This window comes from Eulemur rufifrons, chromosome 1 (assembly GCF_041146395.1).
Source record: "Eulemur rufifrons isolate Redbay chromosome 1, OSU_ERuf_1, whole genome shotgun sequence".
NCBI lineage: Eukaryota > Metazoa > Chordata > Mammalia > Primates > Lemuridae > Eulemur > Eulemur rufifrons.
The window spans coordinates 14,153,421-14,286,258 of NC_090983.1; the positions used below are offsets into that span (position 1 = coordinate 14,153,421).

Genomic DNA, 132,838 nt, shown 5'->3' on the forward strand with positions numbered 1-132,838 from the left:
GGAACTCTCCAACCTCCTCATGGAGGGATGTAAAACTGGCTGTCCAGAATCACAAGGAACCTAGTGTGAGACTATGGGATTTACCATCCAATAGGAAGATTTCCACTAAATCTTTTCTTTCTTTCTTTCTTTCTTTCTTTTTTTTTTTTTTTTTTTGTTTGAGGCCGAATCTTGCTCTGGTGCCTGGGCTAGAGTGCCATGGCATCAACCTAGCTCACAGCAACCTCAAACTTCCAGGCTCAAGTGATCCTCCTGCCTCAGCCTCCCGAGTAGCTGGAACTACAGGTGCTCACCACCATGCTCAGCTAATTTTTTCTATTTTTAGTAGAGATGGGGTCTCACTTTTGCTCAGGCTGGTCCACTAAATCTTTAAGGCACCTCTTCAACCCCATCCCTTTTAGTTGAGCCTTATGTCCTAGAGCTCAGAGGTTCTCTAGAATTTCCAAGAACAAAGCTCTTATATCTATTCGGGTAGGGGATGGACATGCTGGAGGAGCTGGAGCAGGAAATCTGAGTCCAACTGCTACTTCAAGAGACTTCCCACTCCTCCCTCCAGCCTTTAGAGATAGGTGGTGTCTCCCACGGCTCAGCCTTTCTGAGATTCTGCAGTGGGAATCGGCTTACTTCTTACTGACCTCTCCTTTCAATTCCCTCTGGCATTAAGTTTCTGCTTTTTCTGCTCTGCCAAGTCAGTTTCCATTTGTCCATCTGTTTTTCATTTTGCAAGATAGTGTTGACTTCACTTTCTCCTCCTACTCCTCTCCTGTTCTCTTTGGGACTTTTTGATTTTTTCCATTTTTATTCCTTTATTCTCATCCAGTGGATTTTCATGAAGAAATAAATATTAATGCAAGCATTCAGTTTGTGAGTTTAACTGACAGTAATGAATGCTTCATTTTTAGGTGTCCGATTTTAGCTGGGCATGTGCCCACCTATTTGTGTGTATATATGTATTTAGAGAGACAAAACAAAAAATATATCGATGTCTTAGGTGAGAGAAAGACTATACTTTCCAGCTTCTCTTGCAGCGTGCTGCACCTCCTGACTAAGTTCAGGCCAATATGGTGAAGATGGAAGTGATGTGTGCCACTTCTGAGCCTTGGCCTCAACATACAGCTCTGTGCTTCTCTGGTCATCTCCTATTTTCCCCATGGCCTGGAATGTGCATGTGGCAGCAGACAGCGTCAACTATGCATGCAAACAACACCCTAGGCATGGTGGAACAAGATACAAGGAACTTGGGTCTTTGAATGCACATGTGGAGCAGAACCACCTGCTATCCTGGACCATTCACCTCTATATATTTTTTCTTTTTTTTTTAATTTTTAATGTATTTTTCCCCCTTATAATAACAGCATTGTCTGCCATTCACCTCTGGACAATCATGTGAGAAAGAAATCAACTTCTTGGTCAGGGCTCTATATTTTGAGGTCTCTCCGCCACTTAGCCTGTACTTCAATGCAACCCTGTTCGATGGTTCCCAAAGTGAGTCCTTGGATAAGCTGCATTTCTATTGCCTGGAGGGATTTTAAAAATATACAGAATCCCAGACCTCACTCTGAGATCCCAATTCAGTCAATCTGGGAGAAATCTTTTTCTTTATCTACCTATATTTTTCTGATAGTTGCCAAGATTATGAACCACTGATTTCATCCAACTTAGTATAAAATATTTTCTTTACATTCCTACGATTTTCTCTTTTCTCAGTCATTTTCTTTGAGTGTTCATATTATCTTCCTGACTCCTTGCTTAAAAATCAAACGTAAATGTTATGGTAAGCAGATAATTGTTTGTCTTTCCAGAATTTATTTACCCTGATTTTCCTTTGGGGAACCACGTATCCTCTATTCTCCGTCCATGTGGTTCAGACGAAGCAGCCAGCCCCAGCTTTTGGGTGCACAATCAACCACACAGCCCAGGCCAGGCAGCGTATTCCAACCTCTTGACTATACCGATGGGCTCAGGGAGGGACACACGATCCAAGACAGTTCAACAGGACCCAGTCATCGGGAAAAGAAGCCATTCTTCCTCTGGGAGTGCTGACCTGCTGGATTGTGTGCTTGCAGCCGCTGATGGCCACTTTACCACCCTGAAGAAAGGAGTCTAAGAGTGAAGTCCACACAGTGGAGAGAAGAGAGGACAGATGGGACAAGACTGCATTCTGATGATTTCATTTGAGCATCTGGATCCATGCCTGAATCTCTAGACTTTTCAGCTATGCAACTCAATAAATTTCTTTTTTCAAGAAGGAGAGTGCCCTATTATGTGTATATATATATGTATATATATTCCATATGCATATATGTATATATACATATTTATAATGTTATATTATATTATAATTTTTTTTTGAGACAGAGTCTTGCTCTGTTGCCTGGGCTACAGTGCCATGGCATCAGCCCAGCTCACAGCAACCTCGAACTCCTGGGGTCAAGTGATCCTCCTGCCTCGACCTCCTGAGTAGCTGGGACTACAGGCCTGCGGCACCATACTCAGCTATTTTTTTCTATGTTAAGTTGTCTGGCTAATTTCTTTCTATTTTTAGTAGAGATGCGGTCTTGCTCTTGCTGAAGTTGGTCTCTAATTCCTGACCTCAAGCGATCTTCCCACCTTGGCCTCCCAGATGTTATAATTATGTATACATATATAAACCAAAAATAATATAAAATATATATTTATATACAAATACATATACATACATATAAAATTGTCAAATTCAAAAATAAATGAAAAGTTTCTAAGGAAATGAACAGGTAACATTTTAGAGATATTTTCAAAAAGAATAATCCCTAGATCAACATGTTTAATACATCACTCTCCTGTTTTAAATAATATCTAGGGCAGTTTTATCTCTGAACTGTCATGAAACTTATGCAAACAGATCTTTGAACAATTACACACATGTCTATGTTACAGTGTCAATTAATTTTCTGGCAACAGTTCTAAACTCTATTCTTGAGTTTTCTCAGGCAGGGTCTGATCCCGTTTTGCAAGCACTGTAGGTCATCTTAAAACAAAATATGTAAATTATGTAAGGTCTCCTGGCCCAGAAGATCGGCAATACAGATTTTCTATGTTAAAGGTATTTGGTAAAGTTTAATTTGTTCATGACAAAGAACATGATTTGGAAGCAGGGTTTTCTTTTTGCTCTCAGGAAAATTAAAATGGGTCTGATAGACTTAACTTGTCATCACTTCACAATATTCTATATTCAAGGCACAGAGCCTACATGTGGCTGGGTCTCCCAAAGCCATTCCAACCCTCCTCTTACACGTGGGGCTGGAGGTGGCAAACTTCAGCCCAAATCCAGCAGACTGCTTGTTTTTGTCCAGCCTGTGAACTAAGAGTGGTTTTCATATTTTTAAATGATTGAAGAAAGATCAAATGAAGAATAATATTTCATGAAAATTATATGAAATCCAAAATTATGTCCATAAATAAAGCTTTATTGGAATATAGCATTCATTTACATATTATCTATGGCTGCGTTTGCACTATGATGGCAGAGTTGAATCACTGTAACAGAGACCAAATGGCCTGCAAAGCCTAAGATATTTACTACCTTAGTCATTACAGAAAAAGTTTGCTGACTCCTACAATGGAGAATGGAAAGTCAAATACTTCCCCAGCCATATTTGTAGATGGGAGTCACCCACATGACCCACTTCTGACCAATGAGATATCAAGGAAAGTCTGCAAGAGGGATTCTGGAAAGAGAAGTGATTCCTAATAAAACAGGAGCATGGTCTCCTTTCCCCTCCTTCCCACCAGATGTGATATCTGGAGCTGTGGTGATGTTGTTTGCCACCACAGTGAAACAAGCATGGGGGTGACAGCATTCCTGTTCAATATGTTACCAGGTATGTTGGTCAAAGATCCAGTGCTTTCTTGTCTCTGAAGTTGGAATCGATTTGAAGCAATCTATAGTTTTTCTAAACTTAGTCTCAACAATGGTCACTGGGAGAGAATAATTTAGACAGATGCTTCTCATGGAAAACTTTCCATTTCTTTAGGAATTTGATTGTGGTCGCATAACCCCAGATTTCAGTTGAGAGGAGTTCAAACTCAGCCCCGAGTAAATCTGCTAAAGTAGTTGGAGTGGGAGGAATATAAAAACAAGCTGAAGAAACTGAGTTCCAAGATTAAATTGTGCTCATTAACTGGGGCAAAGATGTCAACGTATCAATGATTGCCAATTCACTACTCAGTGGATTTCCTGTATGGGAGAGAGAATTTTATTATTGTGAGTGAATACTAAATTGGAATTTGATATTCTTATATTTCAATTCTTGTTTTTATTAAGTTTCATAAGTGGTAACTTAGATCATGAAATCTCTAACAGAGCTATTCCATCTGTGGTCCTTTTGGGAACAAGATGGAAATAAGTAAGACCTACACACACACATATATTTTTTTAACAAGTAAAAAGTAGAACAAAACAAAATAAAAACTTACAGTAAATGCTATATAAAGATTAGGGCATTTCCTAACATTTCAGACCACAAAGTACACCTTGAGTTTCAAAACTCACGAGGTCTAGGCACTATTTCATTAAAAACGTGTTAGAAGTCCATTATAGGAAAAATTTTCTCTTTGTAAAAAGAGAAACTGAAGCCCAGAAAAGATCGTCACAATCACAGGGAAGCCCTCTCCACAGGACTCGGGCTCTTAGGGAACAGTCACTGTAGTTAGTTTTGACGTCACTCAGGCAAGACAGTTCAACAAGGGAAACAACAAAATCTTACCCAAATGTATGGAGACCTTCTAGATTCTTAAATCCATCATTCCCACCTAATTTCCAGTAACTGGGAAATTTCAGGGTATCATAGGATATACAGCTAAGTTGGAATTATTCATTTTCCAAAAATTCATTTAAAAGCTGTTCTCAGGAAACATTAAAAAAAAAAAATGCCTCCCTACCACCCCTTCCAAAGGTGGAGAGAGCTGCTAGCTGGGCACTGGCTGACTACCAGGGGCATGTGGTATTCTTCGTGTAGGTGACAAACCATCCCACTTTGCCTGGGACCGAGGAGGTTCCTAGGACAGGAGCTTTCACTGCTAAAACCAGGAAAGCAAACTACAACAAGTCGGTCACCCTACCGGACCCCTTTCTCTTAGCTTCCCCTTAGTGCTCGCCTAAGTCTTCTCAGCTTTGCATGCCCAAGTCGATTCCATTCCCTCCACGACTCTCTCCCAGATCCCCCAGCCAGAATGAATCTCTCTGCATGCCCAAAGCACTGGGCTGGGACTGCTCTCATGACACGTGCTTCACTCTCTCTCCTATGAGATACTTCTCTAAGTATGAGTCCCAAGAGGCGAGCACACGTGCCCCATTCCTTCGTTCTTTTCACTGAGTCAGTGCTCGATCACAACTGTCCAACCGCAAAGCCACCGGGAGGATGTTCAGAAGAACTGGGCCCTGAGCATCTTCCTGTATCCTGCATCCGACTTCTTACGTTTAGTGGCAGAAACACACCTTGCAGCTGGGGCCTCAGCCCCTCGGAGAGAATCTTTGAATTGCCGGGAGATGCAGGAAATTCCAATTGAATCCAGTAACCACAAAGCTGAAAGTCATTCTTCAGTGGATTCTTGCCAAGGAGTTCTGGCAGAGAAATATCCCTGATGGAACTGAGGGAATTAGCAGAAAACGCATTACATACCCCAGATAGGGGATCAGGCTGAAGTCACTGCATCCCGTGTTTCCCAAACACTAGAGCCTGGAGCAAAGAGAAACCACAGGCAGGATGGAAGAGAAATTTCTCCTTTGAAATAATGGCCCTGGGGCAATTCCTAAGCCCATCAAGATGTGGAAAGGGAAATAACCTCTGCAATACAGACAGGCCGAAAGGATGTGGTAAGAGCTTCAGAGAGATTCATAAGTTCAATCTCAATAGCTCCTTATGAAAAGTGCTTTCTCTGGCCACCAATGACCATTTAGGCACACTGCTTTGCATAACCTCTGTCATCTAAACACCTGACCTCAGCGACTGTAGTCAAATCGTCCTGATGATTTGTTTCATAGAACTCTCCATGATAACAGCAGAAATACATAGTTCTAAATGTCACCTTGTCTGTGGAGACCAGAACGAAAACAATTCTGCTATTCTGTTTTCATTTGACTATTTGATCTTTGGACTACTTGCTATATAATATCGCCTGTCAATCTGGCACAGCACTGGGGATGGAGGGGTGGGGAGAGGATGGGCTTTAACAGTCTCGCATAATTTCCAGCTAAGATTTTCAGCTGTCCAGGTAAGAGAGAGTGGATTCATGAAGGTAATTAGGTAAATATCAAAGATCCTTAGCATAGCGGCCTGATAGGGCTAAGATATAAATTTCAACTTTTAAAGCAGAAATTCCTCCCTCCGACTGCCAGGAAAGGGCCTAGAAGAGGCCACCCATTCCTTCCGTGGGGGACCATTTCCGAGATCACATTTCACTGAGGCAGCACCAAATGCATTCCTGTCATCTGTGACTGAAATGAAGGTTCTCAGGGACATCACGGAATGGGACACGAAAGGTCCTGCAATAGAAAACGTATAATGTTTACTGTAAAATGTATACCGGTTATACTGGTAAGACACCTTCCTCTCCTCGTCGTCTGTCCTCTCTCCTCAATGCAGTTTCATTTCTTCCTTTTCAACTCTTTCCACCCTCACCATCCTGCACCTTCCCTCTGGCAGAAAATAGGGGGTTCTAGGCAATTCAACTTTCTCCCTTCTTGTCCCTTTATTTTTCTTTACCCTGGATTACGGACAAAGTAGAAACCGATGTGAAGAGAAAAAAACAAAACAAAACAAAAAACAGAAAAAGGCAGAAAAGGGGAGAGGCGCAGGTGGACATCTCATCAAAGTCCTCCCTGGCTGGGAGGTTTACCCACTGCCTCGTGCGAAGTGCTTTTAAGGCACAGGTGTGCATGTGTCTTTTGAAACAGCAAAATGTGTTGCTTCCTACAGAAACACTGTAGACCATCATTAGGTCACCTCCTCTGTGCCTACTTGTAATAATGACAGTGCAACCAACCATATCTATTCAAAATATAAATCAAATTCATATTTTAAAATACAGTCCCTAAATGAATCACATTTTCTTTTATTTTCACTGATGCTAGCATACAGTTAGAGCCATATAGATTTGTGAAATAATTTTTTAAAGTATGCTTTGAGGCTCGGTGTGATGGCCTACGCTGGTAATCCCAGCACTTTGGGAGGCTGAGGTGGGAAGATCACCTGAGCCCAGGGGGTCCAGTGAGTTTACAGTGAGCTCTGATCATGCCACTGCACTCCAGCCTGGGTGAGAGTTAGATCTCATCTCTAATAAAAATAAATAAAATAAAATTTCCTTTGTTTGGGTATTATTTCAATAAGTTTATATATATAAATATAAAATCTTCAAATGTATCTCTACCTATACCTATTAAAACTTATAATACATATAAATATATATAATGTATAAACCCTTCTGCAAATCCTGCTACAATTCTTTGACATGACAGGAAATTCTATATTCATGGGTTCAGTGTTATTTTGTTATTTTATTTTATTTATTTATTTTTATTTTTTTTTTTTTTGAGACAGAGTCTCACTCTGTTGCCCAGGCTAGAGTGAGTGCCGTGGCGTCAGCCTAGCTCACAGCAACCTCAAACTCCTGAGCTCAAGGGATCCTCCTGTCTCAGCCTCCCGAGTAGCTGGGACTACAGGCATGCGCCACCATGCCCGGCTAATTTTTTCTATATATATTTTTAGCTGTCCATATAATTTCTTTCTATTTTTAGTAGAGATGGGGTCTCGCTTTTGCTCAGGCTGGTCTCGAACTCCTAAGCTCAAACGATCCGCCCACCTCGGCCTCCCAGAGTGCTAGGATTACAGGCGTGAGCCACCGCGCCCGGCCCAGTGTTATTTTAAAGTTAAGTCAATTTGAACTTGCAACCTGTATGATCCTGCTCTTATATCATCAACCAATCTCAGATAAATTACAGCATTCCTTTATTTCAGCATCAGATAAAATGTCAATGCCCGGTCAGACTAAAGATCAAATTTCCTTCCTATCTAGCATTTTTAAATATGTTCTTGGAGAACTAGAGAAGGTAGGGAAGATGTCACACAGGAGAAGTTTCTTCTTAAATTTGAAACATGTGGCAATTAACTTATGGAGAAAAATGTTTAGAGGTCTTAGAAACAGACACACATATATACAAATATGAGAAATAAAATGAATGTAAAGATACAGTTTTGAAGAACAATCTTTCCCCAACTAATGCTCTATGTACTATAGTAACAGCTGCAAAAAATCAAGACTTTTAATCAAATGGTATTCTTTTAAAATGTTTAACTCTGACAACAAATATTAGTCCATTTATGAAACTTTTTTGCTTTGTCCTTTTAATGATGGTCATAACATTGTGCCATTGCATAGAGTCTCCAGGTGTTGTCCTCAGTGCTGAGGATGGCTGCTGTGCCCACTGGGTTTGGGGGGAGAGGGTTGCTCAGAAAAGGCTTTAAAATAAAGACAGATGAATAAAGAATCTTAGCATTCCTGTTCCACCCTCTCTTAATAGGCGGTGGGTATGTGGTTACTTACCCAGGATCACACAGCAAGTTAGTGTGTGATCACTCAGGACCCTTGCGGCCCCTGAGTCCTACACCCAGAGCATGGGCCCTGGCAAGAGGACCTGGCGTTGTCGTGTCTCAGCTCCACCACCCACCATCAGGGTTGCCTCAAAGTTCTTGACCCTCTGAGCCCCAGTCTACAGGATAAAAATAGCACCAACCTCATAGGGTTATTTTAAGAGCTAGACATCATAACATACGTGAGGTATTTAGTCCTGTATCTGGCACACTGTAGATGGTCGACAAATACTGACTATTGTTTTTATATGATACTACTTACTTAGTGTTATGCTACAGTATTAATAAAATACTGGGAAAAAATTAAAGTTTAAGCAGTATTTTACACAGTACAATAGCATGCTCTTTATCCAATAAAATACTTTAAAAAAGAGTATTGAAGCCAGGTACAGTGGCTCATGTCTGTAATCCCAGAACTTTGAGAGGCTGAGGTGGGAGGGTTCGAGACCAGCCTGGGCAACATAGCAAGATCCCGTCTCCAAAAAAAAAAAAAATTAAAATTAAAAAGAGGCTGGGCGCGGTGGCTCACGCCTGTAATCCTAGCACTCTGGGAGGCCGAGGCAGGTGGATCGCTTGAGGTCAGGAGTTCGAGACCAGCCTGAGCAAGAGTGAGACCCCCGTCTCTACTAAAAATAGAAAGAAATTATATGGACAACTAAAATATATATATATACAAAAAATTAGCCGGGCATGGTGGCACATGTCTGTAGTCCCAGCCACTCGGGAGGCTGAGGCAGTAGGATTGCTTAAGCCCAGTAGTTTGAGGTTGCTGTGAGCTAGGCTGATGCCACGGCACTCACTCTAGCCCGGGCAACAGAGTGAGACTCTGTCTCAAAAAAAAAAAAAAAAAAAAAATTAAAAAGAGTATTGAAATCACGTATTTGATAATGAACACTAGAAAGCACTAAAAGCTCTCAAAAAACAAGGCATAAGCTTTGTTGTAGCAATTTCATTCTTGACACACAAAGAAAAGGAACTTAATTTTAGTTTCTTCCATTATTTTGGCAAGTGTATGACAGACCCGATTTGATACAACAGCTTCATTGAGATATAATTCACTTACCATAACATTCAACCATTAGAAAGGTAGTTAGTGTTCAGGGGCTTTTAGTATATTCACAGCATTGTACAACCATCACCACGATTAATATTAGAACATTTTTCATCATCCAAAAAGAAACCCCCTACCGTTAGCAGTGATTGACTTGATTTGTAATTTATAAATTTTACCACCAGTTTTTGAGCATATCTCAATGAGAGAAGCCTCACTGTTGTTACACCCATGTGAGATCACAGCATTTTGCTGGCATCTGTTTCCTCTTGCTGTCCCCTGTTCTTTCATTCCTGTCCACCTGCAGTTCAGTTAGCCCGCCCCTGCTTTCTGTTTTGTCTTTTATCCCATCAAGAGAATTGAAAGTACTGACTCTTCAGTATGGCAATTTGCAATGCTCATAATTTCACTACAATTCCCTGGCCGATATTCATCCTGGCCAAGGTATGGGAAATGAAAAACATTCTATCCAGGTTAAAAACCACACTCACATGTTATTATTCAGGCATAAAAACACATTTATTCATCAAAACTTTTACAAACTGAGAGCTCTTAAGAAACACGCAGCCACAAATACTATATGGAAAATATAAAAATTCACCATCTCCTGTAAAGATTTTAATAAGTAATAAACTGTGTTATTCCATAGTCTTGAATGATATAAAGGAGGAAGTTTCTTAGATAAATTTCTGTTATGTTTATTTAGAAAATTAGGCTGGGCACAGTGGCTCACGCCTGTAATCCTAGCTTTCTGGGAGGCCGAGGCAGGAGGATCGCTGCCGCTCGGGGATTCACCACCAGCCTGAGCACAGTGAGACCCATCTCTATCTTTTAAAATAAATACATAAATAAAAATAGAGAATTAAATTATTTCTTAGAAACACATGACTAAAGGTCATTGTGATCCTACAGAAATTCCAGTAGAAATTTGTGTTTTATATATACCAAGAAAATGAGACAACCATTTCAGCTCACTGCCTTTCTGGATGGACAGAAACAAGTGAGGATAGTAGAGGAATAGGCAGTTATCAGATAAACGTACACTTCCAATCAGATGCTATTGCCACGACAGATAAAAGGCCAAGCAGAGACCATGGGACAGAGGCAGAAGGGACCCTGGAGATCATTCACTTCTAACTCTATTTACATAGGAAAAAACTAAGCCCAGGTCACCTAGCCAGTTAGTAGACCAGAGGCTAAAGGACTACCTAAAATAGAAGCCTGGGCCAGGCGCAGTGGCTCACACCTATAACCCCAGCACTTTAGGAGGCTAAGCAGGAAGATGGCTTGAGGCTAGGAGTTTGAGACCAGCCTGAGCAACATATCGAGACCCCCATATCTAAAAAAAATTTTTAAAAAGTTAGCCAGGCATCATGGTGAATGCCTATACTCCCAGCTACTCAGGAGGCTGAGGCAGGAGCATCGCTTGAGCCCAGGAGTTCAAGGCTGCAGGAAGCTATGATTGTGCCACTGCATGACAGAGTGAGGTCCCATCTCAAAAAAAAAAAAAAAAGCCTGGAGAATAGAAAAGAGTGGCACAGCTAATGTTCTCTGCTTGTCCCAACATCACTGCAGATCCATACTGCAGAGTCCAGAATCTAACCAGAAAGATCCACTAAGGTTGCAAGCTGGTCTGGAAATGGAGTCAGAGAGAAGTATGCGGTCCTTGGGAATACAAGCAATATCAGGTTTATCTTTGTTCTCAGGAGAGCCTCAGATAATTCTTAACCAAAATCTAAGAGCTAAAAAAAAAAGGCATCTGTGACAACCCAGCTGGATGAGGCTGGAGCCAGAGTGGTCTTTCTGGGCTTGGGGGTATCAAAAGGTAATAGAAGCTCTAGTCCACCACTGTGTGAGTAACGGGGTTGCTCTCGCCTGCGCTCATGATCACACGACTGATAGGGAAGATCCTTTTCCAGGTGTGTCCGTCACCTTGGGCATAAGGCACCTGCCTCACCTACCACTGCAATACATAATAAGGCTCTAGTGGCTAACCTTGTTAAAAACTTGGACTTTGCCCAGGACATATCACCAAAATAACTCTGGCACAAGGGAAAAATCAACAACGCGGTATCCCAGCCTCAAAAAACAAACACGTTCTCAATGCTGATAAGACAGAGCATGCTTCAGAGTTGTTTAATCCCTCGTTTCAAGCACATTTTTAATCATACTCTACTTTTTTGATAATTCTCTTTCATAGGAGGATTGTCAGGTTGATTAATCAACGATCACGGACTAGCGGTACCTCCTGCTTAATCTAGGGCAGAGGAATACAAACATGGAGTCGCTTTTAATCTACATCAAACCTTAGTGGGGTCCATTGCTTCATCTGCAGAAGGAATAATTAAACAGACGATGAAGTCTTCTTCTAGCTGTAAGCCGTGGTTTCTTTGACACAATCCACCAAATGTCCGGGTTAGTGCCATAAACATTCACTGAGAGGCTGCTGAAGGCCTGCTGTTGGGGTCAGGATCCAAATGCAAGCAAGACACAGACTCTGCTGCTGAGGAACTCACCATCCTATGGGTTAACTGTGGATTGAGATAAACTTTCTTCTTTTCATATAGGATATTAAGGCAATAAGTTGGCAGTGTTTGCGAAGGATTAACTACAGTAATCAAAATAAAAGGTACAGAAATCCCTTTGTTTTAAATATAAAGAACTATTTTTGTGTGTGCTGTCCTAGAGAAACTAGAGCAAACTGGGTGGTTATTTTAGAAGTTGCCCTGTTTTTCTCCCTTGGAAAGATTTATAAATTCTACTTGAAGGAACTCCTCCAGCCCCACAAATAGACATTTTGCCACTTAGGTTAAAAAACACAAATATGAGAACTAGCCATCTGGGGCTATTGGGAAAAAACAACCAATCAACAAATCCTATCAACAATGTCTCTCGTCAGAGTAAAAGAATATAGAGTTCATGCACCCTAAAACCGTTTTCATGTTTACCACAAACTTTGGTAGTCTGCAGCAGTGAGGTAGTTTGAAAGAGATGTAAGGTTACAGAATTGTGGACAGATTCCACCTCTGTGTTTCCTGTGACGGAAATGTATCACCTATGTGAACGCAGGGATTTCACTTTTAATCCTATACATACAATAAAGGCTCACCCATCATCCCTAAAGTATACAGACTTTGACTGTTTTCACAGTAGTGGCAAAGGATTTGCATTAAAACATCTAGCATTCTTCACTGTGGTTTCCCTTTGTAAAGAGCAAAACTGGCTGCCCTTCATAAATAAGCATCGAAGCTATAACTTTCAACTTGAGCATAACAGACTTAGCTGGTCACCAACAATTGCATACACTTCTAGCTGCAAGACAAAGGAAATGACTCAGCTTGCACCCGGTGTGCAATGGAAACAGAGGGGGAAAACTGTCCAAATCAAATAGCATACATGCACATTTTCCCAAGGCAATAGGCCTAGTTTCTCTTACAGCGTTCTAGGGTTATTTCTGTTGTTATTGTTTTGCTTTGCTGTTTAAAATTTATGTGCAATTACATAGTAGATGGGAACCCTTACCATAGAAGAGATCTCCATCAAACCATACTAGTAAATATAACATATGGTCCATGTTTGTGTGATAGCAAAAATTCATAACAAAAAATTCATTTGCAATCTATGGACCTACAGGGGACTTACAGCTATGCTCTGAGTATATGAAAAGACTTCTGGCATGGCTGGATTAAACCTCTAGAGATCATAAAATGTGAAGAGAGAGCCCCTACTCTCCTCACCCTCTGCCATATGTATTGAAGAATAACATTTTATGTATGCCAAAATTAATGCTGCTTATGTATAGATATTTTAATAGCAAAACGTAAGTCCATGAGAGGAAATTTTCTAATTTTTTAATGGCTCTGCTTTAGTAAGCATGGGCTTTAACTGCCTAGTAGGTAATCCAGCTGATGTTGGGTAGTCACACCTCCTTATGTGGCATGGGCTTTTAATAAACTTCTCTAAAGGATAAAATTCACAGGTTTTATAATGACTTAAAGACATTGCTCTGACAAAAAATTGAACTAATTTCAAGCCCCCAGGTTAATGGTCTCCTGGATCACTCAACTAGTGTGAATGTAAAGGAATTTAGGCCAAAGAAACTCCACGTAGAACAATTACTTTTTTTGTTTTTTTGTTTTGCTGTGACTGAACCCAATCCAGGGTCTAGTCCAGAGTTTAATGTTTAAAAATTAGAAGCCTGAAGACATACTATCAATAAATTAGAAGGCAACTTAGTGAAGGGGCCCATAAACACCTCGAGTGGAGAAGGCACAAAGCAAACATCTAGCAGTGGAGATCGTTTAGAAAGTAGACATTCTCCTTAGGGACTAGTTATTTAACACTTGGTGACTCATAATCAGAAACCTCCTTCTGACTTGCTCCCTAAGAACCAGGCTAAAGTATTGTTAATTACTGGTGTAGGATAGTCAGATATAGCAAATTATCTCCTCCTAAAAATGGGGCTTGTCTTATAACAGGTTTCATCCTATGGCACAACTTGAAACATTCTTCGCTCTATGGCAAAGTTTGTCTGCATATTCAACCATACATGCATTTATTAAGCAAGTACTTATTTTGTGCCTACAAAGTGCCATGAGCTGACCCAGGCAGTGGGGAGGTATCAGTAAGCAGGAAGGACGAGATCTGCTCATTCTGGCTCAGAGAAGACTCATAACCCCAGCCAGATGTGAAGTGGACACATCTTACCAGAGAGTTCTTTCCTTCAGAGCCTGTTTTATAACAAAAAAGACATTTGGAAAGAAAATTAAAACTATTTCTATTACCATGAAAACCTTTTGGAATTTCCAACATCCTAAAACATGTGCAAAAGTATGTCTTCCAAATAAACTTCCTTGTCTATAGCATATGAGCGTGTTTCTAATCATAAACAGAAATGAGGAGACATGCTCTTGTCCCCATGGGTTTCCACGTGGCAGGTTCACCCTATTTTGAAAATGTCATAAAAATTCGGCACTATTGTAAAAAAAATATGTTGGTAGAAACGATCAAAAGGATCAAATCATGTAAATATTAAAAGTAACATTATTCACTAACAAATGGCCTGTTCAAGCAGAAAAAAAGATCATCTTCTCTAGCTTTCTATGGCAAATTATTTTACACTGTCTCCTAAATGTTCCAGCTGTGCTGAACGACAGCTGTAATACTTAGTGAAAATATCACCTTCAGTTATTGTGATGTTTAATAAAAGTGTCTAATTATTTTTTGAAGCTGTCATTTTTTCAGAGCACACGAATAATTCTCTATTCATAAACTGTGAAATGCTTTAGCCTTCCCAAGTGAGGAAAAATTAAAAGTCTCATAGTCATTTCCAACCTTATCCTATAGTCATCTACTGTATTTTTACTTACCACAAATAACACATCAGCATCTATCACCATAAATAATACTTTTCAGTTACAAATTTGATTCCCTAGTCAAAAGAAAAACAACAAATTTATTTTATTTGAAATATTTATTCTCTTATAGGATGTTCTCTTGTCTTCCTTTATGAGTTATAAGAGTAAAGTCATTTAAACAGGAGAGTTTCGTGCTCTGGAATACCATACTTCCCTTTGTGCTCCTCAAATAATTTCCTTAGCTCCTCCATATAGGTCTGATGCAGCTCATCAATCTGCTCCAAGGTCGGGTGCTGAGTCTGATGAACAGGGATCGGGCGGCCAACTGCAAAAATAGACAATGCATCATCCAGGCGGAACCGAAACCACTCCACCACAGCCTGCTGCCTCGAAAGCACAGCTCTGGACAGATCTGCCAATCAGAATCCCGCACGCCTGCTCGCTCCAATCCCTTTTTCATTTTACTGGCTGCCTACAGAGGTCACGCCATTCCATTTGATAACAAATACAGAACTCTCCTTCTCGGCAGACACTGGATTGTCAGTACCCTGGAGGTTCTGATTTTGAGTCAAATGAGCTACTGTACTGAATGCAGCTGTGAGGTAAGTAGACATAGCTGTGTGTCCACGTCACCAGCATCCTCCTGCTAGTGCAGCCAGGCCACAGTACTCTTATTATTACTGACCGTGAATCCTTGCATCATAGGACATCCTTCTAGTCTGACTCTTTTTAATGTCTTTCTAAATATTAATAATTAAAAAATATATATCTTCCCAGCTAAGTATCTATACTAGAGAAACACACATAATCACAAGGATTCGACTGTAATAGTGGATAACTGAAAAACAACTAAAAGTCTCCATAGGAAAATTATTAAATAAACCATAGAATATCCATTCAATAGCATCCAAATGATATAATATAAATATGTGTAAACACACATAAATACACAGACATGTCTAAACATATTAAGTGGAAAAAATAAGTTGTAAAATAATACTGTATGATGCCATTTATGCAAAAATATTTCTATTTCTAGGAGTACCATAAGTTTTTAGTGCACAGAGAAAAGCCTGGAAAAAGAGACAAACTGAAAACAGTTACCTCCAGGGAGGGAGACAGGGAAGAGGGAACATTCACTTTGTATTATACCGTAGGGATTTTCTACAAATGAGAACGCATTGGTGTTTTGCCTGTATAATTACAAATATGCTAATTAATTAAAAACAAATCTGGCAACTTCTATATATATTTTCAAAGGTGTTTATGTAATAAAAAATATCTCACTTGTCTCGGATTTTGAGAGAACACAAAAATACACTGGCTTTGGTGCTTGCACTCACTGCGCCCCCTGCTGGTCTAACGCTGCTAGTGAAACCAAGGGTTGAAAACGTAGGGGATGTTGGAGCAGGCAGCAAACTGCTGCTCTGACCTTTGATGAGTGCAGGCATGAGGTCACGTGGGCTCTAGGCAGTAGATGGGACTCACAGGAGAGGGGGTTTCCTTTGTCCTACCCTGAGTCACCCTGTGATACATACAAGGCTCGGATCCATGTCAGTAATAGAAGGTGGTTAGTTAAGACAAAAACGAGCACATGTTAAGTGACAGAGAAGGAAGAAAGTGACAAACGATATCAGTATAGGACTTACAATGGCACAAAGAAGGGAGTGATACACACACACACACACACACACACGTCCTTACTGTAACACTAATATTCTGAAATCGCTGAGTATTGAACCAGATACAGACTCAAGAAGCTCATGTGCAGTTTTCTTTGATAGCATGAATGTCAAATTTATACATGGTACACACCAGTCCTGTTTAACTCAACATGAAGAACTGGAGACATAACCATCTCACTGCCGGCTGTGGCTGGAAATACAGACTAGAGGCTAAAGTATGATGGGGTGGGACTGGGAGCTGGTGTTGCACAGATAGCACCAGGCTGGCTGCGTTCTAGTTCCAGCTCACCAGCAAGTGCACTGAGCAAGTAACTTTCTCTCTGGCCTTAATATTCACAGGCATAGGATAAAAGAGTAGAACTCTGTGATCTTGAAGCTTTCTCCCACCTCTGAGCTTTGTTGTTTGAAGAAAAAATTGAGAAATCTACTAGCAAACTTGTAGTTTAATAGAAATAGCTTCTGTTTTCTTAATGAAATTATCCCAATGACAGAAGTCAATGTAACTATTTGGGACAAGGGTAGGGGACTCACAAAGAGACCAGTGGTCTAAGAAGATGAAGTGTGTTGTTCCCAGCTGACTTTAACTAGGACTTGTGCATTCTGAATAGTGAGTCTTCTTTCCTGTGAGCTATCCTGCAGTTCATTTCAGTCCTGTTCTTTTCTCATTAATAGTTTTATTATATTTCAAATGGTTCTTCCAGAGAGCTCAAACATGCCCATATATAGTGAATTTGTCATCGTAAGATTTTTCCCTTTAAACTGTGAGATGAATATAGTCTACTTGCCTTTTCCTTAATCGCTTATAGAGAAACCTAGGTGCTGAAAGTTCCTAAACTACACATACAAACGAAAACCCAAGAAATTAAGATTTGAACCCAGCACTCCTGCCCTTGACTACTAAACTAACCCAGAACTGGATTAGGGAGTAAGAAATCTTTCTCAATTGCTTTTTAGGGCTAAAGCCTGAAGTGACAAAATAAAACATGCTAATCATGATCATGCTTTTACTAAAGCACTCAAGGAAGCCCTTCTCGGTAAACGAGGTTGAAAGCTACTAAACAACCTCCTATTGTGAGTTCAGTTCCAACATAGCTACTCTGAAGCTAAACTGCATCTGTACTGAAAATAAAGCTATTATTTATCAAAGGTCTACTAGATGGCATTCAATCAAACTCTTGGAACAACCTAGCGAGGCAGCCATTCCTGTCTCGGTCTTACGAATGAGAACAACGGGCGTGGGAAGGTTACTGAGCTATCCAAGGGAAAACACCATGAACTTAAATGGCAATGTCAGAAATGTGAGACTCTGCAGGGAATGGGCGACAGCCAGATGAGGACACTGATGTATCCACACTCCCTTGTGCCTGCCACATGACCAGAGGATGGTCCCTTTGCCTTCTGCATAAGGGAGGGCAGATGGAGAGTACAGCCGACCCGGGCATTGGCTCTGAAGCCCTCTATCCTGCTTCATATCCCAGTCATATTGCAAACCAGCCCTAAGCCCTCTGGTCCAGCACTTAATTTTGGGGGGGCCTCAGCTCATATCAAGGACCTTGTTATAAGCTTTCATCACCTTTCACTCTTACTATCATTAGAGCTCAAGGTCTTCATCTGCAAAACCAGGATAAAACACATCCCTGCCATAACCCACTCCAGTGTTGTCTGAGTCAAATAAAAAGATACACCTGGAATTATTCTGTACTGAGGTATTGCATACTGGGATATTCTGAAAAGGGTACCTGGAGCCCTAGAAGACCAGAATTCGTGCTCTCCACAAAAAGGAGATATTTTTAGTACTAAGGAGAAGGAAAAAAATGTTTTAAACATAAGACTAAGATAGCTGCAAATGGCTACAAAACTCTCTTTTTAAAAACACAAAGGAAAAAAAACCCAACAGAAAACAGCTGCATCAGGCAACAGGCTGCTCTTGGAAATAGAACTCCTTGCCCTGGAAAAAAATCTGCCAACGCCTACTTGTGGCAGAGTCAAGAATCATAGCTTTTGTTTATGTTTCACTGCTTTTTATAGCTGGTATGCTCAACTGTTCCATTTTCCAATTCCATCTAACAATTTGAGATTCGTTCTACACTATCGTCTTACACAAAAATCTTGCTCCGATTTCTACGGTGCTGTGCTGTGTTTACCTAAGACAAAGCAGCTTCGTGGGCCATGGTATACCCAGCGGGAGAAGAGTTTGGAAATGGGCATTATGTTCTTCCCATGGAGGTAAAGAGTAGATCTTTCACAATAGGAAAACATCTTTGCTCTATTTTTCTTTAATTATAAAGAGTCCATGGAGTTTATCACTCTAATACTCTCATGCAGAAAGTGCTCTTCCGCTAGATGCTACGGAGCTGCACCCTAGAGAAAGAACAGGCAGGGGCTGTGTGGCCAAGGGGGTTGAGTGGAGCAGGAACCTGGGAGTGGGATGAAACCTGAGCTCAAAATCAGGGTTCAAGTCTGGCTTACAATGGAGGCTCAAAAGATGCCCAATCTGTGTGTGTGTGTCTGTGTGTGTGTGTGTCTATGTCCACACAGATACACATACTCATGAACATTCATTGAGTACTGAACATGTTGTCCTGAGCACTGAAGGGTGGCAGGACATGCCACTCCAAAATATACCACTTTAGCACAGGGATTACTTTGAGGTAAAGGCACTTTAAAAAAAAAAAAAAAACAAAAAACCTACAGGTACAAAAAAGGCTCTCTAACCTCCCCTTTTCCTCCAGAAAGCAGGAGATAAAACTCCTATGTAAAAGATGCCCTCCCTCTACCAGGAGGGAACATTCTTATCCCCAGAGACAGGGATTCAGGCCAAGAGAAATCTGTTCAGACCTTGTTAAAGTAACTCTTAACTTCTTTTGATCTCCCCATATATTTTTGCTGCTTTTCCAAAATCGCCTTTCTTTGTTTGACCTAGTATATAAAAACCCCCAGCCACTTCTCTGGGTCATCATTTTCTTCTGGGGGCTCCCATGTACATGTAGAAACCTGTCTGCTTTTCTCCTGTTCCTTCATGTCAATTTAATTCTCAGCCAGTGACCCTAAGAGGCCAGAGGTCAAGTTCTGCCTCCCCTGAAGCACCATGCTAGTGCCCTTAACATTATCTCCTTCAATCTCTTTAATTTTACAGGTAAAACTTACATTAAGTTCCCCTTCCTTTTTTTCTATTTTAGAAAATCTCTTGGCCTGCTCTTTTCCCATCGGAATATAATAATGACTTGAATCATAACAGACTACTTTTGTCCTCCTGTGGTTTCAAACCAGTATTTAAATAAAGTGCATTCCTTTCTCTTTTGTATCTAAAAAAATCAAATCTACAGAAAGAATACAATAAGCACTTGCATACCCCTCATCTAGAACCAGTTTCTAACATTTTGTGCACACACACATATACATACATACCTATGCATTATTTCTATTTTTTTTAGAATCATTTGAAAGTAAGTTGTGGACAGTGATTCAATCATGTGAATCATCCCTAAATACTTCTGCATGGATTACCTAAGAACAAGAACACTGTCCAATATAATGACACCATTGTTATACCCAAGAAATTTGACCTCTTCACATTATTTTGTACTTAATCTACATTCAAACTTTATCAATGATCTCACTAATAGTTGTTTTTCCCCCAATCCACAACAGCTGTTGTGTGTCTATGTGGGCCCCTCCTTTTTGTCTCTCACCCCGTTGATATTTGTAAAGAGCCCAGGCCAGTTGTTCTGTACAATGTCCCACAATCTGGATTTGTCTGATTATTTCCTCATGATTTGATTCAGATTAACATTTTGGCGAGTATACTCACACAGGGAAATTGAAACACATTTGAAAGCTCTGGACAAGCTGGTCAGCAAGCCTCCTGCTCTGTATCCCAACCTGCATTTGCCTGGCCCTTCAGTTTACGGAGTGCTTTCGCACGTAGCATGGCATTTAATCTCCAGAATAACCCTTATATTATAATTGTCTCTTCTTTTATAGTTGTAAAATCTGAGACTCAGAGAAGATAAATGAAACATTCAAAGTCACTCAGAGTCACACCTTAAACGCACACCACTTCCTTCTGTATATCCAGCTGGTGTGCAATAAATGTCTTCTTAATGCCAGTATCAATCTGTGTGTGGCTGGTGCCTAGGCGTTAGCCACAAACCCTCATGGCAGGCCTACCAATGGAAAGAACCAATTTCTTAATAATACTATCTGTATTTTTTCAATATTGCCATAAGAATAAAAATGAGATAGATACTTGTACCATATCCATAATCAGAAGACAGGCTCAGGAGTTAACAGAAACTCTGTGAGAGCCTTGAGGCTGGAAGCTATGGGCTGAGAGCCGTTTCCATGCAAACATAGCTGGTAAGTCTGGGCGTCTGTAATTTGAACAATCTAACATGGGGAAGAGGGAAACCTCTTCTTTCTGCTAAAATGTCAACTAATAAATATAGAAGGAATGCTAGAGTTAGAAATTCACCAGTTTGCAACCATGACTGACTGTAATCATTCATTCAAGTGAGAATGACCAATGGATATTAAAACTGTCAAGTAAAACTTTGAGTGACGGGATAATTTTACACGTCTTTAAGTAACACTACCTCTGGGTTATTTGTTGATAATAGAGAGAAAAAAAATGTTTTCCTTCTAGTAGAGAAACCTGGCAAACACCTTGCCCAAATGATCAAAGTTAATATTGCTAGCAATGAGACAAACTGAGGTCTCATGCCTCCTGATATAATCCACTGAGAAGGACACAACGCCATTTCTGTGCAATTGCTGCCAAATATGCATAATATACATAATATAATCATGACGACATATACCAATCTGAGCTGAGGAGCATTCTACAAAACAATTGACCTATACTCTTCAAAACTGCTCATGCCATAATGATAAAGAAAGGTCGAAAAACAATTCCAGCTTCAAGGAGGCTTAAGAGATATGAAAATGAAATGTAATACATAATCCAGCTCAGGGTGAAAAATATCTGTCCCCTCAAATAAATAAATAAATAAATAAAATAACACTGCTAGCAAGGAAATTATTGAGACAATTAACAAAATTTGCATATACACTGTATACTATTTAATACTTTATCAATGTTAATTTTCTTGAATTGCACTGATGTTATGGAAAAAAATGATCTTGTTCTTTTTTTTTTTTTTGAGACAGAGTCTCACTCTGTTGCCCAGGCTAGAGTGAGTGCCGTGGCGTTAGCCTAGCTAACAGCAACCTCAAACTCCTGAGCTCAAGCGATCCTCCTGTCTCAGCCTCCCGAGTAGCTGGGACTACAGGCATGCACCACCATGCCCGGCTAATTTTTTTTCTATATATATTTTTAGCTGTCCATATAATTTCTTTCTATTTTTAGTAGAGATGGGGTATCGCTCTTGCTCAGGCTGGTCTCGAACTCCTGAGCTCAAACGATCCGCCCACCTCGGCCTCCCAGAGTGCTAGGATTACAGGCGTGAGCCACCGCGCCCGGCCGATCTTGTTCTTAAATGACATACATAAGAGCAATTAAGAGTAAATAGTCATACCCCTGTACTGGCTCTAATACTTGAATTTATTAATTTACCTTAAAATTTCTAATGTGTACTTGTTAGATTTCTAAAAACTTAAGAATTACAATCAGACAGGCATAACAAAACACTAATTTGTTTATTCACAAATGTCTCTTAAACTCCTACTCTGTGGGAACTGGGAACAGACAGAATAAACAAGATGAAATCCCTGCCCTCAGGGGCTCTGTAACACAGAAACAAAAAAAACAAGTTCCCTGAAGCAAATGTGAGTCTTTAAGCAGTTTCTGAAAGTCTAAACTTATTTCAGTCCTCTCTCCTGGTTGTCATGATGAATGTGACATTTAAACCAGTTTCTCTCCATAATTATGTAATGAAATACAGTGTATATGAACATTTTATTGTATGATGATAAAGCGATAACAGCATTCATAAAATATGTACATACTACTTGTGAAGTAGTATTTGTGAAGAAAATATATACAGTAGCAGCTTCTTTACAAATTATGCTCATTGAGACTACCCCTCAGCAAAGAGAAAAGAAAATTTTGATGGAGGATGCACAAAACCCTGATGCCTTAACAAGATATGGTGTAAGAAATATGCAGAGGGTACCTGTGACCTGAATCTGGCACTTTGCATTTAGTGAGCTCATATATTTAAGGCGATGTAATCAACAAGACACAAACACACAAAACCATTCTAGATTCTAGTGTTGGTAAGAATCACTAACACTGAAATGGACTCTGGGTGAGGTCCCTGATGGAAGAGTGGTCTGAGAATCTGGGCTTCTCTGGACACCAGTGAGTGAGAGGATTATAGCTACAATGATGATTTAGGATGAGTCCAACTAACAGTTATTGAGTTCCTACAATGTAAGGTAGAGCTTATTTAAGTTACTAAGGTCATTAAACTAGAAGAGGGAACAGAGGGGCCACAAAAGAACTTGCCGCTCTGAGACGCCGCCTGAATCCTACCTGGGGGTAGAACAAGGAGAGCTCATGTCAGGGAGTGAGCAAGGAAGCAACTCTGGGTCTCCAGTGCATTGATTCAAAATAGACATGAACACAGTCATTTACATCACTATTCCGGTATCCTTTTGTGTTTTATTCTCGGTGGCATTTGATTGACACATGGCTTTACTTTTGTGTACGGAATTGTAAATATTCTATCCTCCACTTACGTTATTTCAAGTAAATAAGTTTTTAAATACACACAGTCTTGAGGGTCTGGTTCTCACAAATCTGGGTGCACTAAATCATCTGACTTCACTCTATACCCCCAAATCACGACAACTGAGTCTTTATAAAACGTACATATTCTTAGCTTGATTTTTTTAATGTTTCAAATAATAATGGGATATTGAGAATGCTACAGACTAGAAATCATTGTAATTGTTTGGGGTTAGGTAAGTAGAGGGAAAGACCGAAGCCATTTCCCTTATTCTGAATTTAAGAGAAGCATATTAGACAAGTCTGAGTGAAAATAAGAGCTGTCATTTTCCAGTCTTTAAAACTAACTCACTGACCCTTGGCCCATTAAGTGTTTGTCAGTAGAGGCGTAAAAAGGCTACACTCAAAGGGCAAACCACTTTATTTTTTTAAAAAAGCTTAACCTAACCATGTGATAACTATAATCATCTAAGTCAACAGAATATACTTGCTTTCAATATTTACAACCTATTTCATGTGAGCATATGAGCTATATTTAATTAAACTTTTAGTTCCTAAAATCATGCCTTACAATTTACTTTATATCACCCCGAAACCCAACAATAGTACTTTGCATATAAGATCAGAAATGATTAATTAATATCATGCCAAAGAAGTGTAACCAGCTTATGTTAAAAAATACAATTGCAAACTTAAACTTATCTCAATATTCCTATTGCACTAACTGATCGGCAGTCTGTTAACATTCCATTTGCGTTAAACATACCATTTAAAGATACCATCATGTGACCACCGGTGAATGCAAAACTCTTATAAACTGGTAGTAGTAAAATCCTAGTCTAGGGAAACAGACCTAAAAAAAAAATTTGAGTATATTTGAATTTCATTTAATGGACTATTCATGGTGAAAATACTACTTCCAGTTTCATATAAAGTTTATAGTTTTGTTCATTCTACTATTAGCATGATGCTCAGCACTTTCTCATTTTCATTCTCAAGTTCCCTTCCATGTCCTTTTAGCAACACGAGCTTCACCCTACACCCCCTCCCAATTCCCCTAACATGCAATTTTTTGAAATAAAATTAGTCTACATTAGAATGCATATAAATACAGCTAATAGCAAAAAAAAAAAAAAAATGCTCTTGTGATAGAAACCGATACCAATGTGAAGAACATAAGGAAGACAACTACACAGAAATTTTCATCTATTGATAGACTCTGATTAACCTGTCATCAAAAAATTGCTATGGGCTGGGCACGGTGGCTCATGCCTAGAATCCTAGCACTCTGGGAGGCTGAGGCAGGAGGATGGCTTGCTGTCAGGAGTTCAAGGCCAGCCTGAGCAAGAGCGAGACCCCCGTCTCTACCAAAAACAGAAAAATTTCCCCAGTGTGGTGGTGAGTACCTGTAGTCCCAGCTATTCAGGAGGCTGAGGCAGGAGGATCACTTGAGCCCAAGAGTTTGAGGTTGCAGTGAGCTATGAAGACGCCACTGCATTCTACCCAGGATGACAGAGCGAGACTCTGTCTCAAAAAGAAAAAATTGGTATGTTATAATCTGCTATCACAGAGAAATGGATCCATTATAGAGTATTAGAAACTATTTCTAAAATTGGATTCTACCTGTAGTCAATAGCACTATTCTTGAAAGTAATCAATTCCCATTCCAGCGGAAAATGTAGTCATTTCATAAATAAAAGGCACACTGTAAATGAAACTCAAATAACATCTACAGGATTATTATTTCAGGAAATTCTTCCTCAAAGCCACTTCTCTTGCATTAGTACCTCAATCAGTAACAGTAAACACTGCTTAAAGTAAGATAGTAATTTTACTCATTTTATGTACATACCAACAGTGTGGATAGGTATCCTATAAGGCATTAGGCCAAAACTGTACTGAAAAACTCCTCTGGCATGAAACAGGGGCAGAGCAAACCCCATGATCTTCTGTAGTTTCTCCTGAACAGTTCTAAGCCATGAGCCTTCAGGATTGTTAACTTGTTTAAACAGTTCATTTTCACCAAAAGAAAACACTGGGACCAAATATGCGCTGTAAATAACAGAGGGGAAGAATAAGAATTTTAAATGAAAAGGATTTAAATGATTTATACCATCTAGCTGACTTTTACAACAAACTCCTAAAAATTTTTAAATCTGCCCAAGCCTCCCTATATTGCTAATTTCATGTATAATACATTGAAACTGCCTTAAGCCTGAAATCCTTTAGGGAGGTACTTTCATAGGCTAGCCATTGATGAAGTTTTATTTTATACAAAATCAGGGCTCCAGGAAGCTTCTGTTTCATCTACAGCTTTGGCTGGTTTTTGTTCATTTGGCAGGAAATTTACACTGTGTATAAAATTTTGACTTTTCTTTTGTTATTCCTCTTGTTTTGCTTTTTTTTTTATTTTTTTTTTTTTTGAGACAGAGTCTCACTCTGTTGCCCGGGCTAGAGTGAGTGCTGTGGCGTCAGCCTAGCTCACAGCAACCTCAAACTCCTGGGCTTAAGCGATCCTACTGCCTCAGCCTCCCGAGTAGCTGGGACTACAGGCATGCGCCACCATGCCCGGCTAATTTTTTCTATATATATATTTTAGTTGTCCATATAATTTCTTTCTATTTTTAGTAGAGACGGGGTCTCACTCTTGCTCAGGCTGGTCTCGAACTCCTGACCTCGAGCGATCCACCCGCCTCGGCCTCCCAGAGTGCTAGGATTACAGGCGTGAGCCACCGCGCCCGGCCTTGTTTTGCTTTTAAAGTTCAGTTTAATTGCAGAATCCCATGGTGTTGAGCTACCTTAGCAAAAAGGACATATTCTATTCCCCAAGAATATCCATACCTGCTTTTATTATAAGATTGATTTAGAGGAGGTCTTTAAGGACTAGAGAATCACTTTACTTCTTTGTGTTCATTTAATAATGTCTTAATTTTCCTGGCCCAGCTATGTTATACAAAAAGCCACTTACCCATGGGTCAAAGCAATTTTAATAAATCCTTTCCGCTGGCGGATGAACATAGTGAATTTTCCAGGATGGGCATACAGTGATTCTTCTGCACCCCCAAGGACAATGACTGAAATGTTTCCACCTCCCTCCTTGCTCAGTACATAGGACACGCTTTTCTTGGAAACTGAAACTGGTCCTTAAGGAATAAAACAAAAGTGTAATGAATAATGAATTATCCGTTTTTAAAAAAATTTTATTATAATATTCCATGGCAACAATAAACATTTTAAAAAATTTCCTGCATTGCTTATACCTTTGGAGCACTTTGCAATTTTTTCATAGCCAAATCTTTGGTAATGTATTCCATTAGGAGGATCTAACATTTTGGCAGATTAAGTCTTTAAAATGTCACCTGATCATTACTAGGTCTACTGCTTGTTTGGGCAGGTTGTGCACTGCTTGCTCAACTCTACAGGACTCCATTCATATTGCTAAGTAAAAGGTATCCCCCGCAGAGCTGTTCAGTGTACAACCTGCACAGCTGTATGTGATGGCCTAGATCACTGCCCTGACGAATCCTTGCTCAGAACCAAAAAGTATATCCTCCAAGAGTTTGCAGTAACACATAATGGGCTGTTTTCAGATATTCTATATGGATCATTATTTGACAAATGATTTACATTTATGATGTAAATGGTTTAAAAAATTGAGACATTTGACAAAAAACTAGATCACTTGCCAGATCTCTACATGGTTCCAAAATGTGTAGTCTGTCTTTTTAAAACTTTTACATAAGGTTTGGTCTGCATATCGGGCTTTTCCATGTAAAAATAAAGATTTCTTTTCAGATCTTACATGTACTAGGGACTCTTGGAGGAAAATACAGAATAGAATAAAGATAAAAATACAGACCATTCATAACCCACATTTCAGAGATAATTGCTTTTTAATGTTTTATGTTTCCTTCCAGTCTGGGTTTTATCCATTTTTTTCAGTCATAACAGAACATGTTAGACAGGCTTTTTAAAGACAAAGTATGCTTCATCTCCTGAAGGAACTTATATGCTAATTTTGCTGTAGGTTTTTTATTACTGAGGGAATGTAAAATTATAACAGGATTCTGAATGACCAAGCACTTTCTTAAGAGAAGAGGCAGAGAGGGTGGTGGATTAGTAGGTAGAGAACCTGGGCCTGCCTAGATGGGTTTGAATTTTCACTGAGTTTGAGGTGTGCCATTCTGCTCTGCATGCACCTGAGTGAGAGCTGAATGCGTCTCTTCCACTGGAGCGAGGGCCTCTTGGACTTCTAGACACCTGGCTCCCCTAGCTTGCCTCTGGCCATGTCTAAGTTCCTCCTCAGGTTCCCTGTCTTCAGGCCATCCTGAAATGCTACTATTTCTTAGGGCTCCTTCAATATCCTCTTGCCTTCCAATCTCATCTATACCCATAGATTCAACTACCAATTATGTGTGTTGAGTTCTCCCAAATCCATATCCTGGGAGATCTTCCTCCTGAGGTTCAAGGCTCACATCTCCAATGGCCAATAGCCATCTCTCCCTCAAAGATACCTCAAACTCCCTGTCTCCAAATCCAAAGCATTAAGTTCTATCCCAAAGTGGTTCCTCTTCCAACATTACATATCAAGGTGAATGGGTCCACCATCTATCCAGTCACTCAAGCTCTCTCTTAGCCACCACGTTGACTGGTCACTCATTCATTTATTCAAAAGTATTCACTGAGTACCTGCTACAGGTCAGGTACTGTGCTAGATGCTGGTAATAATGACAAAATACAGTTGCTGTCTTCATGAGGACAAATCAATCACTAAGTCTTGTTGACTCTATCAAATATGTTTCATTTTGATCTCCTCTTCTATATGTCCACCATCGCAGCCACTGGGCTAGTTTAGCCCTTGTCACCTCTCCCTTGATCACTCAACAGGCCCCTTCCATCATCACTGTGTCCAGGCTCACCTCCCCACTACCTCTCTCTAAGTTGCTGCCTGAAATCTTTCTAACATGAAAAACCCAAGCAGGTCCTTCCTTTGTTCAAAATCCCTCACAAGTTTCCCGTGGTTTATCTACCAGATAAAATCTAAAGTCCCCTGCATGGTATGTAAGACTGTTGTGATGTGATCCCTGATACCTGCCCAACCTTAATGGGTAGACAGAAAGGAACATGAGCCCTGAAACACTGCCTGCTCCAGCTGACATCTGGTGAGTTCAGATACACCAAAATGCATCAAGAGGGATGGGGTGCAGGTGGGATTTTTAAAAACTTACAGCCACAGAGACCTCAGGAGTAAGAGCAAAACAGACAGCTGTCAAAAAGGACTCTGAAGACTTACTGGTTCCTTATGATGTGAGGTCTGGGGCATACGTCTGTCTGTATTTTACACCCAGAGAGACAGCCACTAAGGCAGATGCAGATTACAGGGGCAGGCTTGGACCAAGGGCTATCCTAGGAAGCTGGTTCTGGGAGGCATTGAGAACCCTCTAGACTTAGAGACAACGACAGGCTAAACCTCCACTCGCTACAAGTTTGAGTATTCTTATTTCACTTTCAGGTTGTAGTAAAGGAAAAGAATTCATGACGTCATAAACCAGTGGTGGCAGATAGTTTTCATCTCAAATGCCTACTCTAGAAAATAGAAGTGACTCTGGGGCACTATATGGAGAAACAATCTAAGATGGAGTATTTGTGTCTGATGTGGCACAGAGAGGCCAGTAGCCACAGCTCTTGTGCCATGAATTTGCCACACCCGCCAACTCCACTATTTAAACTCACCTGTGGCTATACCACGAATCAGCAAACAATATATTGCAAGTAGATTTCTGTGCTTTTTTGAAATTTTTAAAATTTCCCCTTAATTTTCTTCCTTTTATAAAATTCTAACCTAATATATGCAAAACAAGGAAGAGAAGGGATTATTTTCCCCCTCTTTGGTAGTTAAGTTGGGGAGCTAGTGCACCTCTAGAGGGCAGAGGCCAGATCTTTTGGTAGTTTGGAGGGTTTAGTGCGCCCTCTAGTGTGTCCTCGAGCCCAGGCTGGACTGAGTTCCGTTTATGGGTCCAGAAACAGACACAGGACTGGAAAACTCAGCCATGGATCCTGGTCTTTTAGTGCTGAGTGACTTCCTACCAGGTATATAATGATGATAGTGACTTGAGAAATTAATAGGAAGTTATAAAAATCTGGGAAAATGCCAGAATGGAAAATTCCATGACCATGCCACTTATTGATCCTGAAATTAAAATTCTTCAAAGAGTCTATCTACTTTTCTTTATATCTAAGAAGCAAAAAAATAATAATTAATATATACAATGCTCATAAATATGAAGCACTTTTTAAGTTACTGTATGTAGTTCACAGTTCATCGATAAGTTGGTCAAGTTGGAAAACCAAACAAATTGGGCCTCCTAAGTTGAAGTGAGAACTATCAACAAAAGCTTAGCCTCTGTGCCTAATCTTTATAGCATTTCACATTAATTTTATTCCCAGAATTTGCAGAATTATGGTTTCACTAATCAAAGGGTCTTCCATTGGTTTAGAGTAGCAGAGTAGAATGGCCTCTTATTTCCAAACCAAGTTATATTTAACCAGGGAAGAAAAAGACAGCAAGTTGAATATGTTTCGTTTATGTCACTGCCGTTACTTCAAGACACATGGAGGATAGTTTCCATTTCTAATATTCATCACAGCATGCAAAGTGCCTCCAAGGGTGTGATTTTTCACGTATTTGATCCATGATGGTTTTCTTCCATATCTGGATATACAAAATGCAATCATTAATGTATTCTTTCATTGAGTTAGTATTTATTAATATTATACACATCTGTGTTCCAGGAACCATGCTAGATACTTGGGATGGAACAGAGAAAAAGATACAGTCTATGTCATCCTGGCACTCACATATGAAGTGCCAGATAGGGACGAGGACACGGGGTTTTACTCTAAGAGACTATAAACCCAGGCAGGTCTGGGAGGGAATGTTTTATGTGTTCCTGCCACCCTAAAGCACTGTGGAAACAGTGACCTGCCATCACTTACCAGTACTCATCAGATATTCTCGGAAGAGAGGACACCGGAACCAAAACGGGAGCACATGAAGATACTCGGTAAAGCCGGGAAACAGCTTCTTGAAGTCTGAATAATTTGTACAAAAATTTCCAAAGGCTCCAACCACAAGTACTCCGTGAGGGTGAAACCCAAATATATAGTTGCGAGTCGGATCCAAATCCTGAGTTTTGATGAGCTACAGCACATTCATATTGTGATTTAAAAAAAAAAAACAGTTCTCTTATTAGTTTCAAATGAAAAACAAAAGAATTAGTTTTGATGTCAAGAGGAAAAGGAGAATGTGACTCGTTTTAGTGTCCTGGGTTGGAGCTGTTTGCAAATTTCTAAACTGTCTTGTGAGCCTAGATCCTTTCAAACATACAGCCTTCTACATTTTGGAAATTCAGCTTAGAATTCATTTGGTAACTTGAACCAAATTGCAGGCTTTATCCCTGCTATGGCTGAATGTGTCCCCCAGAAAGTATGTGTAAAATGCAACAGTGTTGGGAGGCAGGGCCTAATGAGAGGTGGTTAGGCCATGAAGGCCGACTGAACGCATTAATGCCATCATCACAGGAGTGGGCCTGTCATCTCAGGACTGGGATCCTTATTGAAAGATGAGTTCCCCTCTCTCTCCCTCCTTTACCCTCCCACCTTCTGCCACTGACGATGCAGCAAGAAGACTCTTGCCAGATGCCAGCAACTTAATATTGGCCTTTCCAGCCTCCAGAACTGGGAAAAATAAATTTCTTTTCTATAGAAATTACTCAGTCTCTGGTATTCTGTTAAAGCAGCACAAAACAGACCAAAGACTTCCTTCTGAAAAGGAAAAAGCTTGAGATACATGTGATGAAAACAAATTTCCACTCTTCTACCAACTCAAAATAATAACAACAACTTTATAAAACAATTCTACTCACATGAATTGGAAAATAGTCCATAAAGTACCTCCAAACAGTCCAATTTCTGACCCACTTGGATCTCCTGCCTCCTTGCTCTGGAGTATGCCAGTCAAAGTAAAGCCATGTCAAATAAGGGACGTAAAGGAACCACCAGTTGTATATGATCAATACCACAATGACTCCAATGAACACCTCCGCTGTAAGAAAGGGGAAAGCCTCATGGAATCAGGGTCAGTGAGTATCTGCACACTGCATGTACAATCATCGGCTCTTGGCTGGGGGATTTGGTACATACAAAGTACATTAAACAAGCCTCAGTTCAAGTGAGGTCACAGAACAAGACAGTAATAATATGGTATTATTTAACATTTATTGGATGTTTACTATATGCCAAGCATTGTACTGTGTACTCTCCCCAGGTATTTTCATTTAATCCTCATATAGCCACAGTACCGATAAAGTAGCCATTGTACTCCTAAAGTTCTTTTCATAGAAGAGAAAATGGAGGCTTAAAGAGAGGTTAAGTGAGTTGCCCAAGTCACACAGCATGTAAGTGTTGATCTGTCTGAATTCAAAGTCCACCCACTTAGACATGGTCCTACATCGCCTCCCTGACGTGATATATGGAGGGATCACTGCAGACGGAAGGGATGTAGAGAATCTCCTACTACAGCAAATCCTATCTTCCTACCTTGACTGAGCAGCCATTATTCACGTGCCCATGAAGAGGGCACATTCTAGCAACAAACTTCATTTTCAGGAATTCTGTCGTCAAAGACAAAAATAGCAAAGGAAGGATTCTTTAGATCTTAGCATAGATCATTTCTTGCAACATTTTATAATGAGAGAGCAATCCTAATTATTTTTGTACCTAATAACATAGCTTCAAAATACATAGGGCAAAAACTGACAAAACTTGACTTGGGTGGTTGTGACAAGAATGTTCACTTTCGGCAGGGTGCAGTGGCTCAGGCCTGTAATTCTAACACTCTGACAGCCCGAGGCAGGAGAAGCACTTGAGCTCAGGAGTTTGAGACCAGCCTGAGCAAAAGTGAGACCCTGCCTCTACTAAAAATACAAAAATTAGCTGGGCATTGTGGTGTGCAACTATAGTCCCAGCTACTTGGGAGGCTAAGGCAGGAGGATCCCTTGAGCCCAGGAGTTTGAAGTTGCAGTGAGCTACGATGACACCATTGCACTCTACCAGGGCGAGAGAGTGAGACTCTGTCTCAAAAAAAAAAAAGAATGTCACTTTCAAGCAACACATTAAGCTAAGGTATACATTTTTCAGATGTCTATGTTATGTATTACAATAAAAACATTTATAAAAAGAGAAGTATATCAGCAAGAAAAACAGAATGTACATAAAGACATAAAGCCTGGCACACAGTAAATGTTCACTGAATGCCAGTTATTAGCATTGCTTTAAGCAGTGCCACTGCCACCTTTTCTTCCGTGATGCACTGCAGTCTCCAATCTAGGGCTCACATAAGTCCCTAAACTCTTACTTACTGCGGATCAACTTTGTTAAAAAGAACTCTGCCCCCAAATGATCCATCAGGGTACCTAGGAAATAGCATCTTGATCTATTATTGAGATATATGCATATGTACAGAGATACATATGCTTGGCCAAAAAGAGAGCATTTACTTATATTTCTTGATACATATAAATCAATAATTTCCCAGTATGGATTTAACCCAATTATAAAATTGAACCTAGTCAGGGGACTGACTTGCTGCTCTCTCCAAGGGTGGTTAAAGATCAAGAGTGGATGAAATGTTATGAAAGTATGTGTCCTCTGGTGGGTGTTCTGTTGCATCCTGGAACTGCCAAGTGAGTTCCAGGAATCCAGAGCAAGGCCAGGAGTATGCCTTCTGCCCTCATTCCTAAAAGGAACATTCTGTTTTGCTTTATCTGTTTCCATCTATCCAGGTCTGAGTGCTGATAATTTGCCACCATTGGTTAGTTTGCTGGTTTAGTAAGATGTGCAAAAAACTTTTGAGAAACATACATAGGCTTCATTCTTCTATACTCAAAGCTAGATCAGGTGAGCTGAGGTGAAGCAGGGTAGGGAAAGAACAGTTGAGTATTGATCACCCTCCTTTGCTTTACATAGGGAATCTCATTTACTCCTCCTTGTAATCCGCAAGGTACACATCACTGGACCCATTTTACAGTTGTGGAAACTGAGGCTCAGGGAACTTGAGCCTGGATTTGAACATGGATCTGCCTAATCCCTAGGCACTTTTTTCACCAAACCACACTATCCTCCAACTAATGGTAATACTACTGTAGACTCATACATATTTATTACACATGCATAAGCGGATTCATAAGCATAAAGAATCAGGTAAATGGGAGGTTTTCTTTTCCTTACCACAAAGACGAAAAACTGAGACCAAAAGTAAACTGACTTACTTTCAATCACAGAATGGGCCAAGAACAGATCCAGAAATAAAGTCCCCAAGCTACTAATTCAATGTACACATACTTAGTGAATAAACATTGTATATCCCTTTAATGCTCATTATGTTTTGCATGTACGATGATTAAGACATGGGTCTGGAATTGGACTGCTATGTTGGAATCTGCCTGACCTGGGGCAAGTTTTTTTTACCTCTTGAGCCCCCATTTCCCTACTTGTGAAATGGGCTAATGACAGCTCCTGTTTCCAAAGGCTGCTGAGGGGATGAATAAGGATGCACAGAGCTAGTGTCTGACAAATGCGAGCCATTGTTATACTAATTTTGTTTACCATTATACATTTGGAGAATGCCAAAAGTAGAAGCAGACAGAATATCAGCAATATTCCTGTCACTCAACAAAAACTGTTAAAATTTTCCTTTTAGTCTTTTGACAGGGTCTTGCTATGCTGCCCAGGCTGGCCTTGAACTTCTGGGCTCAAGTCATTCTCCCACCTCAGCCTCCTTAGTAGCTGGGACTGTAGGTGTGAGCCACTGCTCCAAGCTAATCATACTTTTTAAAAATTTTATTTTTCATCACTACGGATTATCTCACATCAGCTGTTTCATATTATAACCTCTTCGTAAATGTCATTTTTAATGACTGATCAACATTCCATTGATGGCCAGTGCGAATTCAACCATTCTCTTAGTTTTGAACATTTGTGCTTCTAACAAATTTTTATAAATGTGCTCTATAAATGTAGTCGTGCATAAAATTTTCCACATTTTGATTTACTTCCACAGGACAATAGGTAAAATACTAGATCACTAAGCAGAAACGCCTTTGTCATTTGACGCACTTTAATAACTTGCTATCCACGGGAGTTGCTCTAATTTAAATTCCTACTCTGCACATTGCACACATTTTGTTTCATATCATAAGCAGTACCAAAATAGTTTTTTTAAATCTCTTGATTCTAATTTGGATTGAAAGAAGAAAACATTATAAAAACTAGGTGACTAGATAACCTCTATTTTCTATTTTTATCTCATTAAGCAATCCAAGGTAACTTGGTTCCTCTAAATCGGAGTTCAAAGAGAAGAGGAAGATATGAAAGTCTACACCAATATACCGTGTAGCTCTCAAAACTGATATTGATACCTACTGATGAAGATTTGGGTTCTTTTGGCCACTGCGAACAGCACTGCAGTGCCTCAATCACTGTGATAGTACTACAAGTCCGTAATGAATAAGGCGAGGTCAAAGTGTGCACATCATCATTAAATTTAGCATCACCAATAATGGGACAAAATGACATGATGCCTCCTGATAGGATCTGATGGGAAATACCTTAGCCAAGTCCAGATTGCGGGGCATTCTACGAGATAATTGGCTGGGGCTGTTAAAAACAAAACAAGTTTTTTGGCCGGGCGCGGTGGCTCACGCCTGTAATCCTAGCACTCTGGGAGGCCGAGGTGGGCGGATCCTTTGAGCTCAGGAGTTCGAGACCAGCCTGAGCAAGAGCGAGACCCCATCTCTACTAAAAATAGAAAGAAATTATATGGACAGCTAAAAATATATATAGAAAAAATTAGCCGGGCATGGTGGTGCATGCCTGTAGTCCCAACTACTCGGGAGGCTGAGACAGGAGGATCCCTTGAGCCCAGGAGCTTGAGGTTGCTGTGAGCTAGGCTGACGCCACGGCACTCACTCTAGCCTGGGCAACAAAGTGAGACTCTGTCTCAAAAAAAAAAAAAAAAAAAAAAAAAAAACAAAACAAGTTTTTAAAACTTTAAAAAATAAGTAAAAGGTATAGGAACCAGTCTAGCTATAAAGGAAAAGCTGAAGACAATTAAAGAAATTCGAAAATGAACCATAGATTAAATAAGATTACTATATCCCTGATAAATTTCTTGGGTATGATAATAGGATTTTGATTATGTAGAAAATCCTCGTTTTTCAGGAGATACACACTATAGTATTTAGGGATGAAGTGCCACGATATTTACAACTAAATTTCTTACTATCGAATGGCTTAACAGCAACAACAGTGTGTGCTTATGGGGATGAGTAGGGAGAGGGAGAGAGGAAGGGAGAGAAAGAGGGAGGAGAGAGGGAGGGAGAGAGAGCGTGCAAGTGCACAAATGTGGCAAAATACTAAAACGTTTGTGAATATAGATTTAAAAATGTGTTTTTAAACTTTTATTTTATTGTGATAAGAGTACTTAACATGAGATCTACCCTCTTAACAAATTTTTAAGTGTATAATACAGTATTGTTAATTATAGGTACCACGTTTGCAACATAATAAAAAATATATATTTGGTGTCTGCCCCCCTAGTTCCTGGCACAGAGCTCCTAAAATCATTTTAATTTCCTGATCAATAGTGATGTTAGGTGCATCTTTTGTTCTAATATTTGGTCTTTGACCCTGCTTTCTGACACTGAGCTCCTAATCCCTTGGAATTTCCTGGGTGACAGGAGCATCTTTTGTTCTAATGAGGCAACTCTTGGTGGGCTCCTGGAGGGGGCTGGTCACCAGAAAGACCAAGCCATGATGGGAAGCTGGGGACTTCCAGACCCACCCCCATCCTCCAGGGAGGGGAGAAGGGCTGGAAATGTTCTTTAATAACGGTTCATGCCTAAATAATGAAGCTTCCATAAAAATCCAAAAAGCACAGGTCTAAGAACTGGCCTATCCATAAAGGAAAAGCTGAAGAAGCGTTTGGAGAACTTGTGGGTGGTGGACACATCCACGTGCTGAGAGTGGCGCAACCCAACTCCACGGGGACAGAAGCTCCCATGCTTGGGAACCTTTAGGACCTCAACCTATGTACCTCTTCATCAGGCTGTTTGCACCCTTTATCATATCCATTATAATAAATCAGCAGACATAACTATTTCCTTGAGTTCTGTGAGCCATAATAGCAAAGGAGCCCAAGGAGGAGGTTCTGGGAACCCCCGATTTGCAGCCAACCAGTCAGAAGCGCAAGTAGGACCTGTGATTGGCATCTGAGGTGGAGGCAATCTTGTGGCTGAGCTCTTAACTTGTGAGATCTAATATTAGCTCCAGGTAGAGGGTGTCAGAATTGAATTGTAGGATACCCAGCTGGTATCTGGAGAATTGGAGAAGGGTTGCTGTTCCAGTAAAATCAAAGGAAGTAAATTTTCATTTTTCTGTGAACTAAAGACTTTTAGCAAGGAGTGGTGGCCAGGTCTGTGGCTTTTGGAGGACCCTTTAGGGCTTACAGGGACACTTCCATCTCTGCAGCTCTTTAATGACTCCCCCCCTGCTGTCTCCACCTTTCCTAACACAAATGCACTCACCTGTATATTTACAATAAGGGAAATTGTTCTATTAAATTTCCATGAGTAACCTGCATCAGAAAATCATTGTGAAAGCCACTGAAAGTTTATCTACTTGACCGTAATTGAGAAATAATTTGGCCGGATGATGTGGCTTGTGCCTGTAATCCTAGCACTCTGGGAGGCTGAGCCAGGAGGATTGCTTGAGCTCAGCACTTCAAGACCAGCCTGAGAAGAATGAGACCCCACCTCTACTAAAAACAGAAAAATTAGCCAGGCAAGGTGGAACATGCCTGTAGTCCCAGCTACTCAGGAGGCTGAGGTAAGAGGATCACTTGAGCCCAGGAGTTTGAGGTTGTAGTAAGCTATGATGATGCCACCGTACTCTACCCGGGGTGACAGAGCCATACTCTGTTTCAAAAAAAGAAAAGAAAAGAAAAAAGAAATAATTTAAAATATTTAACTTTTGTATGTATACTTCCCATTCTCATCCAAGAAGCTTTCTTTTTTTTCTGTATGAAACTGTTTCTATACTTATTTTAACCATTTAACATAGTATGGAGAAAGTAAATGGAATTCAGAGGCAAGCAAAACATATTAACATTTCTTTTCCTTCTTATTCCTGGAGGAATTGTATTTCAAAACGCCAGTCAGTGTCATCTGCAGAATATAAGAATGTAAGTGTGTAGCATTCTTTTGATTTTGGGGATTTCTGGGTTTTTTTGGGGGGGGGGCGGAGACAGAGTCTCGCTCTGTTGCCTGGGCTAGAGTGCTGTGGCATCAGCCAGCTCACAGCAACCTCAAACTCCTGGGCTTAGGCAATCCTTCTGCCTCAGCCTCCCGAGTAGCTGGGACTACAGGCATGTGCCACCATGCCTGGCTAATTTTTTCTATATATAGTTTTAGGTGTCCAGCTAATTTCTTTCTATTTTTAGTAGAGACAGGGTCTCGCTTTTGCTCAGGCTGGTCTAGAATTCCTGACCTTGAGTGATCCTCCTGCCTCGGCCTCCCAGAGTGCTAGGATTACAGGCATGAGCCACCTCACTCAGCCAATACTTAACTTCTTGAGCCTCGATTTTCTCCTCTAAAAAAATAAATATAATAATCCCTGCCACGGAATAGTAGGTAGAAGACAGTCAATAAATATCGGCTCACTCTTTTTCAGTTTTCTGCTTTTCAGTTAGCAACTTAGTGGCATGCCAACTACTAAGTAATGTTTCAGTTTCTTGAATATTAAGATTGGATGACAGGTACTTAACATTTATCTGAAGGAAACAGTGTTTGATTTCATGACTAAATGAAACGTTTTGCTATTTAAAAATATACCCCAAGTACTAGCAGCTTAAATTCACTTTCCTGGTGGTGGGAAGAAAATTGCCTTCCAGGATTTTGATTTACAGATCTTAAAATACATCATTAATAAAACTTCTCATCACCACCAGAAGTAACCATGACATTGACTCTTTACTTGAAAATTGATAATTCAGTGGAAAGAAGTTAACATTTATCCTTCTTTTCCTGTAAGAATTAAATAATAAACATGCTTCTATTTCATATGTCAAATGTGTGAAACAAAAACATTAAAATGAATTGTCAGGCCGGGCGTGGTGGCTCACGCCTGTAATCCTAGCACTCTGAGAGGCCGAGGTGGGCGGATCACTGGAGCTCAGGAGTTCGAGACCAGCCTGAGCAAGAGCGAGACCTCGTCTCTACCAAAAATAGAATGAAATTATCTGGTCAACTAAAAATATATATAGAAAAAAATTAGCCGGGCATGGTGGCGCACGCCTGTAGTCCCAGCTACTTGGGAGACTGAGGCAGTAGGATTGCTTAAGCCCAGGAGTTTGAGGTTGCTGTGAGCTAGGCTGACGCCACGGCACTCACTCTAGCCCGGGCAACAGAGTGAGACTCTGTCTCAAAAAAATAAAAATAATTAAATAAATAAATAAAATAAAATGAATTGTCCACAGAGCCACAGTAGTTTGATTCAAATTTGGCATGGTCTGTTGCGCACCTGCCAGGTCCTAGTCGCTCATTCACTGGCATGTGGACACATGTGGCTCAACTTGCCACTACTGAGCCATGTGACCTTCAGCAATTTACCTCACCTCCTAGTTTCCTCATTTGTAAAATGAGGATGGGGTAGTCTCTCCCTCACAGGGTGGCTGTGAGGGTTACATGAATTAATACTCATAGGGATCTGTGGGGTGGATAACTTCTCTTCTGGGTGAAAGAGTGGGAACAGTCATTCAACAGGTACTCCTGATGTATCTTCTATGGACCAGGCACTGGCCGGGTGTTCCCTCACCAAGCTTGCAGGCTAGGATGGCAATACAGATCTTTCTCAAATAACCACAGCCGTGCACAAATGCAAGCAATGGTAAGTGCCATGAATGAAAAGGACAGTGGCTATCAGATGTGCTGAATGATCAGCTACGAAGGCTGCAAACCATTAAAAGAGGGTAGATTAGTGGTTAAAGCCAAGACTTTGGGTGGAATACTTGGCTTCACATCCAGGTCTTCCAACTACTACTTCACCTCTTAGTTCCCTCATCGGTACAGTGAGTGCAGAAATAGTCCTTACCATATAGTGTTGCTGCGAAGACTGCATAGTTAACAGCGGATGCTGCTTAGAACAACACATGGCACATAAGTGCTGGAGAAGGTTTTCTGTTTTTATCTCCACTGTCCTTAGGTCCACAGCAAAATGGAGTATAATGTCATCAACCCTGCCTTGCCGTTTGGCCTGTAAGGACTTGATGAGTTAACGTTTGGAATTACTTTTTTCAGTGAACACTAGCAGCACACTAGAGTCACCTGGAGAGTTCTTTAAAATAAAAAAAAAATAGCCGTATGCACAGGCTCCATTCTGGAGCAAATGAATTAGGAATTCTAGGCGTGGAGCCTGGGCATCCACATATTTTAGAAGCTCCTCCAGTGATTCGCATTTGCAGCCAGGGTTGAGAAACACCGATCCAGGCATTCAAAATGTAAAAACAGCTTTAAAAGTGTAAAACTCCACGATGCAATGAGCTTAATATTATTGCCGCCCCAGCAGTGTACAATCCAAGATCTTTCAGCATACAAATGATTTTAGACTTCAGAAGAGTTTGAGTTCCCACAGAAGGGGTTCCCCAAAATTCTTCTCTCCTCCAACACCACCCCTATTTACGCCAAGAGCAGAACAAACACGAGGGAGAAAAGCGCTCATGTAAACTCCTTTGCACCGTTCAATGACTCCGCTCACGTACGTTTCACGGGCTTAACTTGGGAACCAGCTGTAACACACTCCTGGTGCCGGAAAGAAGCCACTCAATCCAGCGCCTTCCCGGATGGGTACCTTTCAGCATCCGGGAGATATTAAACACGGAAAAGTCAACTATGCTATTTGTCATGAGGGTGGAGAGACGAAGGAATTGGATTTTTAATCCTTAGGCATTACTTTTCCATTTATGAATCAACAGTTCGAGAAGCGAATTTACCAACTTTTTTTTTTTTTTTTTTTTTTTGAGGGGCTAACGTGCTCAAGTGCTCTATTGGGTCGTGGTTACATTTGGGTGTATATAGCTGCCAAAACTCATCGAGCTATTTATCATCTATACCTCTGAGTATAGGCAAGCTTCACTTCAATTTTAAAAAACAGCACAGGGGGACATAAATTGGCAAACAGCCGCTTGCTATGAGTTTCTACATAGTTTCTTGCTATGGTTTCTTGCTATGGTTTCGTGGAGGAAGAAACCAAAGAGGAAAGTCTACGTTGGCCACAAACGCCCTCTTTGACCCGCCTGCTCTGGCTGACAGGGAGCGAAGGTTGCAAGGTTCTTTGCACGTCTTGGGCAGGGAACGTCCCGCAGGGAGGAGATAGAGCCCAGGCACCGCGGCCCGAGGCGCGGGGTTCTTACCCAGCAGCAGGAAGGACAGGAGCCACTGCAGCACCGCCGCCGTCTGCAGCCGCCGCGCCAGCGGGATGTTGAGCGGCGCAAACTCGATCTTCATGGCTCGGCCCCGGCTAGGACGGCGCCCACCGCAGCCGCCTGCACCCTCGCTGCTCTGTAGCGCCTGCGGGAAGCGCGCGGCCGGATCTGAGCTCCGCGCCGGCACTGGCCAGTCGGAGACGAGGAGGCGGAGGCTGGAGAGCGGGCGGGGACTGGACTTTGCCTCGGGTGAGAGGGCGTGCCATGGCAGTGGCCAGGGCTGGGGGCTGCCAATCACGCGCGTCTGGCGCAAGCGAGGCTCCCCGGTCGCTGGGGAGATCACGCCGCGTAGGGCACGAAGGACTGCAAGCGGGGTCTGCTGGCGGCCGGCCCGAGCCTGGCAGCGCGGAATCCTGGCGCCTGATCGATCACCAGGCTCTGACCGATCATTCATTGTTCAGCTGATCCATCATCGTGCGCTTGCCTTCAGCATCTGCCCTTAAACCCAACCCTTCCTCCAGAATCCTCTACCACCAGGGAAGGGTTGTCAGCAATCACGCGCCAGCTGGAGAAAGGAGCGAGGCTTAGTTTCTTAGCTTATTGGTCTATGTCCCATACCACCCCAACCTCTAGGATCTGGGGGGCCAGGGACCTGGCTTCCTCACTCCTGTGTCTACAGATTCGTGGACGAGTCCTGGAAACCGTTCATTTATTCAAATCACATTTATTGAGCACCTACTACCTGGCGAGCACCATCCTAGGCGCTGGGGAGACAAGGGATAACCAAGTCATCCATCGTCTTGTTCAGAGAGTACAGTATGAGAAGAAACAGACATAAGCAAAATAACTACACAACTGGGTGTGTAATTACAAGTTAGACCCTACTGTGAGTTACTGGAAAAAGATTCTATAACCAAGACTACAAGGTCAAGGAGGTGTCTGAAGAAGTGCCCTGGACTTGAGCTTTAATGATTAATCTAGTGAACTGAGAGGGTCGTCCAGGCAAAGGGAAGCACAGGTGCAAAGGTCCTGTGGCTGAAACTCAAACACCAGTATAGTGGGAGCTCAAGGAACAAGGGTGAGATTGGGGTGAGATGAGGCAAAAATGGTGGGCAAGGGCCAGACCCTTGCAGGCTCTGTTTAGGGTTCAAGTATGTACCCTAAGAGCAATACAAGACTTTGAAGGGTTTCAATTATGTGTTAAATGGATAGATAGATTCTAAATAGTGCCTAATTCTTGTGGGCACCCACTACATTTTCTTTATAAATGTTAATTACCGTAGAGTTGGAAAATTCCAAGTGGCAAGTGGCTGTCAAGTCTTTGCTGGAGAGGATTTGGAACAAGGCAAGAGGACAGCCTTAACTTCCCCTCCCCTGCCATGCCCCTTTCTCCTCTGATATTCTTTTTTTTCCCAAGACAGAGTCTCACTCCATTGCTCGGGCTAGGGTGCAGTGGCATCAGCGTAACTCACAGCAACCTCAAACTCCTGGGCTCAAGCAATCCTCCTGCCTCAGCCTCCCAAGTAGCTGGGACTACAGGCGCTTATCACACCTGGCTAATTTGTTGTTTCTATTTTTAGTTGCCTGGCTAATTTTTTCTATTTTTAGCAGAGATGGGGTCTCACTCTACTGGTGTGAGCCACCGGGCCTGGCCTCCTTTGACATTCTAATATAAAGTTGGATAAAAACAAATACCAGGATGACTTGGGGGATTGTTTATGGCTTTTTGTATGCAAAACTTGTTTATTTGGGGGTTTTTCCCTAGTTGAGAAGTCACTTTCTTATTCCCTTTCGAATTTTTTTCCTTGAGCCTTTTCCCAGTGCTAAATGGGGATACTACGAATACACACTCTGTCAGACACCGTGCAGAGCACTTCATAAATCTATCTCGTTCTACAGCAACCCTACAAAATAAGCATTAGCTCCAGTTCTGGAGCTAATGGGTGGGTAATTGGATTCTTCATCTGTAGGTAAATACAAAGAACGAAACACCTGGAATTCCTGGTCCTACTCACTTGAAGTTTATCGTATGATACTTAATAATGCTTTTGTTACTTTCCCAGAAGCACTCAGCTGATAGAAAAGAGCCAACATATCCCATCACAGCCCATTGAGGCAAAGCATGGACCCACCAGGACAGTCCATCACCACTTTAACAATTTAATTATTTGCTCATTCTGTTGACATTCAACGTGTATTTATTTGTATACATATTGTGTGCCAGGTTGCTGGAGTTAAGTGATCATTGGATTGACATGGAGAGAAAGTCTTAATTCATTGAGCTATTCAAAAGAGTTCCTCTGTATGAGCCGATGGTTTCCAGAGCCTAAGCAAGTAACTACCACACTAAACTGTTTCTCAAACAATGTAATTATAAGAAGGAAGGGAGTGTTGTCGAAACAAAGGAACAAATCACTGAAGGGTGTGTAGAAGAGTGCTGAAGACCAAACTTGTCAGTTTGGGTTGGGGTTAGTCATCCAATCAATCCACAAATATTTTAGCAAATGATCAAAGAAAATTACATTTGGCAGAAAGATCAGCTTTGTTCCTATGTGCTTGGCGTTGGGTATACATGAGTAAATAATACATACATACATTTACAATAATTGGACAAAATGTATTAAAGCACCACTGCTGTGGCAAGTGCTGGGAAGGGCATGGTGACAGGAAACCAACAAAGTCCTGTTGAAGATCTGAGATTCCACCGACTTAGTATGGCTCTTCTTTCTATTTCTCAACTCTAATGAAGAAATAAGAAGGTCACAGTTTAGATTGCCTCAGAGATTATGAAAACCTACTCTTGGAAATGAATAATGAAAAATCACTTCCTTGTTTTTTTTCTTTGCATTTTACTATATCTAACTCTGCTAGCAAGAAGGTGACAATGTTGTCCCATAACATTACATTTTACTGTAACTTACGTTAAATGTTCCCATTGCTAAGTTAAAAAGGAAATAGTATTCTTTCTAGATTGAGAGTTCTTAGAAGGGACAGTTTAGGCCAAAGGTCACAGTTCTGATTTTCATATGATACATTAATCATAAAAGAAAATATTCTTGGCTGGATGTGGTGGCTCACGCCTGTAATCCCAGCACTCTGGGAAGCCGAGACAGGAGGATAGCTTGAGCACAGGAGTTTGAGACCAGCCTGAGCAAGAGCGAGATCCTGTGTGTACTAAAAATAGAAAAATTAATTGGGCATCATGGCCCACGCCTGTAGGCCCAGCTACTAGGGAAGCTGAGGCAGGAGGATCACTTGAGCCCAGGAGTTTGAGGTTGCTGTGAGCTAGGCTGACACCATGGCACTCTAGCCCGGGCAACAGAGTGAGACTCTCTCAAAAAAAAAAAAAAAAAAAAAAGAAGAAAAAATATTCTCTCTCTTTCTCTCTCTCTCTCTCTCTCTCACACACACACACACACACACACACACACACAAAACCCACTGAGAATAACCAGCTCTGGTTAAAGTCAAGTAGAAGGCCGTCATTACGGTAGTTTCAACAAATGTCCTTGAAGAAGTTCTATTTTCAAGACCCTCTTGAACAAAGTTTAAGAAATTTGCTCTGGCCCCTCTGTTTTCATATTGTCTTCTCAGTTAACTATTTTATCAATCTGACAGGACTCGGGTATATTTGTTCTGAGCAGAGTTGCAGAGTCTTGCCTGAGATAGTGAAGCTTTGCAGCCACCATGATTATGGTCCAAGATTTCTTTTCCTACACATTTTCTTGTTGCTATAGATGTACACAAAGTCTCAGACCTTATGCACCATTCCTGCCTTCCTTCCTTTTACGTTCTCCTTTGAAAGCTCCATTAATATAAGTTCAGTTTTTTTTTTTTTTTGAGACACAGTCTCACTCTGGGCTAGAGTGCCACGGCGTCAGCCTAGCTCAGCAACCTCAAACTCCTGGGGACAAACAATCCTCCTGCCTCAGCCTCCTGAGTAGTTGGGGCTACAGGCGCGAGCCACCATGCCTGGCTAATTTTTTCTATTTTTAGTAGAGACGGGGTCTCACTCTTGCTCAGGTTAGTTTCAACTCCTGAGCTCAAGCAATCCTCCTGCCTCAGCTTCCCAGAGTGCTAGGATTACAGGCATGAGCCACCGCACCTGGCCATAAATTCAATAATTATCTTTCTATTAGTTAATTAATGTTAACATGTGATGCTTGCATTACAAAATATGTGCTTTCCTGACTGCTCCTTTAAATTATTACAACACTGTGAGTAGTTACTCTTAGAACCTATGATGGTAATCACTCATATTTATTAAGTATCCTTTCTCTTCCCATGACCCTTTCCCACACCTTCATTTGCAGCAAGGTAGGAAACAAGAAGAAAGAGCCTGGGAACCTACTGCAACTGACCTGGGTCCAAGGCAGCCTCTGGAAAGACGCTGTCAGCAACTCCAACAGCAGTGTCCTTGGGGGCATGGCAAAGCAAACTCCATCACTCAGTTCCAGTTTCCAAGAAGATTCATGCTACAGTCTGAATGTTTGTGTCCCCCCCAAATTCACGTGTTGAAGTCCTAACCCCCAAGGCAATGGCATTGAGAGGTGGCAACTTTGGAAGGTGATTAAATTATGAGGGCTTCTCCCTCCTGAATGAAGTTAGTGCCCTTATGAAAGAGGCCCAAGGGAGCGAATTCGCCCCTTCTGCCATGTGAGGACCCAGTGAGAAGTCAGCTGTCTGCAGCCCACAAGAGGGCTCTCACCAGAACCCAACGATGCTGGTACCCTGATCTTTGGTTTCCCACCCTCCCAAACAATGAGAAATAAATTTCTGTCATTTATGAGCCACCCAGTCTATGCTATCTCATTGTAGCAGCCAGAATACACTAAAACAGTCCAATGTAGTAGATGGGCTTGAACTCATGTTTGTATCTTTCTGGTTGTTTATGACTTACTTGGTGTATAACCTGTTAATTCCCCTGGTCTATAATAATAATTTATTATGTTTTGTTTTTGACACATGTCATTTCCCTAGTCCTGACTGCTATCATTTCTCCCCTGGATCATTGTAAGCTCCTAACTGATCTCCTTGACATGTGTTTCTCCCTCCAAACGACGACTCCCAATCCCTTTTCTGCAACATACCCAAAATGATTTTTCCAAAATACCAAATTATTCATATCATTTCTCTCCTTAACATCCTTGAATTTCTTCCCATTGCTCTCAAGATGAAGCCCAAACTCTTTAATATGGTTTTGGACCCTGGATTAGAGGTCATCTACATCTCACCTTTTGAGTCTCTATAACCTTCCAACCCTCAGTCACTAAGTTTTAATCATTTTGAGCTGTTTTCTGTTGGACAACCAAGTTTCAGGAATGGAAGAAGATACCTTGGTCTCAAGAACAACCAGGGATTTAAATGCATCTAGGTTGTTCATCTATTATGATACATGCGTTGATAGCCCTGCCTCACCCTCTGGGAGATAGCAGCTCAAGTTTTACTAAGCCTAATACCATAGAGAATTTATAGTCTCATATCACTTGGGCTTATTGCCTTGAATACAAATATCTAATATTTGACTGGCACTTTGAAGACTTCAAATTGTTTCCACATACTTTATCTTCACAACCATCTGAGGACATAGTACCTCATTTTATGGATGAGGAAACTGAAGTTGGAAGTGGCCAATGTTGGTTTTTTGGAGAGAAAAGCATAGTGTACCACTTTAAACTATCTGCTACTCTAGTATAAAATGTCATCAGACCCTGTAATGCAATTTAGGACCTATGTAGAAAGAATTTCAGACATGACAGCATCTCTTTTCCAACTATTGCCCAACTCACAAGCATTACAGGAAAGTGACACGATCATTTCAGAAGACTTCTCTGTGAATATTACATGTTTAACAGGCAAAAACAGTCAGCCTGTGCAGGCTCTGATCCCATGTAGTGATGAGAGAGCTGGATTGTCTACCGATGTCCAATTAGGCAGGAAAAGGAAGTGTACATGATTGTATTTTATAATAATCTCATTTTTTGTTTTTGTTTTGTTTTGAGACAGGGTCTCTCTCTGTCATTTGGGCTAGAGTGCAGTGGCATCATCATAGCTCACTGGAACCTCAAACTCCTGGGCTCAAGGGATTCTTCTGCCTCAACCTCCTGTGTAGCTGGAACTATAGGTGTGTGCCACTTTACCTGGCTAAGTTTTTCTATGTTTAGTACAGATGGAGTTTCACTCTTGCTCAGGCTAGTCTTAAACTCCTGGCCTCAAGCAATCCTCTTGTTTTGGCCTCTCAAAGTGCTAGGATGACAAGCATGAGTCACTGTGCTGGGTCTCTTGTTTTTTTTTTCCTCATGATAAAATGTGGCTGGGTGTGGTGCCTCATGGCTGTAATCCTAGCACTCTGGGAGGCCGAGGCAGGAGGATCGCTCAAGGTAGGAGTTCGAGACCAGTTTGAGCAAGAGTGAGACCCTGTCTCTACTAAAAAATAGAAAGAAATTAATCTGGATAACTAAAAATATATAGAAAAAATTAGCCAGGCATGGTGGCGCATGCCTGTAGTTCCAGCTACTCAGGAGGCTGAGGCAGTAGGATCGCTTGAGCCCAGGAATTTGAGGTTGCTGTGAGCTAGGTTGATGCCACAGCACTCTAGCCTGGGCAACAGAGCGAGACTCTGTCTCCAAAAAAAAAATAAATAAATAAAATAAAAATAAAAGTAATACTTGAGCCAGGCATGGTGGCTCACACCTGTACTCTCACCTACAAGCCTGAGCAACACTGTGAGATTCTGTCTCTAAGTTAAAAAAAAAATTAGCCAGGCTAATGTGCAGCAGTCCCAGCTACTCGAGAGGCTGAGGTGGGAGACTTAAGCCCAGGTGTTTGAGACTGCAATGAGCTATGATGGTGCCACTGCACCACAGCCGGGGTGACAGAGGTAGACTTAGTATCTTAGAAAAAAAAATTAATTCTATAAAATATAAAAGATATAATAAAAAAACTCACCACCCAAAGATAGCCACTGCTAACACTTTGTTGTATATCATGATAGCTGTTTTATTTTTGTTCACACTCATATACTTAACATACATTTTTTTAAAATAAAAATTGATCATTTTAAGCATACTGTTTAGTAACAGTATTTTCATATCATTTACTGTGGACTTATTGCCATGTTAAAAAATGTAGCTAGTCAATATCATTTTTAATGTTTACATAGTATTCTATTTCATGGAGGTATCATACTTTAATCAAGCTTATATTGTTGGATATTTAGGTTGTTTCAAAATTTTCTATATTACAAAGAGAGAAACACTTGTTTGATTATTTCCTTAGAATAATTCCAATAGTGGCTGGGCGAGGTAGCTCACGCCTGTAATCCTAGCACTCTGGGAGGCCGAGGCGGGTAGATTGTTTGAGCTCAGGAGTTCGAGACCAGCGTGAGCAAGAGCAAGACCCTGTCTCCACAAAAAAAAAAAAAAAGAAAGAAAGAAATTATCTGGACATCTAAAAATATATATAGAAAAAATTAGGCAGGCATGGTGGCTCGCACCTGTAGTCCCAGCTACTCGAGAGGCTGAGGCAGGAAGATTGTTTGAGCCCAGGAGTTTGAGGTTGCTGTGAGCTAGGCTGACGCCACAGCACTCTAGCCCGGGCAACAGAGTAAGACTCTGTCTCAAAAAAAAAAAAAAAAAAAAGAAGAAGAAGAAGACTTATTCCAATAGTGTCATTACAGGATCAAAGAGAAAACATAAAACATGTTTAAAATGTTGATTCATATTGTCAAACAAACTGCTATCTATGTTTCCAGTAGGAGTGTCTGACACTTTCATTTCTAGAAAATGCTCACACTTCATTCCTGCTCTTGGGCTGGCCCTAAAATTAGATGAAAGAAGTACCTACCTACATTTCATGATATACTATCTCAACATTTTCCAAGTATCTTTCCTATCCATCAGCTAATGCCATTGTGGCCTAGTTTTCTCTTTTTCATTATAATTTTCTAACAGTTTAGGTAGTCACAGAGAAGGTACAGAGTACTTATAATGTGTGCAATGATAAAATGCAGGAAGGATGACTTGGAAAATGTGAGAGATGGGAACAGAATATCCCTTCGTGGTCTAAGACGAGCAGGACACTGACTAGGAATATAGATAACAATAATGACAGTTGCTCTATTTCCAGGACCTATGACATGATAAGAACTATACTAGTTATTTATGACTATTATTTCTAATCCTTACAATAATTCTCTAAGGTGTATATTATTATCCATATTTTACAGATGAGGATCCTGAGGTTCAGAAGCCACACAACACTTTGTGTGCTCAGAGCAGAGCAGGTCAGCATACAATAATTCAAGAAGTCCTTTATTCATTAATCAAACACTAAGCACCAATTTTGAGAGGAAAATTGTATTTGGCATTTGGGGATGTTTGCCATTCATGGGGTGTTCCCAGTCTGTTATGTTAGTCACTGGGAAGGGACTGCCTGCAGCTATGGAGGGAAGCAAATACTGCATAGTGAAAAATTGCCTGATTAACAGGGTGGCCTAAATCTGGCCCTGCTTTGGCTTCCTCATATGAAGGGCCTTGGAACAAGCCCTCACTCACTATATAGTGGAGAGTAAAGGGCAAGGCTGCCTACTGGAACTGCCAGTTTGTGACTTAGCTTCATCATCTGTAAAACTAGGGTAATAGTACTACCTACCTTGGCGTTTTAGTTGACCTTGGATGCTAAAACCAATTACCACAAACTTGTTCACTTAAACCAAAAATTTATTCTCTTATAGTTGTGGAGGCCAGAAACCCAAAATCAGTTTCTCTGGACCAAATTCAAAATGTATATAGGGCTGCTCCAAAGGGTAGGGGAGAATTTATCCTTGTCTCTTCTAGGTTCCGGTGGCTGCCACACTCCGATCTTTGCCTCCATAGTTATATTGTATCCCTCTGCCTGCCACTTCTAAGGATACGTGTGATTGCATTTAGATTCCATCTTTGTAATCCCAGGATAATATCTCCATCTCAAATTCCTTAACTTGATCTGCAAAGACCCTTTTTCCGTATAAAGTAACATTTATAGATTGCAGAGATTAGGGCCTGATATTTTTGGGGGGAGCATTATTTAGCCTATTACATTCAGGGTTGTTTTACGGAGGAAATCTAATGTTGGTAGAGGACTGAGCACAGTATCTGACTGTAGAGAGCACTGAATAGACAGCCTATCTCCTTGTCACGTTCAAAGCAAGCACAGGCATGTCACTTATAAGAGCACAAGAGAGAATAAAGAATGAAGCAAAAACTGAGGTCAGTAAATAGTTTCCTCTTCCTCTTGGATTTGCACACCCTTCACCGCGGGAAGCCTTAGACCCCGCCCACTCGGGTTCTCACCACCTCCAGGCAAAGTGTTCCACCTGGAGAAGCCCCCCCCTTTGACCCGCCCCTCTCGCCCCACTCACCTAATTTGGCGTCCTTTTCCTTTCCTGCGTTAGAGGCATCTGGGACTTCAGGATCAGTCTGTTTTACTGCCTGTCAGGTCGTAGCCAATTCTATACAATTCTATCTCTTCTACAAGCTTCTCAGTTATTAGTACAACATATCTATATTTAATGAGCTGGATGGTGGCAATATACTTGTTTTCAGATGAAAACCTAGAGCAGAACTATTGGAAGCAGACTGGCAATATTCAAGACAGACCGCAGAAGAGCGTCCGGGTCCTACGCACTGCGGTCGCTGAGCCCAGGCCGCCTCGCCGCGCAGGCGTAGTGGGTCCGATTCGCCATGCCGACTGTCAGCGTGAAGCGCGATCTGCTTTTCCAAGCCCTGGGCCGGACCTACAGTGAGTGCCTGCCACATAATATGCGGCCTACGCCTCTTGTCGGAGGCTAGGACTCTCTCCCATAGGGCATCGTGGCAACTTTCTTGCTGCCCTGCAGGTTTTGGCCTCTGGCGGTGGGAATTTACACGAGGAGGGCTGACGAACGAGAAGGTCCGACCTGGCTGTGGTAGCCTCTCGGAACGGGCATCGCATCGCCTGGCATTGCACCACCCGCACGTGCCCGGGTCCAGTGTCATTCATTCAGCGAACTGGCATCGAGCGCCTGTTGCGTTCCTGCCCTGACAGCCATGCCAGGCGATAGACTAGAGAGGAAGCCCCGGGTTGCATTCCGCGTGTAGCCTGTTCAATACGATAAGAAAAGCACTGTGGGAACTCAGTTTGTTATGCGGTGGGAGCAGGAGTTTGGAAGAGGTGTGTGTGTTGCGGGCGGGCGGGGGGCAGCATTCTATCTGTCTTTGTTTTCTTTTAGTAGTGTTTACTGAGCGCCTGTTTCTATCAGGCATTGTTCTAATAGCTTGGGACTACACCTGTGCACATTACACGTAAGGTCCACGTTCTCATTCTAATGAAAGAGGCCGACAGTAACTAACCAGCACATTAATAAAATGGTTTCGGATAATACTAAATGCTATCAAGGAAAGAAAAGGTTTTATACTAAGAACAACATTAGATGGGGTGGTAACATTTTAGCTGAGACCTAAATGACGGGGAGTTTTTATTCTGTGGGCCTAGTCTTCATGCTTCACTTCATCTCTTAGAGGTTGTAAAAACAACCACTGAAAAACAAGGGGTGGGGGGCGCTATTAAGTGTAGTTATCAGTTACCACACAGCTGTAGCACCCTATGATTTTCAGCTGGTTTGTGAGAGCTATTTTTTGGTTTTAGGGCTCAATGTGATAGCAATGCCTTAATTGGTTTAATAATGACACTGCTTCACAGAATAAGATATTACTGTTACTGTGAAAATAAAGTTAGCCTTTAAAAAACTTTTCTAAAGGTACATTTTTAGGCCGGGCGCGGTGGCTCACGCCTGTAATCCTAGGACTTGGGAGGACGAGGCGGGCGGATCGTTTGAGCTCAGGAGTTCGAGACCAGCCCGAGCAAGAGCGAGACCCCCGTCTCTACTAAAAAAAAAAAAAAAAGAAAGAAATTACCCAGACAACTAAAAATATATAGAAAAAATTAGCCGAGCATGGTGGCGCATGCCTGTAGTCCCAGCTACTAGGGAGGCTGAGGCAGTGGGATTGCTTGAGCCCAGAAGTTTGAGGTTGCTATGAGCTAGGCTGATGCCACGGCACTCTAGCTGGGGCAACAGAGTGAGACTCTGTCTCAATTAAAAAAAAAAAAAAAGGTGCATTTTTACATACTATCTATTCTTGAAAGGTTCTGCCATAAGTTCCTGAAAGTAGTGATAATGCCCTTACCTTTGCATTCAGCTCTAATTCCTTAATCACTTTTTATTTTATAATATGCTTACTTAAATTTCTTACATATTTTTATAAGCCATATCCTAATGGTATTTATACAGGTTGATTATCCCTTATCCAAAATGCTTGGGCCCAGAAGTGTATCCAATTTTTTTCAGATTTTGGAATATTTGTATACATGTGATGAGATACCTTGGGGATAGGACCCCAGTCTAAACCTAAAATTTATTTGTTTCATATAGACCTTATACACATAACCTGAATTTGATTTTGTGCAATATTTTTAATTTGTGCATGAAACAAAGTTTGTCTTTTGACTGACCAGTCACATGAGTTCAGGTGTGGAATTTTCCACTTGTGGCATCATGTGCATGCTCAAAAAGTTTCAGATTTTGGAGCATTTTGGATTTTAGATTTTTGGATTAGGGTTGCTTAATCTGTGTGCTTGAATTGCACAGGATGGTATGTGGCACATATTTGTTCAAAATATCTATAATCAGTTCCCATCCAGGTCTCCATTTCTAGGAAAGTAAAAAATAACTCACATTTTTAGAAAGTGGTGAGATTTATAAGGTATTTACTATCATCTGATGTTTTAACATATTCTCTAGCTGTCCCTTCCTTTTTTTTTTTAATTGTGAGTTATTATGGAAACTTTATTTTTTTTCCCACAAGTATCTGTTTGTTAGCTACTGGATCTTTTAAAAATTTTAGTCAAAAACATTGATGTTGTTGAGATGCACTTCAGATGGGTCAGAAATATTCATCATTAGTTTATTGTATTTCCTGAAACCCCTAAAGTATAAATTGACTTGAGATCAGAGTTGGGAAAGTGTATTTAGCAAAGCATCTGGTTTCCAAATAGTACAGATACATCTTGTTTCTTACCTTTTTTTATCTTCCTCTTTTTTCTTGTTTTCAGATAATGTCTCATTCGTGCTTTTTTTCATCCACATTTTCTTTCTTTCTTTTTTTTTTTAAGACCCTCTAAGCGGGCTGGGCGCGGTGGCTCACGCCTGTAATCCTAGCACTCTGGGAGGCCGAGATGGGCGGATCGTTTGAGCTCAGGAGTTCGAGACCAGCCTGAGCAAAAGCGAGACCCCATCTCTACTAAAAATAGAAAGAAATTATATGGACAGCTAAAAATATATATAGAAAAAATTAGCCGGGCATGGTGGCGCATGCCTGTAGTCCCAGCTACTCGGGAGGCTGAGACAGGAGGATCGCTTGAGCTCAGGAGTTTGAGGTTGCTGTGAGCTAGGCTGACGCCACGGCACTCACTCTAGCCTGAGCAACAGAGTGAGACTCTGTCTCAAAAAAAAAAAAAAAAAAAAAAAAAAGACCCTCTAAGGGTTGCTTTTTGTCAATCTGAAATTCTGTTGTTTCCACTAGTCACTACCTTCCCCTTCACCATTGCTTATCAAGGATATTTCTCTCTCAGGCTGTTTCTTATTCTGGTTATTTTGTTCCTCTGACTCCTTTGAAGCAGGTTTATACCCCTAGTCTACCTTTTAACTGTCTTTGCTCAGATGGTTTCCATTGTGTTAACTGATTTAGCATCACTGCTCTTCAGTTCTGGTCATGTTCTTGCTTGGTATAATGGCTGGCAATACTGCCATAGCCATCTGTGTATATCATACAAACCCCTTAGATATAGTTACGTAGGTGTGTCATTTTGTTAGAGGAAATTACTAATCACATTTTATTGTTCTTCCTTGCATCTAAACCCGTGAGATATAGCTGAAAGCAATAAAACATGTGATAGTTAGGATTCAATACATTTTAATAGGTCTATATAGTTTGATTATGTCTGTGTATTAATATGTAAATATTTATAACCATTTAGTTATCTATTTTAAAATTTTTTAAATTTATCTATCTATTTTTGAGAGAGGGTCTTGCTTTTTTAACTCAGGCTAGCGTGCAGTGGCATCATCATAGTTCACTGCAACCTTCAACTCCTGGCCTGAAGCAGTCCTCCTGCCTCAGCCTCCTGAGTAGCCAAGACTATATTTGTGTGCTACCACACCCAGCTAATTTTTCTATTTTTTATAGAGAAAGGGTCTTGATCTTGCTAAGGCTGGTCTTGATCTCCTGGCCTCAATCGGTCCTGCATTGGCCTCCCAGAGTGCTAGCATTACAGGTGTGGGCTACCGTGCTCTGCCTATCTATCACTACATGCTAAATTATCCCAGAACTTAGCATCTTAAAACAACAATCATTTGCTATACAGTTTCTGAGGGTCAAGAATTGCGGAGTGGCTTAGCTAAGTGGTTTTGGCTCTGGATCTCTCACCAGGTTGCAATCAAGGTGTCAGACAAATCTGTAGTTAACTCAAGGTCTAACTGGGGCAGGAGAAGCTGCTGCCAATAGAAGTAATTGTTGGCAGGCCTCAGTTCCTTGCTGATTTTTGGCCAGAGGCATCAGTTCCTCCCACGTTGGCCTCTTCATAGGACTATTACAGCATGTGCCACTATGCCCGGCTAATTTTTTTTCTATATATATTTTTTAGGTGTCCAGATCATTTCTTTCTATTTGTAGTAGAGATGGGGTCTCACTCTTGCTCAGGCTGGTCTCGAACTCCTGACCTCGAGCGATCCTCTGGCCTCGGGCCTCCCAGAGTGCTAGGATTATAGGCGTGAGCCACCACGCCCAGCCTAGGTTTTCATTTATACTCCTCAAAGCCTGCTTGGTTGCAAAGCCACTGCCATGTTTTTGGTTTTTGTTATGGTAGCACTCTAGGGACTAAAGTCTGTATTAGTAATCTAGTGCTGCATGACAAATTACCCCAATATTTAGACCACAGATCTGGGAGTCATCCTAGACTCCTGCTAACTCACTATTCCTACGTCCTATCAATCAGCTATTGAGCCTTATAGATTCTGTGTCCTTAACATTTCTCATATCAGATCCTTCTTCTTCATACTCACTCCTGCTGCTTTAAATGAAGCCCTCACTATATCGCATCTGTGCTATCCGGTAGACTCCTTGCTGGAGTCTCTTCCACCCTACCACCAGTCTTTGAAATGTAGATCTAATCATGCTTTTGCCCAGCAGAGAAATCCTTCAGTGGAACTCCCCGTTGCCTGCTGGTAGGACAGAGGGCAAATCCCTTGGCATGTTATGAGTTGGCGTCTTTCTACTTGTTCCATCACTTCTCTTCCTGATAAGAACCTTATGCTTCATCCATATGGAACTACTTAAGAGTTTCCAAACTTGCCATGCTGTTTCACTCCCCACAATCTCTGCCTAATGAACTCATCCTTTCTGTGAAGCTTTAGCAGACCCTAAGTGGAGCTGTTACTTCCTTTGTGCTACCCCTGTACTTTGTACTTAACATCATTATATATTTATTACACATCTGGTTTCTTTACTAGAGGAGGAAGTACTTAAGATAAGAATTGTGTTTTATTTACCTTTGTATCCCTGGTACTTACTATAGTGCCTGGCATAAAATGGGTGCCTACTAAGTATTTGTTAAATTGAATAGAAGTTCACTGTCTGGATAGGGAATCTTAAGACCAGCTTTTCGCTAGACTATACTGGGAAGGACAGTTTGTGCTCAATTTTTGATAATGTAAAAACCCTGAAAATGCCCTATCACATAGCAAAGCTAAGCAGAATGTAATTTTAAAATAAGGAAGAGAAGTATTTATTATTGCAGACCCTCTGTTTCAGGGTACTATGCCAGGTCCATTTTCTGCATGATCTCATGTAAATCTTTCCAACAGTTCCATGCTAGAAATGGCTGTAAAATACCACTTTACAGGTGAGGCATCCATAAAGTTTACATAAGGTGCCAAGAAAGTTTACATAAGTTGCCAAGCTCTCAGAACCAATAAGTGGGAAAGAATTCAAACTCTGATTGGCTTGACTCCAAAGCTAATGTCAGGCCATTCAGAGAATTTTAGATGATAGAATTTATATGACTTCCCATTGTGTTGGATTTGTGATTTGGAGCCTAGTTTATATTTGATCCCTACTTAACAGGTTGGGGTTTTTCTTCCCCCCATGTACATGCAGACTTCCCAGTGTGGGTGACCTAATCCTATAGTTGATATTTCTGTAGATTAATCAGGACTTTAATAGTTTTGTTTTTCTTTTTTTGATCTTTTGAAAATTTTTTGACTAAGCTTTTTTGTTTGTTTGTTTTTTTTTTTTTTTTTTGAGACAGGGTCTCACTCTGTTGCCCAGGCTAGAGTGAGTGCCGTGGCGTCAGCCTACCTCACAGCAACCTCAAACTCCTGAGCTCAAGCAATCCTCCTGTCTCAGCCTCCCGAGTAGCTGGGACTACAGGCATGCACCACCATGCCCGGCTAATTTTTTCTATATATATTTTTAGCTGTCCATATAATTTCTTTCTATTTTTAGTAGAGATGGGGTCTCGCTCTTGCTCAGGCTGGTCTCGAACTCCTGAGCTCAAACAATCCGCCCACCTCGGCCTCCCAGAGTGCTAGGATTACAGGCGTGAGCCACCGCGCCCGGCCTTGTTTGTTTTTAAATGGTGATATCTGGTGTCTGATATTTAGTATACATGGTGTAAGGCAATGAATAATAAGAAAATGAAGTTTATATACAAATTTCATTGATGCTGAACAGGTTAAAATTAACAATCTCCTTTTTTTTCCCCTAGCCGACGAAGAATTTGATGAGCTATGTTTTGAATTTGGTCTGGAACTTGATGAAATTGTATGTATTTGAATATTTGTTTGTTTCTCAAATATTTTATGTATAAGCTCATTTTTCAGGGGTTTATACTATTTTATCTTAGTTACTTTATAGTTAGACTAAGATGATATGTTTGTGGGCCATGGTGGTTTCTGTGTTCAGGGGGCTGAGCACCAGTTCTAAAAGTGTTTGCTGCTTTGATTAAAATCTCAAAAAGGAGTTTATGCTTCAGTCACCTCAAGTTATCAGGCTAATGCTGTGGAGATGTATAGAATGTGTTAAATAACCCCAGAGTGAGAGTGAGCTCCCCCTTTTTGCAGGTTAACCACGGAAACGGGCCTGGGAAGCAGTGGAAATGTTGCTTTGCCCACAGTTGTGCTGTCTCCATTACCTCCAGCTCCTCCTCCTCTGCCTGTCTTTGCCCCCTCCACCTTCCTTCATGCCTGTTTAACTAGTGTGAACTTATCACTATATACAGTGATCTTGTAAAATGATCTCAGGTTTTCTGAGGAATTGCTTATAAAAGTGACTATGAAGCAATTTCCTTGGCTTTTGATTATATAATGATTAAATTATTTAAAAAATAGTAAGTCTGGGCTATATATTTTCTTTATAAAATATATTATTGATAATTATATATCAAAGACATTGTACTTATGATTAAAAAGATAATTTTCTGGTAGTTAGTGTTAGGTTTTTTCCTAAGTTTTCTTTTTAATCTATTCAGCGTTTTATAACACTGCCTTAGGTATCAGTTTAAAAAATCTTCAGGCTAACAAAATGTACATTGTGTTGCCTTGTTTTCCTGCTGCCTCACTAATGTTACAGGAAGATAATCTTTATATTCATGAGTATTTATATACTTGAGAAATTGGCTGAGATTTGTATAGTTTGTAAGTTGCTGTTAGTATAACCACATCTCAAAATTATGTTTGAGGTTATGTGATATTGAAGAGCGTTGATTGGATATCAGAAAATTTGAGTTCTAGTTCTAACATTTACTAGCTGTGTAGCTATGGACAATTACTTTGTCTGTTTGGGCCTCATATTTTAGTCTCTCTGGGCCTCCTTTTCATTTGTGAAATAGGGGGTTTGGATTATGTGATCTTTATAGATCCCTCTGGCCCTGAAATTTATGTAGTTTTTGATTTTGTAAGATCTTTGTCAGGTAGCACTGACAAGCCCAATCTTCACATAGGGCCTTTGCATGAATTGAGAAACTGAAATTGAAAGAAGATTTAAGCTGCTGTGTTTTCTTGTTTTTTACAGAAGAATTAGGTCATTTTTTACAATAGTCCCCCTTTATCTGCAGATTTGTTTCCACAGTTTCAATTATCCACTGGAAACTGTAGTCAGAAAATAGATGAGTATGGTATGATAAGCTTTTTTGAAAGAGACACACACACAACATTCACATAACTTTTATTACAGTATATTGTTATAATTATATTTTATTATTAGTTATTGTTAATCTCTTACTGTGCCTAATTTATAAATTAGACTTTATCATAGGAATGTGTGTATAGGAAAAAACATAGTATATAAAGGATTTGGTACTATGTGAGGTTTCCAGCATCCACTGGGGGTCTTGGAACATAACTCCTGCAGATAAAGGAGGACTGTGTTCAGATGCTTTCATTTCTATGGTTACCATATTATCGCCCACTCTTTATATAGGTCCTTCCTGAAATCTGCCATCCCCTGTGAGGTGACTCTGCTTTCCTCACTATAAAGCAGTAATTTTATTGACGCCTTTGATTGAACGTTATTTAAATTCTAATTCATCCTCTGCTACTTCTTTCTGTTTCTCCCCATACCCTCCTCTTTTTCCCCCTCCTGCTCCTTCCTTGTCCTCTTCCTCTTCTTTCTCATTTTTTTATTTTCCCTAATTCCAAAAATTTGTCTCCTAAGTTTCAAATACCCAGGGTAGATGTTCTTTGGGACCCAGCACCACCTTGCAGGGTCCCCGCATTGTGTGGACCTCTGTGGTTCCTCAAGTGTGACTTGGGCACATAATGCTTAGTGCCCAAAAGCGAATCCCTCTGCATACCATGTAAGTGTACATGTAACTCTTAACTTGGGCAATAATTTGAACTCATATCATGGCAGTGGGAGAGCATCATATGAAATAAAAATCATTACATATTTTGACAGAAATCAATACAAATTTTGACAGAAATCCAGTCTTTTTACCAAGTGGTTATTGGTAGAAATAGTGAAATTCTGGTTAAGTGGGATTTCCAATTAATTAAAAGGTAACATTAGAATACAACTTTTAATCATTTTGATTGAAAATTTCTTAAATATATTTACAGTTCCCTGTTTTAGTAAACTTAGGGAATAAAACTTAACTTCTTGGCAATGGTTGTCTTAAGACAATCTGTTATTCTCTGCCATAATGTGGTGATTGAGGTATTCTAAGCTCTTTGCCACTGCATTAAAAATTACTATTCTAGAGGTGTTTCTTTTCTCCCTCTTGGTTGTTTTCATTCTGCTGCACTATCATACCTTTACTGTCACTAGATTACTTCCCATTGTACCTATTATCCCTTCTAATATGTAATGACAGTTTCTGATTGTGTCTGTTATTTATTTATTTATTTTTTTTTTTTGAGGCAGAGTCTCACACTGTTGCCCTGGGTAAAGTGCAGTGGCATCATCATAGCTCACTGGAACCTCAAACTCCGGGGCTCAAGCGATCCTCCTGCCTCAGCCTCCCGAGTAGCTGGGACTACAGGCATGCGCCACCATGCCCGGCTAATTTTTTTCTATATATATTTTTAGTTGTCCATATAATTTCTTTCTATTTTTAGTAGAGATGGGGTCTCGCTCTCGCTCTCGCTCTCGCTCTCGCTCAGGCTGGTCTCGAACTCCAGAGCTCAAACGATCCACCCACCTCGGCCTCCCAGAGTACTGGGATTACAGGCATGAGCCACCGGACCCGGCCTCTGAATGTTATTTATTTGTTTTTATAACATAACTCTCATTCTCATATGGGCTTGCTTGGGTGCCCACAGGATTTAGCTTTTGAGTCATTATCCTATAAGAAATTGTATTTCTTTTATTTGGTGAATCATTTTTATTTTACTTTGTTGACACTTTTGTTGTTTCTTTATGTTCTTGGTGGTGTTTTCATTTTCTTTGAGATGGGAAAACTTTTTCTGTAAAGGACAGGATAGTAAATAATTTAAGCTTTGTAGGCTCTATAGTCTCTGTTACAAATCAGCTGTTGCAATGTGTAAATAACAATAGATAATATGTAAATGATAGGTCTGTCTGTGTTCCAGTAAAATTTTATTTACAAAAACAGATATCAGGCATGATTTGGCCAGTGGGCCATTGTTTGCTGACTCTTGTTTTAAATGGATTTCTGCTCTTCTGGAATAAGTGAGAATGCCAGATGTCTGAACTCAGGGAAAGTTGGAGTATTTTTATGTCTGCTGTGATTATATAATAACATTTAATATTTTTATATTTTTGTTGTGGATATAATAAACCCATGTTTTTGTTGCAGAAAAGAATATGTATAATGTAGTTGCTACCTTATATGGCTGACAACTTCTACTTCTTAAAAAGAGTTTAAATTTATTTAGCTAATTTTTTTTCACTTGTTTTAGACTTCTGAGAAGGAAATAATAAGTAAGGAACAAGGTAATGTAAAAGCACAGGGGGCCTCGGATGTTGTTCTTTACAAAATTGACGTCCCTGCCAATAGATATGATCTCTTGTGTCTGGAAGGATTGGTTCGAGGACTTCAGGTCTTCAAAGAAAGGTAAAGAAATATGTTCATTAAATACTTTGCTAAGCTGGATTTTTTTTCTTTTCTTGTCATTATCAGCAACCATGTTTAAGTTTCTAGAAAAAAACTTGTACAGGAGTACAGCTTTAGGTCTGCATAGAGTGATGATTTGAGGATAAGATTCATGTAGATTGTACCCATTTGGAAATTTACGTGAATATTGAGTCATAACCTTTCATTCTGGGAGCATTTGAAACTGGTGGTTAATAATTTTAAAAAATTCTTTGTGTGATTTCCCTCAGTAATCTAATTGGAATGGGCAATTAATTCAATGGATTTGTTAAAGATTGAGAGGAAAAGTAGAGATAGCAATACTTTATGTGCTTTTACCTTAAGAATTCTAAAGAAGCTCAAGAGTGGAGCTTCCTAACTGGAAAACTGAAGATCTTATAATGGCTATATGATCTTGAACAAGTTAATTGGCCTCTCCTGTGTCAATCTCCTAATCTATAAAGGTTTTTAAGTCCCCTTCCAACTCTTCATGTAATAAATACGAAGATAATGAATATATAAAGTGGGAAAGAGGTGAAAAAAATAACAGCTATCAAAAATAATTATTTTTGTTTTTGATTATTATACATTATCTGGTCAATTGCAAAACAATAAGGGCCTCTGGCTGATGGGCTACATTCTGAAATTATGAGGCTTAAGATGAGTGATGGGTGTTGGTGAAATGATGACCATTAGACATTTGGTTAAGGATGGTTAAAATTTTGGAGTTGAACCAGTTGGTTTCCTGCATGACAATCAGATGTTTATATTTGAGGATCAAGCATAACTCCTTAGAGTGTGTTTCCTAAAACTGTCTTATTGGAATCTGTATTTTTAACAGGCACCTCATTGTGAATTTTATGATCATATAGAAATAGGAATGCCACTTAAAATCTTTGGAACTTAAAGTGGACCAGCAACATCTGGATCACCTGAGATCTTATTAGAAATGCAGAATCTTAGCCTCCACCCAACACCTATTGAGTCAGAATCCATGGTTTAACAAACACTCCAGTTGACTGAAGTTTGAGAACCACTGCCTTAAAACAGTAATCCCCAGTTTCTCTTGATGATAAGAATTTGCTGGAGATGCCTTAAAATACACCATTTGCCAAGCCTTTGTCTAGACTTTTTTGATTCAGTAGGTCCAGATGGGACCAGGGAATCTGTATTTTTTTTTTTTTTTTTTTTTTTGAGACAGAGTCTCACTCTGTTGCCCAGGCTGGAGTGAGTGCCGTGGCATCAGCCTAGCTCACAGCAACCTCAAACTCCTGAGCTCAAGCGATCCTCCTGTCTCAGCCTCCCGAGTAGCTGGGACTACAGGCATGCACCACCATGCCCGGCTAATTTTTTCTATATATATTTTTAGCTGTCCATATAATTTCTTTCTATTTTTAGTAGAGATGGGGTCCCGCTCTTGCTCAGGGTGGTCTCGAACTCCTGAGCTCAAAGGATCCGCCCACCTCGGCCTCCCAGAGTGCTAGGATTACAGGCGTGAGCCACCGCGTCCGGCCGGGAATCTGTATTTTTAATAAACCCTATTTTTTCTTAGAAGCTCAGAATCTTATGGTTGAAACAAAACTTAAAGGTTATCTAATACAGACCCTCAGCTGATGTTTAATGCCTCTTAAACAATTGCTTAATTAACGGCTTTGTAGCCTCTGCTGAGACTCCACTGATAGGAAACACATTATGATGAGATATCCTATATCATTTTTGGACAAATTTAAATGTTAGAAAGTTTGTTAGTTTTTGTTTTTTTAAAAATATTCACCCCAAATTTGACTTGTTGTAACTCAACCCATTGTTCTAATTCTGTTCATTTTATATATTTCCTATATACATCATAAAGTGTAATTTATTTATCAAATGTTTTGATTAATTATGAGTAAGTTATTTTAATATTATTTTAGGATAAAGGCTCCAGTGTATAAACGCCTAATGCCTAATGGAAAAATCCAGAAATTGATTATCACAGAGGAGGTAATAAGGATAAATTCTTATTTTCCTTTTGAAAAAAATCTCGTGTGTGTGTGTGTGTGTGTGTGTGTGTGTATTAGTGGGGAGGAAAAAGAAACAAAGCAGACCCTACTGCCAGGTGTGATTTTCTTTGATCATCTGCTAACATGGGTATATATTTAACCTCTAGCTTTTAAAAATTGTCAATTTTTTTTTTTTACCAAGAAATGAAAGGGGACAAAACATCTGTTTTTCATAAATCATTTTGGAAAATAATATCCAAATACTTATTTACTATAAAGCACATTTGAGATATAATTGTTTAAACTGTAGTATATTAATAAAATTTCCAAAGATAAACTTTTTTGAGGATTATTTGAGTAAAAATATGAACTATGACAAACTAAAGATTGTTTTTTCTCAACTATTTAGTACATTTTCAGAAATCTTACTAAAAGGTAAACTCCATGAAGATAGTGACTTTGTCTGTTATTCATCACTCAATTTTATTACTTGTTACTGAATAAATGAATATATACTTGTTTGAATGAAAATTTATGACAGTGTCAAGAGTGCTGCCTTTCTATAACAGGATGTTATTACAAAGAAAAGCGTGTTTCGTATCTCTAATGATAATTGTGAATTTCAGACAGCTAAAGTACGCCCTTTTGCTGTAGCAGCAGTTCTCCGAAATATAAAGTTTACTAAAGATCGATATGACAGCTTCATTGAACTTCAAGAGAAATTACATCAGAATATTTGTAGGTTCGTAATTGCAGCTTCTCATCTTCTTTTCTCCTTGCCTTCTCTTCCCTCTCCTTCCTTCTCCTTTCCATCCATTTCTCTCTTCTTACTCCTTCTACCTTCCCTCCCCCATCCATCTCTCCTTCCTTTCTTCATCTGCAGACTTTTTTCAAAGCATTTCTAAATTAATAGATTGTGACAGTAATAAGAGTTTAACTTTGCTTTATCAGGCAGATATATGTTACTGCTTATAAATGATATATGCATGGAGAAACAGGAGATCTATTTTGAATACTATATTGAGAAGAATTATCTAGAGACTTTTCTCTTTTTTTTTTTGTGGTTCAAATCAATAGTGGATTATACTAAGTAATTTGGTAATTTGAAGTATGTATCATTTAAAAAATGAATATAAAATTTTGGCTTGATCCTACTTTTTGAATGAATATAATTATAAACTGACAAATAAAATTGAAATTAATTAAATTTTACTTATTCTGTCTTTACATTACTATGCATCATTTCCTGCATAGCCCTCTTTAGTGCAGTGGTCTTCAAACCTATATATTAATAATCCGTGAACACCTAAAGGTCAAGGAAGTTCTAATAGGAGTCCTTGAACTAATGGTAGTATTTCAAAAATCCTAAAGGAAACTACATATTTACTGATGATCAGAAACCTCAGGCTTTAGCTAATGTAAAATTTCTTTGTGTTGGTCCTGAAATATATCAACATAAGTTATCTCATGTTGATCCAAAGGTATGATTGACAGTTATATATATATGTCTTGAATAAAAATAGAAAAAATAATTTTTATTTTTTACTTTTTTTTTGAGATATGGTCTCACTTGTTATCCAGGCTAAAATGCAGTGGCATCATCATAGCTCACTGCAGTCTCAAACTTCTGGGTTCAAGCAATCCTCCTGCCTCAGCCTCCTAAATAGCTGGGACTATAGGAGTGCTGTTTATCTGCCACACCCAGATGATTTTCTTTTCTTTCTTTTTTTTTTTTTTTTGTAGAGATAGGGTCTTGCTGTGTTGCTCCGTCTAGTCTTCAACTCCTGGCCTCAAATGATCCTCCTGCCTCAGCCTCCCAAAGTGCTAGGATTATAGGCGTGAGCCACTGAGCCCAGCCAGAATTTTTACTTTTTAGTAGTTGTAGTATAATAACTGTAGAGATTAGGAGGGAATTCTGTGTAAGGAATGGGCTTGAATGGAGGGAGAACTCTGGACATTTTCTTCTGTGGTGAAAATGTTTAAAAATAAAAATCACCTGTGGTTAAGCTTATGAGGTCTCCTTTTCCTTAAATATCTTTGTTCAGTAGAACAACATTTTTTTCAGATTCCAAATAAGATTTATTCCCAGTCCTTATACATAAAAAGAGTCTATATTGGCCTGCTAGTATGTCATTATTAAACAAAACAATGAAAATTTAGTCTGGGTGGGGTGGCTCACGCCTATGATCCTACCACTCTGGGAAGCCGAGGTAGGAGGATTGCTTGAGCTCAGGAGTTCAAGACCAGCTTGAGCAAGAGCAAGACCCTGTCTCTATTAAAAATAGAACAATTAGCCTGTAGTCCCAGCTATGTGGGAGGCTGAGGCAGGAGGATTGCTTGAGCCCAGGAGTTGGAGGTTCCAGTGAACCATGATGACACCACCACACTCTACTTGGGGTGACAGAGTAAGACTCTGTGTCAAAAAAAAAAAAAAAATACAAATTAAATATAATTTCAAAATTGAGAATCAGATTATGATTTCTAGCAAGCATAGGTGTAACTAGTAAGTGGTTGAGCCAGATCATCCATTCTGGATATACTTTATTTAAATCTATTTTAATCTAAATCAGAAGGCATTTCCTCAATTAATTCAACTTTAAGCTCTGTTTTATTTGGTATTTCTGGAGGTCATGAGCTTTTTCTTTTTTTCTTTTTCTTTTTTTTTTTTTTGACAGAGTCTCACTCTGTTTCCCCAGCTAGAGTGCAGTGGCATCTTCGTAGCTTACTGCATCCTCAACCTCCTGGGCTCAAACAGTCTTCCTGTCTCAGCCTTCCTAGTAGATGGGATTACAGGCATGTGCCACCACAGCCAGCTAATTTTTCTAATTTTTTGTAGAGACAGGGTCCGGCTCTTGCTCAGGATGGTCTTGAACTCCTGACCTCAAGCCATCCTCTCACCTCAGCTTCCTGCTCTCCCAAAGTGCTAGGATTACAGATGTGAGCCACTGCGCCTAGCCTCGTGAGCTTTTTCTAAGGGGAAGAATAGAACATGTCCTAATACTCTGGTGTTCCAGAGTCCTTCCCTGTCAGTAAATCCTAATTAGTCTTTTTAGTGAGCTTTGGAAATTTATATTTTTCAAGGAATATATCAATTTGTCTAAGCTATTACATTTATTGGCAGGAAGTTCATCACATTTCCTTATTATCCTTTTAATATTTGTGGTATCTATAGTGTTGTCACCTCTTTCATTCCTGTATCTTTTCTCTTTTTTTCCCCTTGATCAGTGTGGCTAGAAGTTTATCAATTGTATTGATCTTTCAAAGAACTGCCTTTGATTTCATTGATTTTTGTGTCTATTTTTGTAATTGATAAAACTGTGCTCTTTATACGGCTAATTAGTCCCTACTGCTGAGGCAAGACCTTTTGCCTACTCTATCCATTGCCACATGAACAATGAAGTTTTCAGTCTGTATGAGCATGAGCACCGTTCCAAGTCTCTTGGGTGGTTCTTTTCCCTGGCCTTTGGTAGTTTCCTCACCTGCATGTATGGATCAATACTCAGCTCATCAATACTTCAGGGAGACCCTCTGATAGCTCTAGAATTCTCTCTCTCTCTGTAGCTCTCTGCTGCTCCCCGGTACTCCGAACGTCTTGGCCTCCCCAGACTCTCATCTTGTCTCTTGCACTGGTCTCCAGCCGGGTCTCCTTTCCTGCCCTGCAGTCATATATTTTGTTCTTTTTTGGGTTGTTTCAAAACAGAGTAAATTTAGTCTCTGTTACTCTGTCTTGACTGGAAGTGCCTGTGAATCTTTTACTTCAGTTATTTCACTTTTCAGCTCTAGAATCCACTTGGTTCCTTTTTTACATTTTCTCTTTTTCTGCTATTTGCTCATCTATTCATTATGTGTATATTTTCCCATAAATCTTAGACACTTTTTTGTAGTAGCAGCTTTAAAATCTGGCAGGAATGTCAAAATTTGGGACATGTTAGTGTTGGTTTCTATGGACTGGTTTTGTCTGGAGTATGAGTCATATTTTCATGTTTCTTCTCATGGCCACTGCCTTTTGATGGGTATGGGATATTATATTAGAGAAGAGCCATTTGATTTTGTTACGTTTCTCTGAAGAGTGGTTTTTGTTCTCGCAGGCAAAGACTATTGAATGCTTAGCTAGATTCAGACTCTAAACACTTGTCTACACTAGATTTCTGCAGATGGCAGTAGCTCAATTTTCTGCTCAGTTCTTTTTGCTTTCAATTGCTGCTTTTTTATAAAAGGAATTTGGAATTTTTACCATTATGTTAGATAAAATCTTGATTTCTGACTATTTTTAGTTTTTCATATCTTTTTATATTTGGAATGTTAATCCTTTTTCTATACATATGTCATATACCTTTTCTATCAGCATATCTTTTGTCTTTTGACATTTGGGATCTTTTGGATATATAAGGTTTTCAATTTGGATATAATTAATTTTATCAGTTTTCCTATATAACTTTTGGGTTTTGTGACCTACTTAAGAATTGCTGTGTCCTACTCAGCAATTTTAAGCATCTTTTCCTATATTTTCTTTGAATAATCTTAATGGTGTTTTTTTGTATGTCTGCATGTATGTCTTTTGTTTTTCAAAATGCTTAGCTCTCTTTTATCTGGAATTTATTTTTTTTGTGATTGGTTTGAAGTTGAAATTTTAATGATGTTTTGAGGTACAGTTTCAAGATTAAGGGAACAATGTTAACATCTAAGAAAATGCAGACTTTCTTACCTGTGGATTTGTCAATTGTTAATTTATCTAAATCTGTTGAAGTATTTTTATTTCATCCTATGATAGTTCTAGGTTTATTATCTTCTATAAGCATTTGAATAAAGTAAAACTTCCTTTTTACTTGTCAGTAGTTCTGTTCAGTCATATTTATTAAAGTTCGAGTTCATCATCCTTGGTGGTTGAGCAAAATTTAATATCATGCATTTTATGTATACATACATTTTAAACTAATTTTAAGGAATCTTAAGAATGCAAATTTTGACCAAATTTTTCTTTTTAAATTGGCTATTAGAAAGCTTAGAGCCAAATTTGTGACCCTCCCTAGTAAAACTTAGCCCTTTATATTCTAATTTAGAGTTAATATTTCCTGGCTCTGTTAAATATCCCTACTTCTATTTCTTTCTCTTCTATTTTGTAGCTTGCTGTAAATTCCTGAAATTATCTTAAATCCTTTGTGGATAAACTGTAGAACAATTGACATGAATAGCTTTTGAACTTTCCTTACACATTAAACTTTAAACGTAATTCATAGCTCTTAAATTTTTTCCATTATTAAAATAATGCAGCTATGTGACAGAAAATTTAGGAAAATCCAGAAAAGCCCCAAACACAGCAATTTGGTAATTTATTTCAATTTTTACTAGTTTATTTTAATTTAATCAACAAATCTATGTTTACTTGAAGACACCAAGAAGAAATAGGTTAAAACAAGGTAAAGAAAATGCTGACTTTGAAGATACTCTAGTAACAGTACTTGGGAAAGCATAATGGCAAGGAATTTTCTTCAGCTACTGAAATAATATGTTCTAAGTAGCTTTATAATTTTTTATTACTTTTAATGGTTGTGAGAATTTATTCATTATACTCCACTAAAAATGACATATAGTAGCAATAGGTTGTTTTAGGAAAGTGTCTAAAATAATTTTTAAAAACATGTAGTCTGTCCAGGCGAGGTGACTCACGCCTATGTAGTACTTTATGAGGCCAAGGCTGGAGGATCACTTGAGGCCAGGAGTTCAAGACTAGCCTGAGCAACAAGCAAGACCTCATCTCTACAAAAAATAAAAAAATTAACTGGGTTTGGTAGTGCACACCTACAGTCCCAGGTACTTGGGAGGCTGAGGCAAGAGGATCACTTGAACCTAGGAGTTTGAAGTTGCAGTAAGCTATGATGATGCCACTGCATTCAAGCCTGGGGCAACACAGTGAGACTGTCTCAAAAAAAAAAAAAAAAAAAAAAAATTAGTCTATATTATGTTTAGAATTTCTGCTTTGGAATATTCAAATCTCTTTCTCTCCTTCTCTTCCTTTTTGTCCTCCCTCTTTCTCTCCCCCTCCCTCTCAACAATTAGGAAAAGAGCATTGGTCGCTATTGGTACCCATAATTTGGACACTTTGTCAGGCCCATTTACTTATACTGCAAAACGTCCTTCAGATATCAAATTCAAGCCTCTAAATAAGACCAAGGAGTATACAGCCTGTGAATTGATGAACATATACAAGGTAAATATTCTTTTTTATTATGCAATAACTTTGTAAAAATTATAAATTTCTTCATAATCAAGTCTTGGAATTAAGGAAATCTAATGAGTACTTTTAAAAAAATAGTAGCATCTGAGCTCCAACCCAGAGGTACTGATTCATCTGATCTAGAATGGGGCCTGGACATAGTTCTCTTTTGCTTATTGTTACTTTTTTAACCTCTGGTATGATTTTAATGTACTGCTTGGATTGAGAACCACTGAAGTAGACCACAATATAGTCTCTATGTTTGGGTGTAATTGAAACTAATGCAATCATAAGGAACAGTAAGATTTAGATAGTTTTTTTGTGGGAAATACTGTTACAAACTGTTTTCCTCCCATTATTAGCATTTTAGAGTACAACAGTGAAAATGTATTCAGTAATCATTTAAAATTGCATATAACACATAGAAATAGTGGGTATTTTGGGAAAAGCAGCCGTTATCTTTGGTTTGATTTGCAAATGATTTCTTCCTATTTATCTAAATAGTTTCATGATGGTTTTGTGTTTTGTTTGAGATGATTTGGGTACATCCATTCAAATCTATTTTCACTCTTGAAAAATTACTCAGTTGTGTTCTCATCTCTTCACAGTAGGAGATGAAGTTGTATAAGGATGTTCAGATAGTAATTTATGTTAGAAAATCTTATAAATTTAGAGCTTTCTGTATATTGGGACTGTTTTAATGTTTTTCTAACTTTTTTCCCTCTTTTTTTATATTAGGTTGGTATGTAAACTAATTATAGTGATAGAAATAAACTAATTTTATTTGACTTAATTTTTTTTTCAGACTGACAACCACCTTAAACATTATTTACATATCATTGAAAATAAACCCTTGTACCCAGTTATCTATGATAGCAACGGTGTCGTTCTTTCAATGCCTCCGATCATCAATGGTGAGTTATTTTATAAGCATCCTGGACTTTTGCTGTTCCGTCTTATTTTTCAGCATTTCTGTAGAATTCCCAATAGACTTGGCTGAATCAAATCAAATAATTCTTTTTTTTTTTTTTTTTTGAGACAGAGTCTCACTCTGTTGCCCAGGCTAGAGTGAGTGCCGTGGCGTCAGCCTAGCTCACAGCAACCTCAAACTCCTGAGCTCAAGCGATCCTCCTGTCTCAGCCTCCCGAGTAGCTGGGACTACAGGCATGCGCCACCATGCCCGGCTAATTTTTCTATATATATTTTTAGCTGTCCATATAATTTCTTTCTATTTTTAGTAGAGGTGGGGTCTCGCTCTTGCTCAGGCTGGTCTCGAACTCCTGAGCTCAAACGATCCGCCCACCTCGGCCTCCCAGAGTGCTAGGATTACAGGCGTGAGCCACCGCGCCCGGCCTCAAATAATTCTTAATCTGAGAATCTCAGGTCTTTTGTAGATTTTAATAGTTTTTTTTCATTTATTCAACAACATTTTACTGGTGATTTTTGTCATTTATAAATGTATTTTATAAATGTATAAATGTATTTTCTAATGCCAGTCTTTGGTTTCTGTTCTGTTCCTCCAAAGGGATTTGATGTCTTGGTTTTAGCAGGTAGTTCATTTGGTTAAAGTCAAAGTCAACCACTAAACTCTGTCTTGCTATAGTTTTACAGTTAAACTAAAATTTTTAATCTAAATTTTGCCCTTTAATTTCTTTCTGAAGGCTATTTTTATGAGGCAATTTGAACACATTTGCAAAATTTGATGTTGTCTAAGCCATAGATGTTTGCCTTTCTGGAGGTGAGAAGGAGGTTTAGCTGATTTACGATGGGAAGAAGTTTCTCCTTTTGGAGATCTTGGACTGTAGTAGTTATAGCAGTTAAGAACATGGGTTAACCTAGACCCAAATCTTAGCCTTGCTGCTTGTGATCATGGTTAAGTAGCTCTGTCTCTTTGAATCTTAGTTTCTTGCCAGCAGTTACATTATGGGGTGAAGATTAGATGAGACAACCTATGTTAAGTGCTTAGCATAGCACCTGACACATTGTATGCACTCAGTAAAGGTTTATTATTATTTTTATCTTTATTCTCCAACTTGCAGTGGGGTCTTAAAATAAAAGTTGTATATCCCCTTACTTCTAAGGTGTTAGTTTATGTTGCATTCTAAATTTGAAATGTAGTTTCTATTTTGTTGGGCTTTATAGTGCACTCATATTTCTGAAACTGGTTGTTTTGTGTTCATGGCAGGGGATCATTCCAAAATAACAGTAAATACTAGAAATGTATTTATTGAATGCACAGGAACTGACTTTACTAAGGTAAATGAAATTTTTATTCTATTTTTGTACTGTCACATGGGATAGATTTTACTTCTGGGCCAGGACTATATGGGTAAAATCTAAAATATGTTCATTTTGTAGGTGGGAACATATTTTAGAAATTTAGAAAATTAAAAGATATAGATATTCTGTACTTTAGTTATGGTGCTTTCATTAATTCAACTAATGGTTAATGAGCACGTAATGTCTTTCCAGTGCCAGGAATTTAATAGTTACATGTTTTTTGACATCAGAGAGCTCCTAGTCTAGTGGGAGAGTTAGCTGTATACATAACTGTGAAACAAAGAGTAGAGTAAGTACTGTAACAAGACCTGTATAAATTATTTATCTTAGCTTAATTTAAATGCTGAATAATTTGGTACCTTTGTACACTTAGGTTTTTTGTGTAAATGAACTCGCTATAAAGAAGCTTTATTTAACAAATTGATAAAGGGTTTATGCATACAAAGATATCTAGAATATGTAGAATATTAGTTGTTCACTCACTTTTAGTCACTACATTTATTGGATTGGATTGCTATGAAAGCCTTTTTCTATGGCATATGATATCATTACACATGTTCAGTGAGACGTAGAGGGAGGTTGCAATTAAGCAAATTAAGAAAAGTAAACTTGTATGGCAGGAGAAGGCTGGAGCAGGGCAGATAAATGGCATTGACAATCATCTGACTGGAGTAGAGACCATTGTAAGGTCTTTCATTTATAACTTCTGTGTACCATACTTGCCTTCAGAAATATTGTCAGGGTAATACTGCTTTTACTACTTTAAAAAAAAAAAAGTAGAGTTCAGCAGTGTCATTGTAGCTCACGGCAACCTCAAACTCCTAGGCTCAAGCATTCCTCGTGCCTCAGTCTCCTGAGTAGCTGGGACTACAGGTGCGTGCCACAGTGCCCAGCTAATTTTTTAATTTTTTTTTGGTAGTAGAAACAGCGTCTTGATCTTGCTGAGCCTCTTGCTGAGGCTCCAACTCCTGAGCTCCTGCTTTGGCCTCCGAGAGTGTTAGCGTTACAGGCATGAGCCACCGTGCCTGGCCAAAAAATTTTTTTAAAATTTTAATTCATGCATTTATAGACCTGGGTGTCTTTCCTGAAGCCTATATATAAGAGCAAAGCATATATCCCACTGAGATTACTGTGTTAATTTATAAGATTTTTTTTTCAATTAGAAAAATTATTTAACCTATGTGGCCCTTACTAGGTACCAGGCACTGCTCTACATGTTTTATATCTATTAATGCATTTAATCCTCCTCATAACCAAATGAGATAGGAACTTTTATTATCTCTACTTAACAGATAAGAAAAGTAGCTTGCCCAAAGTCATACTCCTACTAAGTGGTTGAGCTAGGGTTCAAGAAGTCTGGCTTCAGAGGCTTAAGAGATTGATAAGATTTATTTCAGCAATTAGCCATTTGTCTCTCTTGAAACCTAGTGAAACTGAGGTTGAGGTTGGGGGAACGAAATGATTTGTCTCAGTCATGGATTGTAACTCTCAGAGAACTGCGTAAATGCAGAACACTTGAAGATAAAGACAGGCCTATGCATAAGTTTTTATTTTACTTCCTTTCTTAGAATATAAAGGTCCATTTTTAGATGTTTGGGGAAATAAATCATATTAAACATTATTTTTATCTGAATGAAGAAAATATATTTATAGACTCCTATAATATTTGTATTTGTTTTTCTTCTTTACAGGCAAAAATAGTTCTTGATATTATTGTCACCATGTTCAGTGAATATTGTGAGAATCAATTTACGTAAGTTCATTCAGTGCCTTTATTGATGGCCTGCTGTTCTGAAAGCAAGGCACTAAGGCCTTGTGCTAAATATAAAGATGTAAAATGTGGTTCCTGTAATTAAACTATATAATCTGTTCAGGGAGATAAGACATGTGTAAATAATATGTAAAGTAAAAAGTTTCAGTATTGTTCTGGTTGTTAGGGCAACGTACTGCCAGCTGAAGCAATCTGGGAAGGCCTCATGGAGGCAATGAAATTTAAGCTGCGTTTAGTGATCATTGGATTTCAGAATGTGTAGATGGAGGAACAGCAAAAGGAACAGCTAAGCAAAGGTAGAGAATCATATATAAAAGCAAAGCATATTCCATATATATTAGTAAGATGACTGTATTTTTTCTAAAGCCTTTTTTTGATAGACAGGGTTTCCCTTTTTTATTATTATTTTTTTATTTTTATATCATTTATTTATACTCTTTCTTTCTTTTTTTCTATACAGAGGCACCAAAAGAGACAGGGTCTCCCTTTGTCACACAGGCTGGAGTGCAGTGGTGCAACATAGCTCACGATAGCTTTGAACTCCTGTGCTCAAGTGATCCTCCATGCCTGGCTGATTTTTTAAAATTTTTTTGTAGACATGGGGTCTTGCTATGTTGCCCAGGCTGGCCTCAAATTCCTGGCCTCAAGTGATCCTCCTACCTCGTCCTCCCATAGTGTTGGGATTCCAGGCATGAGTCACTGTACCCTTCCCTAATGCATATTTTTAATTAAAAAAATTATTTAACAAATCTATATGGCCCTTACTATATACTAGCATCATAGTTTATTCTAGAATATTAATTATAATTCAAAATAAATATATAACTGTAGAAAGCATAACTGAAATTATATGGGCAGTTACCATTTTTAAAAATTTTTTTGGATTTTGGTGGTTTTATCAGTTACCTTGTGTTGTATAACACACTGCCCTAGTAAAGCCTGGAATGTGTATATCAGTATTGTCAAGGGGGCCATATAGGATGCATGCTTTGCAATACTGGGAAATAAACTTTTTAAGTGGGCACTGCCCAAAGGGACATGGGAGCCATAGGGGATGAGATGTTAGAGTAATGTTGTATATAGGAAGATTAATCCAGACAACAGTGTTGGAATATGATAGATTGAATGTGTTGAGGCTGTAGTTGTAGACCAAATGAAAGATTTGTGAACCATACACATTTCTAGAATTTATGGTGAATTTTTTTTCTTAAGTATTTTATTTCTGGCTTTTTTTATTTTACAGAGTTGAAGCAGCTGAGGTAGTTTTTCCTAATGGAAAATCACATACCTTTCCAGTAAGTACTTAAGAAATGACTTGATTATGATAACAGTAATACTAATAATAATGGCTATAGAGTACTTGTGTTCTGTCTGTCCAACCACTCATCTATCCACTCCCATGCCAGGCACTGTACTGTGTGCATTACATGGATTCACCTTACAGTAATCCTGTAAGGTTGGGTGCTATTATTATGCCTTTTCCAGATGGAGATACTGAGACCTTGAAAGTTAAGTACCTTATTATTAAGTGGTGGAGCTAGGATTTAAGTTCAGACAGTCTGACTTCAGCTGTCAACACATTACATTATACAGCATTGTATGGCCATAATTCCTATGATTTATTCTTACTAACTAGTTAACTGGGTAATTTATTTTTATGTTCTTATTTTTAAGTGACACATAATTATACATAGTTATGGGGTGTAGTGTAATATTTCAATACATGCATATAATATGGAATGATCAAATCATGGTAGTTAGCATATTCATCATCTCAAACATTTAGCATGTTTTTTGTGTTGGGAACATTCAAAATCTGTTCTTCTAGATGTTGGAAAATATACAATAAATTGTTAACTATAGCTACCCTACAGTCTACAGAACAATAGAACTTTCTAACTGGGTAATTTATAGTTTTACTTTTTTAAAGACTACTCAGCCCTGCAAATCTAATTAGTCTATTCACACCTGAATTAACAGTTGCTGAAGGCCATCACTGTAACTAACAAATAATTGTAAATGTATTAATAAGACAAATTTAGTAGTAAGTACAGTTATTGTCAGGACATGGAATCTTTGTAAAAAATCTAAACCAGTATTATTCTCATGTGACTGGGCTTTTCCCCCCAACATGACTTGATATAAAGATGGCCATTTTAAAACATAACAGTACCACGGTCATTTAGTTGTGGCTCTGATTCACTAAGACGATTCTTTGAGCTTTTTTTTCTTTGAATTTCTCCCTATTACCCTGTCATTTATGAAGTGAACTGGAGCCTAAAATAGTTTCTACTATTTAAGTAGCTCTTAAAGTAGGTAAAACCTGCCAAGAGCAAAACCTCACCATTCCTGAAAACATTAGTGTTTAGCATATTTTGTTCAAGTATTAATTATAATTCAAAAGAAATGTATAACTGTAAAAAGCATAACTGAAATTATATGGGCAATATCAGTTTTTGTTAATTGATCTGGATTTTAGTAGCTGTTATCAGTTAGCTTTTGTTATTTAGCAAACTACCCTGAGACTTAGTGGCTTAAAACCACAACCGTTTATTTAGCTCATAATTCTCTTTTGTGGTTTGGTCCAGCTTAGCTGATCTCTGCGGGGTGTATGTAGTCAGCTGGCTGATTGGCTAGCAGCTGGATGATCCAGAATGGCCCCACTCACATGTCTACTTCTTGGCAATGGGGTCCACAGGTCAGGTGTCTCTCCTCATCCAGCAGGCTAGCTTGGGCTTTTTTACATGGTGATGGTTGCAGGGTTCCCAGCAGCCAGAGAGCAAGCCCAGTGCTCAAATGCTTTTCAAGCATGGTTCTGTTGGCCAAAGCCAGTCATTTGGCTGGATTTGAGCGATGGAGAAATAGATGCCATCTCTTGTTGGGAGGATCTACAGTGTCATGTTGCAAGGCCATGGATACAGAGAGGGGAAACATTTGTGGCCATCTTTACAGTTTACCACAGTAGCAGTTGGGATAAGCCAAATCTATCTTTTTTAAAATAATGTCTATTTTAAAATAATGTCTGATTTGAGAAAATTTCTTCTTTTTAATATTAAGAATTGTCAAGTGTTAATAACACTTAATATATTAATATATTTTTGAGGAGAAAAGGAGAAATTATATTTTAAAACTTAGATCACTTTTCTCATGTAGATAACTTCTTAAAATTATTTGTATTATAGAGCTCTTTCATAAATTTGAAATGGTATGCTTTCTAAAAAGGGGTACTATACAGGTGTTTTGGCATTTGTTAATTTATTTCATCCTAAACTTAATTAGAACAGCTCTTCTCAGATTGTCCTTCCAGAAGGGAAGGATCCTCTGGGGGAGAATGATTCTTTCTCACATGAAATAGCATATTTCCCCAAATACTTTGAAAGTTCTTGTGGTCTTTTGTTATTTTATAGAAAAGAATAAAGTTTTAGAAGAAGAGAACTAGAGGAGATAAGTGATAGATAGAGAGACTAATGGTTACGGTGTGCACTTTGGAACTAGGATGTCTCAATTTGTTTATTGATTCATTAATTTGTTCATTAGTTACTTCATGCATTCACTCATTAAATATATACTGCATGCTTATTATTTGATAAGCATTTTTATGCAGTGGGAATATAGCAGCACTCGGGCTCAGCAGCTTACCATGGTTGTGACCTGGGACTAGTTATTAATCTAAAGCTCAAATTTCTTATCTGTAAAATGAGAATACTAATAACATCTGTTGTGAGGACTAAGTAAGATTATCTTAAAGTCCATCTTGTCCTGTTATGCTCATAACTGTTTAGCTCATAGCAACTGTTCAGAAAAGGTTTGTTATCACGATTGCAATCTAACATCTAGTTCAGTGCCTCCCAAACTCCACTGTGAATTCACATCACCAGGGGATAACCCACAGATTGGGCTTCAGTAGGTGTGGTGTCACTGCTGCTAGCTATCAAGGGCTGAAGTCTGCCTTTCTCACAAGCACTCAGGTGATGCTGGTGCTTCTGCTCTGAGGACTGCATTTTGAGTAGCAAGGCTCTAGCCCATTGCCCTTACTTCAATCAAAACAGGTTTTTAAATGTATGGTTTTTTTGCTAGTGGCATTTATACTTTTGAGAGTGATTCAGTGATAAATACTCCTAAGTACGTTTAGAAAGCTGTTGAAAAGCCTGGATTTTATGCACATTTGTTCTTACCTGATACGAGAGAGTTACATATTGTTTGAAAGAGAGTGAGTACCAATTCAGGAGATGCTCCCACCCCTACTGCCTTCTGGAGCAGATTGATAGCCTGGACTTGGGGTATCATTGCATTTCCCTACCTGGGAAATAAGAAAGGAGTATCTTCATAACACTCTTAGACTTAGTATGATGGATAGTACATTTTGACACTTGAATTTTTCTTTCTTGGTCATATATATACTTGCTTACATGAGATCAGACTGAAGGTCTTTACCAGGGTTTATAAACATCTTTGAAATGGTATCATGCAGCTGTGTTTTACTGTAGGGAATGAGAATAGACCATCTAAAAGGGAAAAATGTTTGGCATTTTATATTAATTCTGAGCAGTGCAAATTATCTAGCAAGTAGAATGTTCATGTATGAATCTAATGTAACAAATTTTTTCCTCCATAATAATGTTTTGAAACATCAAGCTTATTTTCAATCTGTGGCTCTAATGACAAATTCTTGGAAGGGTAATAAAATTCAACAACTAGTTGAATTAGAAAGAGTCTAAAGCTATATCTGATGGAGAATGATTTAAGCTTTTCAAACTCTTTGTCTTTAAGGAACTAGCTTACCGAAAGGAGATGGTGAGAGCTGATCTGATTAACAAGAAAGTTGGAATCAGGTATGCTCTGAAAACTCCATTGATTTATTTACTGTTGGAGAGAATTCAAGAATAAAGTACACATAAGACTATTTCATTTTTCCTGAGAGAATGCTTGGAGAGGGTTTTGATATCCTTCCAAATGAGTTAAGGAATGATACAGCATCAGTTAGGATGTCTGGTGTCTGCTGGAACTCAAAAAGTAAGGTTGTTCTTTCAGGTAGTAGCATATTTTAAAACAAAATATATACATGTTTTAAATAATTCAGTGAAGTTTATGGTTTGTACATTCCTATTTCAGAGAAACTCCAGAAAATCTTGCCAAGCTTCTGACTAGGATGTATTTAAAGTCAGAAGTCATAGGTGATGGGAATCAGATTGAGATTGAAATCCCTCCGACCAGAGCTGACATTATCCATGCATGTGATATTGTAGAAGATGCAGCTATTGCTTATGGATATAACAACATTCAGATGACTCTCCCGAAAACATACACCATAGCTAATCAAGTAAGATTGCACCCTTAAATAAACACTCCTTATTGTTAGAACCTGATTATTGAATGCCAGGAAGTCTTCAGGGAAAACAGAACATAGGAATTAAGCAGTATTTGGACATGCTCTGCTATGAGAGGCATTTGCTATGGAGAGGATACAAAACAGATGCCCAAATGATTAGAGTAAGTTTAAAACCTGTGATGACTAGTTCTTTGAAGAAAGACAGGTTTTGAGTTTGGAGCCCTTGTTGACTCTCTAACTGGAAGATTCATTTTCTCAGCTTGGGCCTGAAGGCAGAAGCTGTGTGTGTGGGAGAGGTAGCTTTGTACATCTGTGTAGGAGTAGGGGTAACAAAGCAGTGGGCCAGGGGTATGCTATTAGTGGGGAAATGGTGGCATTAACAGTATGTTAATAAGGGTGGAAGGGTGGTTTCCTTATAGACATGCTAGATATAGATCTCTTTTTATTAAAAAATAGGAAATACTATTGAGGTGAAATAAAGTGAATACTTTCTTTTTCAGTTTCCTCTTAATAAGCTCACTGAACTTCTCAGGCATGACATGGCAGCCGCTGGCTTCACTGAAGCACTCACCTTTGCTCTGGTACGTCTTACGTGCTCGTTCCACTCAGCTGATGGTTTCCTTAGAATCTCTGAATTATTTATTCTATGATTTCTTACATGAATTTATAAAATCTAGACTGCTAAAATTTCCAGATTCTCAAGAATAACTTAGTTAGTTGAGATTATACAATTTCTGGTAAAGGAATGTTGAAGGATTTCTTTTTACAGTCACAGAGAAACGTGAAGGTCTAGAAAAAATGTCTTAGGTGACAGATGGCAGAGTATTTTATAGTTTCATGTGAGTGTTGAGGGTTCACAATGTATTTCATAACCAAATTTATTAAGTTAGACTATTTGGTCTTAATTTGGTTGTGGCTGTGCCCACTAGATGCCGCCCTGGTTAAGGGCTTGTGGACTGTTCCACATTAAACTTATTTCTTTGTCTTTGAACATGTTCACAAACATTTGCTTTGAGTTGAAAAGCTGACATAAAAGGCCTAAATCAGGAAATGAATTTTATTACAAAATCAGAAGGAAATCTGCCTCCCCCACCAGATTGACCATTTGAAAGAATAAAATGTGTATGCCATTTGTAGTTCCTTTTTTTCCCTCTTGCTGAGCATTTCTGTGGTGCCTACAGTATAGTTCTTGAGTATTCAAGTAAGTTTCAGCTTAATAATCTGTGGGGGAAAATAGCTCCTTCTTTTTCTCCCCCTCAGCTCAACCCAAGCCCTGAAATTCTCAATCATTTAGAGTATTTAAGGGACCTTACTTATTGTCTAGTTTAATACTTTCATTTTTCTGATTCAGCAGTCATTCATTCGGCAACACTTGTTGAGGATTTGTTGTATGTCAGGCACTGTACCAGTAATGAGCTGGAGGCTGAATGAGGACAAGTACCAAACAATTTTGCACAGAGAGCAGGAGAACCAGAACCAGAGTTCTGGCCTTTGGACTCCTAGAGCTGTGCTTTTCCATTGTCTCATGCTGCATATACTAGGTTTGTGGTACCATGTCATTCATTTGTATACATATATATATATTTAGTTGTGAGCATCCATGATTTCACATAAAATGAAATACAAAAAATAACATTGAGAAATGTATTTTTTATTTTTTTTTAATATTTAAGTGACATAGGAATAGTCTCATTTTAAAGGATTCAAACTTTAACCATGTAAATAAACCATGACAGTTCCCCTCCCGACTTCTAATCCTATTTGCCTCCCCAGAAACAACTGCTGTTAAAACCTCAGCATGTGCGGTTTTTATGCCCTTTTATATTAGTAGTGCATTTTGACTTTAACTGTGTGGGCCCATGCATCTTTGGAGGAGCACATGGGCTGGGTCCTGACTAGTGGCTGCTCTGCAGGGAGTGTTTACCCTGTGCCAAGGGCTTTATGTACGTAATTGTATTTCTGCTCAGTATACCCCTGGGAAGTAGCCATTCCTTTCACAGTAGTTAGTTTAAGTAACTTTCCTACTTCATACAGCCAGTCAGTGGATCAGGGATTCCAGCCCAAGGCCTCTGTGCATCCAAAACCTGTGACTTAACTGTCACACCAGGTTGTTAGTAACAGTCTGTGATAAAGTCACTTTACCACATTTATTGTTTATCTCTAGGTGGGGGAGGAGTGAGGTGCTAGAGAGTTTTAGATTTGTAATACATTTTTGTATAGGAATTCTAACGTTAAAGGTATTTATGAAATTACATACTTTTAAAGCAAACCTAAACATTGCTGAGCAAAGATGGTCTGTATTGTTACATACAGTTTTGCACAGAGTAATAGCCATTCTTTTTTTGAAAACTAGTCCTTGACTTCCCAAATGTAATTCACATTTCATCATGATTTTTCCTTTATCTATATAGCAATTATCATATTTTCTTTTAAACTGGCTCACTTTTAAAACTACCAACTTTAACCTTGTTATAAAAACAATCAGCTTGGTTTACTTATATTTTTTTCTAACACATTAAAACAAACATATAAATATCAACATCTAAAAAGCATTCCATTCTGCATCCTAGCTACTGCTGCTTCAGGACAGCTGAATTTAAATTGCTTATTATCACTATCTGTCATCATCCATGGTCATGATAAAACACGGCTCACTCGGAGACATAGCTGCACTGCTATGTGCCTGTGAAGCCTTTTTCTTTTACACAAACCTTACTAGATACATTTGAAAGTGAATTGTATCATGTAAACTGCATTTCCTAATTAGCTGATCACATTATCTCTAAATCTTATTATGAGGCTCCTCCATGCTGTGGGGAAAATGCCTATCCCCCGTGTGCTTGTCACCATCCTCCACCTTGACAGCCATAGCACACAGTGGATCAGGGGGCTCTTTTCTGCAATGCCTGGATGTGGCTTCAGCATCTTTCCCAGGAAAATATGGCAAGAAGTGCTAGAACTGGCACTGTCATAAAATTAATTCTTTTTACCATTTCAGTTATTCTATACCATTATTTTTTTTCTTAGTGAAATATAGGCCAACTAGTCCTTGAAGACCATTTTATAGACAATACATATGAGCAATATTGCCTAATGTTGGAAAATAGTACAACAGTCTCACGGTATATCAATATTTGTGTTAAGTTTTAAATTCTTTTTCAAAAATTTAGCATTATATGTGATAATTGTTTTCTATCCTTAAAACAATTTGTAAGTCATCATCATTAATATTTTTTGAGTACTTTATGCCAGGCACTGTGCTTATTAGTCATTTATTATTAGACTTGATGTATCTAATGGTGAGTTTTATTTTCATAACTTCCACCTACAGTACTGGTTTGGAGGGTGACAAGCATTTTCTTTTTGGTAGGTGGGTACTTAGCAGTTTGTTACAAGGAGCTTCATCAAGCACGTGCACAGAAGTTACATGATATAGTAGAAAGAACACTGGGCAGAGTTCAGGCTACTTGAATTCTGCTTTCAGTCCTACCATTCTGCCCCAAGTCAGTATGGATTTAGCGAGGGTTACGATGGTAATCAAAACAAAGCCATGGTAGTACCAAGGAGGGAAAGAGAATTTCTGACTGGAGTCATTAGGAATACTTTTATGGAAGAGAGGTCATTTAGTAGGGTCTTGGGGAATGGCTACAAGTGGGGCTGGGAGAGCATTTCAAGTAAAGGTTGGGAAAAGTGTAAGGGCTGGGGAATGGCTAAGGATTTATAGGAGATTAGAATAGAAAGGTAAATGGGAGACTAGCTTAGGAAGGGCCTGAGTACAGGTTATACCATCTCCACCTGAAAAATTTATGTTAGCTCCCTATCATAGCTAGAACACATTTTAAGAGAACTGTTACTGTTAAATTGCCTCTGCTGTGGGCCTGCAATTGATGTGTGTTTATTCTTAGCTTATTCTTAACTTACTGACTTATGTAGGGAATATATATTGCTATTAGACCATCAGAAGTTGACTTACAGCATTAAATACTTTCTATATTAAATATAGTTGTTGCTTTTCCATATCAATCTATTTTGATGTACTTCTTAGTGCTCCCAAGAAGATATTGCTGATAAACTTGGTTTGGATATCTCTGCAACAAAGGCAGTCCACATAAGTAACCCTAAAACAGCCGAATTTCAGGTAAGAATTTTAAGTAGGCAAGAATTTAAGTAAAAACTGAGAGGCATGAGTTAGGAAAAGTCTCTTCAGTTACACCTCAGATGGTGAAATCTTAGAGCTTTTTTATAATATCTTTGATAAGTTTATAGTTGGTTCTTACATGCTCTGCTGACAAAAATTCTTAAGATTTTTAAAGTAATCTTTTCTGTTTTCTTTTTTTTTTTTTTTTTTTTTGAGACAGAGTGTCGCTTTGTTGCCCTGGCTAGAGTGAGTGCCGTGGCATCAGCCTAGCTCACAGCAACCTCAAACTCCTGGGCTTAAGCAATCCTTCTGCCTCAGTCTCCCAAATAGCTGGGACTACAGGCATGCACCACCATGACCGGCTAATTTTTTTTTTGTATATATATTTTTAGCTGTCCGGATCATTTCTTTCTATTTTTAGTAGAGACGGGGTCTTGCTCTTGCTCAGGCTGGTCTCGAACTGCTGACCTCGAGCGATCCACCCGCCTCGGCCTCCAAGAGTGCTAGGATTACAGGCGTGAGCCACCGTGCCTGGCCCTAAAGTAATCTTTTCTTGATTTACTTTATGGTTGGTTCTTACTTGCTTTGTGCTATCTGGCCCAATCTCCCTTGTCTGAATTTTCCATTTCATAATTGATTTTTAATACTATTTTTGGATTTTATCTTTTCCATTCATTTGTATAAATGAATCAAAACCTGTTTCTAATACCTCCATAAGACATTCCCTTTGAATTAGCCATTACATCAGTTCTTGACTATGCTGCCTATATCTTTCATTGTAATGTCTAAGTTTATTGGCAGTTTCCTGTGGAGTTTAGGAATATTTAAATGAGAACGATACTCCTTTATAGTGTTAAATGATTTGTGTTATAGATTGGGATATTAGCTATGAAAGAAATGCATTTCAAGGTTATAATATCTTTGCTTATTAATAACTTTAAATAGTTCCATCTCTTTTGTACAAATAAGCTCTCATTCTGTTTCTCTTGCACACGCAATTCTATGTGTTTTTTAATCCAGACTTTAGAGAAAATCATGTCTCCATCTAGCATTAAGGGGAATCTTAGAAGTGGATGGTTATGTTTTTAAGAAGGTTAGTGCTGTTATAAATAAATCTGAACTCTGATTTGAAATAGTTTCTTTAGACTTTGTTTTTCACTTTTGTAAAAGTAGGGGGTTGGTTTAGTTCTAAAAAAATTCTTAAAGTTCTAAAAAATGTTTAAATCTAAATTTTAAAATCCTAAATTTTACAGAACTACCTACTAATGTGATAGATTAAAGCTAGATTAATTAAAGAACTAATTGGTAATAATATGCATCAAATACATGAATTTTTTATATTTAGGGTCTGAACTTTGAAGAATCCTTATACTAATTTGGAAGGATTGTGATAATGAATTGTATATTTTGTTTCCTGAGGTCTAGCTTTTCTACCGTTTTTAAAAGATGATCATGGCCAATCGTGGTGGCTCACGCCTGTAATCCTAGCACTCTGGGAGGCCGAAGTGGGAGGATAGCTTGAGCTCAGGAGTTCAAGACCCGCCTGAGCAAGAGTGAAACCCTGTCTGTACTAAAAATAGACAAAATTAGCTGGGCGTGGTGGTGTGTGCTTGTAGTCCCAGCTACTCAGGAGGCTGAGGCAAGAAGATCACTTGAGCCCAGGAGTTTGAGGTTGTTGTGAACTAGGCTGATGCCATGGCACTCACCCAGGCAACAGAGTAAGACTCTGTCTCAAGGAAAAAAAAAAATGATGATCATAGTGTTCTTTGTTGTAAGACATATTGAAGTTCATTTGTGTAGAGTGATTTTTCAGTAAAAGTTAATGGATTTTTGTTTATTCCAGTTTACTTTTTTCTTCCCAGTTTCACTTATCAAGATTTCTTAAGATGTAGTAACTGTCACATTCTTCAGAGTTTACATCTTATCTATTTTATATAAGTGGAAGGAAAACAAATCAGAAATGCATTAAATATCACTATAAATAGCTGTGGCTTAACATACCTAAGAATCAGTCTTTCTGCATAAAATACATTAAAGATGAGAGAACGTCTTATAGACTTGACAGATTCTACATTTTACCCCTGCTTTACCAACAGATTTGACTTACCATTACCAATGTGGCTAACAGGTATTTATTCATTCATTCATTCATTCACTCATGAATGAGACAGAGTCTTGCTCTGTTGCCTGGGCTAGAGTGCAGTGGCCTCAGCCTAGCTCACAGCAACCTCAAACTCCTGGGCTCAAGCAATCTTCGTGCCTCAGCCTCCCGAGTAACTGGGATTACAGGCATGCGCCACCATGCCCGGCTGATTTTTTCTTTATATTTTTAGTTGTCCAGCTAATTTCTTTGTATTTTTTTTTTTTAGTAGAGACGGGGTCTTGCTCTTGCTCAGGCTGGTCTTGAACTCCTGAGCTCAAATGATCCGCCCACCTTGGTCTCCCAGAGTGCTAGGATTACAGGCGTGAGCCACTGCACCCAGCCAACAATAAACTCTTAACACTGCTTATAATACCCTTCCGATAACATGTGCTGGATGCCAACACATATAACTTTGAAATGAGAAGTTTATTTCACAGACAAAAGCAGGAGCAGGGAAGTTTTGCTTTTTTTAATTTTAATTTTAAATTATGGGCACATAATTGTTGTATATCTTTATAGGGTACAGGTTTTGCTTTTTTAAAGAATCCAGATGTGCATTTCTTATAAATAGTAAGAATGAATAACTGCACATATTTTCATATTTGCTTTAGTTAATAAAAAGCCGGGAACTATAGTCATAGCCTGCCCATAGCAGCTGTACGGTTTTTTTAGTGCCTACATATTTGTATTTTGTTTTCCTCACTGTGCTGGTTTTTGAATTGTATTTATATTTTCCCTAGTCCTGGTTTTAAAAATTTTGGTTAATATTTAATCCATTTAAACATTTGTATTTCTTGTAATCTACTTCACGTAGTTTGTGAAGTGAGGCTGATATGAGAATTTACATGTATTTGAAATCTTGAAAGTTAAAATTAAAGTTGAAAGTCAACTTTAATTTTAAAAATTATAATGAATAAAATAATCCTTAGAGACTAGCAATCATATTAAAGTTATATTTGTTTCTCATTTATTTTTAATCAAATTTTTGATTTTTCACTTTGTAAATTTGAATGCCAGAATATTTTCAGTTTTTAGTTCAATTTTAGTGTCCTGGAATTGAAAATTTAAAATTATTTGGATATTTTAGGCATCGCATTTTCCAGAATTGTCTTCTTGTGAAGAATAAGCTATGGGATCTTTCTGCTTTGTCTTTGACCAAGTATGTTTGTTTGGTTCTTACTTAGTGCAATTTCATGTCTTTTCCTGTAGGTGGCACGCACTACCCTTCTTCCTGGCCTCCTAAAGACCATAGCAGCAAACCGGAAGATGCCCCTTCCTCTGAAACTGTTTGAAATCTCTGACATTGTAGTGAAAGATTCTAGCAGAGGTAAGAATGCATCATCTTAGATTTGTATAAAGAATTTTTTTAATTATGAAAATTTCAACTATATATAAGAGAGAAAAGAGTATAATTACCCCCGTGAATCCAGCACTCGGCTTCAACAATTATCAACACATGGACAGATTTCTTTCATCTATACCACTACCTACTTCCTCATATTATTTTGACGTGGGTCCTAGACATCGTATCATCTCATCGGAAAACACTTTAGTATGTATTGCTAAGAGATAAGCACTACCACTTCGGTTGTTTTTTTTTTTTTAATAACACCATTATCACCCCCTATTATCATCAAATATCCACCTCGTGTTTAAATTTTCCCAATTGTTTCATAAATTTAATTTTTACGATGAATTTATTTAAATCAGAATCCAAGCAAGGTCTCAATATTTGGTTGCTGTGCCTCTCATTTCTTTTAATGGAAAGCACATTTTTAGCAAAGAATTTAATGATATTTATGAAGACTCTAGTTAAACCTTAACTTGAAAAGCGCTATGAGGCCGGGCGCGGTGGCTCACGCCTGTAATCCTAGCACTCTGGGAGACCGAGGTGGGCGGATCGTTTGAGCCCAGGAGTTCGAGACCAGCCTGAGCAAGAGCGAGACCCCATCTCTACTAAAAAAAAATAGAAAGAAATTATATGGACAGCTAAAAATATATATAGAAAAAATTAGCCGGGCATGGTGGTGCATGCCTGTAGTCCCAGCTACTTGGGAGGCTGAGACAGGAGGATCGCTTGAGCTCAGGAGTTTGAGGTTGCTATGAGCTAGGCTGACGCCACGGCACTCACTCTAGCCTGGGCAACAGAGTGAGACTCTGTCTCAAAAAAAAAAAAAAAAAAAAGCGCTATGAAACATTTTTTTTCTTATATCACGTGATTTATATGTGTATTGTCTTAACATACTTGATATCTTGTCATTCTAGTTTAGCAGAGACTGTACCATCACCGTTGTATCAGTGACTGTGAATGTGTTTTACCAGTTTTTGTCCTTTTTGAGTATGGTCTGGACTTGTTAGTACAGCAGGTTGCTTGGTCAATCACTTGGAATGTGGTGGTTATTTAAGAATGTATAGAATATGTATTTAGTAAGTGCCTAAATCTGATTGCCAAGGAAGTTTGTCTTAATCAAAGTCCATGTCTCCAATCTCTTGATGTAAGTCCATCTGACTGTTGTGAGCTGTATGTGTGGTAATCCCTTGGTGGACAGTGCCTCAGGTAACTCAGTTGCTGGTAGTGTTTCCTTGCTTCCCCAGATTTAACAGATCATATCCTAGCAGTGTTCATTCAGTGATTCTTACTCCAGACTCTACATAATTCAGAGTGTATTATTTTGAATCAGTTGACAAAAGCAGACACCTATTTCTCAGTTTCTCCTGCATTGGTGCAGGTAACTGAGAATTTGTTATAATTCCAATGTCAAATTTTTCTGTTAGCTTTTACTTGTTTCAAACCTTTCATCTTAGTTCTTTGAGTATTATATTGTTTTGATACTTGGTGATTTATTTATATTTACAAATATAGGATTAGGTAAATTACACTAGGTTTCCTCAAAAATATTGTAATCCTGTTTCAATCCTGTAGTCTGAAACAGGCTCTTCCCTAATTGTGAGGGCTTCCTAAAGGCTCTACAGGGTTGAGCATTTTCTTAAGTGGCAGCTCAGAGTCTGGAGGGTCAGGGTGAGGAGCAGGCTGGGGTCCCACCATTGCCACAAATAAATTTTCACTGTAGGCATCGAGCACTTTATTGTATTGCAGTTCTGGGTAGAGATGCCTGTGCTATTTTCTTTTTAATCAGTGTTCATTGGAAAGGCCCAGACATAGATTCTACTCTGCTTCTCTTACTATGCTTGGACATAACTCTCCTATTGAGAGACGGCTGTTCTTAAGTTCTTGTGCTATAGGTCATCTTTTAACAAACCACCTAGGTGATTACCCCAGAAACCCAGTCCATGTACTTTAAACTCAAAGATTTTCATGTTTGCAGCCTGAGCAAGAATGAGACCCTATCTCTACTAAAAATAGAAAAAATTAGCCTTGCATGGTGGTGCATACCTGTTGTCCCAGCTACTCGGGAGGCTGAGGCAGGAGGATCGCTTGAGCCTAGGAATTTGAGATTGCTGTGAGCTAGGCTGATACTGTGGCACTCTAGCCCGGGCAACAGAGAGAGACTCTGTCTCAAAAAAAAAAAAAAATGATTTGCATATTTGTTGTACTTTGTTTCATCAGAAAGAATTCTCATCTCTATAGGAGACCTTTTCTATACCTGTTTTTAGTTTTAATTATTCTGCTCTGTTTTCCCTATTGATATTGATTCATTTCCATCTGATATTACTTTTGTCCATTGTCTTGTACCATATTATGATTTATTCTTTTTCTTTAAAATTTTTAGCATATTGGTGAGATTTGAGAAATGAAGGGAGGTAAATGTGCTCGGTAAGTCTACCATCTTGAAAACATAGGTCTGCTTTAATTTATTTGGAGTATGTTTTCTATTTAGGTGGGCCTGGACTTTATTTCATAACAAAGACTCTTTTCTGATGGAGTATTCTAAATATGTCCATGTGGATTCCCTACTTGTCATGTGGTGTCCAGAGGACTGTCCGGGAGACAGCAAAGCAACACAGTTCCATAGAGACTCTGCAGCCAGAGTGCTTTGACTTGAATCATGGTTCTGCCTTTTACCAGGTGCTTAACTTTGGACAGTTTATTTAATCTCCCTGGCTTAGCTTCCTAATCTGTAGAACGGGGATAATGATAGCACTTATTTCATTGATGTGTTTTAAGGATTAAATGTAATTGCAGTTTGAAAAGTTCTAGCCACATAATAAGAAGTGTTGCTCTTATTGTTAGGGTATTAGCAATCCTTACGGCCAGATACCTGGCATTTGGGAATTTTCTAGTGGAATGACTTGAAAGCCTTAACTGGCCATTAAAGGGTTAATGTCGCCTTTGCTGAGGCACTTAGGGCCAATTTTTATCCTAACCTTTGCCTTAATTGGTTGTTGTGCCCTATTTTTTTTTTTTAGTATATGAAAACCAAATTATACTAATATGGGAATTTACTTAAGAAAACACTAATGTTATTTTTTGAGTAATTTATCACCCACTTTTTTTTTTTTTTTTTGAGACAGAGTCTCACTCTTTCCCGAGCTAGAGTGCCGTGGCCTCAGCTTAGCTCACAGCAACCTCAAACTCCTGGGCTCAAGCAATCCTTCTGCCTCGGCCTCCCGAGTAGCTGGGACTACAGGCATGTGCCACCATGCCCAGCTAATTTTTTCTATATATTTTTAGTTGTCCAGCTAATTTCTTTCTATTTTTAGTAGAGACGGGGTCTCGCTCTTACTTAGGCTGGTCTCGAACTCCTGAGCGCAAACGATCCACCCTCCTCGGCCTCCCAGAGTGGTAGGATTACAGGCGTGAACCACTGTGCCCAGCCTGTCACCCACTTCTTTTCAATGAATTGACACGTTTTCACTATCTCAAACCAATAACCATTTCTCTGTTGGATTTATTAAATACATTAGCCATTTCCTCTTAAATAATGAAACTTTTTTGAAGAAAAATATCTAAACCATCAAAAGTGAAATGATAGAGGAGTTTTCCAGTTAATATGAAAATTTCCCAGATTTCTTTTTCTTTTGATTTTTTTTTTTTTTTTTTGACAGTGTCTCGCTCTCACCAGGGGCTAGAATGCAGTGGCGCCATGGTTCACTGCAACCTCAAACTCCTGGGCTCAAGCAATCCTCCCACCTTGGCCTCCCAAAGTGCTAGGATTTTAAGTGTGAGCACCTGGCCCAAATCTTCATTAATGGCAGCAGTACCCGAACTACTGGTTCAGAAGGGTAGAGATGCCTGGCAAGAGTGAGCAAGACAATCTCATTCAGCACATTGGTAGAAAAGTATTTTTGAGTTCCTTGTTTTTGCTAGGGACTGATTCAGAATGTAAGAGAAAGAGTTGCCAGTCTTGAGGGAGACAGACCTTTGAACAGCCCCTTACAGATCATGCTTAGAGAGAGATCCTGCTCAGAGAGAATGCACAGGTGTCCTGGTAGTGCAGAGAAGGGAGTGACAACTGCCACTAACTTGTTTTGTAATATTAAGGAGAAACCTAAGACTCCCAGCTTCATATCAGTTTTGGGTCAGCAAACATATCTTCCAAAGTGGAAATGGAAATGTAATCTATGCTGGCTTTCAGTATGCGTCCCACAAATGATGTCTGTCCTGCATTCCTGTAAGAGTAGATGAAAGACTACTAACCCTTATTTTCATGCTTGAACTAATTGGACAGTTTCTTACTCTAATATGGACTTTTTTTTGACTTACCATCCATGTCGTGTGAAGCTGTCAGACACACTTTTCAAGCGTTGAGACTTCTACTCTAAATCAGACACATTCAGGTTCTTTGAGACTGAGCCAGCCACTGCATTTGAGTCTCAGGATCTGAAATTGCTGCAGCATTTTAAAAAATTAGTCATGACTCAAGGGACTAAGCTGATGTATCACTTTTGTTGGCTAGAATGGCATATGTTTTTGGAACAAGAAATTGGTTGAATGCAGACTCTGCCGTGGGGTAAATTTTTCAGCTTCATAACAGGGAAGTTAGCAGAGGCAGCACTGAAGGCACCATATCAGGCTGCTGAAATGAGTTATTGGTTAGTTTCAGTCATTAATATTTTTGTTTTTTCTGTTCAATGTCAAGAATAACTATAATAAACAAAATAGTAAAAAAAAAAAAAAAATACTTCAGGGGAGCAAAGGACTGACTTGTGAATTGCTAATCTTTATACCCAGAAAAGCAATTATATTTTGCAAAGTCCAATATTCTGGCTTTTTCTTAAACACAGATTGAATTCTGCAATCGTGGTTTATTCCTCAATTGTCACTGAAGCTGTCAGTATACCTAGAATCTCATCAAAATAGCAAGAGAAAACACATCACTGGGTTGAGTGAGTTTAAGTTTAAAAGGAACAAGAGCCTAAGGAAGAAGATTAGTTTGGCTTTGGACTGTACATGAGTCATTTCAGTTTAGCAGGATACAATCATGCAGTTGTCAATTTGACGTATATCTGTGCAGAGTCCCAATAATCAAATTGCCATGCACTTTGGTTGTAAGTACTGCATGTAAAAAGTTTTGGATTTTAATAATTATTAAAGTAGATGGAATAGGTTAAAGGCTTTTGACCACTCAGAGGCTCCAGTTAGCTTCACTTTATTCATGAAGCATGCTTACTTCAAGCCTTCACTTCTTGTTCAGAACATTACTACTTTCTCCAGAGCATTGCTGTAGTCCTGGTTCAAACTGTATTTCTCCTGCCCCCCAAATCACTGTTTAAATAGTTTCTAAAATTTCACATTCTCCCTGAAGTTTTCACCCTGCTTAGTTTGGTTATGGAAATCCAGAATTTTTTTTTTAACTTTAATCACAATATTTATTTAAGATTCTTGTTCTTTTCTCCTCCCTTGACCACGACGGCTGCCATAGAACATAATTAATCCACTGTTCTTTTATGGTTTGGTTTGTTCTTTCAATTTGCTATTGGGTTGTATGATACATGCATGTTAGGGTTAGTGTATCTGTCTTATATTGTAAGCTACTAAAATATAGGGGTCAGAACTTTATATAATAGTTTTTTTTGTGTAACTAGATGCTTGATAAAGAGCTCAATAAAAGCATTTTCACTATGGGCTTATGAAATACTTTAGTTCTGAGAAGTTGTCCATTAATTGTGGAGCCCTTAAGTAATGGAAGATTATCTAGCGTCCACATGTGGAATGCAGTTTTCTGAAGGGAGCTTATGTCATGAGTCTGGATTAATTTAATTTCACTATTTCATATTTTTGGCTTGTAGAATTTCCAATTAATAATTCAAAAAATATGGGTGTAAGAACCATTGACATTAACAATTTTTGAAGTAGCATCATTTGCATATGTGATGGCATCTTTACTGTGTCAATACATCATTTTTAATATAGAAAGTTATTTTAGTATGTTTGGTTCCACATAGTTAAGATCTGCTAACTTGAATATAATGTGCTCTGTCATGCATTGAATATTGTATTTTTTTAATAGATAAAAATGCATTCCAGGTTTATGTTAACTAAATAAAAGCCAACCCACAAGAATATAACTTTTTCCTTCATGCATTGAGAAGGTCATAGATTTTTCCTCACATTTGTTTCTTGGCTTTTCAGCACTATATAAAAAAGAAAAGTCTGTACTTGGGTGCTATGATATTGAAGTGTTTTAAGGAAAATTGTTCTTAAGTTTTATTATGTTTGTTTTGAAAATTGAAAATATATTTGTTATATTTTAAGAGCTTTCATGAATATGTATTTTTAATTTAAGAGTAATGTTCTCATCCTGTTTTTTTAAAAAAATATCCAATTTCTCCCTAATCCTACTTTTAGAATTATTTGCCAGAATTTTTCTGTGCGTATGCAACCATGTTTTATATTTTTTTATATATCTATAGATACGAACAAACACTTGTTAGTGTTTACACAGTGGGATTTATTGTTTACACAAATGGGATTGTACTTTTTCTTTTCTGCACTTGTTTTTTCTTATGAACATATTCTGTCCACCTCATTTCTTTTTAATATTGATAAACTGTAATTTATTTATTCAGACTGTAAATGAATTTTTAGATTGTTACCAGAGTTTTTTCTAAACTACAAGACTATATCAATATTCTTGTACCATTACACAAATAGGTATTTTTTGAAATAGAATTGATCAGTCCATATGGTGTACACCTTTAAGTATTTGATAACTTGTCAAATTCTCTTCCCGAAAGGATTTCTTACAAATTTATTGTTCTGCCAAGAGTGATAAAGGTTCCTATTTCCTCACGTTGGATATGATTTTTTGGAGAAAATCACAGGATTCTTGTTGCATTTGTGAATCATTTAGGCCCACATTGAAATTCTTCAGGAGATAAGAAAAATTTACAGTATAAGTTACAATCTTGCGGGTACCAATATTAAACAAATTTTGTGGATGGAATAGCCTTAAAAATCAAGGTGCTCTGTTTTATTTTCTGAGCTGGGCAGACTATTAATCTCAAGTTCTGTAACAGCCCCTCATTATCCTAGAAGCCTTTTTGGTGTCCCAGTGTGCTTTCTCCTGGCATCATTATTTGGGCTTCCAGGTGAATGTGAGAATAGGGATGGAAAATTTCTCTTGAAGACTCTGCCTTTTTCCAATCTGTGCCATGTATGATAATGTAACTGAACACCTTAGCTTTTAATCATTGGTACTTTGGTGAAAGAAGATCTACACTAAACAGGAGCCTATTCTAAAAATTTGAGTTGTATTCAATAGTCATCTACTAGGGGACATTATGTACCATTCCTTTTTCTTTTCTCTTTTAAAAAATCATTTGGCGTGTTCTTTCAGCTTATGGAATCATAGCTAGCCGCCCCTCCTTTGGGTGATTTAGATCAGCCCTCTCGAGGCAGTACTTTGAAGTCTGTGAAATACATGGATAATTTAGGCTGACATACTTGGCAGGCCCATTTAAAAAGCAGAATTGTTTGATGGCATGATACAAGAGGTCTGTTAACTGAGTTATAAAGAACTGAGGCATTTCTAACAAACCCTAGCTTTGGCATGAAATTTAAATAGTTCTTACTTTGTGGCGTGCAGTCAGTGAACTTCCTGTGATGTAATATGGTCTCTCAGTGCAAAATGCTAGGAAATGGGAATTTTACTATACCTAGCAATTTCTCCAAGGAGGAATGGGTGGAAATGAGTATGTGGTTATTTTCTCCTTTAATTCAATTTAGCTACAGTAGAGGGAATATCTTAGCAAGATATGAGGAAGCAAGTCCATAGAGAGCGCTAGCCCTTGGGACATATGAAAAACCACCCAATCAGTGGTGGAGTTGGTGGGGGCACCTAAAAAATGAGGTTAATCTAATTATTATGGTGGGCTTAATACATAGTCAGTGGCCTTTCTTAAAAATTTTGCAAAATTAAGTCTAAAACTATGTAGTTCATTATTATGTGTGTGTACTATAAACATCCTGAAGCCTTTCTTGAATGGAATATAATTTTTTAAAAGTTTTGTATTTTTTATTGTGACTTTACTATCCTCATCACTAAAATCACTTAATTTGTTTTTTTAAATTCTAAGTTTTTAATCCAGATGTTGCTACTTTTATCAGAAATGTAAGTTTTACGTAATTTAGAGATCAGGAAAAAGTATTCCAAGGCAAAGGTTACCAAAATAAAGCTTCCAGTTTATGTTGCTAAGCTCTCTTAATGGTGGCATTACTGTTGGGCTATTGTCTCACAGAAAAAAATGGAACTACAAAGTAGTTTCAATACATGCCTGTGTATTAAAGTGGAAGCATGTGACACCAACAAATGAGTACCACATGGCAAAAATACCCAGCAGCAAGTCAGTAGTATGAAAGGGATAATTTAGTTCTGTTTCATTTCATTTTTTTCCCTTTAGGGGGAGAGAGAGAGAAAGAGTGAAGAAGAGAGAGTGTGTGTGTTTATGTTCCTATAGTATTAATAGAATGAGGCCTCTCATTTTAGTTTATGCATGTGGTTAGTTTAGTGGGGTTTTATGGCTGCCTGATTTTAATATTCATCTTTATTCTTACACCTTTGATTATAGCTTTTAGATAGCAGATTTCTTTATCCTTGAAAACGGAAATGAAGGAGAGTGACAGCAGTATGCTACTTACTTTCTTACCTCAGCTGGCTTAGAATATGGCTCACTGTCTGGTCTTGGCCCTGTTTGGTAATTATTTGTGTGTGCTCACCTCCTATTCCAAGATTTAGTCATTTATTCAGAAAATAATTATTGGTGGTTTAATCTGTGCAAGCCCTATCTATATTGGCTTTGACTTCTATCATCTAGGGATCTCTAGACTAGGTGCCTTGAACATAGTATGTGCTAAGAAATGTTAAATGGCAAGAGCAGTTATTTTTTCATGTTTGTTCAGTCAAAAGCTTAACTCAGAATACATTTTTCATAAGTTACAATGCTGTTGATAGAAACTTTACTAACTTTTGAAAATACTTTATTCCAATTTCTTAAATGGAATTCATAAATATGAAAACTTGAAAATTAAAACATCTGTTTATCATGTCAAAACATTTTAAGAATGCACATCTTTGACTATATTAAGTAGGTATATAGCCATATATAAATTCGCCTTTATATTCATTTGTTTCCATCTAAATCCTTTAAGGTACACCACATAGTGAAAAGTGTGGGTTTTAGAATCAGACAATCCCGGTCAAATCCTGGCTTTGTAACTTATTAGCTGTGTAATTAATTGGGATTAGCTCCAGTCAATTAGTTTGACTTTGGGCATATTACTTAATCATTCTGAGCTTTTGTTTCTCCATTGTTTTATCGGGATAACAATACCTGTGTTGCATGGCTGTCTTGAGAATTAAATAAGATTATAGATAAATTGATAGATAGGTACTAAATACCCGGCACATAGATTATCAGTTAATGTTAGTTTCCCTTTTACCCCACTTATATACTCCCTTTTTTATTTTATTTATTTATTTTTTTGAGACGGAGTGTCACTTTGTTGCCCTGGCTAGAGTGAGTGCCGTGGCGTCAGCCTAGCTCACAGCAACCTCAAACTCCTGGGCTTAAGCGATCCTGCTGCCTCAGGCCTCATGAGTAGCTGGGACTACAGGCATGCGCCACCATGCCCGGCTAATTTTTTCTATATATATTTTAGTTGGCCAGATAATTTCTTTCTATTTATAGTAGAGATGGGATCTTGCTCTTGCTCAGGCTGGTCTCAAACTCCTGACCTCGAGCGATCCACCCGCCTCGGCCTCCCAGAGTACTAGGATTACAGGCGTGAGCCACTGCGCCCGGCCTACTCACTTTTATATTACTTTAATAATACAGTATCTTAAAATATCCATTTTTAGGGGGCTATCTGTTAATAGAAGATAAAAGCCATTCTGTATTTTATGTCAACAATGGCTAGTAGCTGTTACCATAGGAATAAATCTGTGGAAGTGCTTTTACTCAATATGTGCTAATCTGAAGCAGCATTCTATTTTCAGTTTATGCCCTCAGATAGACATTAGTTCATTCCTTCTCTTTTCCTAATTTGAAGAGCAAAATGAGGCCAACGTCCATTTAGTGTTTGTGTGGAGCAGTGGTCTCCAGAATTTATTAAAGAGCCACAAGTGTTATAAAGTTAAATGATCGCTGTAGACTTTGAGTCTTCCTTTATATGCTATGCACTTCTTTTTTTTTTTAATTAGTTTTTTTTTTTTTTTTTTTTTTGATTATTGGTTGTTTTGTTTTGAAACAAAGTCTCACTTTGTTGCCCTGAGTAGAGTGCAGTGGCATCATCATAGCTCACTGCAATCTCAAACTCCTGGGCTCAAGTGATCCTCCTGCCTCAGCCTCCTGAGTAGCTGGGACTACAGGTGCACACTATCACACCTGGGTAATTGTTTCTATTTTTGGTAGAGATGGGGTCTCACTCTTGCTCAGGCTGGTTTTTATGAGTTTTATACAGGTTTAGATTCTTATAACCTTCACTACAAGATCCAAAACAGTTCTGTCACCCTTCAAACCCCTTATGTTATCCCATTTTAGTCACATTTTTTTCCCCACAGCTAACTCCAGACAACCACTGTCTGTTCTCTGTTATAGTTTTGCCACTTCTAGAATGTCATATAAATGGATTCATACTCTCTGTAGCTTTTTGAGATGGGCTTCTTCCATTCAGCATAATGCCTTTGAGAGTTATCCAAGTTGTCAAGACTATCAACAGTTTGTTCCTTCATATTGTTGAGTAGTATTCTACTGTATGAATATACCAGTTGGTTTATCAAGTCATCCATCAGGCTTCATTTGGATTCTTGTAATTCTTTTTTAAAATATTGAGTTTTGTAAGTTTGTTTTAATTTTCAAAGTAGAATAATATATATACTAATGACAGAAAAATTGGCTTATGGCTGTATTTTTGTAGCTGTGATTCTATTATTCATATGCTTTTTAAAATTACTATGGTAAAAAATATGATGAGAGCTACTCTCTTACCAAATTTTTAAGTGTACCATATAGTATCGTTAACTATATGCACATTGTTGTATAGCAGATCTCTAGAACTTTTTCGTCTTGCATGGCTAAAACTCTATTTCCATTAAACAACAATTCCCCATTTTCTCCCTCCCTCCCTACCTCCATTGGCAACCACTTTATCTTCTGTTTCTATGAGTTTGATGACTTTAGATAACCTCATATAAATGGAATCATGTAGTGTTTGTCCTACTGTGGCTGGCTTATTTCACTTAGCACAGTGTCCTCAAGATTTATCCATTTTGTAGCCTAACTTTATATACTTTTGTATTCTTTTTTTTTCATGTTTTAATTGTGAAGAACGTATATAACATACATAGTTTTTAAGAGATGGTAAAGCCAACACTAGTGTAACCAATACCCCAGTTAAGAAGTGGAATATTGCCAGTATCTGAAGTTTCTTGTGTGACCCCTCCCCGTCATGGCGCTTTCCCTTTACCTAGGGTAATTATCAGCCTAACTTTGGTGATAGTCATTCCCTTGCTTTGCTTCATGGTTTTCTAATCTATGTGTTCTTTAAACAATATGATTTAGTTTTGGCTCACTTTGAACTTTGTAGCCTCCTTTTTAAAAATTCACTATTGTAAGTATTTGCTCTTGCTTTGTTATGATAAACCTTCATAAAGATGCTTTCTAGCATCCACTTATTATTCTGGTGAGTGACTGTACTGTATATTATGTAGCCATTCTTCAGCTTAGGTTGTTTATATTTTTTATTGTTGAAAATAATTTAGTAAATGTCTCTCCACATGCCTTTTTTTGTGTTTAGGATCATTTCCTTTGGATAGTATTATGAATAAAAGAGTATGAAATTTTAAGTCTCTGATTAAATATTGCTAAATTGTTTACAAAGAGTTTTGCCAATTAATACTAAAATGAAGCCTTATTGTCACTGTGCCAACATTGAGAGTTTTTCACTCTTTCCCCCAGATAAAATACCTGAGGGAATTTGATCGTTGAAAAAGACTATTTTATCTTATCTTGCATATCTGAAGTTGGATAATTCACTATATGTTAATATTTGGTTTTCTTTTTTGTTGACTTTGCCCAAGTTTGTGTTGGGGTAAATCAATTCCTTAAGTAATGGCTAATATGGCTTTGTGACCAATTCTTTTATTTTTGCAGATGTAGGTGCAAAAAATTACAGGCATCTCTGTGCTGTTTATTACAACAAGAATCCTGGGTTTGAGATAATCCATGGGCTGCTAGACAGAATCATGCAGCTGCTTGACGTGTGTCCTGGTGAAGATAAAGGGGGATATGTGATCAAAGCATCGGAAGGTAAGTCAGGTCAGCCAGATCTAGAGTGAGCAATAATGTGATGAAGAGCTAAGCCCTGGTTTTGATAAAAAAAAAATTTATTTTTTATTTGGGGGATATGGAGAAAAAGGAAGATAAAGCTTTATTTCAATTAATTATTAGTATTTTCTAGAACATATCCTTGTTCCCTCTAGCATTTTAAGAAATGCTTTTCAGAACTCTCATAAATGCTGCACAATATACTTTTGTTCCAGCTGAGCTATGGTAACCCCTGGTTACTGGCACCTTTAAGCCACCGGCTCCATGGTGAGCTGAGAAGTTTAAACTGGAAGCTGAAAAGACCTAAAGTGACTGGTCTACACTCAAAAGCCTCCTGTCTGAAGTCTTTAAGGGGAAAGAAAAAAACAAAACAAAACCCTGAAAAGTTATTCTGAAAGACTTGACACATGTTAATCAAGTCATAAAGTTGACTTAGCAAGGGTAGGAATCCTGCTATATAGAAGCCCAAGTACAACAAAATCTTTGTTGGGGAGTTTAAGTTAGGCTAAGTAAATGGGATATATACTCCTAATATACTAGTTTCTCATTGACCGAGGAATTCTGAAATTTTTGCTTTTCATATTCCTGTAGTTTGAATCTAAGTTTATTTTGTTAGATATGAGATCCAGAAACAACTTGAAAGAATATTTACCATTCATTTCTACTGTTTACCTCACTGTGTTTTATAACTGTATTTGGCATCTTAAATTTCTAACAGAACATTCATTTCTAAAGTGTTATTAACAGTTATTTGTAGTGGTGTGAAGTTTGGTGGAGAAATATTTTTGGTTTTCACTTATGTTTATTTTTCTTCATCCTCAGAGATTGTTTTTTGTTATTGGTTGCTTGTTTTAATTTTTGTTTTCATTTTGAAACTTCTTTGAAAATAACCTTGAAATTTATGAGTCTTTTTAGATTGAAGATGGGTGGGGTTCTTTTAAAAAAAAAATTGAGAGATTCAATAGTGCAGGGAGTTAATGTTTCTTACCCATGTCTCATTAGAAATAATCCAGTGAAGACATGTACTATGCTTGTAGAGTTCTGGAGTGTTAGAACTGCATCTGGGAGTTCATCCAGTCCAATTTCCTGGTCTTACAAGTGAGGGAACTGAGGCTTGGCGAATTAAGTAGTTGAGCCAGGTCACACATGTCAAACCCAGGGCTCTCGCCTCCCTGTGTTCTTTCCACAAGGCCACACTGTCTGCTTTTGTGTTGCATTTACTTACTCATTCTCCAGGTTATCATCCTAGCATTCTGCTTTAAGACCTGGTTATCTAGGTTAACGGCAACGTGTAAGGCAATAGGAAAGATGTCCTCCTATGCAAAGCCTATTTTCAGAAATCTTACTTCATAAACAGGTTAACTGGATAAAAATCAGTTCCCTGAGATGGATTACACTATGTAAGTGAAGTCTTAATTTCTTTCTTATTTGAAAGGTTGTAAAGAGCTGAAATGGTAAATTGGAGCATAATTTGTCCTGGATATGATGCTTTATGTAACTTATAAATTAACAATATATCTATAAACCAGCGTCTTTTTTTTTTTTATTTCATCTTATTGTTATGGGGGATACAGAATTGCAGGTTACATACATTGCCCATGTACCACCTGTCCCCCCAAGTCAAAGCTGCAGGCGTGTCTGTTCCCCAGACAGTGCGCGTTGCACCCATCATGTAGGTATATATCCCTCCCTTCCCCACCCCCCCTTCCCGAGTCAGCACCTTCAAGCGTTACCATTCCCCAAACGGTGCGCAATGCACTCATTGTGTAGGCATACACCCATCCCCTCCCCCACCCCCCACCTCAGTCTGATATCCGATTGGTGTCGTTCCCAGATGTGTATTTAGGTGATGATCAGGGAAACCAATTTTCTGGTGAGTACATGTGATGCTTGTTTTTCCCTTCTTGGGATACTTCACTTAATATAATGGGTTCCAACTCTCTCCAGGAGAACCATAGAGATGTCGTATCTTCATTATTTCTTATAGCTGAGTAATATTCCATGGTATACATATACCACAGCTTACTAATCCAATCATGTATTGATGGGCATTTGGGTTGTTTCCACATCTTTGCTATTGTGAATTGTGCTGCTGTAAACATTCGGGTACATGTGTCTTTGTTACAGAATGACCTTTTTTCCTTTGGGTATATGCCCAATAATGGGATTGCTGGATCAAATGGCAGGTCTACTTGAATCTGTTTAAGATACCTCCATAATGCTTTCCACAGGGGTTGCACTAGTTTGCGGTCCCACCAGCAGTGTATGAGTGTTCCTGTCTCTCCACATCCACACCAACATGTGTTGTTTTGGGATTTTTTTGATAAAGGCCATTCTCACTGGAGTTAAGTGATATCTCATTGTGGTTTTGATTTGCATTTCTCTGATGATTAGGGATGTTGAGCATTTTTTCATATGTTTGTTAGCCATTCTTATATCTTCTTTCGAGAAATTTCTATTCATGTCATTTGCCCACTTTTTGATAGGGTTGTTTGATTTTTTCTTGCTGATTTTCCTGAGTTCTAAATAGATTCTTGTTATCAGTCCTTTATCTGATGTGTAGTATGCAAAAATTTTTTCCCATTCTGTGGGTGGTCTGTTTATTCTCGTGACTGTTTCTTTGGCTGTGCAGAAGCTTTTTAATTTAATCATGTTCCATTCATTTATTTTTGTTGCTGCTGTGATTGCCTTGGAGGTCTTCTTCATAAATTCTTTGCCTAGGCCAATGTCTGTAAGAGTCTTTCCTACATTTTCTTCTAGAATTCTGATTGTATCACACCTAAGGTTTAAGTCTGTCATCCACCGTGATTTGATTTTTGTGAGAGGTGAAAGCTGTGGGTCCTGTTTCAGTCTTCTACAAGTGGCTAACCAATTCTCCCAGCACCATTTATTGAATAGGGATTCTTGTCCCCAGAGTACGTTCTTTCCTGCTTTGTCAAAAATTAGGTGACTATATGAGGATGGTTCTATATTTGGATTTTCTGTTGTGTCCCACTGGTCTGTGTCCCTGTACTTGTGCCAGTACCAGACTGTTTTAAGAACCACAGCCTTGTAGTATAGTTTGAGGTCTGGCAAATTAATACCTCTCATTTTGTTGTTGTTGCTTAAAATTGCTTTTGCTATACGGGGTCTTCTCTGTTTCCATACAAAGTGTATAATTATTTTCTCTACGGCTGTGAAGAATGATGTTGGTAATTTAATAGGAATTGCATTGAATCTGTAGATCACTTTGGGTAGTATAGACATTTTAACAATGTTGATTCTTCCGATCCACGAGCATGGTATAGTTTTCCATCTATTTGCAAGTTCTGCTATTTCTTTTCTCAGTGTTTCATAGTTTTCCTTATAGAGGTCCTTTACCTCTTTAGTTAGGTATATACCTAGATATTTTATTTTCTTTGTTGCTATTTTGAAGGGTATTGAGTCTTTAATTGGTTTTCCGATTGACTGTTACTGGCATATATAAATGCCTCTGATTTGTGTATATTAATTTTGTAGCCTGAGACTTTGCTATATTCGTTAATCAATTCCAGGAGTCTCATTAAAGCAGTGTCTTAATATTGTGACTTTCCTGCTTCCATCAGTTCCTTAGACATTTATTTCTCAGAAGAATCTGAGTTCCCAGTTATAAGGCAGACTTTAAGAAGACAAGAATACATAGGACAAAGCCCCTGCTGTCAAGGATCCTGCAGGGAAAAAGTCTACGACATCGACATCCCAACTCTCAAACTAAGTTGCTAAGAGGAATGCCTTGAGGTTTCCAAACAGAGTGTGCAACTTCCTTAGGGCATCCATACAAACTTTAGTGAGTTTCTGCAAAGTGAGATGGGCCTTCTTTAGAGGGATTAATCTGGCAGCAATATGCAGTACGTTGGGCTGCTGTGGAGAGTGGAGGTGAAGAGAATGTTAGAGCAGTGAGAATGAGGACTTGAACTTGAATCATGGTCATGGCTGTACAAAGAAAATACTGATTTAAGAAATATTAGGATGGTAGAAGCTGTCACATTCATCATTTGGAAAGTTTTGTGATATGTGCCACTTGGAACCTTTTATGAAACAAGTAATATGTGTTAATCTTTTTAAAAGTCAGATTTTTATAATTCTAAACTTATGATAATTGGAATCCTATATAAATTAGCACCCAAACAGAATATAATACTTAGTACTTAATTTCCCTAATATGTAGGTATCTGCTGTTTTGGTTTAGAATGTATTGTGCTTTAATTAGGAAATGCAGTCATAAGCTGTCACTACGGATGTGGTTGTGGATCTTTATGTTCAGTTTAGTTAGGCCAAGTTGGTAACTTTGGTTTTTGATTTAGTATTTACATACTCAGAATTATGTTTGCTTTTGAATCTACATTGGCTCTCATAAAAGAATTGTAATATTTTAGGCCGGGCGCGGTGGCTCACGCCTGTAATCCTAGCACTCTGGGAGGCCGAGGTGGGCGGATCGTTTGAGCTCAGGAGTTCGAGACCAGCCTGAGCAAGAGCGAGACCCCATCTCTACTAAAAATAGAAAGAAATTATATGGACAGCTAAAAATATATATAGAAAAAATTAGCCGGGCATGGTGGTGCATGCCTGTAGTCCCAGCTACTCGGGAGGCTGAGGCAGTAGGATCGCTTGAGCCCAGGAGTTTGAGGTTGCTGTGAGCTAGGCTGATGCCACGGCACTCACTCTAGCCGGGGCAACAGAGTGAGACTCTGTCTCAAAAAAAAAAAAAAAAAAAAAAAGAATTGTAATATTTTAAAGTTTGAAAATTTTTATATCTATGAAATATCCAAGATTTATGAATTTGAGAAGCTGTGGTACAACTTCTTTATGCTCATGAACAGCCATGATACGTATTTCAATACAGGATATATTTCAGTATATCTAACTGGCTTTCTTTAGGAAAGGGCAGCATATCTGCTTTCACTGCCACTGTCACCATCATTGCCCACATCAGTCTTCCTGGAGTCCTGGGTACACACCTAAATCTGGGTGCTTTTTTCTCAGGATGCTTTCTGTAAGAGCCATCAAGCTAAAGAGAATTAGTGTCATTATAAATAATGGTTCCTCATTTCTCGTAGGGATTTCTAGGTCTATTTTGATTATCTAATGACAAATCTGATTACCTTTTTTTTTTTTTTTTTTTTTTAATGGTTAAAGAAATCAAGGCCTAGAGAAGTGGCTTGTCAAAATAAGTCAGTAACAAAACTGGTATTAGTTCTTCATCTAATATAAATATGCACACATACATACATACCACAACTAAGGAACAAAAGTGTTTTCCTAAGGCTCCTAAGTAAATCTGTAAACACAGGAATTTGGTAGCTGGGACATATTTAGCTATATCATTTCTTCAGATTTATTGTTATTTTATATATAGGTTTTACTGCTAAGAAAAGGACTTCAGGGTGAAAGGTAGAGCAGAAACAGATTAAGAACTACCGTTTCCTGCCATTCTTGATTACTGAGTTGTCTTCTATTACTCTGGCATATGGTTTACTTTTTAATAATTAAAAATCCCTAGTGGCTTTGCAATTATAACTGAGCTAAGTCTGTTCACTAGAGATTCTTACTAATGTCAGTTACATTGGCGGTTATACCTAGTTTCTTTCTGTCCTTTTTAATGTAGCTACCAAGCTTCCTTTTGTGCTGCTTTGTTTGATGGTAGAGATGAGTGGAACAGAACTGGGTTCCCGTTTGAGAAACTTGGCCCTGTGCATTGTAAGAGAAATCTGGAAACTCATTTGGTGGATCACTTCATTGAGCCTATGGAGTTGTTTTGACATTGGACTGTAACCTTGCTTACTATGTAGGTAGCAGCCCTCTGCAGCATGTGGAATATCTGCAGAAACACTCATAAAGCCTGTGAGTGCAGCCAGAGTGAAAGCTGTGGTCACCTAGTCTTACATATTTTTCATTTGCCGAGCACCCTTGTAATAAAGACCATAAAGTGAGATAGAATGTCCAGTTGATGATAGAGTAAGGTCAATGTTGAGTGGGGGAAAAAAGAACTGTTAACTTTGTAGCAAACTGCAGAGTTTTTTAAGGGTTTCAAAAGGGTTGAACTCTGAATGGTTTAGTGGTATTTGATCAGATTATTATAGCATATGTATGTGCTTTTTTTCAGGCTTCTTCCCCTTCATTTTTGTGGTTTGTTGCAAACTAAATTATGTATGTTAAGATGCATTTATCCTTTTCAAAAACCACTTCTGGGCAAGGAAAATTCTCAACATTTTTGTGTTTAGAAGCTATATGGTTGCTGGGCAAATTAGTGGCAAAAATAATTTCTTGTAGAATGTAGTGGGCTTTATGTGTGATCGGCTGCACTGAGCTGAGTGTGTGGTTTTTCCCTGTCTAGCTTGTTACCTGTTTCACTTTTGATTATTTATAATTCTACAGAAAACTTCAGTTTAACTTGATACAAGATCCCTGGTATTGAAACAAAAGTTTTAGAACTTTAGTTTTGACAATTCTAGTTTTCATGCTGCTCAGAATTCATTTTGTGAAATGAGAAATAACCTTGTAAGTAATATGCACATTTAATCCCACACCATATGTACACACAGTGGTTATTTAGGTACCTTCTGCTACAGTAACACGTAATGATTGTTGGCTTGACCCGTAGGTCATGACCTTTTCCCCCTTTCAGGACACCTGTGAAAGATTTCAGATGCTAAAAAATATGGGTGAAATTGTGATATTTCCCTGGTTGTCACACTGTTTTTAGTGTAATATGAGCTTGGAAATATATGAGAAAAACATCTATTGAACAACTTGTTGAAGCAAAAGTGTTCAATTTATGGTTTGATTTATACACAATGTTTTGGACTATCATAAAGGGGGATCTGTGTAGCACATCTACATTTAGTTATCATCAAAGGGATTGAGGCATCAAGCTAAAAAAAGGCGTTTGGAAGTTTTTAAGCTTATGACCTTATTGCTCTGTGTAAAAACAGTTTTTATTCCTCTGGTTCTCTACTTTTTTGTGTTTGAAGCAAGCTTTCAAACACTACCATTTTTGTTAGCTGCTTTGAAGGAATTAAAAGACTCAAAGCAATATTAAACAAATGAGCAGTAACCACCACATAGTTGTGGAACAAGATGGGCCACAGTGTTTATAAAAGCTTCAACAATTATCATACGATGTGCTTAGCCCTGTCTTGTTTTTATTGTTCTTGCCTTACTCTCTTTTATGCACAAGGCAAAGTTCTTTGCACTCATGTTCACTTAACTCTTTTGGGGGCGGGGGGGGGGGTATTTTGGTACCTATCTGACATTTTAGTACTCACAGCAAATTGGGGTACTCTATATAGCAAGTCACATATTGAATGGCTTGGTCAGCTCAGTATTTCATCTGATACTTGTGTTTCTCAACTTTTTAAAAAAAAAATTCTCTCTCCCCTAAGAACCTTCCCTAAGTTGTCCCTTCATAAATTTTTAATTCCACAGATATACTATGTATCTATTATGTACTGTATGTATAGCTGTGCTGTGTGCATAAGAAGAACAAGTATAAAGTTTACTTTTTAAAAATTCAATGCAGGGTTAACAATGACTAAACAAGATTTTTCTTTTCTTTTTTTTTTTTTTGAGACAGAGTTTCACTCTGTTGTCCTGAGTAGAGTGCCTATGCTAAACAAAATTTTTTAAGTTAAAGGTTAAATTTAAAAATGACTAACATGTAACTTTATAGTTATACCTGCTGGATAACTTTTAATGTTATTTATTTATAAAAATTGTCGTATATCAAATTATATATACCAAAAAGCAATTTATATAAATATGTAGTAACAATAATCAAAAATTTAAATCATTCAAAACTTCTTCAGCAAAAGTAAAACAATTGAAAACATAAATTAATTTCTTAATTTTTAGTGAATTTAACTTTTCCCTGATATCAGAAAATAAGTTTTAACTAATTGGTAGTCAGTTATTGTCAACATTTTTAGTACTTGACATACTAATGATGTGTTAAATAACTTTTTGAATTATTAATAAATAATAAAACATAAACTATTTTTTTTTAATTCTCAAAGCCTTAGCCACATGCACACACAGGCTCTCAGGATCAAACATAACATCCACAAGGCCATCCAATGGCAGCCCCTAGGCATGTGCAGGGCACCTCTCAATGTGACTTTGAGATTCAACCATCGGTAGAGTCCTCCAGTCACAGTCATCTATTGCCGTAGTTTCGTAGCACTCTTCCTGCATATATTTACTGTGTCTTCCGTATCACTGCTGTGTGTGTGATACCCAAGAAAAATCAATGAGAGGAACTGAATACTAAGGAGTAAGAGTTTTCTCAACAGGGGCTCAGCTTTGGAGGGACCCAAACCATTGCAATATGTAAGATTTTTTGATATCCTATTTTCTTCTCCAAGAACCAGTTTTCACCCTTGTTGACAATGCATGCTATAACAGAATAAATACTCTGGAGTTATGGTAGTCTCTTATCTGTAGGCTACATGTTCCAAGACCCCCAGTGGATGCTTGAAACCACAGATAGTACTGAACCCTATATATATTATGTTTTTTCAGTCTGATAAACAAGACAGCTAGCATCCCGGACAAAGGGATGATTCATATCCTAGGCATGATGAAGTTGGGACAGCGTGAGATTTCATCACACTACTCAGAATAGTGTGCAATTTAAAACTTTTGTTTATTTTTTTCTATTTAATATTTTGAGACCATGGTGAGCTGCAGAAAGCAAAATTGCAGATGTGGGAGACTACTGTATTTAAATTCAACCATATGTGCAGAGCAAAAAAAGAGAGAAAGGTATTTTTATTTAGCACATTATACTTCCCTTTTTTCCTGCCAGTTTCTTCACCTGTAAAATGGGAATGATAATGTCTGCCCTGTCTGCACAGTAGGAATTTTGGGAGAGGTAGTTGCAAGAATTTGTGAAAGCATTTTGGAATGGATAAATCCCTCTTCAGAGTAAACTTGAAGTAGATATTAGGTCTGCCCTCTGAAAAGCAACATGGGGATAAAAGAGTTGCAGAAGAAGACCTGGGTTCTAATCTCAACTCTGCTGTTACCTGGTATGGTTTTCTTAACCTGTTTTGTATCTATTTTATCACGTGTCAACTAAGGGAGTAGATAGGATTGCATCCAAGGTCATTTCCAGTTTTAAGATTCTGCAGGAATTTAAATTCAGAAGCAATTTCTGCCACAAGTTCTAATGTATCGGCTCTTTTTCTTTGCCTTTTTAGATGATGTGTCTGTAGTGCTTATTTGTCTGCCAGTGTAATTCCAGCATTGTTTCAAGAATCTGAAATTTATTCTTTAAAAGTGCCTGTGTTATATGGGATTTTTAAAAAGTATAGTTATGTTTTCCATGAGGCTCTAGGTGTTGTATTATGTTGTGTTAATATTGTAGAGCATACCTGGGTATGTCCTAAGGTTAGAGATGATGAAACAGTCTTTCTTTTTTCCTCTTAAGTTTTGTTTATTTATTTAATTTTAAACCAGAAGAAGTTTGCAAACATGAAATGGGCAGCTTGACCAAGAGCTTAAAAACATTATGCTATAGGCCTTATGTTCCTATCGGCCACACACAAGGAGGTGCCAGTTCAGTGGCCCGTGTTCACCTTTCGCTTGCTCCCTTGCCTCTACTGTTGCTTGCCTTGGGCAAGTCTCCTAATCTCCTTGTGCTTCACTTTTTCCCATCTGTAACTTGCCTGTGCCGTAAAGGGTTAGGCCTGGGCTGCACTGGGACTGGTTCACTGCTTTTACTGGGATGAGCAGATGAGTAGAAAGCAGGATTCTGCGTTTTTACAATTTCATTATTCTTTCTTTTTCTTTTCCACACCCTACGTGTCAACTGAAATCTTACTGTGAAACTAAAACATCTATCTAGTTACATGTTTGAAGTTAGGTTTGCTCCAAGTTAGCTAAAGGTCTCAACTGAGTAAGTTGACTGTGAAATTATGGATACAATCTTATATTCTCAACATTTCAATTATTTAATAAGCCCCACCATAGTCTCATTATTATTATTATTTCATTATAATTGTGGAGTAAGTAAATTGTTCCTATTTGATTTGAGAAATAGTTCCCTTAACCATTTGTCATGTGAAGGAGTGGAAAAAGAACCATTTGTTGGCCCAGTAAGGCAGAATGATATGTACCTTTTATTTTTGAAGTTGATTCTAAATATTTCCTAAAGTGTTTAAGAAATGTGAAAATTTGGGGGGAAATGTGAATGATTTGGGGAGTGTCAGACAAATGTAGGATGATGGCATTTTTTAAGAATAGGAGTTTTCAAAACAGACCGACAGTGAGGGTATTTTTAACCTAGAGTTAAATGTCCTTTGGTTTTACACAAGTTAATTTGAGACTGATTTAAAATTGCAATTAGATGGATCACCTTGAAGCTCTTCCAACATTCCTGACCTCCTTCAGGTTTGTGAAATATGAGTATATGTGTATATGAGAGGCTCATAGTTAAGATCAGACTTTAAAATAGATCTCAATGTTTCTCTCACATTTGCTATTTAATCACTTAGTGTTCACCCTGCTAATTAACAAAATTTTTCATAAGAAATGTTAAAAAGTGACAACCATGGAAATAAATGATAAATTCCTCTGTACAAAGTAAGACTGGGAAATTCTGGAATTACGATTTTAAATATTTAGTCATAAGGAGATTGTGGTAATTTTAAAAAGATGGTTCTTTATTGCAGACATTTCTCCATTAATTAGAGGACTAGGTAGTCTGGGCTTTGCTGATTTCCTTTTTAAGAATAAGGTCCCACAGGATCCTGTCCTTATTTGTAATACAGAGTTTGCTGTGCCCTGTCTTGATAGAATGTTGCTGACACACGGGCCCCTCTCTGAGTTCCATGCTGTGGGGTTAAGTAGGTACTAGTTCTTCTCTCACGTCCAGTTTTCTTCACTTTAAGAGTTAATGATGTCTGCAGGTGTGTTGGGATTAGCACTGTTAAGTTGTGTAAGGGGTTTTTCTTTCTTTGATCTTCAGAAAAGGATGAAAGATGGCCATTAAACTCAAGGGATTAGGTCCCTACTCTTTACAGACTTTAGGTACCATAAATATTTCACTTCAAATGCAAAGTGAAGAATTGTATACATCTGGGGGAAATGGGTGTTTTATATTACCAGTTAGAAATTATTCAGTCTCCACTTACAAATTAAATGGCCTTTGTAGAGACGTTTTCTATGAACTGAGTGTACTAGGATTGGAAAAAAATGTTTTTGTGTTTATATCTCGGTAGTGATATTTTTCCTCCTCATATTACTAAGCCTTTTTCTTTCATTTTATAAGTTAATGTCTCACCTGTCTTGCACCCTTTTCTCCCTTGGTTTCTCCCCTCTTTATGTTATTTCATTGGTGCCCTCAAAAAACTGCTGGTTCTAAAACTTTGAGAAAAACTACCCTTAAGAATGATACCATGTTCACATGTATGGTATAAATGTGTTTCAGTTTTATAGGCCCTGTGTTCTCTCTTTTTCTTCAATTCAGCATCATTTAGAAAAGGAAGGTAATGTTCATGAGCTGATGATATTCTCAGAAAACTGGTGGGAAACCAGGAGAAAGTTCCTCCATAGGAAATTAGGGTTTCAGCCCCATTCCACTCTTTGCCTTGTCACTCACCTTGTCAATTTTACTCTGGAATGGAACACTGGGGATTTTTTTTTTTTTTTTTGGGTCCTTTGCTGGGAGGGGAAGGGTGACGGTAGATTCCAGTCCTGGAGTCAGCCTGTTAAATGATTATTCCTTCCCTCAATCCATATTACATAATCAGTAATTTAAAACAGATTTTAAAGTACATTCAGTTGACCCAAGGGCTTGCAGCATCTATATAATTCTGCATTTTATAGTTCCTAACTGAATTTAGGGGGTTAAAAAAGCTCCCAGTGATAGTGTCTGTTATTTGCTATGACATATGTGATATATGGAAATTCCTTTTCCAGTGTTCCCTGCTCCCCTTTTTATTTTGTTCTTTTTGTAGAAAATCTGGGCAGTAAAGCACCAGATTGCAAGCATTTATAACATATTGTTTGAACCCCAAAACATGTATCAGTAATGTAAAGAAAGGGAAAACTAAAATTGTGTGAGTAGATGATTTTTTATAGATGGGCAAAATAGAATGAGTTGAATATAGCCAGTAAGGAATTCAGAGCCCCATGCTTGATAATACCACCTGATGTTTTCAGATGTGGAGGTGGTCTGCTCAATTACCTCCTTAAGTTTCTACTTCCGATGCTTTGTAAATTATAGAGATGAATCTATATGTAAAGCTTACCCAAATTTGGGGCCTATAATATTACTCTAAAAAAAGGATTGGGCAAAAAGAAACTGTGAAAGGTGTTTGGCAACGAGCAAGAAAGGGAGCTCACAAACACTTTGATGGTCAATTAGCCAGAAAACACGCTAACGACTGGGTGCCAGGCTGGATTGTGGGCCCAGGAATTACCCCCAAGGTCCTCAGAGGGATCGGGCCATTGGAGCACAGAGACAATTACAGACCTCAAGGAGATGCTACTACAAAGGCTTTTAATTAAGGGACTTACTTACACCCCACTAAGTTTTGGAAATTAAATTCTTATTTGTGCTTAACTGATTTTTCTTTTGTCTGGGCTTCCACATGTATTTCAACAGAGAACACTATTTTCCCAAAATCTGTTTCACGTTGGAAGCCATTTTACTGTGATGAATACCAGCAAAGCTGAGATTTAATCATTGTAAGGAACTAGGTGGAAAAGTGGGCTGTGAGAGGCTTTTTGCTGGAGAGCATTTTTGGCGCGGGTTGAAAATTATAGTATTTATGCATCTTGAAACACCAGTAAGCCAGGAACTCTGGGCTTAAATACATGAATAAGAGAAACTAATGTACTTTATAGAATTTAAATTTTAGAATTCCCATTCACAAGGCAATATAATTTTCTTTGAATTGGCAGCTTATGTCTCTAGACATAGCATGCTGCTCTTCCTTCAAAACTGTGTTTTTGTTTGTTTATTGATACAATAAAAGCAGCCTTTGGCTACCATCCTGGCCTGATTTTTCATAAGCCTAGACCCATGTTTTGTTCCATTCAGATGTGACTTCTTTTATTTCTGGAAATATTCTGATTTAAGATGCACCAGGTTGGGCACAGTGGCTCACGCCTGTAATCCTAGCACTTATAAGGAGGCTGAGGCGGGAGGATTGCTTGAGCTCAGCAGTTCGAGACCAGCCTGAGCAAGAGTAATGCCCCATCTATACTAAAAATAGAAAAATTAGCTGAGTGTGGTGGCATACATCTGTAGTCCCAGCAACAGGGAGGCTGAGGCAGGAGGAATGCCTGAGCCCAGGAGTTTGAAGTTGTAGTAAGTATGATGATGCCACTACGCTCTACCCAGGGTGACAGAGCGAGAACCTGCTCAAAAAAAAAAAAAAAAAAGCATCCCTTCCAACTAGAGCATTATGATCGCATTGACCGCCTGAGTTACTGAGCTCACTGCCCTCCTTCTAGAAGCCGACAGTGGAGTTGCTCTCTCTTCTTTGAACTCTGGGGCCTAATTGTTGCCTAAGTTGGGTGTGTCCCCTTTGTTTTGTTAGTGAAGCAATTATTCTCTCTTCTGTCCTTTGAAGTGATTCACTTTTGCCTGCAAAGTTTGGTTTGAACCATAAAGGTTTTTAAAAAGTACTAAGAAATGCTTGTGTAATTTTAAATTTTCCTTTAGGCTGGTACGGTGGCTCACATCTATACTAAGTCTGACAGAATTGGAAAGTTTGGTCTAAGATTTAAAAACATTACTATAGTCTGGGTGCAGTGGCTCAGGCCTGTCATTCTAGCACACTGGGAGACTGGGGCAAGAGGATCACTTGAGGTCAGGAGTTTGAGACCAGCCTGAGGAAGAGGGAGACCCCATCTCTACCAAAAATGGAAGAAAATTAGCCGGGTGTGGTGGCACGTGCTTATAGTCCCAGCTACTTAGGAGGCTGAGGCAGGAGGATAACTTGAGCCCAGGAGTTTGAGGTTGCTGTGAGCTATGATGACCCTACTGTACTCTAGCTCTGTTGATCAAGGCCCTGTCTCAAAGTAAAAAAAAAAAAAATTCCTTCAGTATTTCTAGTTTACATGTAGCATCAGTCAGGTCGCACATATTTTAGGTTCTCTCTGTGCACCGCTTGATAATTTGAAGGCTCTTTTGTGTGCCTCTCAATTTGTGTATGTGTATGTGGAGGACAGAACTCCAGCCTTGCTGAATGGTGGAACCAATAAGAAAATAATAAGAAGTGTTTATATCATCATCTGACCTTGTTAAACAAAAATGATAAAAATAGCAGGAAAAGTTAAAATTGTCATCACAGGTTAAAATGTACAGTTTTCAGCAAAGTGGAGTTCATATAGAAATCCCATTTATTGGGCTTAATTTTTACATAGAGGTGGGTCGGGAGGATTACCATTGGATGGAAGGGCAGCAGGCTCCACTAGGGTGCAGTGAAAGCCTTCTGACCTAGGAGCAGTTTGGGATGACTCGGATGGGTCCATGTTCTCGAGCAAAAACTTTTGATTTAGAATACTTGTGTACTTGGATATGTTTTAAGTAAAGCAAAATGTGAATTTCAGTTCTCTTGGCTTTTCTTTGGAAAGAGGGAAAACTGTATCTAGTAATATAAATATTTTTATTTGACCACATACCTTGGTGGCTAATGAACTAAAGCAAAGTTTGATCCAAACTTCTGGGGAGAGGTAGAGCTGGCAACTAAAGAATATCACTGAATTTTGCTAAAAAGTACTGATTCAAAAAGTTGTTTTATGAAATAAAAATTCTAAGCTCCTATCTCTTAGTCTTTATTTTGCTAACATTGTCAGAACCGGCACATCTGGCTTAGATTCTAAAATAGTTTGGTTATATGTATCCCTGAAAACGAATCCAGTCAAATTGGAATTGAAGATGGAAGGGAGGACTTTGATGCAGTGAGGATTCTTCAACATAGCAAGGTTATCAGGGAAGATCCTGAACATTGCCTTTCTGAGTGGGCTTTAAAAATAGATTGATTTTTTTTTTTTTTTTTCCAGATAGTGTAGGTGTATTCAGATATAGTTCTGTATGCAGGGGTGCTGGAGTGATGGAATAAATGGTTCTAGGCAGTCCTTCCAGTTCTGTGATTCATGACTATACTGCTTACCGTCAACACTTTATACATACAAACTTCACTTATTCGTCATCTGAAGATTTTTCTTTTTGGGGGTCAGGGAAGGATAGTTTTGTCTTTTAAGTTAGGTTTTCATTTTGATAGAATTAAAATGCACCATCTTTATCAGATTTAGTAATATTCATATCAAGTTAAGACTTTATATTATCAATCCAGTTGGTTTCGGCCGGGCGCGGTGGCTCATACCTGTAATCCTAGCACTCTGGGAGGCCGAGGTGGGTGGATTGTTTGAGCTCAGCAGTTTGAGACCAGCCTGAGCAAGAGCGAGACCCCGTCTCTACTAAAAATAGAAAGAAATTATATGGACAGCTAAAAAAATATATAGAAAAATTAGCCGGGCATGGTGGCACATGCCTGTAGTCCCAGCTACTCGGGAGGCTGAGGCAGGAGGATCGCTTGAGCCCAGGAATTTGAGGTTACTGTGAGCTAGGCTGATGCCATAGCACTCTAGCCAGGGCAACAGAGTGATACTCTGTCTCAAAAAAAAAAAAAAAAAATCCAGTTGGTTTCTGCATTGTTTTATTTGATTCCCCTCCCTACCTGTCCCCAAGTGTGGGTTAGTGCAAAGAGCCAAATAGTCAAATGCAGTTCATTAAAATTCTTGCTTTAATAGACAGTGAAGCAGAATTGTTTAGTTTGGAGGGATGTGAAAAACAGGCCACCTTATATTTCAACCAGGTTGCTTTAGAATTATTTAAGAATGGAAATTAAGGCCGGGCGCGGTGGCTCACGCCTGTAATCCTAGCACTCTGGGAGGCCGAGGTGGGCGGATCGTTTGAGCTCAGGAGTTCGAGACCAGCCTGAGCAGGAGCGAGACCCCATCTCTACTAAAAATAGAAAGAAATTATATGGACAGGTAAAAATATATATAGAAAAAATTAGCCGGGCATGATGGTGCATTCCTGTAGTCCCAGCTACTCGGGAGGCTGAGACAGGAGGATCCCTTGAGCTCAGGAGTTTGAGGTTGCTGTGAGCTAGGCTGACGCCACGGCACTCACTCTAGCCTGGGCAACAGAGTGAGACTCTGTCTCAAAAAAAAAAAAAAAAAAAAAAGAATGGAAATTAAAAATGTTTTTCAGGTCTTTCTCCACAAATAAAAACAAACATCCTTCTGTGCTGATCAGGAAATACATGTAATTGTCCTATGTCTCCATGGTACTAACTTGACAGTAGCAGGTTCCCCTCCCCTCCAACCTAATTCTGCATTTCTTAATGATGCTGACCTTGGAGCCATTAGTAGAGATGCAGCAGTTTACCCTTTCATAAATAATGCACTCACTCTGAAGTGCAGGCTGGAGGCTGTGGCCCTGCTCGGCTGGATATTTATAGTTCATGCTAGTAAACATTTCGGTTGAATCCGTCAGCAGCTGCAGGCCTGATTCCTTTTCAAGTTAGTAGTGAGAGAAATGGATCAGCATATTTTTAAACCTCAGTAGAGTACACAGTACTGATAAACTCCTGCGGCATTGGTAACTTAGTGAATATACTGTAGGCCTATACATTTGTTTGTTTTTAAGTTCTTTAAACCTCAAGGGCTGGCACTGATTTGGTAAGCCGTATCAGTGCATTGGCACACAGATGAAGAGAGAACTTTCTGCTGTTTTGAAGTAAATCAGGGATCAACCCAGACTTGTTTTGGGCTTGCCTGTGCTATGGTTTTACAGTGGATGCTCCAAAACTGCTTGGAAAGCTCTTTTCAGACGGGAACATGGGTCACATTCTGGTAGCAGGGCCTGTAATCAGACATGCGGTTCCCTGGAGCCTGCCGACGACACTGCAGCTCGGGCTTCTCTGTGTAATAAGGTGGAAAGGAGTGACGTTGTGCAGAGCAAATGAGTTCAGTGCAGACTTCTTATCCAGCAAGCATCGCCATGGAAAAACCTGTTTCAAAACAGGTTCTTCCCATGCAAGTTAGTCAGTTTTATGTTTCATTTTTTCCCCTTTGTCTTTTTTAGGATCAGTTCCAAATGTGGGCAGAGTTCCCCTAAGACTTCAACTGACTGCTCCTTCAGCCTCCTTTATTTCATCATTCCTGCTCAGACCTCTGTGATCAAAAATACAGGGCCCTTAATTTTACATTGCCTCTCATTTTTTTCTTGCAAGAGTTCTTGGTATAATAGCAAACACTTCTTTTAAATACTAGAAAGTATAAGGAAGCACTCTGTTTTCATAGCCCGTGGTTTAAAGAATAGTTATTTTTAAAGTAGACTAGCAGGCTTTTAGCGTTAAATGTCTGTTGACATTTTTGCCAGAAGAAACATTGATTTTTCTCTCTCTCTTTTTCAGGCCCTACTTTCTTCCCTGGGCGATGTGCTGAGATCTTTGCCAGGGGTCAAAGCGTCGGGAAGCTGGGGGTCCTTCATCCTGATGTTATCACCAAATTTGAGCTGACCATGCCCTGCTCTTCTCTGGAAATCAATATCGAGCCCTTTTTGTGAAGATGGGTCTCTGTTGTGTGATTCTCTTCCCAAGTGTCCCTTTCTCCTTCCCTTGTGTCCTTTAGTCCTCCACAGGGAACATCCATTTGTGCTTTAATGTTTAATAAAGTAGAAAGTACTGTTTGGCTCTGTGGGTAGTTACCACCTTTTCCCCACATTAGGCCAGCTTGTGCAATATATAAATGTGGTATCCGCGTGTGAAGTTGCATTGTTGGGTAAAAGCCCAGTGGAGTACCAGAGAAATGCACTAGCAGAGTGCCGGGCCAGTTCTGAGCGTCAGAAATGCTCCTCAGATATCACAGCGTCACACTGTAACGGATTACTCTCCCATAACAGGATCCCATTCTTTCCTTTATTGATAAAACAAGATAATTAATTAGTGTGCATGTTGCATGAGTATGAGATAACTAAGGGTTTTAGCTTTTATGTTCTACATTTGACATGTATTCATCATTTGGAAACAGTAAAAGACAGTATTTTTAGAAAATGTTTAAGAATCAATTATGGTGTAACAATTATAGTTTCTGAAGTCATTTTAAAGTGAAAGAAAAACTTGTAACACAAGTATTCAAATATTTGAGAGTGCATAGGTATTTTTTACTCTGTGATACTCTGAGATAGAGTACATATAACATAGATCTGTTATGCTATAAGAGTTAAAATGGACAAGTGTTGGTATTAGTGTAATACGAATATTAGAAAACAATGAAAAATTTATTTTTGCCACAGGCCATACATGTTACTGTAATTAGTTATAAAATCATGGTTTTAAATAGTTACTTGAACTACTGGCATCTGTCTTATTTTGTAGGGAGATATTAGATCTCTCCTATGAAGTTAAGCTTCTGCTAGTCCTTGTCTTACATTCCCAATTTCCTTTCATACTTCGATCTAGAATCCTCAATTTAAGTACCCTCTCTTGAAAAAAGAAGCTGTGTCTAATGTTTGAGTGAAGTGTCCAGTTACTATTGAGCTAATAAGAAACATGATAAAATGTAAAACTTTAAAGTAGAAATAGCTAACAAAGATAGTGAGACAAGAATTATGTTTGTGGATCTTTTGCTGAGCCTGTTACTAAGAGAAAGCCTAACCATATTACAGCCTTGAATTGGGGCAGCAATGTCTGATGTAATTTGTGAACATACAGACTTCTATCGAATCCTTTTTTTTTTTTTTAATTTTTTTTATTTTAGCATACTATGGGGGTATAAAAGTTTAGGTTATGTATATTGCCCTTGCCCCCCTCCCACCTCGAATCAGAGCTTCAAGCGTGTCCATCTCCTAGACGGTGTGCATCGCTCTCATTATGTATGTATACACCCATTCCCCTGCCCCCCACATCTGCCCGACACCCGATTAATGTTATTCCTAAATGTGCTCTTAGGTGATGATCAGTGAAACCAATTTGACGGTGAGTACATGTGGTGCTTATTTTTCCATTCTTGGGATACTTTGCTTAGTAGAATGGGTTCCAGTTCTATCCAGGAAAATACAAGAGGTGCTATATCACCATTGTTTCTTATAGCTGAGTAGTACTCCATGGTATACGTATACCACATTTCATTAATCCACTCATGTATTGATGGGCACTTGGGTTGTTTTCACATCTTTGCAGTTATGAATTGTGCTGCTATAAACATTCTAGCGCAGATGTCTTTTTTATAGAATGTCTTTTGTTCCTTTGGGTAGATGCCCAGTAATGGGATTGCTGGATCAAATGGTAGTTCTACTTGTATCTCTTTGAAGTATCTCCATATTGCTTTCCACAGAGGTTGTACTAGTTTGCAGTCCCACCAGCAGTGTATGAGTGTTCCTATCTCTCCGCGTCCATACCAACATTTATTGTTTTGGGACTTTTTGATAAAGGCCATTCTCACTAGAGATAAGTGATATCTCATTATGGTTTTGATTTGCATTTCCCTGATTAGAGATGTTGAGCATTCTTTCATATGTTTGTTAGCCATTTGTCTATCTCCTTTTGAAGTTTCTGTTTATGTACATTGCCCACTTTTTGATAAGGTTATTTGATTTTTTTCTTGCTGATTTTCCTAAGTGTTATATAGATTCTAGTTGTCAGCCCTTTATCGGATATGTAACATGTGAACATTTTCTCCCATTCTGTAGGTTGTCTGTTTGTTTTCATGATAGTTTCCTTGGCTGTGCAAAAGCTTTTAAATTTGATCAGGTCCCATTTATTTTTGTTGTTGTTGTGATTGCCTTTGGGGTCTTCTTCATAAATTCTTTGCCTAGGCCAATGTCTGTAAGAGTTTTTTCTACATTTTCTTCTAGAATTCTTGCAGTTTCACGCAAGAATTAGGTTTAAGTCTGTTATCCACCATGAGTTGATTTTTGTGAGAGGTGAAAGGTGCGGATCTTGTTTCAGTCTTCTACATGTGGCTATCCAGTTTTCCCAGCACCATTTATTGAATAAGGATTCTTTTCCCCAATGTATGTTTTTGTCTGCCTTGTCGAAGATTAGATGGCTATGTAAGGATGGTTTTAAATCTGGGTTCTCAGTTCTGTTCCATTGGTCTATGTCTATGTTCTTGTGCCAGTACCATGCTGGTTTATACAGAATAGCTTGAAGTCTGGTAAATTGATGCCTCCCAATTTGTTCTTTTTGCTTAAGATTGCTTTTGCTATACGGGGTTTTCTCTGGTTCCATACGAAGTGTAGAATTATTTTTGCTAGATCTGTGAAAAATAATGTTGTTATTTTAATAGAGATTGCATTGATTCTGTAGATCACTTTGGGTAGTACAGACATTTTAACAATGTTGATTCTTCCGACCCATGAGCTTGGTATGATTTTCCACCTGTTTACATCCTCTGCTATTTCCTTCTTCAGTGTTTTGTAGTTCTCCCTGTAGAGGTCTTTTGCCTCTTTAGTTAAATATATTCCTAGGTATTTTACTTTCTTTGTTGCTGTTGTGAAGAGTATTGAGTCTTTGATTTGGTTCTTAGTTTGACTGTTGTTGGTGTATAGGAATGCTACTGATTTCTGTACATTGATTTTGTAACCTGAGACTTTGCTGAACTTGTTTATCAATTCCAGTAGTCTCATAGCAGAATCTTTGGGGTTTTCTAGATATAAGATTATATCGTCAGCAAAGAGTGATAGTTTGACCTCTTCTGCCCCCATTTCGATGCCCTTGATTTTTTTCTCTTGTCTGATTGCTCTGGCTAGGACTTCCAACACTATATTGCATAGAAGCAGTGAGAAAGGGCAACCTTGTCTGGTTCCAGTTCTAAGTGGGAATGCTTTCAATTTTTCCCCATTCGGTATGATGTTGGCTGTGGGTTTATCATATATGGCTTGTATCATTTTTAGGTAAGTCCTGTCTATGCCTATTTTGTTAAGCGTTCTTATCATAAAAGGGTGTAGAATTTTGTCGAATGCTTTTTCTGCATCTATTGAGAGGATCATATGGTCTTTGTTTTTGTTTCTATTTATGTGGTGAATTACATTTATAGATTTGCGTATGTTGAACCATCCCTGCATCTCTGGGATGAAGCTCACTTGGTCATGATGGATTATTGTTTTGATAAGCACGTGAATTTGGTTTGTTAGGATTTTATGGAGAATTTTTGCATCTATATTCATAAGGGATATTGGTCTGTGGTTTTCTTTTTTTTGTTGCATCCTTTCCTGGTTTTGGTATCAGGGTGATGTTGGCTTCATCAATTGTGTTGGGGAGTATTCCTTCCTTCTTGATGTTGTGGAATAATTTCTACAGGATAGGCATGAGTTCTTCTTAGTAGATCTGGTAAAGTTCGGATGTGAAACCATCTGGTCCAGGACTTTTCTTTTTAGGAAGGTTTTTTATTGCTGTTTCAATTTCGGTAGTTGATATTAGTCTGTTCAGAAATTCCATTTCTTCCTGATTGAGCCTAGGGAGGCTGTGTGTTTCTAAGAATTTGTCCATTTCCTCCACATTTTCCAGTTTATGTGCATAGAGGTTTTTATAGTATTCATAGATGATATTTTGTATTTCCATGGCATCAGTTGTAATGTCTCCTTTTTCATTCCTGATGGAGCTTATTAGAGTTCTTTCTTTTCTGCTTCTCATTAATCTACCCAGAGGTGTGTCAATTTTGTTTATTTTTTCAAAGAACCAACTTTTTGTTTTATTAATCTTGCATATAGTTTTTTTTAGTACCAATTTCATTTAGTTCTGCTCACATCTTTATTACTTCTCTTCTCTTCTGCTGGGTTTGGGGTTGTTTTTCCTCATCCTTTTCCAGTTCTTTGGGACGATTCATTAGATTGTTTATTTGTGATCTTTCTGTCTTTTGGATGTAGGCATTTATGGCTATAAATTTTCCTCTCAGGACTGCTTTAGCTGTCCCACAGATTTTGATAACTTGTGTCTCCTTTATCATTTAGTTCAAAAAATCTTGATTTCCATCTTGATTTCCTCCTTAATGAAATAATCATTGAGGAGAAGATTGTTTAGTTTCCATGACTTTGTGTAGAGATGAGAGTTTCTGTTGGAGTTGATTTCTAATTTTATTCCACTGTGGTCTGAGAAGATGCATGGTATAATTTCTATTTTTTTAAATTTTTTGAGATATGCTTTGTGGCCTAGGATATGGTCAATCTTAGAAAATGTCCCATGAGGTGATGAGAAAAATGTATATTCAGTGGTTTTTGGGTAGAATGTTCTGTAAATATCAGGCCTATTTGTTCTAGAGTTCTATTTAAGTCCATTGTTTCTTTGTTTATTTTCTGTTTGACAGAACAGGACAGATCCTCCAGAGGAGTGTTGAAGTCTCCAGCTATTATGATGTTACTGTTTATCATTTTGTTTAAATCAAGTAAGATTTGCTTTATGAATCTGGGTGCACCTGAGGTAGGTGCATAAATATTTAGAATTGGTATGTCTTGTTGAATAGTACCCTTCACCATTATATAGTGACCCTCTTTGTCTTTCATCACTTTTGTTGATTTGAAGACTAAGTTGTCTGGAATCAGAACCACCATGTCAGCTTTCTTTTGGCTTCCATTTGCTTGAAATATTGTTTTCCATCCCTTCACCTTGAGTCTGAATGCATCCTTGTGGGTTAAATGTGTTTCCTGAAGACAGCAGATACTTGGCTTGTGTATATATTTCCATTTGCCCAGCCTGTGTCTCTTCAGTGGGCAGTTCAAGCCATTCACATTTATTGAGATAATTGATAAGTGGGGTAGATTTCTATTCATCTTGTTGAGTTAAACCTTGTTGCTTTGTTTTCTCTCTTGAGCCATTGTGGTATCTGGCCTTTGACCTTTAGCTTCTGGATGATTTTACATTTGTGAATGTTTATTGTGCTGATCCATGTGTAACAGTTTTGAGTACTTCCTGGAGGGCAGGTCTTGTCTTGATGAATTCCCTCAGTCTTTGCTTGTCTGAGAAGGTCGGAGAAGGTCCTTATTTCGTCTTCATATACAAAACATAGTTTTGTGTGGTACAAGATTCTATGCTGGGCATTATTCTGTTTGAGAAGAGTGAGAATGGGCCCCAATCTCTCCTTGCTTGTAAAGTCTCAGTTGAGAAGTCTAACGTTATTCTGATGGGTTTTCCTTTGTATGTTACCTGCTTCTTTTGCCTTACACCTTGTAGGAGGGCCTCTTTGGTGGTTATTTTGGTCAGTCTAATGACTGTGTATCGTGGTGTCTTCCTGTTTGCGATGAATCTCCCAGGAGTCCTTTGAGCTTCTTGTACCTGGATATCTAGATTTTTAGCAAGGCCTGGGAAATTTTCCTCTATTGTATCCTCAAATAGCTTCTCCAACCCTTGTGTATTTTCTTCTTCACCCTCAGGGATGCCTATGATTCTCACATTAGTCCTCTTCACATAATCGCACATTTCTTGTAGGCTTTGCTCTTTTCTCTTATTTCTCTTCTCCATCTCTGTGACTGACTTATTTAATTGAAAGGTGTTATCTTCAATCCCTGAGATTCTTTCTTCTGTTTGATCTACTCCGTTCTTGAAGATTTCTGCTGTGTTTTGTAATTCCTTGAATAAATTCTTAATTTCCAGAAGTTTGGTTTGATTTTTCTTTAATATTTCAATTTATTTAGTGAATTTTCCTTCCAAGTCGTGGATTTTTTTTGTAGTTTGTGTTCGTTGTCCATTTTTTCTTGCATATTATTGAGTTTTCTTACAATCCATGTTCGAAATTATTCTCTCATTTCAGTGTTCTGAATTTGGTTGATGTCCATTGCTAGAGAGCTGGTGTTCCCCTTTGGGGGTGTGCTTTCCATTTGATTCTTCATACTTCCAAAGTTCTTTTGCTGATTCCTTCCCATCTGGATCAGCTGTTGCTTCTTACCTTTAGATTTATCCTTTGAATAATGACATGCCTGGTTTAGTCTCTGAGCCAGTAGGTGGTGGTTGTGGGTGAGTTTTGACCACACCCTTTAAGTGGTGTGCAGAATGACCTCCCTGTCAGTAGGTGGCGCTTGCTGGGAGGAGCAGGCTGCACTGTTGTTTTTGGGTCCTGTAACCAGCTTGTTCCCCTGGAGAGGCACTCTAGTGCCTCAGGTGGTGGGTGGTGCCTTGAGACTTCCAGGTGTGTCCTTATTCTCCACTTCAGTAGGGGCAGGTGGGGGAGGGAGTGAGTCTGTGCCGAGCTGGGTTGTGTGAGCCTGCCCTCAAGCTCCACAAATGCTGTTAGCAGGGGTCAAAGTTCTGTTCTCTGCTTCTGGACAAAGCTGCTAGGGAGGGGCTGAAATGGCCCCACCCAGCCGAAAAGTCTGTATGTGGTGGTGGGGCTGTCTGAGTCCTGCAGTCTGGAGCAGGCCTTGTTCCTTTCCACCCTGCCCTATTCTGCGATTTCTCCCGGGCTTCTGCCAAGAGGCAGGACCTCCAAGCGGTGGATTTCCCCTGACTGCGATCCTTGGCAGGGATCGCAGCCTTAGCTGGGTGTACTGCCCTCCCGTGGGAGAGGGGTTTGCCCCTCAAGCACGCTGATCTGCCCCTGAAGGCACACATACCTCAGTAAGCTTGTTCACAAATATCCCTTCTGTACCCCAGGGCAATGCGATGGCGTCCTGGGTGTATGGGATCTTGTCTGCAGGGCTGTCCCCTGGGCCTTGGAGATGAATTGCTGACCCTGCCAGGGAGAAGAGTGCTGGTCTCAAGTAACCCATGGGTACCCAAGCTGGATCGATGTCTCTCTGCCTTGGGATTTGCCCCACTCTCCTGGAGTTACCAGGCAAGCACCACCTGGGAGGGCTGGCAAGTAGGGAACTCACAGTCTGAGTACCCCTCAGTCCACTGTAGAGCCCCAAAAGAAAAGGTTCCATTCCCTGCAGATACCTCCAGGTGGTGGCTAAATTGTCCCTCTTGGCAGCCAGCAGGTGGGGAAGGGGAAGGGGAGAATGAAGCAATATGGCGCCTGATGATCAGCTCAGGTCTGCGGGCCGGGAGGTGCCCCGAGGGAGCTGGGAGCCTGGTGCCCTGTCCGCAAGAGGCTCACCAGTCACTGGTGGCAGCAGTCTCTGGGCTGGTGTTGGCAGGTCTCTCCACTCTGGAGCCCACCAGCACTCTGATATGCAAAGGAGGGGAAATTTAACCTCTCCACTTACCCTTGTCGCTGGTCTCTAAGCCTCTCAGGGGCCTTTCTCCTTCCAGTTCTCCTCTGCAACTTCTTCCCATGGAGTCTCCTGTGTATTTTCAGAGACGCTTCCTTCCAACCCTCATCTGATCTGTGTTTGTGTCTGCCTGTTTATTTTTTTCCACTTTCTTTTAAAATCTGTCTTTCTTGCAGAGACACTCTGGTTGGCGGTTTTTCTTGTCTGCCATCTTGATTCTAATCCGTCTTAGCTCTATTGTAAGCAGATCCTTACAACATTTTAAAAATGAAATGAGTTATGCCCTTAAAAAATATCAAAGGGCTTGTATCCAGCATATATGAAGTTTTCTTAAAATTTAATAGTAAGGCAACTCTATTTTTTTAATGAACAAAAGAGTTGAATAAACATTTCCCAAAAGAAGATACATAGCCAATAAGCACATGAAAAGATGTTCAACATCATTAGTCATCAGGGACATGCAAATAAAAACCATAGTGATAAACTGCATGCCCATTTAAATGGCTAAAATTTAAGACAGATAAGCCAAATGTTGGTGAGACTGGAGCAAGTGGAACTTCCATGCGCTGCTGGTGAGAATGTAAAATGATACAGCTATTAATACTTTGGAAAATAGTATGGCAGTTTCTTAAAATGTGAAACATATGCCTACTGTCTAGCTGTTTTACTCCACGAATCTATTACTAAGAGGAAACTCAACCATATTATAACTTTGAATTGGGGCAGCAGCATCTGACATAGGTTTACCCATATGGCCATATGGAAATTTTTATGCAAGTGTTCGGTATTATTTATAGTAGCTGCAAATTGCAGCATATCCATACCATGGAATACTGCTCAGCAATAAAAAGGAGTTGAATGCTGATACTCAAAACAACATGAATGACTCTCAAAGCATTACACTAAGTGAAGAAGCCAGACACAAAAGACTATATGTGATTCCATTTATAGGAATGAAATTCTAGAAGAGTCAAAAGCAGATAGATTGGTGGGAACTCGGGCAAGGGAATTGACTGCAAAGGGTTAAAAGGAAACTTTCTAGGATGATGGAAATTTTCTGTGTCTTAATTGAAGTGGATAGTTATACTTAAGATATAGGTTATACCTTAGTAAAGCTGGGAGAATGAGAATGTAACATGTAATATTTTGATAATCTTAACTATATAACACCAGCTGATGCATGCATAGGGTGAAATAGCATGAATTTTAGAATTGGCATTTCTGCTCAAGATGGTTTACTGGTCCACAACAATGAATTACATATTCTCTCTTAGTTTCAGGTTCACTGTGGTTAAAATCATGGCTCGTGGATCATAGGATAGCCATTGTTGAAGTGGGTGGAACCATTTGTCCTGTTAGCAGCCAGCCACTTGGCTATTTTTTGGATAGCCAGGAATTATTATACATGTACTTAAAAACCCACTAATCCCTAATTAGTATCCCAGCGTGAAAGGAGAAAGATCAACTCCATGCATCATCTAGATGTTTCTGCCCTCTGAAGCAGGAGACGGTAGGAAGGAAAACAGTACTGGCTACATTAGAAGAAGTGACCCCTTCCAGCTCATGAGGTGAGGCTCCACAGCCAGATCATCTTACACTTGTCCTGAGTGAAGTGTTTGAACTGGAGCCGGGGCAGTCTGTGGATACTGCCAAAACCCTTTATTGGAGAAGACGCATGCCTTCTTAGTAAAAACGGGGAGCTCTAGTATTAAAAGGAACGTTAACTATAATTAATTTTTTGTTCTAGCTTACAGATAACTTAAATTCTACTTCCACAGCCTGATAGTTCTGCATTGCTTTTTTGTTTATAAAGTATTTTTGCATGCAACTTTGTTTACATTTTAATTTTTGTGGCTTAATAATGATAGGAGATAGAATAGGAATTCTCCCCAATTTATATGATGAAAACAATTAGCTCTCTGAGCTTCAGAGAGATTGATTTATTCAGAAGTCACATGGCCAATGAGTTTGAGACATCTAATAAGCATGACTTGGAATCCACAGTTCACTCAATGGTTTGCATCATTTACCTATTTGTCTAAAACGTTGAGACTTTTTACAAGTATTTTTTAAAGATAAAATACTGTAAAACACAAAACTTTAAAAATCATAAGTCCACCACCTAAAAAATTGTACAAAGTAAGCCCTTCCCAAGCTAAGCTACCCTTCTCCCTAATTACCTAACTAACCACTGTTAACAATTTAACTTGCATTATGTCCTTATTTTGGACATTTTCCTTAGTTTGGACAGCCACACACCCACATTTTTTGGATCATGCTCTACTTACTGGTTTGCAACGTTTTTTATTTTACATGTTATATCTCAAGACATTTCATTTATTATGTCCCATTTTCCCAGTACCTATAGACTTACCTCATTCTTTGAAATGAGAGAATATTCTATTATATGGATGTCCATAGTTTGTTCAACTGCTCCTCACCTGTGGACATTCAATTGTTTCCAACTTTTTCCAATTATAAACAGTGCTCCAGGGAACTCCCGCTAACAGCACTGGCTCAGGGCCCTAGAAAAACTAGTCCTAATGGTGTTTGATAGACACGTCCAGAGATGTGTGGGGTTAATAGATATTTCTTAGGTGTGACTTTTGTACTTAAAAGATACATTATTCTAGTAGCTTATATTTTAGGTATAGGAATTGCCGGGTCAAAGGCTGTTTTGAATTTAAAACATGTTGAATGACTATTCTTACATTTTAGACAGGAGTAGCCTACCTAGAAACCAGACAGCCTAACTGCTACTCCTGTTCTCAGCAATGATGGGCTCATCACGTTGGTAAGAGAGAGCATTGCTTAAAACCTTGCATCTCAGTCCTAGTCCCTGTTTGTACTTGGTGTTTTATACAAACATCACTAACCCACCCTACTGCTTGATTATTAACTTTGGCTCTTCTGACCATTTTATCTAAAAGCAGTCAGGTAGCTTAAAAGGGACACAACTACCTTAGCAAAATATGCCTTCTAAGTGACCAAAGCATTTGACCCATCTGATACCATCCAAATTCTAGCCCAGTATGTTATTAGGACCTTGAATAGCTTTATGTGTATGGTTATGGACTGAATGTTTGTATCCCTCCCAAATTCATATGATGACCCCTAGCCCACAATGTGATGGCATTTGGAGATGAGTCTTTGGGAGGTGATTAGGGATAGATGAGGTCATGAGGGTGAGGCCCTCAAGATGGGATTAGTACCCTTATAAGAGACACCAGGGAGCTTGCTCTCTCTTCTCCCTCCCCACCCTGAGTACATATAAAGAGGTCACATGAACACACAGCAAGATGGTGGCCACCAACAAGCCAGTAGAAGACTCAGAATGAAACCTACCTTGCTGGCACCTTGATCTTGGACTTCCAGAACTGTGAGAAATAAATTTCTGTTGTTTATGCTACCCAATCTATGGTCTTTTGCTGTGGCAGCCTGTGCAGACTAAGATATATATTATTGAGAATTTGTACTAACAAATTCAAGGCAGCAGTACACCTCTGGGACAATCTGCAAGCAGTTTCTCTAAGGCTCCTGAGCAAAGTCAGCATAGGGAACACGGCCACTTGGATAAAAGTGGAGAAGCCAGATGACCAGGCTTGACAAGAAGGGCACAGTGGACACAGGGTTTTAGTCTCCACCACCGTCTGCCTTGTGTTCAGGTATTCTGCTCGCCTTGGCTTTCCAGTCAACGGAAAGGATAATGATCAACTTTGTAGCCAGACTGTGGGGTGAACAAACATCTCCAGCAAAGGATTTAATTGAATTATGTCTGGTCAAAGCCCTGAATGTTTTCTCTCCCCCACGTGACTAATGCAGTGTGGTAGGAATATGCTCAAGGCCCACACTGCAGCTTTTCACCCTTCATCCGTAAGGTCTTGCCTTCATTATTTTTGTTGAAGAAACCCAGGAACATGGCATAATTCTCCACTGGAAAACATTTCAGAAGAGCCCACCAATGCTAGAGCACTGGCGAGGCTCAGAGAGAGCCGCCACATGCAGCATTGGAATTAGAGGACTTGCGGGCACAAAGCAAATCTGGCCCTTAAGACAGATGAGTGAAGACATGGAGAAAATGTGCCTGTTTGATACCAAACCTGGTAGCAAAAGGAATTTGCTGCTTTCCACAAGTCGCAACTTTTTGTCATGAGGAATGAAACTGTGCCCACCCCTAAAATAAGCACCTGCTGAAGGCCAAGAAGAAACCAGTTGGGATGGATGGAAGCCTGTGTAAACATCCACACTGGGTGTTCACACACACTGGAGAAAAGCCCAATCGGAGGTGGGTGGGATTAATTAGAGACTTAGCTGTGAGTCTTGGGCAGAATATTTAAACAAGGATCACTTGGGGTGGCACTGGAGCTGATGAAGCAAGATGAGCCAGAGAGGTGCCCCAAAAGCAAATCGTGCTGTAGGGAGGAGAGAGATCATTTGGCTGAGAAGACTGTGCAAAACACGGGGCACGACACCTGCTTACGGCGGCCCTGGTTTGTATTGGGGCATAATGGAAATCCCTCTTTGACCTTCGAGATACTTCAACATCTTTTTATGCCTAATTAGGTGCCTAATTAGGATGGCCAAAATGGTCTGTGTTTAGTGTGCACTGGGTGTAATGTGCCCCGCTCAGTGTCACCCATCTGGTTCCCATGTGACAGACACTGCAGAGGTAAGCCCAGGAGGCTTCACACAGGACACAGGTAGATAATAAGATCCTTCAGGCACAGGCACTAAGGCAGCACCCAGTTGCCACTCTGCTCTGTCCCCAACAATGTGAGGCCAGCTTTGTGTATGTTAAAGCGGCACCGAACTTCTTTGAACACCTGCAATGGGAAGAATCTGGCTTGTGCTCCTACCAGTGGGGACCCTGATGTCACAGCAAGAGAGAAGAAGCAAGGACAGCAGATGTGCTGAGTGTGTGTGTTGAAGCAGTGTTACAACGGAACTCCTAGCGCCACTCTTGCTTTTCTTGTTTGTTTTTGCATGCCATATAGACAGGCGTGGAAAAGGAGGAAAAATTTTTGGCTTGTATACCTCCCTCGTCTCATGTGGCTACAGTTTTAAGAATTTAGCATTCTCTTCATGGCCCACATTCAACTCTTATTCTTCTTAATATGCATTCTGTAAATAGTCACGTCTGTACTACAGGTGTGCCCCATTTTAAGGAAACTACGGATGCATGGTGTGCACAAAGTAATCCATTAAAGCCTTAATGTTTACAGAAATGAAGAATTGCCATATGATTTTTAAACTGCAAAGCCTTCAGAGCACTTAGGATTCAAGTTGAAAAAATTAAAACACAAGCACCTTTGAGGAGAACCCCTACTGTCTAAAATAAGATATGTGTATACCACTATTCCACTTGGTTCTTGGGTAGCCCCTAACTAGGGGACCAAGGCTTCATTCATAATCATTAAAGAGAGACATGGAGCATTCAGGGGTACCCCAAAAAGCCAGGATTGTAGTAAAATATTTTTAAAATGAAGTTTCACAGGATTAGTTCAGGGAACTGAGCAAAGAGAAAACCAGAGAAGGCAGTGGGCATGAGACACACAGAATGAGGTCCCAGTGCTGGTTATCTCCACCAAGAGGGAACAAGAAGACATGGCAATGACGCCGTGTGTTCAGAGACAGAGGAAGGGGAAGGTGCTGTTAAATACAGGCCTGTTAAATACAGTTGTCCCTTCAACAACACAGGTTTGAGTTGTGCAGGTCCACTTACATGTGGATTTTCTTCTGCCTCTGCCACCCTGAGACAGCAAGACCAATCCCCCCTCCTTCTCCTCAGTCTACACAGACAGCATGAAGATGAGGATGAAGACCTTTAGGATGATTCACTTCTACTTAATGAATAGTAAATATATTCTTTTCTTCCTTATGATCTTAACATTTTTCTCTAGGTTACTGTATTGTAAGAACACAGTATATAATACATATAACATACAAAATATGTGTGAATGGACTATTTATGTTATCAGTAAGGCTTCTGGTCAACAAGAGGCTAATAACAGTTAAGTTTTGGGGGAGTCAAAAGTTATATATGGATTTTCAGCTATGTGGAAGGATTAACTCTCATCCTTTATTCCACCACTATCATTCTTACACACTCACTGACATGGGCTTGGCTTTTCCTTGTGAGAGCTGGGGGTGTTTGCGGAAGTGCCTCTGACAAGCTGTTCCCCGGCCATGGAGGATCATCTCGTACCTCCATCCCATCACATTCCCTGTGCACAGCCCATCTGTTCTCTAAGCCTGGCTTGTGCAATCTCCCCCTCCTCCCAATTCCCACATCACAGTTATCTTTCCCTACAGCCTTAGCTGTAGGGATCTTGAGCTGTAATTCTCTAAGCCCGTGTCTTCTCTTTCCTGGGAAAACTGCACAGGGTAGATTGGAGCTTCACATCTCCAGGTGTCCAGCATATTGGGTAATAAATACATCCTGCTCAAAGTACAAATAGAGTCCTAGATTTGCCTCTGCAAATGAGAGTGTCAACTTTCTGCACCATCTCAAATAGCAAATTTGGGATGGTTTAAAGGCAGAGCGTATCTTTGCAGCGATGTGAATTTGAATTAGGGTTGTGCACATTTGGTTCAGCAGATAGTGAACTCATCCCTGAAAACTGTTTAGTTACCTTAACTAGCAACGTTTACATTTACCTCTCAAAAAATAGTGATATTTATCTCCACACATAGTAAAAAGACACACTTTAGTATGATGGAGTTAGGGGATTTAAACATGCCAGCATAACACTTACTTCCTGTTAATCACACCTGTGAGCACCGCGAGGCCAACATTTGCATGTGACTGGATTATGGCAACAACACAGACTTTTATAGCTTGCCACTTATTTTTGTCCCCTTTTTTCAACTCGGGTCCAGTGAACCCAGAGAAAAGGGTCTAGGTTAAGAAAAATATCCAAGCAAACAGAATACTGGCTTTTAAAGCATTTAATGAGAAGTCATAAACAAGTGATTTTATTTTCAAAAGAATAAATTTACATATGGTACATAAGCGAGACAGCTGAGAGCTTCCAAAATAGAAACCAGGAGCATATGGCACCGAAACACCACATGCTTGGATTACACTGGAAGCATGAGTTGCCTATTTGGGTGAGAAAATCCCATGTTACAGTGAGACCATTGAGCATGTTGTGGAGTGATTTCAGCCACTGCCATTTAAGGGATTTTAGTTTAGGAGTGTCTTCTATGTTTTTATCTTCTGAGTATTCTATGGTGGTGCAGGTCTGAGCAAAACTGGCACGAAAGCCATCTAGAATGAAGGTTGCAGGATGGACACCGGGGCCCAAAGTGGAAGTACGTTGGGGGCAGGATAGAAATAATTAGGAAAAGGTCATGTCATTCTGCCTGGCTTCTGGAGGGGCCAATAATTCTGACGACTTGGTGTCTGTGTCTCAGTTCCCGAAAGCAAGGTTGGCCAGACCACTGGTTCTAGGCTTACATTGTGCTGAGCTTGACTTTTAAATTCTTAATCTCCAAGACTGCAGATCAAGAGAAGGGCTTCGGACCAAGACTGAAGCCAAACCAGCAGGGGGCAGTCTTTCCCCGGAGAGAAAAATCCGTGTCTTGCAAGGCGGTGCAAGGCGTACTCCGAAGGGGCATGCGATGGTGTGTGAGGAGGGTATGAGAGAACTTAAGAGAGTGAAGGGCTGTGTGAGAAGTGAAAAGAGGGCTGGCAAAGCAAGAGTTTGAACCAGGTGATGACTTCTTTCCACCAGTTAGTTGCTGCTTGTTCTGTGCCACAGAGCAGGAGCATTCAAAAACTAAGCTTGGCCTCACCAAGATGTACTTTTTATTCTCCGGTTTCTGCAATCAGATACTTTAAAAAGTGACCATGACAAATCCTTGGGTCATTTTTTAATGTTCTGTGGCTAATATATTCATCCTTAATCCAAATTAGGTAAATACAATCTTAAATACATCAATACAGCTGGCTGACCTTCTTATTTTGGGGACTCTTAAAAGACAGCAGTAAAAATTACATATATATATATATATATTTTTTTTTTTGAAATGCAAACACCCACTGCTGTGACAATAATTACAGTCCCTGTTTTTAAAAGATACAAATGGGAAAAGCTAATCCTTTTGTCAGTTGGCTTCAGACAAATCAACTAAAATCATTTTGTGCAAATATCCAGTGTTGCGATCTCTGGTTTGGCAGCTGGGGGGACGGAAGTACAGGAAACTGCCTCATCGACCCGGGCTGGGCTTGCCTGTGAGCCGGGTCTCTCCCGCAGTGCTGGTGATGCAAATGCTGCTCAGAGTCTGATGTGAAAGCAATAAAGGCAGGTCATTTTCATTCCTGCCTTCTAACTATGATATTAATAAATGTGACAAGAATTTTAAGAGAAAACAGGATGTTTTACTAAAAATTATTCTTCTTCAGAAATTAGAGCAATAAGTCAAATCCCAAAGGTCGTCCCAACAATAAGGCCATGGAATATATCTGAAATTAGGAAAAATGTAGCTTTCAGTTTTAACACTGGACACAGAGGTAAGAACCTCCATAACTTTTAAGGAGGGTAATTTTTCCCAAAGTGTGTGCATGGTGATGATGTGTTAGGCTCACAGAACATTGGCTTCGGTGGTTCAGGCACTACACCTCAATAGATACTTTGTCAACTATATATTTACACTAACTTTTAAGAAAGGTGTTGACACCTGTTTTTTATTCTTAAGAACTAAAGAGGAGCCTAGGAAGGCCACTCTCTGTAGTGTCTGCTTAATAATCACTTTCCTAAGCCTAAGGAGGACTCACCCTAGCTTTAATGGGTGTTTTATTTGGTTGGCTTGTTTTCCCAAGAGAAGCTAAAGTTGTTCTTGCATTAATCACCCTTAAAATTGGCAAGAGATAAGAGGTGGGAAGAGAGAAGATGGAAGGGGAGCCTGATTCTGGATCGACAGAAAGTAACTGAGAAAGGGAGGAGGGACATCAGGGAGGCCTTGGCAGGATCAGGCAATGTCAGGGAGGCCTGTCCCTGTCAGGCTCCAGGAAGGAATGGGTTCATCTGCTCTTCTATTGATCCATTTTCTTAGGCAGATGCCAGTGCCTCCAAGTTTATGTGAAAGCAAAAAAGGCTGAAGACGGGCAGCAGGATCCCAGATGTGTCCACCTGTGCTGAAGGCTAACCCCCACCTGCCTGGAGAGGCGAAGCAGCTGGTTTGTTTCCTGGCTCAGAAGCATGTAGTAATGGCACCTGGAATCCCACAAAATGTATCAACCAGGAAGAGCAGGTCCCTGTTTCAACATGACCACCAAAAGGAGACCAGGACTCTGAAGGAAAACCCCATGACCTCATAGCTCTGCCACTGCCTTTAAATCTTTTCGCAGCAAGCTTCATTTCAGAGTGTTCTTACCACCCAAGCAGGTACAATATAATTAGATCGTAACAAGGAAGTCACCCTGTCCAAGGAATGCAGTTTTACATGGCACC

At 39.0% G+C, this 132,838-nt stretch overlaps 2 protein-coding genes across 2 annotated transcripts; one reads left to right on the forward strand and one right to left on the reverse strand.

The window, feature by feature from the left end:
* Nucleotides 1-15,177: 15,177 nt before the first annotated feature.
* MOGAT1 (monoacylglycerol O-acyltransferase 1) lies at nt 15,178-41,157 on the reverse strand. Its single transcript, XM_069466880.1, has 6 exons — nt 40,936-41,157; nt 31,337-31,515; nt 30,408-30,612; nt 26,380-26,554; nt 25,264-25,463; nt 15,178-15,360 (listed from the first exon to the last, which is right to left on the reverse strand). Exons 1-6 carry the CDS (start codon nt 41,027-41,029, stop codon nt 15,206-15,208), a joined length of 1,008 nt encoding a protein of 335 aa, XP_069322981.1. The 5' UTR covers nt 41,030-41,157; the 3' UTR covers nt 15,178-15,205.
* Nucleotides 41,158-50,668: 9,511 nt separating this feature from the next.
* On the forward strand, nt 50,669-115,932 carry FARSB (phenylalanyl-tRNA synthetase subunit beta). The gene is made up of 17 exons (XM_069466881.1): nt 50,669-50,727; nt 56,788-56,843; nt 60,440-60,594; nt 62,526-62,595; nt 63,221-63,336; nt 68,652-68,802; nt 69,614-69,722; nt 70,994-71,064; nt 72,780-72,841; nt 74,103-74,154; nt 77,630-77,691; nt 77,972-78,179; nt 78,689-78,769; nt 82,234-82,326; nt 85,679-85,796; nt 98,024-98,179; nt 115,654-115,932. Exons 1-17 carry the CDS (start codon nt 50,670-50,672, stop codon nt 115,803-115,805), a joined length of 1,770 nt encoding a protein of 589 aa, XP_069322982.1. The 5' UTR covers nt 50,669; the 3' UTR covers nt 115,806-115,932.
* The last annotated feature ends 16,906 nt before the right edge of the window (nt 115,933-132,838 follow it).

Excerpts from the sequence above, each read along its gene's own strand:
- MOGAT1 (XM_069466880.1), bottom strand. The coding sequence starts at position 41,029 with ATGAAGATCGAGTTTGCGCCGCTCAACATCCCGCTGGCGCGGCGGCTG. Across the intron at positions 31,516-40,935 it reads CCTGTCCTTCCTGCTGCTGG|CGGAGGTGTTCATTGGAGTC; the intron begins GTAAGAACCCCG and ends CCTTTCTTACAG. Across the intron at positions 30,613-31,336 it reads TGGACTATTTTCCAATTCAT|CTCATCAAAACTCAGGATTT; the intron begins GTGAGTAGAATT and ends AATGTGCTGTAG.
- FARSB (XM_069466881.1), top strand. The coding sequence starts at position 50,670 with ATGCCGACTGTCAGCGTGAAGCGCGATCTGCTTTTCCAAGCCCTGGGC. Across the intron at positions 60,595-62,525 it reads CTTCAGGTCTTCAAAGAAAG|GATAAAGGCTCCAGTGTATA; the intron begins GTAAAGAAATAT and ends ATATTATTTTAG. Across the intron at positions 98,180-115,653 it reads TGTGATCAAAGCATCGGAAG|GCCCTACTTTCTTCCCTGGG; the intron begins GTAAGTCAGGTC and ends TCTCTTTTTCAG.